Below are 144,179 nucleotides of genomic sequence, written 5' to 3'. Positions count from 1 at the left end.
CTATACTCTCAGCTCTGCACGAACTGCTTTGCCTGTGCTGGGACGAGGGAGCAGTACCCCAGGACATGCGCGATGCCAATATCATCTCCCTCTATAAAAACAAAGGTGACCGCGGTGACTGCAACAACTACCGTGGAATCTCCCTGCTCAGCATAGTGGGGAAAATCTTCGCTCGAGTCGTTTTAAACAGGCTCCAGAAGCTGGCTGAGCGTGTCTACCCTGAGGCACAGTGTGGCTTTCGAGCAGAGAGATCGACCATTGACATGCTGTTCTCCCTTCGCTAGCTACAGGAGAAATGTCGCGAACAACAGATGCCCCTTTACGTTGCTTTCATTGATCTCACCAAAGCCTTTGACCTCGTCAGCAGACATGGTCTCTTCAGACTACTAGAAAAGATCGGATGTCCACCAAAGCTACTAAGTATCATCACCTCATTCCATGACAATATGAAAGGCACAATTCAGCATAGCGGCGCCTTATCAGAGCCCTTTCCTATCCTGAGTGGCGTGAAACAGGGCTGTGTTCTCGCACCTACACTGTTTGGGATTTTCTTCTCCCTGCTGCTCTCACATGCGTTCAAGTCTTCAGAAGAAGGAATTTTCCTCCACGCAAGATCAGGTGGCAGGTTGTTCAAGCTTGCCCGTCTAAGAGCAAAGACCAAAGTACGGAAAGTCCTCATCAGGTGACTTCTCTTTGCTGACGATGCTGCATTAACATCTCACACTGAAGAGTGTCTGCAGAATCTCATCGACAGGTTTGCGGCTGCTTGCCACGATTTTGGCCTAACCATCAACCTCAAGAAAATGAACATCATGGGACAGGACATCAGAAATGCTCCATCCATCAATATTGGCGACCACGCTCTGGAAGTGTTTCAAGACTTCACCTACCTACGCTCAACTATCACCAGTAACCTGTCTCTCGATGCAGAAATCAACAAGCCCATGGGAAAGGCTTCCACTGCTATGTCCAGACTGGCCTAGAGAGTGTGGGAAAATGGCGCACTAAAACGGAACACAAATGTCCGTGTGTATCAAGCCTGTGTCCTCAGTACCTTGCTCTATGGCAGCGAGGCCTGGACAGCATATGTCAGCCAAGAGCGACGTCTCAATTCATTCCATCTTCGCTGCCTCCGGAGAATCCTTGGCATCAGGTGGCAGGACCGTATCTCCAACACAGAAGTCCTCGAGGCAGCCAACATCCCCAGCTTATACACACTACTGAGTCAGCGGTGTTTGAGATGGCTTGGCCATGTGAGCCACATGGAAGATGGCAGGATCCCCAAGGACACATTGTACAGCGAGCTCGTCACTGGTATCAGACCCACCGGCCGTCCATGTCTCCGCTTTAAAGACGTCTGCAAACGCGACATGAAGTCCTGTGACATTGATCACAAGTTGTGGGAGTCAGTTGCCAGTGATCGCCAGAGCTGGCGGGCAGCCATAAAGGCGGGGCTAAAGTGTGGCGAGTTGAAGAGACTTAGCAGTTGGCAGGTAAAAAGACAGAGGCGCAAGGGGAGAGGCAACTGTGAAACAGCCCTGCCAACCAACTTTATCTGCAGCACCTGTGGAAGAGTCTGTCACTCTAGTATTGGCCTTTATAGCCACTCCAGGCGTTGCTCCACAAACTACTGACCACCTGCAGGCGCTTACCCATTGTCTCTCGAGACAAGGAGGCCAAAGAAGAAGAAGAAAGACATATCAACATTCAGCTAATCTGGTTAATGCATATTTACATTTATAGTCTATTGCTTTTGTGGGTAAGGATGTTAATATATTTCCAGTGATGGTTGTTAACACATTTATACTTATTACAATACTTACATGGCTGAAGAATTCCCTATTCCCTATTAATGCCCATTTATATCTATACAATACTTACAGAATTACACCAGTTAATACATTCATTAAAATTCACAAGCATTATCAAGCTGACAGTTCCAGTAGCATTCTTGAACCAATTAAGAACATATAAAATGAATGTTGAGGGGAATATGATTGTTCCTGACTTGATGCAGCTGTGGAGATGTTACGCTAAGAAAAATGCCCAGGTTATTGTTATGGTCAAGTGAGGAGGGGTCGAAGGGCTTCCCTCTTTTCCCTCTCCTTGTATGACCGCAACAGGTTTAATTCTTTCTTTAAATGGATGTACTGGCCAATTCAGTAGTTGTTTGATTAATTACTTGCTATGATCATAACAAGAACCAATTGGACAGGTTTTTTTGCGTTAACAAAGAAAGAGGTTAACTTTATTGTACCTAAACTGAACTAATAAAATAATAAACAACACATCAACTTTCATCCTCAAACACACACTAGAGGTTTACACACACACACAAACAGAGTGGGAAAGGTGGATTGGTTGAGTTAGAGTCCATAAAACAAAAATGTATACAGTCTGTGGAGATTGGTGATTTGGCTGGCTTCTCACTGAATTCAGTGATCCTGAGGCTTTTAGTTTGAAGAGGTAGATGCCTGGTTCGGTGAGTTTCTTGGAGATAGCGATAAGGATGATTTCCTCCAACAGTGTTTCTGATTGCAGCCGGAGTCTGCAAAGGTTTTCAGACAACAGGCAGGATTTGAAAGCTTTGAAGCTGGAATGGAGAGAGAGTGAGAGGGTCTGCTCATGTCAGAATCCAGTTGCTTCTCCTCTGCTGCAGAGAAAAACATCAAGTTAAAACCACAGATGGGGAGAGGCTTGTCACTTAACAGTCACTCAGTGATTCAAACATTGCAGTTAGCAGTGTTTCTTCTTCTTGCTGAGAGAACAGGTAGTTCCTTTAAACTTCTAGGGTCTTGGTTCTTGCTGGGGACTTAGAAGACAGTTTGTCTCCCACCTCAAAAGCATTGCAGTGTAGGGTACAGTGTTATAAATTAGGTGATCGTCTTAAGCTGAAAGGATGACTTTGCTGGCAGCTTGTTTTTTTAAAATGTCTTCTTAAGAAAATATAAATTCAGATCTCCAGTCAGTGGATTAGAGAAAATTATCATTCAACAAAACACATTGGTGTAACATTATATAAACAATAACAACTTGTACCTTTAATGTGGAAAATTTCACAAGAAATGTTACAGAGACATAAACAGATACAAATAGACGCTAAGTAAAGAAGCAGCTATTGGGAGAGATGACCAACAGCTTGATGAAAAAGATGAGTTTAAGGAGGGCCTGAAAGTGGGAGACAGAGGTGGAGAGGCAGAGAGGTTTAGGCAGAGCATAGGGGGCCTAGATGGCTGATGGAAGGTGTGCCTGCCAATGGAGGGGCAAAGGGAGCAGGGATGCACAAATGGCCAGTGTCAACAACATACATTTATATAACATATATAAGATAGTAAATAGGATAAATAAATAGACAGAATGATGGAGCTGAACCATGGTAGGAGGGGTGAAAGGGAAACCTGAGACCCCCTTCCTCACCTGGTCGTAACAAGATGGACATAACAATTGTGGAAAATATTAAGTATTTGCTATTAAGAACCTTGGAAATTGGAATCTGAGTGGATGAATGCTGGGATTTTTTTTAATACTCAGTTTGCTTATTTGCATATGGCATGATTTGGAAAATCACAGGTCAGGAGTTTGCATTCAACCTTACCATGAATTAGAAGCCGCCTCTTTTTCACAGTAAAGCCGCAACAATCCCTTTATTTTTGGATTGTTTGTCCCACCCAGCAAAAAAAAAGACTTACTTTTAGTAACTAAGATAGAAATAATTAGATTGGCCATTTCAGACCAATTGGCTGAAATTTTACGCTCCCCCCTCACCCTCGCCACCCAAGAGCGGGGGGTGGGGGCATAAAAACAGGTGGGAGGCAGGGTGTGCCATGCCCTTCTCCTACCTGTCCCTACTATTTTACCAGTGGTGGGGGAGGTGACAGGCGGCTCACCCGCCCTTAGGACAATTGAAGCCCTCAAGTAGCCAATTAATGGCCACTTAAGGGCCTCTTCATGCCACCATTGGTATTTTACCAGTGGCAAATGGGTACTTCAGCTCCTGAGGAGGTCACCTAGTAATACCTGGTGGCCTCCATGTGGGTTGTGGGGGGGAGGCCCTCCTGATCTGGCACCCTGTGCCCCACAGAGGGCACCCCCAGCAGCAGGGGCTGCCCCCACTGAAACAACCTACCCTGCCCTACAGTCCAAAACCTCGCCCCATCTCACTGGAGCCTAGCCAATTGTCCCCGGTGAGCCCCGACCCCCACTTACCTTTTCGGAGGTCAACGTCCATGTTCCTCTTCTCACTGGATGCAGTGCCAGCGGAAGGCACCCTCCAATTGGCCGGCAGCTCTTGGAGCTATGACTTCCTGCCTCAGAAGGCAAGGCCCCAACTGCAGCCGATTAAGGGCCTGAACCACGCAAAATAGCAACATGGCGTCCAGGCCTGGCCGGGGTGGGCTCGCTTTCAGCTTTCAAGCCGGTGGGTGGGGTCACCGCCTCCACATAACATTCCAGCTGCAAGTATGTGGCACACATGGGACTGAAATTTATACTCCCGCTGACAAAATCGGCAGCGGCCGGGAACAATGGTGGCCCATTTGGATGGGCCACACGTCGCAGAGCTGTCACGATCCTAAGCCTGTGCGCAGGCACTGATGCCACTTCTAAAGGGCTTTGAGCCCTACTGTTGATTTCAAAAATTTAAAGAGACATTGAATTAAAAAATTTAAAAACATTCATTTATCCCCCTCTCCCACCCCCTCAATAATTATCGAATTAATTACTTTCCCTCTCCCCCCCCAAAACACTTACCTTGTCCACCTTAACTTCCCCCTCCACAAAGTGCATAAACTTTAAACTATAACTCTTCCCACCATCCCCTACACCAATGATATGACATTGACCCTGCTGCCCACCCCGCACTGAGAAACTTACCTGCTCCCCACCAGTGTTCCGCCTCAGTACCCTGGACGGGGATCCGAAGGCACAGGAGTGCCAGCCAGTGGCAGGAAGATCGTACCAGGACAGACAGCGGGAACGTATATCTTATTAATTCATTAATTTAAATTTATTTCAATATGTTAATGGCTGTCCCACCGCCGAGAGGCGGGGGGTCACCACGAGGCCTCACTGCCACCAGCAATATCTGGCTGGGCCCTCCTGGTGTCGGGGTGCGTAGTGGCCCTCTCCCGGAGGCATTTTCCGGACCCCCCCACCACGAACCCTGACATTGGGGAGTCTGTAAAATTCAGCCCATGTTATTGGCCTTACTGGATCCACAAGATACACCAGGAAAAGTACACATGCATCAAGTGTTGGAAGATTATGTTACAGGAGCAGAACTGACCACAATGCACATCACACAGAAGGAAAGGTTCCTGGAAGTGGTCACTCCACAGGCAGAGGGGAGTCAGGAGAAATGGGTGACCACTCATGAGGCAGGAAGAAAAAGCAGAGAGGATCCCTGTGCATCTGAAACTGCCCATTCCTTATTCTCTGCTCAGTGCCTGTGTTTAGGACGAAGATTGGAGATTACTGGGGATGATCACTATAAACAATGCCAGTATGAGGAGATAGCATCAGGGATGATGAATTAGCTCAAATGATTGCAAGTCCTCTTGTGGATATTCCCCAGAGTTTACTGGCCTCAGCCCAGAGCATTGAAAATAGCAAATGTGACTCCTGTCTTCATGAAAGAAGTGATGGATGAACCATTAAATTATAACCTATAAGCCTTTCTTCTACTGTTGGGAAAGTGTTTGAAATTATTACGACAGTTAATACAAATGAGCATCTTCAGTCTGCAGGTTATATATCTTATTCCCTTGAGTTAGAGGATGGAATTATGTGCAAAGTGTCCAAATTTGCAGACAATACCAAATTCAGAGCAGTGGCAAATAATGAATATCAATCCGCACAAATTCAAAAGGGTTTTGACAAGCTCGATCAGTGAGCAGACCAACGGCAGGTGCAGTTTAATACAACAAAAGGTAAGGTTATGAGATTAGGCAGAAAGTAAGTTGATATGAATTGTGCTAATTGGAAATGTGCTTAATGTTAATGTTTCGGAGCAGGAGAGTGGTCTTCGGAATTTAGTAGATACGTTCCCAAGCTGTTAAAAAAACAAAGAAAATATTGGGATGCATAGGAAGGGGTACATACAAACATACGAATTAGGAGCAGGAGTAGGCCATTCAGCTCCTCAAGCTTGCTCCGCCATTTGATAAGATCATGGCTGATCTGATTGTGGCCTCACCTCTACTTTCCTGTTTGCCTGCTGTAACCTTTGACTGCCCTGTCAGTCAAGAATCTATCTAACTCAACCTTAACAATATTCAATGACCCTACTTCCACAGCTCTCTGGGGAAGAAAATTCCACAGACTAACAACCCTCTGATAGAAGAAATTTGTCCTCATCTCCGTTTTAATTGGGAGACCCCTTATTTTTAAATTGTATCCTCCTGGTTCTAGTCTCTGTCATAAGGGGAAACATTCTCTCAGCATCCACCCTATCAAGTCCCTTCAGGATCATATATGTTTCAATAAGATCACCTCTCATTCTTCTAAACTTCAGTGGATACAGGCCCAACCTGTCCAACCTTTCCTCATAAGATAATCCCTTCATCCTAGGAATCAGTCGAGTGAACCTTCTCTGAACTGCTTCTAATGCAATTAAGTAAGGAGACCAAAATTATGCGCAGTACTTTAGATGTGGTCTCACTAACACCCTGTATAACTGTAGCAAAACTTTCTTACTTCTATATTCCATTCCTCTTGCAATAAATGACAACATTTCATTTGCCTTCCTAATCACTTGCCGTACCTGCATACTAACTTTTTGTGATTCATGTACCAGGACACCCAGATCCCTCTGTACTGTAGAGTTCTGCAATCTCTCTCCATTTAAATAATATACTGCTTTTCTATTCTTTCTGCCAAAGTGGACAAGTTCACATTTTGCCACATTATTCTCCATCTACCAATTTTTTGCCCACTCGCTTTACCTATCTAAATCCCTTTGTAGACTATTTGTGTCCTCTTCACAACTTACTCTCTTGCCTATCTTTGTGTCATCAGCAAATTTAGTTACCATACATTCGGTCCCTTCATTCAAGTCATTGATATAAATTGTAAAGTCGAGACCCCAGCACTGATCCCGGTGGCAGTCCACTAGTCACAGCTTGCCAACCCGAAAATGACCCATTTATTCCTACTCTCTGCTTCCTGTTAGCTAACCAATCTTCTATCCATGCTAATAAGTTACCCCCTATATCATGAGCTCTTATTTTGTGTAGTAACCTTTGATGCGGCACCTTATCAAATGCCTTTTGGAAATCCAAGTACACCTGGATTTCTTGAATGGACGAGTTACATTCGCTATTTTCCAATCTGATGAAACCCTTCCAGAAACTAGGGAATTTTGGAAAGTTGCAACCAATGCATCTACTGTCTCAGCAGCTGCTTCTTTTAAGACCCTAGGATGCAGACCATCAGGTCCTGGGGACTTGTCAGCCTTTAGTTCTAATAGTTTTCTCAGTATCCTTTCCTTGGTGATTGTAATTGTTTTATGTTCCTTACTCCCTTTCACCTCTTGATTTACAAGTATTTCTGGGATGTTCTTTGTGTCTTCTACCATGAAGACAGACACAAAATATCTGTTCAAAGCTTCCACCATTTCTTTATTTCCCATTATTAATTCCCCAGACTCACTCTCTAGAGAACCAGTGCTCACTTTAGTTACTCTTTTCATTTTTAAATAGCTGTGGAAACTCTTACAATCCATTTTTACATTTCTAGTTAGTTTCCTCTCATACTCTAATTTCTCCCACCTAATTTTTTTTGTCATTCTTTGCTGATTTTTAAATTCTGACCTACCATTAATTTTTGCAGTATTGTACGCTTTTTCTTTCAATTTGATACTATCCTTAACTTCCTTTTTTTAGCCACAGATGCTGCATCTTTCTCACTGGAATGTATCTTTGCTGAGTGTTATGAAATACTCTCTTAAATGTCTCTACTGTCTTATCCTTTAACCTATTTTTCCAGATCACTTTAGCCAGCTCAGTCTTCATACCCTTCTAATTGCCTTTATTTAGGTTTAAAACGTTAGTCCTGCAGCCACACTTCTCACCCTCAAACTGAATGTGAAATTCATTCATGTTATGATCTCTGCTACCTGGAGGCTCCTTTACTATGAGGTTATTAATTAATCCTGGCTCATTGCACATTACCAGGTCTAGAATAACCTGCTCTCTGGTTGGCTCTAGATTGTGCTGCTCTCAGAAATTGTCCCGAATACAATTTACAAACTCATCTTCCAGGCTACCTTTGCCAATCTGATTTGTCCAATCTATATGAAGATTAAAATCACCCAGGATTATTGCTTCATCTTTCTTACAAGCGCCAATTATTTCTTCCTATATACTCTGTCCTATAGTGTAGTTACTGTTAGGGGGCTATAAACTACTCCCACAAGTGATTTCTTACCTTTGCTATTTCTTATCTGTACCCAAACTGATTCTACAGCTTGATCTTTAGAATTAAGATCATCTCTCACTAATGTACTAATGTCTTCCTTGATTAATTATATAACATATAAATCCAGTGAGGCCATTTTAAAACTGTGTATTTGGCCTTGGAGAGACTGCATTTGGAGTACTGCATGCAGTTTTGGTCTGCTTATTTCGAAAAGGATATTTAGTTTTTGGAGGGGATATAGAGAGGGGCTACCCGGGTTAATCCCAGAATTTTTGGGAATGAGGTGTGAGGAAAGATTGGCTATCATGGGTTTTTTCTCTCTTGAAAAGAGAAGCCTGAGGGGATATGAGAGAAATGTTTACAATTATGTAAGGTTTGGACAATTTGGATCCAAGTAAGCTTTTCTGCCATGTACAGAATTTGAACAAGGGTCCTAGTTACAAATTAAGATCAACAAAACAAAGTAAGAACAGCACAAACAATTTTTTACTAAACTGGTGATAAGTATGTGGCACAGATTACTGGAATGGATGCTCACAATGCAGTCTCCTCTACATTGCGGACCCCAAACACAGATTGGGTGACTGCTTTGCAGAACACTTCCACTCAGTCCGAAAGCATGACCCCGAGCTTCTGGTTGCTTGCCGTTTCAATTCAGCACCCTACTCTCATACTCACATTTCTGTCCTTGATCTGCTGTAGTGTTCCAGTGAACATCTGTGTACACTCGAGGAACAGCATTTTCCAATTAGGCACTCTACAGTCTTCAGGATTCAACACTGAGTTCAATAATTTCTGGGCATGACTGGCCTTTTCTATTATTATTTTATTTTATTTTTTAACCATGTGCCTGTCTTAAACATGGTTTTCCATGTTGTGCTTTTCGACAGAGCTGCTCATTATTCTGTCATTAACACTCTCTCTGGACATATGCTTTGTCTTTCACCACACCATTAGCACTCCCTTTGCCTTTGTCCCATGACATCTTTGACATTTAATCTCTCTTGCCCTCTACCCTATCACACATTTTCCTTTTTGTTCTCTTCCCCACTCCCACCCCAGCTTCACTTGCTTAAAACCTATCACATTTCTAACCTTTGCCAGTTCTGATGAAAGGTCACAGATCTGAAAATTTAACTCTGCTTCTCTCTCCACAGATGCTGCCAGACCTGCTGAGTATTTCCAGCATTTTCTGTTTTTATTAGAAATGTAACAGGGGAATACTCTGGGTAGGTGGGCTAGATGGAGTGAAGGTCTTCTCTTGCAGGAAACTGTTACCATGTTACTATTTTAATCCAGGCAGGGCTTCAGTGCAGAATTGTCAAGGTGATTTTGGATGGGACTTTAAAGCAAGTTTCCATCTGCCTGTCCAAGTGGACACAATAAAAATCCCATGGCACATTTTGGAGACAATTTGCTCTGATGTCCTGGCCAACATTTCTCAGCCAATACTGGCAAAAATACAAATTATCTGGTCTTTCATCTAATTTATTCTTTTTGAGAACTCATTGGGCTGGATTTTATGCTCTTCCCCACAGTGGGTTTGAAGTCCGGGAGAGCATTTAAACAGACCCGCCACCATCCCGCCTCCACCCCAATTAAGTGTGTGGCAGGAAGGCCCATGGAAGGCCTTCCTACCCTGCTGCCAATTGAGGCCCTTAAGTGGCCAATTAATACCCAATTAAGGGCCTCAACCCACCGCTGCCGGTATTATCCCTGCGGCAGGCAGGCTTATTGCCACACGGGGAGCACGACAAGAAAACAGTGCGGGTTGCTTGCCAGCTCCGTGGGGGTGAGGGGGTGGGTGGGGGGGAGGGCTTAGTCAAAGACACTTAGTGCCTGATCGAGGGACCTGGCATCAGGAAGGGGGGCCTGCTGAGAGCCACACCCCTGCTTTTGCTGCTGACCTGCCTACACCCCCTCCCTTGTGATCCCCACCCCATGAAACCCCTCCCACAATGACTCACCTGTGGCCTGGATCCCTCAATGATCCTAGGCCTTGGGTGGGTGCAATACTAGCAGCAACCACTGCCTCTGTGGTGGTGCTGTTCAGTTAAAGAGCTGCCGGCCTCTGGTTGGCCAGCAGCTCTCAGCAGGAGGGATGCTGGGGACGGCCTGCTGCTGCCCAGTTAAATGCCTGATTGGCACATGATGCGACTGGCCTTCCCGAAAAGAGGAAACGCGGGGCTCTCGCTGGCTCTTTAGCCGGTGGCCAAGACCACTGTCGTCTACAGAAAATACCACCCATTGTGTGCAATTGATTGTTAAATTTGCCTATATATCAGTAACTACACAAGTAATTAATTGATGTTGAAACACTTTAAATATTCTGAGAATGTAAGAAAGAACTTGCATTTATATAGTGCCTTTCATGACCTCAGGAGAGCCCAAAGCACTTTACAACCAATTTAGCACTTCTGAAGTTTAGTCACTGTTGTAATATACAAAATGCAGCAGCAAATTTGCGCACAGCAAGATTCCACAACCATCAATGTGATAAATGAGCACATTATCAGTTTTAGTGATCTTGGTTAAGGGATAAATATTGGCCCAGGACACAGGCAAGAACTCCTTTGCTCTTCTTCAAAGCAGTGTCATGGGATCTTTTTATAGCCACCTGAGAGGGCAGATGATGCCTCAGTTTAACGTCTCATCTGAAAGATGACCCAACTTGTTGCTCAATTTGAAAGTTATGTGATGGCATCTCCAGTCTTCATCCCTCAAATTAAATTTTAAATTGTAGCTATGTTTTGAGATTTTTTTTTTACCTATTTGGCCCAGAGGAGATTTTGATTTGTTTAGATTATAGAGATGGAGGAGGGTTTCACACCTCAAAAAGGTACCAAATAAAAGCAACTTTTTTTGTTTTAAGGGAGTTTTAAATCTGCACAGAGGATGTAAGGTTTGTAAATTTCATCTGGATACAGAGAAACGATTTCCTCTGGTGGGGGAATCAAGAACAAGGAGGCAGAATCTTAAAATTACAGCTAGCCCACACAGGAGTGTAAAAGGCTGAGGATGTTGGGTCATTTGAAATGATCACCACTGAGATCTGTAGATTTTTGTCAGGTGAGGGCATTAAAGGATATGGAACAAAGGTGGGTAAAAGGAGTTGAGGTACAGACCAGCCAGGATCTGACTGAATGACGAAACAGACACAAGATGTGGCCTACTCTGTTCTGAATCTCCAGCACCTCCAGAGGCCGATTGCCCATTTGAAGAGGATGAATTTCAAACCACTTTTCACACTGACGGCAGCCTTTAGATATGTCCCGTGGAGAGTCTGACAGTCGTTGTGAAATGTTCCTATCTCTTCTGGCTCCATATCAAACTTTCTTTAAATTACTCTGCTGAAGATTCCTGAGTGAGGCAGGTCCAGTGCCAGACAGTTTAGCAGAGGAGTCCGAAAATACGCAGTATTTACATAAGTAAGGGGCCAAATACCTGTTTTAGATGGCTGCCAGAGAAGCCTGAAAAATCAATATGGGGTTAAATGTCTTTCATAGAACATAGAACAGTACAGCACAGTACAGGCCCTTCGGCCCACGATGTTGTGCCGAACCTTTAACCTACTCTAAGATCAAACTAACTACCTACCCTTCATTCTACTATCATCCAAGAGTCGCTTAAATGCCCCTAATGTATCTGCTTCTACTACCACCGCTGGCAGCGCATTCCACGCACCCACCACTCTCTGTGTAAAGAACCTACCTCTGACATCTCCCCGAAGCCATCCTCCAATCACCTTAAAATTATGCCCCCTGGTGATAGCCCTTTCCACCCTGGGAAAAAGTCTCTGGCTATCCACTCTATCTATGCCTCTCATTATCTTGTACCCCTCTATCAAGTCACCTCTCATCCTTCTTCGCTCCAGTGAGAAAAGCCCTAGCTCCCTCAATCTTTCTTCGTAGGACATGCCCTCCAGTCCAGGCAGCATCCTGGTAAATCTCCTCTGCACCCTCTCTAAAGCTTCCACATCCTTCCTATAATGAGGCGACCAGAACTGAACACAATATTCCAAGTGTGGTCGAACCAGGGCCTTATAGAGCTGCAGCATAACCTCGCGGCTCTTAAACTCAATCCCCCTGTTAATGAAAGCCAACACACCATACGCCTTCTTAACAACCCTATTAACTTGGGTGGCAACTTTGAACGATCTATGGACATGGACCCCAAGATCCCTCTGTTCCTCCACACCACCAAGAATCCTGTCTTTAAGCCTGTATTCCGCATTCAAATTCGACCTTCCAAAATGAATCACTTCACACTTTTCCAGGTTAAACTCCATCTGCCACTTCTCAGCCCAGCTCTGCATCCTGTCAATGTCCCGTTGCAACCTACAACAGCCTTCCACACTATCCACAACTCCAGCAACCTTCGTGTCATCGGCAAACTTGCTAACCCAGCCTTCCACTTCCTCATCCAAGTCATTTATAAAAATCACAAAGAGCAGAGGTCCCAGAACAGATCCTTGTGGAACACCACTGGTCACCGAGCTCCATGCTGAATACTTTCCATCTACTACCACCCTCTGACTTCTATGGGCCAGCCAATTTTGTATCCAGACAGCCAACTTTCCCTGTATCCCATGCCTCCTTACTTTCTGGATGAGCCTACCATGGGGAACCTTATCAAACGCCTTGCTAAAATCCATATACACCACATCCACTGCTCTTCCTTCATCAATGTGTTTTGTCACATCTTCAAAGAATTCAATAAGGCTTGTGAGGCATGACCTGCCCCTCACAAAGCCATGCTGACTGTCTCTAATCAAACCATGCTTTTCCAAATAATCATAAATCCTGTCTCTCAGAATCCTCTCCAATAATTTGCCCACTACCGACGTAAGACTGACTGGTCTATAATTCCCAGGGTTATCCCTATTCCCTTTCTTTAACAAGGGAACAACATTTGCCACCCTCCAATCATCCGGCACTACTCCAGTGGACAGTGAAGACGCAAAGATCATCGCCAAAGGCGCAGCAATCTCTTCCCTCGCTTCCCGTAATATCCTTAGGTATATCCCGTCTGGCCCCGGGGACTTATCTGTCCTCATATCATTCAAAATTTCCAGCACATCCTCCCTCTTAACCTCAACCTGTTCCAGCATATCAGCCTGTTCCACGCTGTCCTCACAAACGACCAGGTCCCTCTCACCAGTGAATACTGAAGCAAAGTATTCATTTAGGACCTCCCCTACCTCCTCCGACTCCAGGCACAAGTTCCCTCCACTATCCCTGATCGGCCCTACCCTCACTCTGGCCATCCTCTTGTTCCTCACATAAGTGTAGAACGCCTTGGGATTTTCCTTAATCATACCCGCCAAGACTTTTTCATGTCCCCTTCTAGCTCTCCTAAGTCCATTCTTCAGTTCCTTCCTGGCTACCTTGTAACCCTGTAGAGCCCTGTCTGATCCTTGCTTCCTCAACCTTAAGTAAGCTTCCTTTTTCCTCTTGACTAGCTGTTCCACATCTCTTGTCATCCAAGGTTCCTTCACCCTACCATCCCTTCCTTGCCTCATCGGGACAAACCTATCCAGCAGTCGCAGCAAGTGCTCCCTAAACAACCTCCACATTTCTGTCGTGCATTTCCCTGAGAACATCTGTTCCCAATTTATGCTCCCCAGTTCCTGCCTAATAGCATTGTAATTCCCCCTCCCCCAATTAAATATTTTCCCATCCCGTCTGCTCCTGTCCCTCTCCATGAATATAGATTAGATTAGATTAGATTAGATTAGATTAGAGATACAGCACTGAAACAGGCCCTTCGGCCCACCGAGTCTGTGCCGACCATCAACCACCCATTTATACTAATCCTACACTAATCCCATATTCCTACCAAACATCCCCACCTGTCCCTATATTTCCCTACCACCTACTTATACTAGTGACAATTTATAATGGCCAATTTACCTACCAACCTGCAAGTCTTTTGGCTTGTGGGAGGAAACCGGAGCACCCGGAGAAAACCCACGCAGACACAGGGAGAACTTGCAAACTCCACACAGGCAGTACCCAGAATCGAACCCGGGTCCCTGGAGCTGTGAGGCTGCAGTGCTAACCACTGCACCACTGTGCCACCCTAGTAAAGGTCAGGGAGTTGTGATCACTATCACCGAAATGCTCTCCCACCGATAGATCTGCCACCTGGCCTGGTTTGTTGCCAAGCACCAAGTCCAACATAGTTTCCCCTCTGGTCGGCCTATCTACATATTGAGTCAGGAAACCTTCCTGGACACACCTGACAAAAACTGCTCCATCCAAACTATTTGCACAAAGGAGGTTCCAATCAATATTAGGGAAGTTGAAGTCACCCATGACAACAACCCTGTTACTTCTGCACCTTTCCAAAATCTGCCTCCCAATCTGTTCCTCCATGTCTCTGTTGCTATTGGGGGATCTATAGAAAACTCCCAACAAAGTGACTGCTCCTTTCCTGTTTCTGTTTCACCCATAATGACTCAGTAGACAAACCCTCCTCGACGACCTCCCTTTCTGCAGCTGTGATACTATCCCTGATTAGCAATGTCACTCCCCCACCTCTTTTACCTCCCTCCCTATTCCTTTTGAAACATCTAAACCCCGGAACATCCAACATCCATTCCTGCCCCTGTGATATCCACGTCTCTGTGATGGCCATAACATCGTAGCTCCAAGTACTGATCCATGCTCTAAGTTCATCACCCTTATTGCTGACACTTTCAGGTGCCCTGTTCTCTGCATCACCACCCCACCCCCACCACCACCTCTGGCAAACTGCTATTTCTTGTGCCCATTTTCTGCCTGGAAAACAGCCACAACAAGGAGCAATTTTCCCCCCACATTTCCTTCCATGCCTTCTTATTCAATTGTTGCCTCTTTAAGCAAACCTCTCCTTGAGTATTGCTGAAAACAGACATTTGTCAAAGCTTTTCATCTTGCACTCATCAGGACAATTCACAAGAATACCAATGTAAGGGAAGCAACAAATTTAAACTATATGAGAAAAGAGTGCTGATTGGTTGGCAAGTGGACTCTGATTGGTAGAGGAGTTGCCATGCAGAATGCACCAGTTCATGGCGACTGACAGTTAACTGCCAAGCTTTGTTTGAAATTTTAACCAGGCAGCTTGACTCTGATTGGTCAAGGCATTGCCCTGAGGACTGAACCAGCTGTCACTTCTTTTGTTCAACTGAAACAGGCGCAATGTGTGTACATGCTGTCATGAAGACCCCCAAATGCCAAGAATGAGGCATATTAATTTTGTCATATTAACATTAAATTTTTAACTGTTGCTGGAGTGAAGAAATGACTTGTTTTCCAAGAGAGCACCAGACACTTGGCTGGAAGGACATTTGAATACTAAGAGACAGTGCTTGGAGAGACAAAGAACTACTCCCTGGTCTAATTAACCTAAATGGATTTTGATCATCAGACATTGAAGGTGTAAGGAAGCTTGCATTCCAGGGTCTGCTGAGATGATAGAATCCATAAACACAGATGTGGTTAAACCAGATGGTCGCATGACTAACCGGCTGATCCTGGATTTTTGAATTAGACACAGGACAGTTTGAAGACACAGACTGCAGAGTGTAACTGAACCTGGAACAAGAAAACCTCTCTCCTGGCTAGCTCTCTCTTGCTTTCTCACAAGCCTCCGGACCCACTGAAGACACTTAAACCTCAGGAGAGAAAAGACTCCTACATCAAAACAAGTTAAATCGTGCAATGGGCCCTAACGAACAGCAAGACTTACCAGCGACCAAAGACTCAACATCAAATTCAAAGGACTGTAACTACAATCCATCTATTGCCTCAAGCTTTTTTCTTTTATTCTTTTCTACTTTTTCTGTCTCTATCTGCACACAAGGCTACAGGCCAAGTGCTGGAAAATGGGATTAGAATAGTTAGGTGCTTGATGGCCGGCACGGGCACGATGGGCTGAAGGGCCTGTTTCTGTGCTGTATAACTCTATGACTCTACACTATGTGTGTTTATCACGTATGCATGCTAGCGTGGTCGCGCGCATTTTCATAGTCGTTAACTGAATAAGAGTTTAAGATTAATAAACTTCCATCTTTCTTGTTTAAATATAAGAAACCCTGTCTGATTTCTTTGCCTAACAATTGGAAAGCGGTGAACAAGGATTCATTGAGGGGGAGCTAAAAACACGGTGATTCTAAAATTAAACCCCGTTATGGTTAAACCAGGCAAAGGCTGAGATGAAAGCCCTAGACCCCTTCTCACCTGGTCAGAACAATGTTCCTTCTGTCTTCAAAGAACAGGGCCCTAGGTATTAATGCATGTAGCTTCCAGTACGCGCAAATGTGCCACACTATGAGCCCGACTGACAATCTTAAATCAGTTGTCAGCGTAATTCTTAGCTTATTCTGGCACATCTTAGAGCACCTTTAATGTAATAAAACATCCCAAGACACTTCACAGGAGCGTTTTAAAGCAAAAAAGGACACCGAGCCACAAAAAGCAATATTAGGTCAGGTGCCCAAAAGGTTGGTCAAAGAGATAGGTTTTAAGGAGTGTCTTAAAGGAGAAAAGTGAGGATGAAAGGCAGAGATGTGTAGATTGGGAATTCCAGTGCTTTGGGCATAGGTAGCTGAAGGCACGGCTACTAATGTTGAAGTGATTAAAATCAGGGATACTCAAGAGGCCAAAATAAGATTATCAAAATGAGGGGCCGAATGTCTATGATAAATTGGCTCCACTCAGGAATCTTCAGCAGAGTAATCTTTTAAATATAGTTTGATGTGGAGCCAGGAGGGACAGGAATGTTCTACGGCTGTCTGGAGGGTTGTGGCTTTGAAGGAGATTACAGAGATAGGGAGGGGGGAGGCCATGGAGGAATGAGAATTTTAAAATTGAGGCATTACTTGACTGGGAATCAATGTGGTCAGCGAGCACAGGGGTAATAGATGAACAGGACTTGGTGCGAATAAGGACACAGGCAGCAGAGTTTTGGATTAGCTTAAGTTTATGGAGGGTTGAATGTGAGAGACCAGCCAGGAGTGCATTGGAATAGTCAAGTCTCGAGGTAACGAAGGCATGATGAGGGTTTCAGCAGCAGATGAACTGCGGCAGGGGTGAAGTTGGGCAAAGTTATGGAGGTGGCAATAAGCGGTCTTAGTGATGGCGTGAATACGTGGTCAAAAATTCATCTCGTAGTTAAATATGACACCAAGATTGCAAACAATCTGGTTCAGTCTCAGACAGTTGCCAGGGAGAGGGATAGAGTTGGTAGCTAGGGAATGGAGTTTATTGTGGGGACCTAAAGACAATGGCTTCAGTCCTAATATTTAATTGAAAGAAATTTCTGCTCATCCAGTACCGAATGCTGAATAAGCAGTCTGATAGTTTAGCAACAGTGGAGGAGTTGAGAGAGGTGGTGGTGAGGTAAAGTTGTGTGTTGTTAGCATCCATGTGCAAACTAACACTGTGCTTTTGAATGATCTCAGTGTTGTTTGTAGATGCTGGTGGAAGGTCCCTCCTAGTTAGCATTCTGACCGGCTGAATTTACACCCCCATACAGGGGGCGAGTGCAGAGGCGGGCAGGCATGAAAGTTGCACCACAGGCCGGCGTGCTGGTTTGCCGCCACAGTCCCACCCTCAGTCATTTTCCCGGAGGCGGAATGGGGTTTGGAAGGACTGGAGCGGTCAGTCGTTACGTATTTATTGGGGGCTCGTCCAGGATTTGAATCATATTAATTGGGGGCTCGCTCTCAGTTGAATCATATTTAATGTGGCGAATCGCATCTGGGATCAGAATCAGACTAATCTGGAGGGCTCACATTTGGAGTCATAGTAATTATTCATCTCTGGGATAACATATTTAAATTGGGGTCTTGCGTTTGGCATCAGATTAATTGCTCTCAAGAACCAGGTCTCTTGTATAATAAGCTACAATCTGTACCATTGTTATGGCATTAGTGGTTGTAGCAGAGTTTTTGGGAAAGCAGAATGTTTCCCTGAGTGACTTGATAACTTTAACTAAGAATAAATTAAAAGAATTGCCAATGAAATTGGGGTTGGAATTGAAATCAGGTGCCAAAAAAGCAGAGATAATTGAAATAATAGCCGAACATCTGGAATTAGTAGAAGATGATGATGGTAATAGATACAAGGAATAAGAAAGGGAATATGAGAGACATGAAGATAATAGGTCTGAGAATGATGCGGTGGAATTGGCTAGGATTCAGTTAGAAATGAAAAAACTGGAGCTTCAGCAGGAAAAAGACACAAAAAAACTTGAGGCAGAAAAAGAAATAAGAAAACTTGATCTTCAGAGAGAGAGTAAAAGAGAAGAGAGGGAATTTAGGCTAAAAGAGATGGAACTAAGACAAAGAGGTAGTCTTAAATCTGGGGAAATTTCGGGTCAGGAAGAATCTGAATTTATATCAGGACCCAGCGAGAAGTTGTTTAAATTTATACAGGCTCTTCCTAAGTTCGAGGAAAAGGACATAGAGGCATTTTTCATATCTTTTGAAAAAATATCCAAACAAATGAAATGGCCGAAAGAAAGCTGGACATTGCTCATGCAGGGCAGGCTGGTAGGCAGAGCTCTTGAAGTTTATGCCATGCTTTCTTAAGAGGCTTCTGCAGATTATGAGATGGCAAAAAAGGCTATTCTCTCTGCGTATGAGTTAGTCCCTGAAGCTTACCGTTAGAAGTTTAGGAATTTACGGAGATTGACTGGGCAGACATATTTAGAATTTGAGAGGGTGAAGCAAATTAATTTTGACCATTGGATATGGGCATTAAAGATAGAAACCACATATGAGAACCTTCAAGAATTGATTCTCTTGGAATAGTTTAAAAACTCCATTCCATCATTAGTGAGAACTCATATAGATAACCTGAAAGTTTTGAAAGCGAGGCAAGCAGCAGAGATTGCTGATGATTTTGAGCTTGTGAATAAGCCAATCTATTTTGTCCATCACCCCCATAACCCCGAGAAGGATAGAAAGTGGGAGAGTGAAAGGAAGGCAAGTAGTCAGGGACAAGAAGGAACAGCTGGGAATGCCCCAGGATTACCTCCTCAGGTCAGAAAGGAAGGTGCTGAGGGTAGAAGTGAGATTCGCAAGCAAAAGTGTTATCATTGCAACAAAACAGGTCATCTTCGTTCAGAGTGCTGGAAATTGCGAGGTAAACCCTTAGGACTTGTTGGGGTACGCAAAGTTAGTGCAGAGGAAAAGACTGACTGAGAATATAGCAGACCAGGCTATAGTTTTAATCACAGCTGTGAATGTGAAACCAGATACTAAAACTAAGAGGAGTGTAGAGGTTAAGAATAAAATACCTGAGAGTTATAATGATTTTTTGTTAAAGGGGAGAGTAACTCCTGTAAGTGAGGCAGGAAAACCTATCATTATATTCAGGGATACAGGGGCAACCCAAACATTCTTGCTGGGGAAAGATATAAGGTTTCCACCCGAGAGTGCCTTGAACCATAAAGTTTTAGTAAATGGAATTGGCAGGGTGTGTATACCCTTTGTATAAAGTATGCCTAGAGAGTGACTTAATAACTGGGGTAGTAACTGTAGATGTTGTCCACAGTTTACCAGTAAAGGAAATTGATCTACTCCTAGGAAATGATTTGGCAGGATCAAAAATATCAGTTTCTCCTATGGTTACAGAGGAACCATGTGAAATTAAGGAAATGGAGCAATTACAGGAACAAGTTCCGGAAATATTTCCTGCGTGTGTAGTTACCCGAGCAATGGCTAAACAGGATCCATTGTCGGAGGTAAAAGGGGCACCACAAATAGATAATCAGGCATCTGAAACCTTTTTTAGGGATTTAGGTAATCCAAATGAGATGCTTAACAGATCGTCTATCATTGCAGAACAGCAAGCTGATCCAGAGATATACCAAATAGCACAGACCGCTCTGTCAGAAGCTGAGATGAAAGTAGTTCTGGAAGGCTATTATATGGCAAACGGGGTTTTGAGGAGGAAATGGAGACCGCCTCATAGACCTGCCGACAAAGACTGGACAGTCATTGAACAGATAATGGTACCACCTAAATATCGACAAGGATTATTAAGGTTAGCACATGACATTCCTTTTTCAGGACATAGAGGAATTTGGAAGACCAAATTACACATAAGCAAACATTATTACTGGCCAGGTCTTACAAAGGATGTGAGACAATTTTGTAGGGCATGCCACACCTGTCAAATGGTGGGAAAACCACAACCTACCATAAAACCAGGGGAGGAAGTGTTGGTGTTGTTGCCGCCACAGGAAGGACCAGTGAAAGCACGGTTCAGTGGCCCATATAGAGTGATCAAAAGAGTGGGTAAGGTAGATTACTTGATTGATACTTCTGATAGCTGGAAGAAGAACCAGTTGTGTCACATTAATTTGCTCAAACAATATTACCGCAGGGAAGAGGATAAGCCAGTGCAGGTATATCAGGTAATCGGGACTGTGGAGAAGGGAAAGGTTAGCGAGGATGAGGCAGAATTAGGCTTAGGAAATTCTCAGATTGAACCTCCAACTATTCAATTAGCAAATACAGAATGGCTAGGAAAATTGAACAATAGGCTTTTACACTTAGAGGCAAAACAGCATGAAGTCCTAACCAGGGTTTTCACAACGTTTCAAAAAGTTTGTAGGGATAAGCCAGGATGTACAACCTTAGCCACACATGATGTGCGTATAAGGGGAACCATTTCTTTAAAACGACATCCTTGTCACTTAGATCCAGACAGACAGGCCCAAGTGGAAGCAGAGGTACAATGCATGCTGAAGGGCAGCCTAGATGAACCTAGTCAGGACAGCTGGAATTTACAGATGGTCCTGATGACTAAACCTGGTGGGACCGCTCAAACGTGCATAGACTCTAGAAAAGTCACTGTGGTAAAAAGGCAGACTCCTACCTAAATTCTCATTTAAAGGATTGTATGGACAAAGTGGGCAACACAATGTGTCTTGAAGAAACAGTTGTGTTGGAAGGATACTATCAAATTCCTTTGACACCCCAGGGTAAGAAAAAATCAGCTTCTGTTACACCAGACAGGGTTTTCCAGTGTCAAGTGAGGTCACATAGGTTAAGGGGTACTTGAGAAACTTCTCAGAGAATAGTGAACCCAGTAGTGGTCAGTGCTCCTAGCTGTGCAGCTCACCTGCTCACCTGCAAAACACAAAACAATTGGAAGCCTATGCTTGGAAATTTGAAATGGGTTAATTGGAACAACCTTTTGAAAATTTGAAGCCGAAATGTTCTGGTGGAACTTGTTGCTGTAGTCTAAACATTTTTTAAAGAAATGTGTATATCTGTAAATGTGTAAAAAAAATTAGCATTTCAGGAAATGCGTTTCATTCCGCCAGGGGCGGAGATGTCATGGTCCTGTAGTTTTTTTTTGGAATATGCGGTTTGCCTTTAAGGCTTGCAAAGGATCAGTATTGCTTTAAGAACCAGCAAGCCTCAGGAGTTATAGGAAGGTGCATTTTTGTTGCCTTAGAAACAGCCATTTGGAGACTGCGATTCAAAAGGTGCAGTATTGCGGTTTGCCTTTAAGGCTTGCAAAGGATCAGTATTGCTTTAAGAACCAGCAAGCCTCAGGAGTTATAGTAAGGTGCATTTTCGTTGCCTTAGAAACAGCCAGTTGGAGACTGCGATTCAAAAGATGCATTCTCGTTACCGTAGATACTGCCATGGGAGTGATCTCATGCGATACATTTGTTACAATTCAGTTTTGAACTGGCTTTTAGTTTAAGACAGTTTGTTCTAACACAGACACAGAGACAGACACAGCTGTGGTGTTTAGCACACCTGAAAAAGAGCTCTCAACCATTTAAACTGAAGGAATAGGATTTTAGTCTGTTTAATTATTATCTCTCAAAATTCTAAAAAAAAAGTCACGCCAAAACTGAGATCTCTGGTAATTTAAACTGAAAGGAGGGAAGTTAGACTGTGACAATCTTTTATCCCTCAAAAACTCTAAAGTTAGATGGATTCTGTTGTAAGTGTTTGCAAGTCGTTAATTGCTGAAATTCGCTGGAGAAGGAAAGCAACATTCTATGAGGACTTCAAGCAACATTCTTTGAGGACTTCAAGCAACATTGGACTGTAAATTTGCAAGGACTCTAATTTTTTCTATTTTAAATGGTGTTTATATCTTCATAGTGTTTAAGAATTTAGTTCTTCTAATTAAAGAATTAATTTGTTGATTTAAATACACCTGATTTGGTTAGCCTCATTCGGGCATTAATAGATGGTACAATTTGGCTGGGTCTCTCTTTAATTTGGAAAATTTTAAATGGTATGTTAGGCGATCTGTGGAGCAACGGGATTGTATTATTAGTGTGTCTCTCCCAACTCAATCAGAATCATATATTTTGATTGGGGACTTTGAATGGAGCAGTCGGTCATTACAGATAGTTTAGCAACAGTGGAGAAGTTGAGGGGGTGGTGGTGAGGTAAAGCTGTGTGTTGTCAGCATCCATGTGGAAACTAACACTGTCCTTTTGAATGATCTCAGTATTGTTTGTAGATGTGTGCGGCTTGGAGGGAAACTTGCAGGTGGTGGTGTTCCCATGCATCTGCTGCCCTAGTCCTTCTAGATGGTAGAGGTCACAGGCTTGGAAGGTGCTGTCTAAGGAGCCTTAGTGTGTTGCTGCAGTGCATCGTGTATATGGTACACACTGCTGCCACTGTGCGTCGGTGGTGGAGGGAGTGAATATTGAAGGTGGTGGATGGGGTGCCAATCAAGTGGGCTACTTTGTCCTGGATGGTGTTGAACTGCTTGAGTGTTGTTGGAGCTGCACCCATCCAGGCAAGTGAGAGTATTCCATCACACTCCTGACTTGTACCTAGTAGATGGTGGACAGGCACTGGGGAGACAGGAAGTGAGTTACTCACTGCAGGATTCCCAGCTTCTGACCTGCTCTTGTAGCCACAGTATTTATGTTGCTGGTCCAGTTCAGTTTCTGGTCAATGATAAGCCCCAGGATATTGATAGTGGGGGATTCAGCAATGGTAATTCCATTGAACATTAAGGGGAGATGGTTAGATTCTCTAATATAAAAACAGAAAATGCTAGAAACACTCAGCAGGTCAGGCAGCATCTGTGGAGTGAGAAGCAGAGTTAACGTTTCAGGTTTGCGACCCTTCATCAGAACTGGCAAAGGTTAGAAAAGAATTAGGTTTTAAGCAAGTGAAGGGGGTGGGGGTGATGGTGGGAAGGGGAACAGAAGGGGAGGTGTGTGATAGGACAGAGTGCAGGAGAGGTTAAATAACAAAGATGTCATGGGACAAAGGCAAAGAGTGTTTTAATGCTTATGGTGAAAGACAAAGCATTAGTTCAGAGATAGTGTTAGTAGCGGAATAATGAGCAGCTCTGTCTACATGGTGAAAACATAAAAGTAAAATAAAATAAAATAAAAAATATAAAATATTTTTTTAAATGTAAAAAAAAAGGCCAGTCAATGTTCAGTCTGCAAGGCTATAGAGTGTCTAATCGAAAGATCAGGTGCTGTTCCTCGTGCTTGCGTTGATGTTCACTGGAACACTGGGACAGGCCAAAGACAGAAATGTTGGCATGCGAGCAGTGAGGTGGGGGGTGGGTGTTGAAATGGCAAGCGACCAGAAGCGCAGGGTCATGCTTTTGGACTGAGCGGAGGTGTTCAGCAAAGCGGTCACCCAATCTGCATTTGATCTCCCAATATAGAAGAGATTCTCTCTTGCTTGAGATGGTCATTGCCCGGCACTTGTGTGACACGAATGTTACTTGCCACTTATCAGCCCAAGCCTGGATATTGTCTGGCTAGTTTACTCTCATATTCTAGTTTTTCCCTTTTTATAAACTTTTTGGCCACCTTTTGCTGGTTTCTAAAACTCTCCCATTCCTCAGGCTTTATCATATTCTTTGCAACATTGTAAGTCTCTTCTTTTAATCTAATACTCTCCTTAACTTCCTGAGTAAGTCACAGATGGATCTTTCTTGCTGAGTTTTTGTTTTTTAATGGAATGTATTTTTGTTGAACATTTGAATTGCTTCTTTAAATGTTTAATACTGGTTATTTACCGCCATACCTTTTAGTCTATTTACAAAATCAACCTTAGCTAACTCTCCCCTCGTACTTATGTAATTGGTTTGTTTAAGTTTAAGATTCCTGTTTGGGACTGGAGTATGTTGCTTTCAATGTTAATATGGAATTCAGTTGTGTTACATGGGCATAGTTTTGAGAGGTGATAACACATTCAACAAATTTGGAGAATAAAAAAATAGACGTTGGAGATAGGTGATCAAGGATGTGTTTTTTGAGGGTGGGGTGATGACAGTAGTTTTGAAAGTGAGAAGGGAGCCATTTACAATGCATGAGGCTCAGGAAAAGAAATTGGAAGGTTAGTAGCTGGAAATGGATTCAAGAGATCATGAGGGGGGTCTCATGGAGTAGATGTAATCGGAGCAGAAATGAAGAGGGATAGAAGAGAAATTGAAGGATGATGTTTGTTCAGGGGTAGGGTGGTAGGCAGGGTGGGAGCCTGGGGGGAGATTTGGGTTGGTGAGTAAAGGGAAGAAGCAGAGGCAGCTGAATGGATTGTCTCAAACCTGGTGATAACGAATTTGTTGTTTGAGGTGAAGGTGGAAGCGGTATGTGAGAAAGGTTTAAAGAGTCAGTTGGTAATGGATAAAAAAAGCCAGGGGTTATCTTTGCTCTCCAGAATAATCTCAGAGTAGTAGGCAATTTTGCCAGAACATAGTGCACTCTGAGAATGCTTGATGTGGTCCAGGTAGATCTGGTGTTGAATGGCTAAACTGTTGCATCCCAGATACACTCAACTTTGTGCCCCAAAGTTTATGGATGCTCAAAGCCTATAAATTCAACCATATCCTAATTTGACAAGTAATTCAAGTAACTTACCCCTCTTTTCTATAAGCTGAAGTCAGGTGCAACTCTGGTATAAATGGTGGAATTTCCTGGACAGCAGGTTAAACCCTTGTTAACCTTTTATTTGCATAAGTTCATCACTTTGGGAGTGAGCACATTTTCAGCCAGCAATCCGCTAGACTTTAGTGTGCATTTTAGAAGGGGACTAACTCATATTTCTGAATATTGTCTGTATTTCAGCTCCGCTACATCAGACCTACACCACTTTTACACCAAAAATAAACTGAATTTCTGACCCAGAACGTTTACAACAACTTGCATTTATACAGCACCTTTAACATAGTAAAACAGCCCAAGGCTCTCACAGGATCATTATCAAACAAATGTTGACACTGATCACCGTAAGGAGATATGAGGACATCTATATATTACCACGCTTCTGCCCTCAGGACTCAAAGTTGGCAGCTATGTAAATTCCAATGTATTTAACTTATTTTTTGATTCTGTATTTGTGATGACACATTTCATTCGCTTATGAAACCAAAATGCTGATATAGGTTAAGCTGCATGGGGAGGGTGGCCACCAAGGGGAAGGGAAATCAGATTTACCTCCATGTAGTCACCACATACCCCCAAACAGCCAACTTATGCAGATTAACAATTAGTTAGCTGCTGTCTTCTTGGCTATTGATGTTACAATGGCTGGAATTTTAGGCCTCCCACCATGGGGAGTGGACTGGAGGGGGGGTGCGTAAAATCGAGTGAGAGGCCGGGAGGTGGGGGTGGGGGGGGGGTGGTGTAATTCCCGTAACTTACCTGCCCCCGCTGCCATTTTACCAGCAGTGGAGGAGGTGGCAAATAGCCTGCCTGCCTGCTCGCCCAAGATCAATTGAGGCCCTTAAGTGGCCAATTAATTGCCACTTAAGGGCTTCCTCCTGCTGCCACTGGTATATTACCTGCAGCAGCCGGGCACTTTTGTCAGTTGAGGAGGCCACCCTATAATACCTGGCCACATCCTTGTGGGCCGGGGTAGAGGTCCTCCTGACCAGGCACCCTGTGCCCTACAGAGGCCCTCTCCAGCAGCGGAAATTGCTGATGATTTTGAGCTTGTGAATAAGCCAACCTATTTTGTCCATCATCCCCATTATCCCAAGAAGAATAGAAAGTGGGAGAGTGAAAGGAAGGCAAGTAGCCGGAAACAAGAAGGAACAGCTGGAAATGCCCCAGGATCACCTCCTAAGGTCAGAAAGGAAAGTGCTGAGGGTAGAATTGAGGTTCGGAAGCCAAAGTGTTATCATTGCCACAAAACAGGTCACCTTCGTTCAGAGTGCTGGAAATTGTGAGGTAAACCCATAGGACTTATGGGGTACGTTAAGCTAGTGCAGAGGAAAAGACTGACTGAGAGTATTGCAGAACAGGCTATATTTTTAACGACAGCTATGAAACCAGATACGAAAACTAAAAGGAGTGTCGAGGTTAAGAATAAACTACCCGAGAGTTATAATGAATTTTTGTCAAAGGGGAGAATAACTTCATATCATGTAAGTGAGGCAGGAAAACCTATCATTATACTCAGGGAAACAGCCGCAACCCAAACACTCTTGCTGGGGAAAGATATAAAGTTTCCACCAGAAAGCGCCTGGGACACTAAAGTTTTAGTTAATGGAATTGGCGGGGAATATATACCCGTACCTTTGTATAAAGTACACCGACAGAGTGACTTAATATCTGGGATAGTAACTGTAGGAGTTGTCTACAGTTTGCCAGTAGAGGGCATTGATCTACACCTGGAAATGATTTGGCTGGATCAAAAGTATCAGTTTCTCCTATAGAGGAACCAAGTGAAATTAAGGAAACGGAGCAATTACAGGAATAAGTTCCAGGAATACTTCCTGCATGTGCAGTTACCCAAGCAATGGCTAAACAGGATCCATTGTCGGAGGTAAAAGGGGCACCACAAATAGAAAGCCAAGTATTTTTTTAAAATTAATTCATGGGATGTGGGCATCACTGGCCAGGCCAGCATCTATTGCCCATCCCTAATTACCCTTGAGAAGGTTGGTGGTGAGCTGCTTTCCTGAACCGCTGCAGTCCATGTGAGGTAGGTACACCCACAGTGCTGTTAGCAAGCGAGTTCCATGATTTTGACCCAGTGACAATGAAAGAATGGTGATATAGTTCCAAGTCAGGATGGTTTGTGACTTGGAGGGGAACTTGCAGGTGGTGGTGTTCCCATGCATTGGCTACCCTTGTCCTTCTAGTTGGTCGCGGGTTTGGAAGGTTCTGTCGAAGGAGCCTTGGTGCGTTGCTGCAGTGCATCTTGTAGATGGTACACACTGCTGTCACTGTGTGTCGGTGATGGAGGGAGTGAATGTTTGTGGATCAAGCAGGCTGCTTTGTCCTGGATGGTGTCAAGCTTCTTGAGTGTTGTTGGAGCTGCGTTCTGGAAGGCTATCATATGGCAAATGGGGCTTTGAGGAGGAAATGGAGACCGCATCATAGACCTGCAGATGAAGACTGGACAGCTGTTGAAAAGATAAGGTACCACCTAAATATCGCCGAGGATTATTAAGGTTAGCACACAACATTCCTTTTGCAGGACATAGGGGAATTCGGAAGACCAAATGTAAGCCAACATTATTACTGGCCAGGTCTTACAAAGGATGTGTGACAAATTTTGTAGGACATGCCATACCTGTCAAATGGTGGGAAAACCACAACCTACCATAAAACCGGCACCACTAGTTCCCATACCAGTGATTGAGGAACCATTTAGCAGGGTATTAGTACACTGTGTAGGACCCTTGCCAAAAACAAAAGCAGGGCATCAATACATACTTACTATCATGGATATGGCTACTTGATTTCCAGAGGCCATTCCTTTGAGGACAATTACTGCTAGAATAGTAGTAGAAAAGTTAACCCAATTCTTTATGAGATATGGGTTACCACTTGAAGTTCATTCAGATCAAGGTTCTAATTTCATGTCTAGGATATTTCAAGAAGTCATAGGCAATTTGAGAATTAGACAGTTGAAATCTTCAGCATATCACCCACAGTCACAGGGAGCTTTAGAGAGATTTCACCAGACTCTCAAAATGATGATTAGAACGTACTGCCACAAATATCCACATGACTGGGATAAAGGACTAGACTTTCTTTTATTTGCCATCAGAGATACCCCGCATGCGTCTACAGACTTCAGTCCTATTGAATTGGTTTACGGACATGAAGTAAGAGATCTTCTAAAACTTGTAAAAGACAGATTCTCGGAACAAAAGAGTGAATCCTTGATACAAGGCTATGGATCTGTGTCCCGGGAAAGGCGTCACGAAAGCTTGCGGTGTGGCTCAGGAACACCTTAAGGCATCGTGAGCCAATATGAAAAAATGTGCAGACAAGAATTCAAAAGCCTATGCTTTTCAACCAAGGGATGAAGTATTAGTGTTGTTACCATTACAGGGAGAACCATTAAAAGTACGGTTCAGTGGCGCATATAGAGTAATTGTTAAAACCAGGTGAGAAAGGTGTCTAGGGATCCCTCTTAACCTTCACCTGGTCTTATTGTAACAGGGTTTTGTTTTTAAACACACTGTATTTTGAGCTCCCCCTTGGTGAATCCTTGTTCACTGCTTTCTAATTGCATAAACAGGCTTTCTTAGGTTTAAAGAAGAAAAGTGAAATTTATTAAACTTAAACTTAAACTCTAATTCGGTTAATGCCTATGGACATATGATGCGCCCCACGCTGGCATGCATACGTGATACGCACATGCAAATAAAGACAGAAAAGAGCAGAAGAAAATTAGTGGAGAGATTTGAGGCAATCTTTGAAGAAGGTTTTTGTTACTGTGCTTCGAGCTCGCTGTAGAGTCCTTGATTGTAGGTAGTCTTGCTTTTCGTTGGGGCCCTGTATTCGTCTTAAACCTTGTCTACTGTAGGAGACTTTTCTCTCTTGGGGTTCGTATGTCTAAAATGGTTTCTGAAGCTGGTGAGAGTGCGATGAGAGCAGACAGAAGAGAGGTAATTTCAGTCCAGGAGCTAACAGCCTTCTGAGTTCAAATTCTCTGTGGCAAGTTCAAATTCAAAAAACTCCAACAGCCAGTTAGTCATGTGACTAAACTAGTCTGACCACATCTGTTTGTGTATTGGGGGAGCAGGGACTGGTTCCTTTCTTCCAACACTGTCTGCTAGTATGCAAAAAAAATCTTTCCGGCAAGGGGCCTGGCAATTCCTTGTTCTCGGCCCTCTTTGCTTCCCAGCAACAATTTTAAATTTAATGTCCATGTGGTGAAATTAAAGTGCCTCATTCTTGGCAGGTGGGGGCTTGCAGGACAGTGATCAAAAGAGTGGGTAAGGTAGATTACTTGATTGACACCCCTGATCGCCGGAAGAAGAACATCCATATGCCGAAGCAATATTACTGCAGGGAGGAGGATAAGCCAGTACAAGTATGTCAAGTAATCGGTACTGTTGAGAAGGAAAAGTATTGTGAGGATGAGGCAGAAGCGCAAATTCTCAGATTAAACCTCCTTCTATCAGATTAGCAAATACAGAATGGCTAGGAAAATTAGACAATATGCTTTTACACTTAGAGGTAAAACAATGTGAAGACCTAACCAGGCTTTTCACAATGTTTCAAAGAGTTTGTAGGGATAAGCCAGGATGTAAAACCTTAGCCACACATGATGTGGGTATAGGGGGAACCATTCCTTTAAAACAACATCCTTGCTTCTTAGGTCCAGACAGACAGGCCCAAGTGGAAGCAGACGTCCAATGCATGCTGAAGGGCAGCTTAGTTGAACCTCGTCAGGGCAGCTGGAATTCACAGGTGGTCTTGATACCTAAACCTGGTGGGACAGCTTAAACTTGCATAGACTATAGAAAAGTAACTGCGGTAAAGCAGGCAGACTCCTACCCAAATTCTCATTTAGAAGACTGTATGGACAGAGTGGGCAACACCATGTGTCTTAAAGAGACAGATGCATTGGAGGGATACTGTCAAATTCCTTTGACACCCCAAGATAAGAAAAAGTTAGCTTCTGTTACACCGGACAGGGTTTTCCAGTATCAAGTGATGCCACACAGGTTAAGGGGTACTCGAGAAACATCTCAGAGAATAGTGAACCCAGTGGTCAGTGCTCCTAGGTATGCAGTTCACCTGGCTGAGGTGACGGACAATAGGGACACTTGGAAGGAAAACACGAAACAACTGAAAGACTATGCTTGGAAATTTGAAATGGATTAATTAGGACAACCTTTTGAAAATTTAAAGCCGAAGATGTTCTGGTGGAACTTGGTGCTGTAGTCCTAACATTTGAGAAAAAGTGTATATCTGTAAATGCAGGGAAAAATGTGTTAGCATTTTTTTCAATTTGTAATTTTTACATTGTAATGAAATGCATTTTGGGAATGGCGTTTCATTCTGCCTGGGGTGGAGGTGTTATGATCCTGGTTTTTTTGGGAAATATGCTGTGTGTCTTTAAGACAGCAAAGGATCAGTACTGCTTTAAGACAGCAAGATCAGAAGTTACCAAGGAAAGTGCATCTTGGTTGTCCTGGATACAACCATTCAGAGAGGGAGAACAAGCCAGCTTCAGAAGGTGCATCTTGGTTGCCTGGAGACAGCCATTCAGAGACCAAGGACAGGATATACAATGTTGCAATTGACTTTTAAAGTGGCTTTTTGTTGTGACAGACTGTTCTAACAGACACAGACACAGCTGGGCCAGCATGGACTGAAAAGAGATCTCTTGTCAATTTAAACTGAAGGAGGTTAATTTTAGATTGACTGCTTTTTTACCCCTCAAAATTCTAAAAGAAAAGCCAGATTGAATCTTTTGAAAGTGGTCACAAGTTATTCATCTGCTGTGGTCATTGCTGGAAAGAAGAGGAGTTTGAAGCTTTGGATGTTGGACTGGATTTCCTTATCTCATCGGACCCTGGAAGATTGCGAGTGGACTTTGAATCAGAGGACTGACCGTCAGAAAGCATAAATCTGAACGGACTTGTTATTGATATTGTTAATGCTATTTTTAAATGTTGTTTTATCTTAGTAGTATTCAAAATTTCTTTTAGTTTTTTAATAAACAGTTAGTTTGTTGATATTACAACCTTGATTCAAACATGAACAGCACAGTGATGCAGTGGTTAGCACCGCAGCCTCACAGCTCCAGCGACCCAGGTTAAGTTCTGGGTACTGCCTGTGTGGAGTTTGCAAGTTCTCCCTGTGTCTGTGTGGGTTTCTGCCGAATGCTCTGGTTTCCTCCCACAGTCAAAGACTTGCAGGTTAATAAGTAAATTGGCCATTATAAATTGCCCCTAGTGCAGGTAGGTGATAGGAGAATGGTGAGGATGTGGTAGAGAAGATGGGGTTAATGTAGGATTAGTATAAATGGGTGGTTGTTGGTCGGCACAGACTCAGTGGGCTTAAGGGCCTGTTTCAGGGCTGTATCTCTAAATATAAAATAAAATGGACAAAAGAGCTGAACTCAAGAGGTGAGGTGAGAGTGACTGCCCTTGACATCAAGGCAGTATTTAACCGAGTATGGCATCAAGGGGCCCTAGCAAAACTGAAGTCAATGGGAATTGGTGGAAAACTCTCCGCTGGTTGGAGTCATATCTAGCGCAAAGGAAGATGGTTGTGGTTGTTGGAGGTCAATCATCTCAGCTCCAGGACATCACTGCAGGAGTTCCAAGGCCCAATCATCTTCATCAATGACCTTCCTTCAGTCAGAAGTGGGAATGTTTGCTGATGATTGCACAATGTTCTGCACCATTCATGACTCCTCAGATACTGAAGCAGTCTGTGTAGAAATGCAGCAAGACATGGATAATATCCAGGCTTGGGCTGATAAGTGGCAAGTAACATTTGTGCCAGGCAATGACCATCTCCAACAACAGAGAATCTAACCAACGCTGAATCCCCCACTATCAACATCCTAGGCGTTATCATTGACCAGAAACTGAACTGGAGTAGCCATATAAATACTGTGGCTACAAGAGCAGGTCAGAGGCTAGGAATCCTTCGGTGAGTAACTCACCTCCTGACGCCCCAAAGCCTGTCCACCATCTACAAGTCAGGAGTGTGATGGAATACTCTCCACTTGCCTGGATGGGTGCAGCTCCAACAACACTCAAGAAGCTCGACACCATCCAGGACAATGCAGCCCACTTGATTGGCACCCCATTCACTCCCTCCACCACTGTCACACAGTGGCAGCAGTGTGTACCATCTATAAGATGCAATGCTCCTTAGACAGCACCTTCCAAACCCGCGACCTCTACCAACTAGAAGGACAAGGGCAGCAGAATGCATGGGAACACCATCACCTGCAAGTTCCCCTCCAAGTCACATACCATCCTGACTTGGAACTATATCGCCGTTCCTTCACTGTCGCTGGGTCAAAATCCTGGAACTCCCTTCCTAACAGCACTGTGGGTGTACCTACCCCACATGGACAGCAGCGGTTCAAGAAGGCAACTCACCACAACGCACTGTCAATTCAGTCCAGCCACTCCACAGATCGCAGAACATATCACTTTAAACTTTCCAAATTAAAGAAAGCCACAGCCAAATTGAACCATCTATTAACCCCTGAATGAGGCGAACCAAACCAGGTATCTTTAGATTTTTTTTTATTCATTCATGGGATGTGGGCGTCGCTGGCCAGGCCAGCATTTATTGCCCATCCCTAATTGCCCTTGAGAAGGTGGTGGTGAGCTGCCTTCTTGAACCGCTGCAGTCCATTTGGGGTAGGTACACCCACAGTGCTGTTAGGAAGGAAGTTTCAGGATTTTGACCCGGCGACAGTGAAGGAACGGCGATATAGTTCCAAGTCAGGATGGTGTGTGACTTGGAGGGGAACTTGCAGGTGGTGGTGTTCCCATGTGTTTGCTGCCCTTGTCCTTCTAGTTGGTAGAGGTCGCGGGTTTGGAAGGTGCTGTCTAAGGAGCCTTGGTGCATTGCTGCAGTGCATCTTATAGATGCTACACACTGTGCATCGGTGGTGGAGGGAGTGAATGCTTGTAGATGGGGTGCCAATCAAGCGGGCTGCTTTGTCCTGGATGGTGTCGAGCTTCTTGAGTGTTGTTGGAGCTGCACCCATCCAGGCAAGTGGAGAGTATTCCATCACACTCCTGACTTCTGTCTTGTAGATGGTGGACAGGCTTTGGGGAGTCAGGAGGTGAGTTACTCACCGCAGGATTCTTAGCCTCTGACCTGCTCTTCTAGCCACGGTATTTATATGGCTACTCCAGTTCAGTTTCTGGTCAATGGTAGCCCCTAGGATGTTGATAGTGAGGGAATCAGCGATTGTAATGCCGTTGAATGTCAAAGGGAGATGGTTAGGTTCTCTCTTGTTGGAGATGGTCATTGCCTGGCACTTGTGTCGCGCGAATGTTACTTGCCACTTATCAGCCAAAGCCTGGATATTGTCCAGGTCTTACTGCATTTCTACACGGACTGTTTCAGTATCTGAGGAGTCACGAATGGTGCTGAACATTGTGCAATCATTAACGAACATCCCCACTTCTGACCTCATGATTGAAGGAAGGTCATTGATGAAGCAGCTGAAGATAGTTGGGCCCAGGACAATACCCTAAGGAACTCCTGCAGTGATGTCCTGGAGCTGAGACGATTGACCTCCAACAACCACAACCATCTTCCTTTGCGCTAGGTATGACTCCAACCAGTGGAGGGATTTCCCCAGATTCCCATTGACCTCAGTTTTGGTAGGGCTCCTTGTTGCCATACTCGGTCAAATGCTGCCTTGATGTCAAGGGCAGTCACTCTCACCTCACCTCTTGAGTTCAGCTCTTTTGTCCATGTTTGAACCGAGGCTGTAATGAGGTCAGGAGCTGAGTGGCTTTGGCAGAATCCAAACTGAGTGTCACTGAGCAGGTTATTGTTAAGCAAGTGCCGCTTGATGGCACTGTTGATGACACCTTCCATCACTTTACTGATGATTGAGAGTAGGCTGATGGGGCGGTAATTGGCTGGGTTGGACTTGTCCTGCTTTTTATGTACAGGATATACCTGGGCAATTTTCCACATTGCAGGGTAGATGCCAGTGTTGTAGCTGTACTGGAACGACTTGGCTAGGGGCGTGGCAAGTTCTGGAGCACAGGTCTTCAGTACTATTGCCGGAATATTGTCTGGGCCCATAGCTTTTGCAGTATCCAGTGCCTTCAGTCATTTCTTGATATCACGTGGAGTGAATTGAATCGGCTGAAGTTTGGCATCTGTGATGCTGGGGACTTCAGGAGGAGGCCGAGATGGATCATCAACTCGGCACTTCTGGCTGAAGATTGTTGCAAATGCTTGAGCCTTATCTTTCGCACTGATGTGCTGGGCTCCCCCATCATTGAGGCAGGGGATATTTGTGGAGCCACCTCCTCCAGTTAGTTGTTTAATTGTCCACCACCATTCACGGCTGGATGTGGCAGGATTGCAGAGCTTAGATCTGATCCATTGGTTATGGGATCGCTTAGCTCTGTCTATCACATGCTGCTTACGCAGTTTGGCACGCATATGGTCCTGTGTTTGAGCTTCACCAGGTTGACACCTCATTTTTAGGTATGCCTGGTGCTGCCCCTGGAGTACCCTCCTGCACTCTTCATTGAACCAGGGTTGGTCTCCTGGCTTGATGGTAATGGTAGAGTGGGGGATATGCCGGGCCATGAGGTTACAGATTGTGGTTGAGTACAATTCTGCTGATGCTGATGGCCCACAGCGCCTCATGGATGCCCAGTTTTGCATTGCTAGATCTGTTCGAAATCTATCCCATTTAGCACAGTGGTAGTGCCACACAACACGATGGAGGGTATCCTCAATGTGAAAGCGGGATTGCGTCTCCACCATGACTGTGCGGTGGTCACTCCTACCAATACTATCATGGACAGATGCATCTGCGGCAGGCAGAATGGTGAGGACAAGGTCAAGTATGTTTTCCCCTCTTGTTGGTTCCCTCACCACCTGCCGCAGACCCAATCTAGCAGCAATGTCCTTTAGGACTCGGCCAGCTCGGTCAATAGTGGTGCTACCGAGCCACTCTTCGTGATGGACATTGAAGTCCCCCACCCAGATACATTTTGTGCCCTCGCCACCCTCTGTGCTTCCTCCAAGTGCTGTTCAACATGGAGGAGTACTGACTCATCAGCTGAGGGCGGGCGATAGGTGGTAATCAGCAGGAGGTTTCCTTGTCCATGTTTGATCTGATGCCATGAGACTTCATGGGGTCCAGAGTTGATGTTGAGGACTCCCAGGGCAACTCCCTCCCTCATGTATACCACTGTGCCACCACCTCTGGTGGGTCTGTCCTGCCGGTGGGACAGGACAAAACCGGGGATGGTGATGGCAGTGTCTGGCATGTGGATAGAGACAGAAAAGCACAGACATGCAATGGGATACACAGAGATCAAAAACCACAGATCCAAACAGACAGAGTGACAAAGACAATACAATGTCCTGCAGACCCCCACCTGCCAAGAATAAGGCATATTAATTTTGTCATATAAACTTGATTTTAAACTGTTGCTGGAGCGAGGAAATGACTTGTTAAACAGATCAGCTGTGGCTGACAAAAGTATTTACATACTAACAGACAGTGCTTGTGGAGACAAAGGGCCATCCCTGACACATTCAACCCACAATGGACTTTGATCACCAGACATTGAAGGTGAGGAAGCTCACATTCCAGGATGACGGCTAAGATGGCTGAATCCACAAACCAATGTGGTCAAACTGCTAGTCACATGACTAACCTGTTGGGCAACCTGAGCTTTTTTGAATTGTGCACAGGCAGTTTTTGAACTCAGAGAGACTGTTTGCTCCTGGACTGTAAAGACCTCACCTGGCTGGATAACCACAACCTCTCCTGTCTGCTGCCATCTCTTTCTCACACATCCAAACCCACTGAAGACACATGAACCTCAAGAGAGAAAAGTCTCCTATATTGAACAAGGTTTAAGAAGAATACTGGGCCCCGATGAAAAGCAAGACCTACCTACAATCAAGAACTCTACAGCAAGCTCAAAGCACAGTAACCAAAACCATCTGCAGATATTGTCTCAAACTTTTCCACTTTATTTCTTCTGCTCTTTTCTGTCTCTATTTGCATGTGTGTATTGCGTATGTAAGCTAGTGTATACGTGTCATGTATCCATAGGCATTAACTGAATTAGAGTTTGTTTAATAAAGTTCAACCTTTCTTCTTTAAACCTAAAAAAATCTGTTTGGCTGGTTTCTTTGCCTTATAATTGGAAAGCAGTGAACAAGGATTCACAAAGGGGGAGCTAAAAACACGGTGTGTTTAAAATTAAACCTTGTTCCAGTAAGACCAGCTGAAGGCTGAGAGGGAACCCAAGACCCTTTTCTCACCTAATTGTAACAACAAGGAAAGAAGGTAGGACTGGCTTTGTTGATAAACTGTCAAGGATGGAATGGCCAAATGCCTAAAGCTTCTGCATTTTGCTGTAATAAAACTAGGTGTGCTCAGTTATTGCATCCAACTATAAGCAAATTGAACCTGGAAATTTCTCGTCAATCCAGTTTAAAGCTGCACTTTGCAGCAAGCTCACGCAGTTTGCTTGAGGGTTTCTGTGACCATTGTTTGTCTTATAAGTGATGAGGACTGAGTTACTATACAAGATGTACTATCTGCATGCATTTTTAGTAGGGTTGCCAATTCTGGTTGAAGGCATTCCTAGAGGTTGAATCACATGATTTTCTAACCACATGATGTCTGACCATGTGGCATCATATCACATAACATCAGATCATGTGAAATCTGCATCTTTTTCCCTCTGTCCTTGGACTCTGGCTGGGCTTGGTTTCTGTGTCAAGGTGACAGGCTCCCAGTTCAGAGTTGATCTGTACTTGGACTTCACACATCAAAACCGCCGGCACAGACAGACCTGGACCAAACCAAGCAACAACACAAAGGACAATGGGCTTAGGTACAAAAACAAAATACTGCAGATGCTGGAAATCGGAAATTAAAACAGAAAATGCTGGGAACACTCAGCAGCAACTGTGGAGAGAGAAACAGAGTTAATGTTTCAGGTCGATGACCTTTCATCAGAACTGGGGAAAGTTAGTAATGAAATAGGTTTTGAGCAAGTAAAAGGGGGAGGGTAGGAGTGGTAAATAGACCAATGGTCTACCACCTTAAGCAGTGAACTGTAAGATAGAGAAACAGTTATGATGGAGAACGAAATAAAGTGAATTAGAGTCAAATCAGGTACAGAAAGAGAAATAAAAAGAAAGAAGGAAAGATTGGATTAAGAGAGAGAGGAAAATGACAGAAAGAAAAGTGAGAAAAAAGTTTAAAATACTTCAAAAGAACAATTGACTACTGCAGGAATAAGGCAACAATTTCAATTGCTCCCTTTCTGGGCCGGAAAGGTTGAGTGGCATTACAGGAACATAAATCTTATCATTAAATGGGTTCTCAATTGTTAAATATCAAAGGGGATAATGTTAATGCCTCAAAAAGGGTGGGTCTGGGTCTGGTGGGCTGTTACAATGGAAAAAATCTCAAACCTGAACCCAATCCATCTCAACCCCACCCACTTCCAGTTTTAATAGAAGCTGAATAGGAAAGGAAGGAGGGTTGTGAGTGACCGATCCATTCGCAGGAGGAGGATCGCTTATTTAAATATTTTAATAAGGCTGCATGTCTCAGATTTATCTGTGTTTCAGGGTTAACGCTGGCCAACTGGGTTTCCCAAAAGCTGAAGGGAGTTGAGGACTGCTGTGTAGAAGAGGCAAGTGCTTTTCCAGCACTGCATGTGGGACAGGAGGAACAGAAATGCTTCCCCCACCCTCCAATCAAACCTACCTCTCTCCCTGTGATCAAACCTTCCACAATCTAACGACCCCACAATTGGAAGCCCCACGATCACCAACCCTCCCATAGAAATGTAGCGAATGTAACTCTTTTATTCAAAAACGCAGAGAGACAGAAAGCAGGAAACTGCAGGCCAATTAGCTTAACATCTGTCTTAGAGAAAATGTTAGAAGCTATTAGTAATGATATTACAGCAGGGCACTTCGAAAAATTTAAGGTAATCATGCAGAGTCAACATGGTTTTGTGAAAGGGAAATCATGTTTAACCAATTTATTGGAGTTCTTTGAGGGAGTTACATGTGTTGTGGAAGAAGGGGAACTGGTGGATGTATTGTACTTAGATTTTGAGAAGGCATTTGATAAGGTGCCACATCAAAGGTTATTGCAAAAAACAAAAGCTCATGGTGTAGGGAGTAACATATTGGCATGGATAGAAGATTGGCTAGCTAACAGGAAACAGAGAGTAGGCATAAATGGGCCATTTTCTGGTTAGCAAGATGTAACGAGTGGTATGCCACAGGGATCTGTGCTGGGGCCTCAACTTTTTACAATTTATATAAATGACTTAGATGAAGGGACTGAAGGTATGGTTGCTAATTTTGCTGATGACACAAAGATAGGTAGGAAAGTAACTTGTGAAGAGGACATAAGGAGGCTACAAAGGGATATAGATAGGTGAAGTGAGTGGCCAAAAATCTGGCAGATGGGGTATAATGTGGAAAAATGCAAAGTTGTCCATTTTGGCAGGAAGAATAACAAAGAAGCATATTATCTAAATGGTGAGAGATCGTGGAGATCTGAGATGCAGAGGGATCTGGGTGTCCTAGTGCATGAATCGCAAAAAGTTAGTATGCAGGTACAGCACGTAATTAGGAAAGCTAATAGAATGTTATCATTTATTGTGAGGGAAATTGAATACAAACGTAGGGAGGTTATGCTTCAGTTATACAGGGCATTGGTGAGACCATATCTGGAGTACTGTGTACAGTATTGGTCTCCTTATTTAAGGAAGGATGTAAATGCATTGGAAGTGGTTCAAAGAAGGTTTACTTGACTAATACCTGGAATGGGCGGGCTGTCTTATGAGGAAAGATTGGACAGGCTAGGCTTGTATCTGCTGGAATTTAGAAGAGTAAGAGGCAACTTGACTGAAACATATAAGATCCTGAGGAGTCTTGATGTGGAAAGGATGTTTCCCCTTCTGGGAGAATCTAGAACCAGAGGTCACTGTTTAAAAATAAGGGACGCCCATTTAAGACAGAGATGAGGAGAAATGTTTTCTCTCGGAGGGTCGTGAGTCTTTGGAACTCTCTTTCTCAAAAGACGGTGGAAGCAGAGTCTTTGAATAAGTTTGAGGCAGAGGTAGATAGATTCTTGATAAGCAAGGGGGTGAAAGGTTATCGGAGGAATGTGGAAATGTGGAGAAATCAGTTCAGCCATGACATTATTGAATGGCAGAGCGGGCTCGAGGGGCCGAGTGGCCTACTCCTGCTCCTAATTCGTACGTTCGTATGTAAACATAGAAACATTTATGGCACGCAAGGAGGCTATTCATGATCACCAGCCTCACCACCCATCCCCCCCACCCCCCACCCCCACCCCCGGCAATCATGCAACCCTCCCATGATCACTGACCCCTCCCCTAACTCCCCATTCCTACCCGATCTCTCTCAGAACTCCCCCTCCCCCATTGTGGGAGACTGACGGCAAGTTCCAGTTGTTGTGAGGCTAATGGCGGAGCCACAGACATAGTCCAGAAAATTGTGGTGATTCGCAACTCATGGTGCATCTCTTTCTCGCACAAATTTACTGTTTTTTTTTATACATTAGTAATGGCCAGTGCAATTAACTCACTCTTATTTTCCTAATAAATTCTGGGACATAAGTGCATTGTGAAAATCTGCGAGTTACACTGAACCTCGAAGAACAGCAGTCTGTCCATGAACCATCTTGAGTCACTCAATGCAGGGAGATCCGCCGGCCTGTGTGCCCGGTTAAGTGAATCACAGATACAGCTGCACCCCAGGGAACAAACCCTGAACAGAGCTGCACTCCGGGGAGCAAACCCTGGACAGAGTTGCACCCTAAACAAAGCTGCACCATGGGAACGAACCCTGGACAGAGCTGTACCCCAAACAGAGCTGCACCCCAGGGGAGGTTTGCTAGTACTACTCGGGAGGGTTTAAACTAGTCTTGCAGGGGGGTGGGACCCAAAGTAGTAGTCTCTTCGATGAGATAGTTGAGGCAAATGTAGAGGTTAAAGCAAGCAAGTCCGGTAGGCAGGCCGGGCAGGGGCAGGACAGGGAGCGTGGAAGCTCTGGTAGGCTAAACTGTATTTACTTTAATGCAAGAAGCCTTACAGGTAAGGCAGATGAACTCAGAGCATGGATCGGTACATGGGATTGTGATATTATAGCTATTACGGAACGTGGTTGAGGGATGGGCAGGACTGGCAGCTCAATGTTCCGGGGTACCGATCCTTCCGGCATGACAGAGTTGGAGGTAAGAGAGGAGGGGGAGTTGCACTACTGATTAGGGAGGACATCACAGCAGTACTTAGACAGGATATCCCGGGGGGAATGTCCAGCGAGGCCATATGGTAGAACCTAGAAATAAGAAAGGGGTGATCACTTTGATGGGATTATACTATAGGCCCCCCTGTAGTCAGAGGGAAGTGGAGGAGCATATATGTAGGGAAATCACAGATAGGTGTAGGAATTATAAGGCTGTAATAGTAGGTGATTTTAACTTCCCTAATATTGACTGGGACTGCCTCAGTGCTAAGGGATCAGATGGGGAAGAATTTGTTAAGTGTGTCCAGGATAGTTTTCTGAAGCAGTATGTGGATGGCCCTACTAGAGAAGGGGCTACACACGACCTCCTCTTAGGAAATGAGGATGGACAGGTGGTTGATGTGTCAGTGGGGGAGCACTTTGGGACCAGTGACCATAATTCTATTAGCTTCAAGATAGTTATGGAAAAGGATAGGACTGGTCCTCAAGTTGAAGTCCTAAATTGGGGGAGGCTAATTTCGATGGCATCAGCCAGGAACTCTCAAAAGTTGAATGGGAGAGGCTGTTTACAGGTAAAGGGATGTCTGGCAAGTGGGAGGCTTTTAAAAGTGAGATAGGAAGAGTTCAGGGCCGGCATGTTCCTGTTAGATGGAAGGGCAAGGCTGCCAAGTTAGGGAACCTTGGTTGACGAGGGATATTGAGGTTCTGGTCAGGAGGTATATGTCAGGTATAGGCAGCTGGGATCAAGCGAGTCCCTCGAGGAATATAGGGGATGTAGGACTACACTTAAGAAAGAAATTGGGAGGGCGAAAAGGGGCCATGAGATTTCGCTGGCAGATAAGATAAAGGAGAATCCTAAAAGATTCTATAAGTATATTAAGAGTAAAAGGGTAGCTAGGGAGAGAGTAGGTCCCCTTAAGGATCTGTGTGGCATTCTATGTGTGGAGCCACGGGAAATGGGCAAGGTCTTAAATGAATATTTCTCGTCCGTATGTACCGTGGAGAAGGTCATGGAAGCTAGTGAGTTCAAGGGAGGGAACAGCGATATCCTGGAGCATATCAACATTACAAAGGAGGAGGTGTTGGAGGTCTTGAAGCGCATTAAGGTGGATAAATCCCCAGGGCCTGATCAGGTGTATCCTAGGATGCTCTGGGAAGCAAGGGAGGAGATCGCTGGGGCCCTGGCAGAGATTTTTGTATCATCGTTAGCCACGGGTGAGGTACCGGAAGACTGGAGGATAGCTAATGTTGTGCCTTTATTTAAGAAGGGCAGCAGGGATAAGCCAGGGAATTATAGATCGGTGAGCCTTACATCAGTGGTGGGAAAGTTATTGGAAGGGATTCTGAGAGACAGGATGTTTTGCATCTGGAAAGGCAAGGTCTGATTAGGGATAGTCAGCATGGCTTTGTGCATGGGAAATCATGTCTCACGAATTTGATTGAGCTTTTCGAGGAGGTGACCAAGAGGATTGACGAGGGCAGGGCGATGGATGTTGTCTACATGGACTTTAGCAAGGCCTTTGACAAGGTCCTGCATAGTAGGCTGGTCCAGAAGGTTCGAACACATGGGATCCAGGGTGAGCTACAAAATTGGCTTGGTCATAGGAGGCAGAGGGTGGTAGTGGAAGGTTGTTTTTCAGATTGGAGGCCGGTGACCAGTGGTGTGCTGCAGGGATTAGTGCTGGGCCCTCTGTTGTTTGTCATATATATTAATGACTTGGATGTGAATGTAGGGGGCATGATTAGTAAGTTTGCAGATGACACCAAAATTGGTGGTATAGTGGACAGTGAAGAAGGTTGTCTAAGGTTACAAAAGGATATAGATCAACTGGGAAAGTGGGCAAGGGAGTGGCAAATGGAATTTAACGCAGACAAGTGTGAAGTGATGCATTTTGGGAAGTTAAACCAGGGCAGGGCATATACAGTGAATGGCAGGGCCCTGGGGAGTGTTGTTGAGTAGAGAGACCTTGGGGTGCAAGTACATAGTTCCCTGAAAGTGGCAACACACGTAGACAGGGTGGTGAAGAAGGCGTATGGTATGCTTGCCTTCATTGGCCAAGGCATTGAGTACAAGAGTTGGGACGTCACGTTACAGTTGTACATAACGTTAGTTAGGCCGCATTTGGAGTACTGTGTGCAGTTCTGGTCGCTGCACTACAGGAAAGATGTGATTAAGCTAGAGAGGGTGCAGAAAAGATTCACAAAGATGTTGCCTGGTTTGGAGGGCTTGAGTTATAAAGAGATATTGGATAGGCTGGGTCTGTTTTCCCTGGACCGAAGGAGGCTGAGAGGGGACATGATAGAGGTATATAAAATTATGAGAGGCATAGATAGGGTAGATAGCCAGAGTCTGTTTCCCATGGTAGGGGTGATTAAAACTAGAGGGCATAGATTTAAGGTGAGAGGGAGGAGGCGTAAAGGGGATCAAACGGGTAAATTTTTCACACAAAGAATAGTGGCTATCTGGAATTTGCTGCCAGAGGAGGTGGTGGCAGCAGGAACAATAGCGACATTTAAGAGGCATCTGGACAGGTACTTGAATGAGCAAGGCAGAAAGGGATATGGAATTAATGCAGGCAGGTGGAATTAGTATAGATAGGCATTATGGTCGGTATGGACGCGATGGGCCGAAGGGCCTGTTACTATGCTGTACGTCTCTGACTCTATGAATGAACCCTATACAGAGCTGCACCCCAGGAAATGAACCCGAAATAGAACGAACTCTGGACAGAGCTGCACCCCAAAACAGGGCTGCACCTCGGGGAGCAAACCCTGGATAAAACTGTACCCCGAACTGAGCTGCACCCCGCCAACGGGAAACAGCTGACTCTCACTCTCCAGTCTTTATTCCGGAAGAGATTTCCTCTTCCTTATAAGGCGGTGCTGGGATGAGTGAGGTAATGGTGTGTGAGCTCAGTCTGTTTCCACCTCAGCCGGTTCAGTAACTGTTCATCATTCTCTGCTTCACGTTAAAGATCTGCAGCGAACTGCGAATATGGGGAAATCAGGTCAGTCTTTTCACATTTATTTGTATCACTGCCCTTTGGTGTTTTTTATGCACTTGTGATTTTTAAATTTATTATTTCAGCTTCTAAGGAATTTTCCCGTGAAGTTCTCAAAACTCACAACGATTACAGGAAGAAACATGGTGCGTCTGGATTGAAACTTTGCAGCAAACTTTGCAAAGAAGCTCAACAGTAAGCTCCACAGTAAAGTATTATCTGCACTCTTTGCTATTGAATGCTCTGCTGCTGTTAACAATGGCTCTCTCTCTCTCTGCTGCAGATATGCGGAGGCTCTCGCCAGTACCCGGGTCCTCAAACACAGCCCGGAATCCAGCCGAGGACAGTGTGGAGAGAACCTCGCCTGGGCATCGTATGATCAACCCGGTTAGTGCCTGTTACTTCTCTTCAACAAACAAGAGATGTCAGCGCATTTCGGGGGTGGTTTCACACCAAGTAAAACCTGCACACTGCGGGTGATCCTGGGGTCTAAACTGACAGGCGCCCCCTACCCCACCCCCTGCTCCATGTGTCTGCCAAGCAGCCCACTTACCTCATGCTGTTGTTCCCTGCCAGTCATATTTATAAGTGAAATGGCCCTCATTATTATAGCACTTACATTAGATGAGGAATGGGCCTGTGACTGGACGCGGGTAGGGGGGTGTTTGGGGGTCAGTATTTTATGCCAACTGTCATAGAATCATCGAACATTTAAGGCACAGAAAGAGGCCACTTGGCCCATCATGTCTGTGCCGAACGAAAAATGATGCACCCATTCTAATCCCACCTTCCAGCATTTGGTCCATAGCCCTGCAGATTACGGCAGTTGAGATGCGTATCCAGACTCCTTCTGAATGAGTTGGGGGTTTCTGCCTCAACTACCCTTATCAGGCGGTGAGTACCAGACACCTCACCTGGGTGAAAAAAAAATTTACTCAACGCCCCTCTAATTTTTCTACCAATCGCTTTAAATCAATACCCCCTAGTCACTGACCCCTCTGCTAAGGTGAATAGACCCTTCACCTCCACTCTATCCAGTTCCCTCAAAATGTTGTACATTTCAATCAGATCTCCCCTCAGCCTTCTCTGTTCCAAGGAGAACAACCCCAGCCTATCCAATCTTTCCTCATAGCTACATTTTTCCAGTCCTGGCAACATCCTCGTAAACCTCCTCTGTACCCTCTCCAGTGCAATTACATCCTTTCTGTAATGAGGTGGCCAGAACTGCACACAGTACTCAAGTTGTGGCCTAACCAATGATTTATACAGTTCCAGCATAACCTCCCTGCTCTTATATTCTATACCTCAGCTAATAAAGGAAAGGATTCCATATGCCTTCTTAACCCACCTTATCAACCTGTCCTGCTACCTTCAGGGATCTGTGGACATTCACTCCAAGGTCCCTCACTTCCTCTACACTTCTCAGTATTTTCCCATTAATCGTGTATTGTCTTGCTTGACCTCTCCAAATACATCACCTACCTGCAGTGTGGACCCAGCACATCTTATTGAATGGGATGTTCCAAAGTCAAACAGTGAGCTTGGATTGTACTGCAGCATCTCACCATAAATATTGTGGAATTTAGGCTGTTTCCAGTGTAATCATCCTAAATTATCATCTCAGGCCCAGTGTCTCATCAGCCAGAGTTAATTTGGGGGCAGGCAGGGGTATGCTGGTACAGATTGGCAGGTAAACCTTGCTGCCAAATCTTCATAGCTTTTACAATTATATTTGGAGAGAGGTTTCCAATTTTAGTTTCTATTGAGCTGTATTTTTGATGAGATGACTGACTTTAAGTGGGATACAGAAGGAATGAAGTGCTGATAAATTCCGCACAGAAACATGTTTGTTTACATCTTGAACATGATGTCTCCTCCCAAGATGTTCCCATCTTTCCTGCAACTCCATGTTTGAATCCCTCCAATCAGGTTTCTACCCTGTCTCAGCATTGAAACAGCCCTAACCAAAGTCACAAATGAGACCCTTTTTGATTGTGACTGATAAGCTATCCCTCTTCATCCCTTTGGACCTGTCTGCAGCCTTTGACATGCATCCTCCTGTAACGCCTCTCCATCATCCAGCAGGGTGGACAGGCACTTGCCTTGTTCCATTCTTATCTATCTAGTCATAGCCGGAGAATCACCTGCAATGGCTTCTCTTCCCACTCTGGTGTCCCCCAAGGATCTGTCCTTGACTCCCTCCTATTTCTCATGTACATGCTGCCCCTGGGTGACATCATCCGAAAACACAATGTCAGGTTCCACGTGTATGCTGATGACAGCCAGCTCTACCTCACCACCACCTCTCGACCCCTCTACTGTCTCTGATTTGTTTCACTGTTTGACCAACATCCAGTACTGAATGAGCAGAAATTTCCTCCAATTAAATATGGGGAGGATCAGAGGTAATGGGTGGAATTTTATGCTGGTGGCAGGGGTCTTGGCATTGGGAGAAACTGATGGTGAGACCCCCGCATTGCCTCTTGTACAGAAGCCATGCCAAATTTAGTGCCAATCAGGCAATCTACTTGACAGCGGTGGGCCTTCCATAGGATTTAGGACCTCGTTGCTGGAAGGCAGAGGCCGACAGCTGCAGCACCACTGCAGAGGTGGTGGCTGCTACTGTAGCTGCAGTGATCAGACACCGAAGAGCAGTGCTGGAACCAGGCTTAAGGTAGGTCAGGGTAGGAGGGGGGAGTTTGTCGGCAGCAAGGGCAGGGGAGTGGCCCTCAACAAGCCCCTTCCCTTCCCTTCCCTTCCCAATGATGGGTCCCTCATTCAGGCAGTATGTGCCTTTGAATGAGGGCACCCCCCCCCCCCCCCCCCCTGCCCCCACAACCAGGAAACCTGCACGGTGTTTTGTGCCGTGCTTCCTGTGCAGCGACAGAGCCTTCTGGCCCTGGACTAAATTTTGGTGGACATGGGATGGTGGTGGGGTCCCGCCCGCCACCATCCTACCCAATTTTATGCTCTCCCCGCCTCCAAAGCCGCTGCGAGGGAGAGCATAAAATTCCACCCAATGTCTTCGGTCCCCGCCACAAACTCCATTCCTTAGTCACTGACTCCATCCCCCTCACTGGCAACTGTCTGAGGCTGAACCAGAGCATTCACAACCATGGTATTGCATTTGACCTTGACATGAACTGCCAACCACATATCTGCACCAGCACCAAAACTGCCTACTTCCACCTTCATTACATTGCCCGATTCCTGTCTCAGCTCATCTGCTGCTGAAACCCTCATCCATGCCTTTGTTACTTGTAGATTTGACTATTCCAACGCACTCCTGGCTAGCCTGCCATCTTCCACCTTACATAAACTTAAGCTCATGTAAAACTCTGCTATTTGTATCCTAATTCACACTAACCTGTGTTCACCCATCACCCCTGTACACCCTGACCTGCATTGGCTCCCAGTCTGGCTGCACCTCAATTTTAAAATTCTCATCTGTGTTTTCAAATCCTTCTGTGGCCTCGCCCCCTCCCTATCTCTGTGACTTCCTCCAGCCCTACAATCCTCTGAGATCGCTGCACTTCTCCGATTCTGGCCTCTTGTGCATCCCCAATTTTAATTGCTGCGCCATTGGTGGCAGTACCTTCAACTGCCCAGGATCTAAGCTGTGGAATTCCCTCCCTAAGCTTCTTCACTTCTCTGCCTCTCTCCTTTAAGATGCTCCTAAAAACCTGCCTCTTTGACCAAGCTTTTGATCATCTGTCCTAATATCTCCTTAGGTGGCTTGGTGTCAGATTTTTGTTTGATAATATTCCTGTAAAACACCATAGGCCATTTTACTATGTTAATGGTGCTATAAAATGCAAGTTGTTGTTACGGCTGTTCTTGAATGGCATGGTGTGAATTTGCGCTTGAAATCTTCCATACGTTGAGTTCCTGATCTGTTGACTTAATGCCATATCTCTCTGCTCCTTTTAAAATCTTCAAAAACACATCCACTTGTTTCTTGAACCCATTCTTGTTAGCACACACAAATATCTATATTAATATTGCTACTATTTGGTGAGCGATTTCTCAAGGTTGGAAAGGCTGATGTCGTCAAACTTCAGCATGTTGCTGTGTTGCCGAGATATGCTCAGTTCACACGCTGCAGGAGTTATCACTGTCTGGTTTTATTTGTTTGGTTAGTTCCTGACATCCCTGTGGCTTGTTAATTCACCTGCCCATCCTTTCTCACTGACCTTTCTGACTTTGATCTTTTGCATCGCTTCAGTCAAGCTCAGTGAAAACTTCAGGGATAGTATCTTCTTCTCATTTGTGATCTGAGCGCTCTACAGCCCCTTGAGCTAAAAACTGCCTTCAGCAGCTTCCGATGTTAACTGTCTCATATTTTCCTAGCAGTTTATTCCATTCCATTTTGGAGTTGTTTTACTCATTTCTTCCTGATACCTTTTCACAACCTGACTGAGGTGACCTTTTCTATAGTGGGCAGTGTTATTTATTTCTTCCCCAGCATTTTGAAACAAACCCAGTTGCTCTCTTTTTGTAATAGTAGTTACAATGTCTGCATTTTTCATCCTGGCCTGTTAGTATTCCCTGCCCTCTTTGTTTTTTTAGGTCCTGTAAAGGAATTCACTGGCCTCCCTTTTCAGCTTTGATGAAGGATTGCCACCAAAAATATTTACTTTTTGTTTTATGCTGTCCAAGTTACTAAATAGTTCCAATTTTTTTCTGTTTTTATTTCAGAATTCTAGCAATTGTAGTTTTTTTTTTCTTCTTTTTCGTTCTAACTTTAGTAGGCCTTAGTTTTCTGACCAAACTCATTCTGGAATGGTCATTCCCAGCAATAGAATTTTAGAATCAAATTGTGTAAAAAGGAACTTTTTTTAAAAAGTCAAAAAGATCATTATTACTTGGCATGCAGAATTTATGGATCCAGGTCTAGCAAAATCCAAGCTTTTAAAATACTGAGTCATGGTTGGGATTTGGAGTTTATATTTCAGCAAGTTTGTCATCTTGATCCCATCATAATGTCTGAACATCAATTTCTCACAGTGGAATTTGTATCGATCATGTCGGTGCAGCTTGTAACTATACATTTGTGAGTTGATACTCTTGGGAAGGATAAGGATTAAAGTGGTATGTTACTGAATAGCCTGTATGGACTGGGCAATTTGAGCACATTTACTGAAAAGAAAATCTGTGAATTAACATAGGCGCTCAGTAGGATGAAAGTGATACAAATGTGCAAATAACTGTTCAGTGGGTGTGTTATTTTATTCCTGTTGACGCTGGTGTTAATCCAAATTCACTTGAACAAAATGGACTGCATCACAGTTGAGCAGATGATATTTGTGTTGTGCATTGTGAATCTTGCCTGAGTGTCACCTACATGGCCATGGTGGAATCTCTGTATACAGATGGAAGGCACCATCGCTAGTCCAAGTGTTGACACTTGCAATGCTAGTTCATAATTTCCTCAGTCTTAGACCAGGGACTGGCTTTGTAAGTTTGGAATCACAAATGCTAAACACCAATTGTTGCAATGTTTAATCCTGTTAATAGCAACACTTACTTGCTATTGGAACTGAGTAAACCCCTGACTGTTTCTTGCAGTCAGTGCTGGTAATACCAATCCTGCATATCCAAATCTGAGTTGATGTGACTACTTTTCTGTTTCTTTGTGTAAGTTTAACTGTGAACCTTGGGGGAAAAAAAACTGTAAAACCTGGTGCATTTGTTGCACTTTTGTCCATTTTATAGAAATTGGAAGTGGAACTTGTACACCAATGTAAACAACCTTTTATATGGATATTCCTGTGGTAATGTACATGGATTTGTAGAATAGTTGTATGTGCCAGTGTTTTTTAATTCCATTTTTGTTCTCCAAAAGGCCTTTCTCAGTAAGACATGATTGAGAAGCCTTAAAATGTTTCGCCTTATTCCTTCTTGCAGGTAAGGAGGTGTCTGAAAGATGGTACAGCGAGATAAAGAGTTACAATTTTAACTGTCCTGGATTTTCCTCTAGTACAGGTGAGTGGAAGGATCTTTGTTTCGTTGTTTGCTTCACGTGGTGACAAACCTGCTGTGTCTAAAGCAGAAGGTGCACTCCACATCCAAATAACTTTGTAGTCAGTGGAAGGTTTTATTAGATGTTATTTTAAAGCTGGGTAACCTCCATTTTGTGACGTGCAGCCGGGCAGTTGTTTAACAGTTCCTGTCCAGGACAGTAATTAGTGAACAACTGTGTCCATATTCTGGGTCTAAGCATACTCGGTACAGTCTTTGCAGAAACCAAACACACTGAGCTCATGGTGTCCGATACTTGCAAAACCTACCTTTCCTTTAGCCTTCACATGACCGTTCCTGTTGCTGTGGGAGTGTTGATTTCTCAGTAGAGAAATCAACTTGCAGCATTGGCTTTGGAAATCTGTAATTTAAAAAATTCAGTAGACTGAACAATGTAGTGGGTTACTGCTCACCTCTGGGACATCCAACTACATTGGTGTGATTAAAGTTTGTTTGGTTGGCTGGAAGGATTCTAATTTTCCAAAGTGAACTGCCAATCTCATCCGTGTCATTGTGGAAGATGGAGAGTGGGCTTGATACTTTCCATTAGGAAAGAATGTCGGAGAGAAGACAATGTGCTTGGCTGATTTCCTACTAGTTGGACTGGGAGTGATATTGGTGAATTGTCTGTGGCACAGGGAAACCATGAAAAAGAGGAAAGAGGGAAAATTTGCTATGGAAAGACAGTTTTCCTTTAAAAAAAAAATCAAATATATTTTCCTTTCTGAAAAATGAATGTATAATGCAAGGCCTTGCTCATTTTAACGTGCCTCTGGCCGTTTGGCGCCAAGTCTCTTCTGTAATTCTGTCCGTTCTTTCTACTTTTATTGCCCTGTCAAGGTTGACAACTATGACTTGCTATATCCTGGCCAAATGTGAAAAGTCTGAGTTGACTATTCTTGCTGTTGGATTGAAGACTTACATCCTGATACTTATTTAAAATCTAATTAACGACTTCTTTTCCTTTTGCTGACTGTTTCTCCTGACTGTAACAGTGATGGTGAGGTTGTGCTGTTTGTCTCCAGGATTTAGTCAGACTGCGTGAGCCCTCCTGTATAGCCTTGTGTAATCTAGTGAGACTCCAGCTACCCTCCAGAACCTTTCAAAGAGGTCACCACTTCAAACTTGGGGGAAACTATTGTTTGGTTTAACTGCCATATAGCAGCGTAGGCCAGATTTAGTCAACTGGCCCTTCTTTGTGCACAGTGATTACTGTAACTAAGTACAGGTTTCTTGCCAAGAATGTGTATGCTAATGAATTGTAGATATAATAGAAGTCTCAAAATATTAAAAATGACTGATAACTACTGCCTTCTGTTCCCTTCTCATTGTTTACGCTGCCGGTTAGTATTATCAGTATGGCATGGAACTTCAACTCCAGGTCACATTATTGTTCATTGATTCCTGACAACTACAATGTAATCTACTACCCGTCACAGTGCTGCAGTTAGAATGAGCATTCTTAATCCCCAGAACTGATGCTTGGCTCTCTTCCAAATGTTAAAATACAAATAGAAAAAGTGTTTTTAGAGCAGTTAGAATGTGCTACTCAAGATGGCTTTAGATATGTCACTGCAAGAAGTAGGATACAGAAAAGCCAATTGCGTCATTGCATTTTTGCCCTGGAAAGATTGAGTCTCTGTTCAGAATAACTTGCTCACTTCCCCAAATTGTTGCTCTTAAAGGGGCGTTGATTCATTTTCAGGCAGACTTGCTTCCTTCATGAATCTGTTCCAGACACTCTCCTGCACCCTGTCCTGTACGAGTTGTGCCCAGCATGAGACACTTTTCTTTATCTTTATTAAAATGAAGGTTAAAAATAAAGTGATTAGCAGAAGATGCAGTTGGCAGTGCAGTCTTGGGTATTAATTACATCAGCTGTTTAAAACCAGTATTAGACTTTTCTGAAACTCATTAGAACAAAATGCATCATTTTATCCCTAACCAAGCAAACAGTCTTGCACAATTATGATAACTTTGTAATTTGGCTATTGAACATAGTTTAATTTTGTGGTCAAATTACTGCTTTGGTAAAATTAATTTGCATACATAGCAGCACAGGAATTTCTGGAGAAAAAAAAAGGCCAAGGTTCATTCAACTCACCGACCGTTCCACTAGTCACATGATACAATAATGGAGTTATTGACTAATCATAGAAATCAATCTTTATTATTTAGCCTGCACTCAGACACAAAAGTCAGGAAAACTCCCAGTGGTAGGAAGCTTTGGAAGCCGTAGGTTCAAAGTCACTTGCTCCTCCTAAGTAAGCATGCTACACTTAACCGTATGTCATTTCTCATTACTCATATACTTCATCCCAAAATACTATTTTCTGACAGAAATCTACTATCAACATAGAACCATAGAAAATAGGAGCAGGAGTCGGCCATTCGGCCCTTCGGGCCTGATCCGCCATTCAGAAAAGATCATGGCTGATTGTCTAATTCAGTACCCTGTTCCCACTTTCTCCCCATATCCCTTGATCCCTTTGGCATTAAGAAATATATCTGTCTCCTTCTTGAATATATTTAATGATTTGGCCTCCACTGCCTTCTGCGGTAGAGAATTCCACAGGTTCACCACCCTCTGAGTGAAGACATTTCTCCTCATCTTGGTTCTAAATGGCATACCCCGTATCCTGAGACTGTGACCCCTGGTTCTGGACTCCCCAGCCATCGGGAACATCCTCCCTGCATCTAGCCTGTCTAGTCCTGTTAGGATTTTATAGGTTTCTATGAGATCCCCTCTCATTCTTCTAAACTCTAGTGAATATAGGCCTAGTCGACCCAGTCTCTCCTCATATGTCAATCCTGCCATCTCAGGAATCAGCTTAGTAAATCTTCTCTGCACTCCTTCCACGGCAAGAACATCCTTCCTCAGCTACGGAGACCAGAACTGCATACAATACTCCAAATGTGGTCTCACCAACGCCCTGGATAACTGCAGTAAGACATCCTCGCTCCTGTACTCAAATCCTCTTGCAATGAAGGCCAACATACCATTGGCCTGGCTAACTGCTTGTTGCAACTGGGTGCTTGCTTTCAGCAACTGGTGTACAAGGACACTCAGGTCTCATTGCACCTCCCCCTTTCCCAATCTATCACCATTCAGATAATCTGCCTTTCTGTTTTTATAACCAAAATGGATAACCTCACATTTATCCACATTATACTGCATCTGCCATGCATTTGCCCACTCACCCAACTTGTCCAAATCACATTGGAGCCTCTTTGCATCCTCCTCACAGCTCACATTCCCTCTAGCTTTGTCTCATCTGCAAACTTGGAAATGTTACATTTAGTTCCCTCACCCAAGTCATTAATATATATTGTGAATAGCTGGGGCCCAAGCACTGATTCCTGCAGTATCCCACTAGTCACTGCCTGCCACCCGGAAAAAGACCTGTTTATTCCTACTCTCTGTTTCCTGTCTGTCAATCAATTTTCATTCCATGCCAGTATATTACCCCCAATCCCATGTGCTTTAATTTTGCACACTAACCTCTTGTGTGGGACCTTATCAAAAACCTTCTGAAAATCCAAATACAGCACATCCGCTGGTTCTCCCTCAAATTAGAATTTGAATGTATCAGCACTATCTGCTTCACCATCTCCCTAAGGAGCCTGTTCCATGGATTGACCACTTGCTCACTGAAATATTTCTCTAGAATGGTTTTTAATTTACACCCACTGGGCCGCGACCTCTGGTTCTACAATACTGGAAAAGGTGAAACAGTTTGTCATAGTCTACATTATCCAGTCTCTTTTAGAAGCCTAAAAACAGCAATGTTATCACCTCTCACTCTTTTCCAGTGAAAACATCCCAATTTACATAAAGGCTCCTCATACCCCAATCCCCCATCCCCTCAGTCTTTCTGCTTGTTCCCTTCTGTATGCTTTCAATAGCTGCAATATCCTTTTTGTCACTTTGGCCACCAGAACTGTACACAGCATTCTAGGTGTGGTCGCACTAATGATAGATGCTGAATAATGTTAGATGGAGAGAGGTATTGACTATGTAACAGAAATTGTCTTGTTGGTACTGAACAGTGTTGGGAGGAGGTCTGAGCGGAAGTGGCTTGGGTAATGCAGTTAATGGTAGTTTTCTTTTTGAGGGGAGTGCAAAGCCTCAGATTGAAAGATTGTTGGAAAGTGGACAGTAAAGTTGAGCAGTTTTTGGACTTAAATATAAGAACAAGATTGCCTTATAGCATATAAAAAACAGAAAATGCTGGAAATACTCAGCAGTTCAGGCAGCATCTATGGAGAGGGAGAGACAGTTAACATTTCAGGTCGATGACCTTTCATCAGAACTCTGCTGAGTATTTAAAGCATTTTCTGTTTTTCTTTCAGATTTCCAGCTTCTGCAGTATTTTGCTTTTGTCCAAGAACATATTTGTCGTTTTCTCTCCCAACTATGTATATTTTCAGTTAACTGTGGTATATATAGTCTGATGCTATATTGCCATATTTGTCAAAACTGACTTGGATCAGAGCTGTCAGGTTCTCGGGAAGCTAACCCAAGCCTCAACGTTCTGCTGCTCACAATAAGTGCTCAGATAGTTCGGTGGTAAAATCACTGTTTACCTGCTTTTTTTAATAGAGTCTGTCAATTTTTTTGTGAGGATGTGGGGAGGCGGGACGGGGGAGAGAGAGAGAGAGATATTAGTTAACTCCGTGTAGGTAAAAGATCAAACCTAGAACCTTCAGGGTCTGTGCAGCTCAAAACCACGCCACATGGATCATTTCTTCACTGAGCAATCAGCAATCTTATTTGTTTCATGGAAAATTAAGAACATTAAAAAATCTGCTTTAATTTAATTATTTTGCCCACTTGTCCAGTCCCATGAATAATTATACAAATTACAATTTAGGGTTTACTGCCGGCTTTATATATAGAGGATGGAAAATTGATGTAATTTCAACATTTGGTCAGCTCAATCTTCGGTAAATGGCACACCATTTGAGAAGAGTGTAATGCTGCTTAGAGACCCATTCCATCATTTCCTCTTGCTAAAAGTCTAGTGGAAGGCACATAATGAGAAGGTATGAAATACCTAGTTATAGTTGATTGTTTAAGGATGAGCTTGTGACTGAGTGACAAGCATTGGAAGAGATTTGTGAAATGAAAACAAGAAATGCTGGAAATACTCAGCAGGTCTGACAGCATCTGTGGAGAGAGAAGCAGAGTTAATGTTTCAGGTCAGTGACCCTTCTTCAGAAGAGATTTGTGAAGGCCATCTACATCAATGGAATTAGATATTTTATACATACCAATTATCCCAGCAAATGTAGGGTTTTTTCAGGTAAATATTTGTATATCTCAGCATCATTTTGAGGAGTGCAGCTAAATTATAACAGCCTGATCAACCTTCAAAAAAACAGACATTATAAGAAGCTAGATCTTAATATGTGTTCAGTACAACCACTTTCACTTATATATCATTGTTAATTAACACAAAATAACACAAATCATATGTGAATTGAAATTCTAAAAGTCCAGAATTTATTTTAAAATCTGAGTGATGTCCTGCAATTTTGTTCTCTCGTGACCTCAGCTACTGTCTTGAGCTGCACTTTCTGAGTCCCCTGCCCTACCATCTTTCTCACTGGTTTGTTGGTAGAGAGTTTGCACTGTGGGCAGTTCTGACAGATTTCTTCTTCTTCTTTGGCCTCCTTGTCTCGAAAGACAATTGGCGAGCGCCTGGACGTGGTCAGTGGTTTGTGAAGCAGCGCCTAGAGTGGCTATAAAGGCCAATTCTAGAGTGACAGGCTCTTCCACAGGTGCTGCAGATAAAATTGGATGTCGGGGCTGTTACACAGTTGGCTCTCCCCTCGCGCTCCTGTCTTTTTTTCCTGCCAACTGCTAAGTCTCTTCGACTCACCACACTTTAGCCCCACCTTTATGGCTGCCCACCAGCTCTGGTGATCACTGGCAACTGACTCCCACGACTTGTGATCAATGTCACAGGACTTCATGTCACGTTTGCAGATGTCTTTAAAGCGGAGACATGGACGGCCAGTGGGTCTGATACCAGTGACGAGCTCGCTGTGCAATGTGTCCTTGGGGATCCTGCCATCTTCCATGCAGCTCACATGGCCAAGCCATCTCAAGCGCCGCTGACTCAGTAGGGTGTATATGCTGGAGATGTTGGCCGCCTCGAGGACTTCTGTGTTAGTGATACGGTCCTGCCACCTGATGCCAAGGATTCTCCGGAGGCAGTGAAGATGGAATGAATTGAGACATCGCTCTTGGCTAACGTACGTTGTCCAGGCCTTGCTGCCATAGAGCAAGGTACTGAGGACACAAGCTTGATACACTTGGACTTTTGTGTTCTGTGTCAATGCGCCATTTTCCCACACTCTCTTGGCCAGTCTGGACATAGCAGAGGAAGCCTTTCCCATGCGCTTGTTTAATTCTGCATCGAGAGACAGGTTACTGGTGATAGTTGAGCCTAGGTAGGTGAATTCTTGAACCACTTCCAGAGTGTGGTTGCCGATATTGATGGATAGGGCATTTGTGACACAGGCAAATGGACCGCTGGGTGGAACACTACCTAGAACTGTACTCCAGGAAAAATGTTGTCACTGAGACCTCCCTCAATGCAGCCCTGTCTCTGCCAGTCATGGATGAGCTGGACGTACAGCCAACAAAATCAGAACTCAGTGATGCCATTGATTCTCTAGCCAGCGGAAAAGCCCCTGGGAAGGACAGCATTACCCCTGAAATAATCAAGAGTGCCAAGCCTGCTATACTTTCAGCTCTGCACGAACTGCTTTGCCTGTGCTGGGACGAGGGAGCAGTACCACAGGACATGTGCGATGCCAATATCATCACCCTCTATAAGAACAAGGGTGACCGCGGTGACAGCAACAACTACCGTGGAATCTCCCTGCTCAGCATAGTGGGGAAAGTCTTCGCTCGTGTCGCTTTAAACAGGCTGCAGAAGCTGGCCGAGCATGTCTCCCCTGAGGCACAGTGCGGCTTTCGAGCAAAGAGATCCACCATTGACATGCTGTTCTCCCTTCACCAGCTACAGGAGAAATGCCGTGAACAACAGATGCCCCTCTACGTTGCTTTCATTGATCTCACCAAAGCCTTTGACCTCGTCAGCAGAAGTGGTCTCTTCAGACTACTAGAAAAGATCGGATGTCCACCAAAGCTACTAAGTATCATCACCTCATTCCATGACAATATGAAAGGCACAATTCAGCATAGCGGCGCCTCATCAGACCCCTTTCCTATCCTGAGTGGCGTGAAACAGGGCTGTGTTCTCGCACCTACACGGTTTGGGATTTTCTTCTCCCTGCTGCTCTCACATGCGCTCAAGTCTTCAGAAGAAGGAATTTTCCTCCACACAAGATCAGGGGGCAGGTTGTTCAAGCTTGCCCGTCTAAGAGCGAAGACCAAAGTACGGAAAGTCCTCATCAGGGAACTCCTCTTTGCTGACGATGCTGCATTAACATCTCACACTGAAGAGTGTCTGCAGAGACTCATTCACAGGTTTGCGGCTGCCTGCAATGAATTTGGCCTAACCATCAGCTTCAAGAAAATGAACATCATGGGACAGGACGTCAGAAATGCCCCATCTATCAATATCTGACAGATTTATCCTTTGGAATACAAGCTCTGTCTTGCTTCGCTACCAGGTATGCCTCCAATCAACTGCCAGGAGCTGACTCCTGGGGCTGGATTTTTAAAGGTTGCGGGGGCAGAAGCGGGTGCGTGCATGATTTGAAGATTGTGTTCTGAGGTCAGCACTGGGTCCCGCTGCCTCCGGAATGTGAAGCCATTTTTAAAGGGACGCTGAGAGGGAGGGAATGACAACCCCGCACGCCTCCAGTTATGTACCTGTTGAACTCATTGAGGTTTGTCAGCAGCAGTTTTCAATTTTTAAAGGAAGGAGACGGGGAAAAAGCCATGTCTGGAACACTGCAGGACTTAGAAGACATGAACTATGTGGGGGGGCCATGAGGGCTAATTAACATAATGCAGAGGCCCAAAATGAAACTCAGCTGCTTGGAAAGTGCCACAGAGTAGCCATTAGAGTGATACAGCACTGAAACAGGCCCTTCAGCCCACTGAGTCTGTGCTAACCAACAACCACCCATTTATACTAATCCTACATTAATCCCATATTCCCTACCACATCTCCACCATTCTCCTACCACCTACCTACACTACGGGCAATTTACAATGGCCAATTCACCTATCAACCTGCAAGTCTTTGGCTGTGGGAGGAAACCGGAGCACCCGGCGGAAACCCACGCAGTCACAGGGAGAACTTGCAAACTCCGCACAGGCAGTACCCAGAAACAAACCCGGGTCACGGGAGCTGTGAGGCTGCGGTGCTAACCACTGCGCCACTTTGCCGCCCCGAATCTGGCATCTGGAGAGGGTTGTGAGCCCACTGGCATCACTTGTGCAGCTGGGGTTGGCAGGGGAAGCCCTAGTGAATGAACAAAGGCCAGCTGAGGGAGTTCAGATGGGAACAGGCCACTCTGACATTGGACAGAGCAACGAGGTTGAGCTTCAGCAGATGCAACCTCCTGGACACCAGGAGGCCAGTGGAGCACAGCGGGGGCTGTAAGGGGAAGAAGACACAGGCTGGGCTTTGTTCATTCACTGGGGCTTCCCCTGCCAACCCCAGCTGCCCAAGTGATGCCAGTGGGCTCACAATCCTCCAGATTCCTACCACTCACCGCTGAGAAAAGCAAGTCTTTTAGTTCCAGCAATGGCTACTCTGTGGCACTTTCCGAGCAGCTGAACTTCAATTTGGGCCACTGAGTTATGTTAATTAGCCCTCATGGCCCCCCCGCATAGTTCATGTCTTCTAAGTTCTGCTGTGTTCCAGACATGTTCCAAGAGTCAGAGCGCTAGTGCTGTAGGAGACTTTGCCTATCCAGCCAGATGGTCTTAGATATTTGTACTCTGATCCACAATGACCTGAGGCCTCGTAGCTCCCATGACAGTCCCTTACCTGCAGCTGTCAAGGTCTCCATGATCCTGAATTTCTATGCAACCGGGTCATTCCAGGGATCAGCTGTGGACCTACGTGGCATCTCAGCAGCACATCACACCATCAGGCAGGTCACGGATGCCTTATTCTGGAGGGTGTGGGGCTACACCCACTTTGACACAGATGGGCAAGAGCAGGCACAGAGGGCTTTGGGCTTTCCCACCTTCGATGGAGTCCCTCAGGTCCAGGTGTCATCGATTGCACCAACAGACCAGCCAATCAGATTCCTAAACAGAAAGGGTTACCACTCATTAAATGTTCAGCTGGTGTGCGACTACAGGACATGAATCATGCAGGTCTGTGCCTGATTCCCACAGAGCTGTCATGACTCCTAATCCTGCGGGATTCCCAAGTGCTGCAACTCTTCAGGCCCACATCTGGACTCCGTGTGTGGCTGCTGAGGGATAAGGGTTATCCCCTAAAGAGGTGGCTCCTGATGCCCATCTGAAACCCAGACATAGATGGGGAGAGGTGCTAAAACCGGAGTCATCTGCTAACAAGCACCTGCATTAAACAGATCATTAGCCTCTTGAGGATATACTTCCATTGCCTTGATGGGTTAGGTTGTGCCCTCCAGTATGAACTAGCCAGAGTGTCCCCTATCGTGGTCATCTGCTGTACCCTGTATAATGTGACACTGCAAAGAAGCCTGGAGATGGATGAAGAGGAGGAGCTGACACACCATTCCACCTCGGAGGAGGACTGGGAGGAGGAAGGGATTGCTGAAGAAGCGGCTGGTGCCCAGGCAGTGGACATCATCTGTCAATGCTGTCCCAGATATCAGGATGAACTGCAGGCTGGCATGGCAGCAAGGGCAATGCTGATTCAGCAGCGCTTCAGCTGATTGCCTCCGAGGCCTTGTGGTTGATGAACCCTAAACTCTCCATCCAGCATACAGAGCTGTTTTACTGCTATGACCAACAGCGAGGTCCCATTGCCAGCCATAAGCATGCAGACTGAGGGTCCCCCTGCCAACATTGTACAACATCACAAGGCATAGGCACATAACATTCCTAGGGTCCCATGTCCCACCACCTGGCCCATAATGCTACGTCCGCTTCTTAGAGATCAACAGCACACCTGTCAGACTGATGACATAAAGATGTTGTATTGTGATGCAAACAAAATAACAGACAGATGTAGATAATAGGCTCCAAGTGATCCATTAAGTGAATTCAACGGCGTTGCACATTTCTCTCTAGAACACTTCTACGGGCTGCTCCCCCTGTGCCAGAGGATGAGGTGGAGGCAGCCTGTTCCTTACTCTCTGTCTCTGGCTGAGATGTCCGTAGCTTAAGTCCTCGTCTAGGAGGCGCCCATGGGGGCTCCTCCACAGGCTGCTAATCCTACATCATTGTAGGGGCTGCCTCTGTCACAGGGCCTTGGCACACAGATTGCTCTCGAATCAGAGGGGGCGAGGGGCCAAAGGGTGATGATGGTGCCCCGAGGGGTGGCTCCTTTGTCTGCACGACAACTATCTCGGCCCTTTCCTTGCACCCTTGTTTGCTGGATGTGGTCACTGACTGGGGCACAGCTGGCATTCACTCTGAACATCTTGGTGCCACCAGCAACACTGAGTAGTCGATGCTACAGAAAGTTTCACTATTTCGGTGCCTATCAGCGCACTGCACCTGCACCCAATCAAAGCTGTCCAAGAGGTTGCCCAATCTCTCAATGGAGGAGTTCACGTGATTGAATCCCTGAGTCATGACAGAGCACGTGCACTGCACGGCCTCCTCCATTGCCTGCCCATGGCTCCGCAAGGCCTCGGGGAACTCCGACAAACAGGAACTTATCTGAGTCTGGTTCTTGATGAATGCCCTCCTCGTCTGTGACACCCGAGGCCCAGCACCTTTGCCCAGCAAAGCATCGCTGTGCCTGTCCTCTGTCCTCCGATGGATACTGCCCACAGCTGAGTCGACCTCACGCTCCTCCTCCTGCTCATGTGCGCTCTGAGGTTCACCCAGTGCTCCCCTTTCTACCTTAATCTGTGGCCCAACTGAGGTGAGCATGTGTGCGCTAGTGGAAAGTGCAGAGGCACTTTGCTCCTGCTCCACAATTGGCCTTGTGGGAAACATAAGAAAATGGAAATAAGAACTGGTCCTACTCAACAAGCGCCCCAGCACAAACATGCCCTTCAACGCAAGAAAGAACTATCCAATGCCCCTGTTGCTCATGATCACCCATCTCGCTATCCCCCACCGAATGCTTCAACAGCACCCTGGCGATCTCCAGCGCAGCTGTCAGAGTCTCGAGCTGGACCAGTCCAGCTCCCATTCTGGCCATTTCCCAAGTGTTAAGGGCTTCCTTCTCCTACAAGGTGAGAGAACAATGATTCATTAGTAGGCTGCCCTCCCTCATCTCTTCCAGCATGATATATACATGGGCTGATCTTACCCTTAGTGATGTCCCCATCTGAATGTCACCCCATTGTGAGGGTGGCTGTGTCTTGATATTGCAACTGTACATCTGATCTGACAATGTGAGGGGGAACTATGGACATTCTGTGAGGTCAGCTTGCTTGCATTCTGGTGCTTAGAGAGTTGGTGCCCAATCAACAGGGTGCCGCTGGCCACTCAGCTTACCATACCGCAAGGTCATTGAACCTTTTTCTACATTGGACCCAGGTCCTTTCTCGTGGGTCTCCAGCTGCGTGGCCACCTCCTCCCAACCCTCTTGGTCTTGCTGGGCAGATTTCTCTTTCCTGAAGCTGGGCAGAACAGCTCTCTCCTCTCTGACACTGCATCAATGAGTGCTTCCAGGGAGGTATCAAACAAATAAGGGGCTGCCTGGGGACATAGGCCCACGCCAACACAGGCCCTCTGATCTCCCTGGTGCTGCATTGCTAAAGGCAACGGAAAGCCCTGTCATGGCTGCTGCTTGCCTTTTGAAATTGCTATCAATGACTTGTTCCTACCTCCAGGATGCTTGAGGCACTGGACTCGCTGGCTAGTTAATGAGTTTCAATTTAACAATAGTCTTGTGTCACTGGTGTGGGGCCGGGACCCGGAAATGTTCCGGGTAATGAACATTTTGGCCCTGATGTCAGCTGTGAGTATTGGGCTGAAGGCTCACCTGTTTCCTCTGCTCCCTCACCACCATGTGCCTGGGCTGTTGTACAACAACAATCTTCATTCTCTATCATCCACCCAAGCACCATTCCAATTTCTCACCAAGATATCTTCACTGATTTCCTCCCTCAGTCTCTGCACCGAATGACTTCTCATCCTCGGTGATTTCAACCTCCTCAATTCATCATGTTCTCTCTCAACTGTGTTCACTCTCCTCTTATCCTCCCTAAATCTCTCCCTCCATGTAAACTCCCCAACCCATATCCATCCGCTTGACCTTACCATCTCATGTGGCCTCGTTACTCCTATTATGCCAATCACAGATAAGGCCATCTCTGTTCACTTCCTTGTATCACTCTCCACCAACATCCCTCTTCCCCCTCCCAACCCTACCTCCTTCTGTGTCAGACCCTGGAGAAAACTCTCTCCCAATTCACTTATAATTACATTTTCAAAACATAAACTGTCTAGCCTTTGATCCTCCAGTCACCACAACAATTGCACAGCTACCAATCTGCTTAACCACACCCTCATCTCAACCTTTGGAAGCCCTTGTTCCCAATGGAATCATTACTCTCTCACCCTGGCCATTCCCGCTGGTACGGCCCTCATCTCCGCTCCCTTAACTCCAAGGGATGCAGACTGGAATGGATATGACGGTCAACTGGTTTAGTCATTCACCAGCAAATCTGGCTGCACCATGAAAAGCACTATCAGGTGTTACTCTTCTCTGCCAAAACTACTCATTGTTCCAGGATCATCCTGAATGCAAAGATAACCCCCGACTTCTTTTCTCTACTACAAACTGTCTTCTTAAACCGATCTCCCTTGTCTCCTCCACCCTCACCTCCAACGACAGGTGTGAGGAACTCATGGATTTCTTTGTCACTAAGATCGAGGCCATCTGATCAGCTGGCTCTGCCACTTCCTTCCCCTAGTCCACTGGACTAAACTTCCTCTAACGCTGCCCTTTGGCAAATCCCCTGAACTCGCCTCTTTCTCTAGTTTCTCTCTTATTTCCTCTCATGCCCTTTCTGAGCTCGTCTTGTCCATGAGACCTGCCTCCTGCTCTCTCTATCCTATTCCCACTAAACTACTGACCATCCAACTTGCCTTCCTGGCTCCCATGTTCGTTCATATTGTTAATATTTCTCTCTTCTCAGGTACTGCCCCCTCCCCTTCAAATTTGCCATTATCACCCCTCTCCTTGAAAAAGCAATCCTTGACTAAAGTTCCCTCTAATTTTTCATTGTACTGGGCGAACTACAAACTCCCCTGAGCACTACTTTCTTGTCTGTGATAAACTTGTGTTTTAAATGTCACGGGGCTGAATTTTATGGGCCCCCTGAGACGGGTTCGGAGACGGTGGGGGGAGGTGTCCCATAGAATTGCGACAGGAGGCAGGGCGGAGGGCCCGTCACAATGCAATTTTGTTAGGGGCGGGATAGGCTGAAGACTGTCTTCCTGCCCAGAGGCCACTTGAGGCCCTTAAGAGGTCTATTAACAGCCACTTAAGGGCTTGGCATTAAGCCAGCAGCAGGGGTGGGCCTCCGCCATGTGAGGAGGTTGCCTAGTAAAACGAGACAACCTTCCTGCTGGCTTGGGGAGAGGGGGGGTCCTCTTCGTAGGCAATCAAAGAAACCACCTCGTTGGACCGCCAAAAGCCCACCTCTCACTGGGGCCTGCTGGACTGGCCATGGCGACCCTGCCTCACCTACCTGAGGTCTGTGTCTCCAGCACTGGGCCTCGGTCCAAGGCCTCTGCACTACCAGCAGTGGCCACCGTTCCTGGTGGCGCTGCCGATACTGCTGAGTTGCCAGTCCTATGATTGGCCCTGTAAGGGGACAGGGATCCCAGCGCCGTACCGGGGGGGTGGCAAATGGATGAGGTGGGGTTCTCCCTGACTCTTCAGCCCGGCTCTAGGAGCCCTGCCATTGGCACAAAATTCAGCCCATGGAATTTTCCTGAAGGTGTGAGCAGCCTGTTCATGTCAATGTGTGGCATGTTCCAGTTGCTGTTCAGCCGCGCACACTTGCACTTTAGAGGAAACATTACTGTCCTCCAACTGGCCTCATTCTTCCTCTCCTCAGACACCCACGTCTCATTCTCCCTGTCCTCTCACACATACCATTCTTGCTTTTCTCAAAGGTCCCATACCCACCCACCCCCCCCCCCCCCCCCCCCACCGCCACAAATGTCCAAATCTCCGTCTGCTCACACCTCCCAATCTACCTCTCCTCACACACCTCCCATTCTTCTCTCATGCCCCATTGTTCTTCTCTTCTCCCATGTGCCAGTCTCGCTGTCCCTCTCACATGTCCCAATTGCTCGAGCTCACTTTTTTTGTGAGCAGCCTGTTTATTTCAGTGAACAGTACATTTCAGATTGCCACACACTTTACAGGAAATATTGTCCTTGACCTCTCCATCCTTGCAAACTACTGCCTGTGTTTTCACCTCCCAAATCTGTCCCCATCTCTCCTAGAACTCCATGTTTAAATCCTTCCAATCCAGTTTCAGCCCCTGCCACAGTACCGAACGGCTCTTATCAAAGTCACAAATGGCATCCTATGTGACAGTGACAAAGGTAAACTATCCCTCCTCATCCTTCTCGGCCTACCTGCAACGTTTGCCACTGTTGACTACAGCAGTGCCTCTCCACCGTCATCCAGCTGGGTGGGACTGCACTTACTGGTGCCATTCTTATCTATCCAGTAGTAGCCAGAGAATTACCTGCAATGGTTTCTCTTCTCGTTCCCGCACCATTACCTCTGGTGTCTCTTAAGTATCTATCTGCGCCATCACTAAGACTGCCTATTTCCATCTCCGTTACATTGCCTGACTCAGTTATGCCTTCACTACCCCCAGACTTGACTATTTAAACATAATCGTAGCCGTAATTTTGAGGTCATCCAAAGCTGTGCAGCCTGTGTCCTAACTAGCACCAGGTCTTGTTCGCCCATCGCCCTGGGCTTGATAACCTACATTGGCTCCCGGTTCAGCAATGCCTCAATTTTAAAATTCTCATCCTTGTTTTCAAATCTCTCCATAACATCTCCCCTTCCCATCTCTGTGATTTCCCTGTAACCCTCTGAGATATCTGCACGCCTCCAGTTCTGGCCTCTTCAGCATCCCCGATTTTAAACACTCCACCATTCGTGGCTCTGCCTTCGGCTCCTGGGCCCCTAAGCTCTGGAATTCCCTCCCTAAATCTCTGTACCATCCTTTCCTCCTTTTAGATGCTCCTTAAAACTTAAGTCTTTGACCAATCTGTCCTAAGTGCCTTGGGATGTTTTACCACTTTAAAGCCGCTATATAAATGCAAGTTGTGAGATAGTGCTTTTAACATAGTAAACGTCCCACGGTGCTAGATAGGAGTGCTATCAAACAAAATTTGATACTAAACTGCATAAAGCGAGATTAGGACAGATGACCAGAAGCTTGGTCAAAGAGGTAGGTTTTAGGGAGCATCTTAAAGGAGCAGAGAGAGATTGAGAGGTTTAGGAATTCCAGAGTTAGGAGCCTGGGAAGCTGCAGGCACAGCTGCCAATGGTGGAGCGATTAAAATCAGGGATGCACAAGAGGCTGGAATTGGAGGAATGCAGATATGCTGGACAGTTGTGGGGCTGGTGGAGGGTAGAGAGATGGGGTGAGGAGAGGCCATGGAGGGATTTGAGAACAAGGATTTGAATTTTAAAATTGAGATGTTGTCCAGGGGAGCAAGTGTATGTCAGCGAGCACAGGACTGCTGGGTGAACAGGACCTGGTGTGAGTTAGGATACAGGCAGACAAGTTTTGGATGAGCTCATGTTTGCAGAGGCCAATGGTTCATCGGACCAGCCATTCACATAACTTTCACAGCATATCATGCACAGAAGTTATCTGATTATTTGAAAGAATTTGTGTAAAACTATGGGAATAAATTTTTTAAAGCAAATATTCTTTGTTTCCTGCAGTGAGAATTTATACTTGACAGATGTCTTGTAATTTTTAAACAAAATGGGGGTTAGATGTCCTTCTTGTCAAGATTTTTCTCTCAAGTGATCTGGATCGGCGCAGGCTTGGAGGGCCGAAGGGCCTGTTCCTGTGCTGTAATTATCTTTGTTCTTTGTTCTATGAAGATCCATTTTGGTATTCTTTTTTTCAATTTCATCGCTTCTCCCAACACCTACAATTAGCCCTGTTTTATAGGTCGTAAGTAAAGAGAATCATATATTTTATAATTTCACAATCCACACTGTCCATTGGACCTACTGTGAAAATGCAGTTAAACACTTAACGACTAAGTAATGGCAACAGCCTTTATGCTCAAACTTGTTTTACCCATTTACAATGATTTGCTAACAATTCAAAAGCTGTTACAAATCCATTTATGTCAACCCTTTCTTTGAAAATTGGAATATTAAATTTAGCAAAATTTATTCTGCAGGTTAAGGTCATTTCTTGGGTTGACACTGAACTTTTCACCCTAGCATTGGTCTTTTGCACGCATTCTTTATACTTTTCCTCTGTAAACTAACAAGTTAATTCTAGCGAGCAGTCATCTCTTTCAGAGCCATGCTACTCTTTGTTTTATATTGCAATTTGTTCCTGATAATTTTTAAATTTGAATAGCCTTTTTGCATCTGCAGATGACATTTATCCCATCTGCTAATAATTTGGGCTAATTCCCAAAGTTCTCTTTTGGCGTTTCCTAGAGAAGTCAGCATCCATTGGCAAATTTGTGTTTCCCATGAGCTGAAATGTGACCTTATTTATGAAATATTTGTAGTAAGTGAGCAATGAACCCTTTTGTCATTGGCAAATGCAATGGAAATAGTAGCAAATTCAGGCTTAGTCTAAACCATTAATGCTTATATTAAGAAGTAATAATTCGTAAATTCAGAAGTAAGATTATACAGACCAAAAATAGATCGCAGAGTAGATAGCAATGCATTGCTTAACTTTCAAAAGTACACTAATCTCTCCTCGTAGCCCAATATAATGAATAGATTGATGATTCCTGGAGTTCTTACATCAGAATTCTTCATCTGAAATTATAAGGAATATAAATAATTTGGACTCACAAATTGGTGTTAAAATTTGCAGATGATGCCAAATTGGGGCAGGATAGCTAATAGTGTGGAAGACTGCACCAACCTATCAGAAAACATAAACGGGGTGGACAGAAGAATGGCAAATGGAATTTAGTGTAGCTAAGTCTGAATTGGTTCATTTTTATCGGAAGAATAAGTTGGCCACTTATTCTTTCGAGGATAAGAAACTAATAGTGTAGAGGAGCAAAAGGATCTGGGAATGCAGATACATAAGTCGTTAAAAGTGGTAATGCAAGGTGATAAGGCTATAAAGGTTACAACAACAACATGCATTTATATAGCACCTTTAATGTACTAAAACATCCCAAAGTGGTTTGCAAAGTACAGAAGTTCTTTTCCAGCAATGGAATACAAAACAGGTAATGTTAAGTAGAACCTTGGGTGGACCACACCTGGAATACTGGGTTGAATTTTGTCATCGCAGTGGGGTCCCACGTTGAGCCAGAAAGCCAGGGGCATCCCCGCCTTGGCCATTTCGGAACCCCCAGCCCCGGCCGCATTTTCGGGCACTCAGGCAATTAGCAGCCTGCTGTCGGAGCACTGCCTCCAAGAGCTTCTGGCCAATCGGAAGACTGGCAGCTCTTCAGTCTCAGCAGCACCACTGGGAGCAGTGCCCACTGCTGGGACTGCAGCTATCAAGGTAAGTGGGGTTGCTGGAGCCAATCGGGCAGGTCCCGGTGAGGGGTGGGGAATGGGGCTGGTGAGGGTGTGGGGGGTGTTTCTGTGGGGGTGGCCCTTGACACTGGGGTCCCCTCCATGAGTTACAGTGCCCGATCAGGAGGGTACCACCCCCAAGCCCACAGGGAGGCCACCTGGCAGCTGGTTTTACTGGACAGTTTCCCCACATGGTGGGGGAGCCTACCAGCTGCTGGTGAAAATGCCACTTACAGGCCTCAATTGGCCTCTGGGCAGGAAGGCTCTGCTCCATCTTCCTCACCATTTTATGCTCCCTTCCCACATCCCAGCCCATTCCTAGAGGGCTAGTAACATTCAGCCCACTGTGTGTAGTTCTGGTTTCCAGTCTAAAAAAAGAAGTATGAAGCACTGAAGAATGCAAACAAAAGATTTACAAGGAGGTTTCTAGAAATAAACAGAAGGAACTATCTGGAAAGATTGAGCAGGCTGGAGCTCTTTACTGTGGAAAAAAATAAAGTCAGGAAGAACTAACAGAGATCTTTAAAATTATGAAGGGGTTTGATAGGGTAGATATGGAGGAACTGTTTTCCCTTGTGGGTGAGTCCAGAACAAGGTGGGGGCAGGTGGGGATAAATATACGATATCCACTAACAGAATTTAGGAGGACTTTCTTTACACAGGGTGGTGAGAATGTGGAACTCACAGTCATATGGAGTAGGTGAAGCAGATAGCATTGATGCTTTTAAGGGGAGGCTTGAGGCATACATGATGGAGAAGGGAACAGAGGACTATGAGGGCAGGGTAGGAAGGGATAGTTAGAGTGGGAACAGGCTTGTGGCGTATAAACATCAGTCGTTATATTGACCAGCTGGTGCAAATGGCTTGTTTCTGCCTTATAAATCTTATGTAATTTTATGAGTATATGTCTCTAAGCAGCATGCAGTTGCATAGGGTAAATAACATAAGATATTTGAATGTGTGGCTCAAAGATTGGTGTGGGAGAAATGGGTTTTGATTCACGGGGCACTGGTACCAGTACTGGGGAAAGAAGAATGGGCTTCATCCGAATCGTGCTGGGATCAGTGGTATACTCAGGCTGTAGAGAGGTCTTTAAACTAAATAGTGGTGGGCAGGGTTCACGCGAGGGAAGATTTAGAAAGTTAACGAGAAAGGACAAGGCAGTAGTGCAGGATAGCAATACCGGTAATGATAACCAGAGTGTGACAGGAAAGGACAGAACATATAAACATAAGAGTGCACCAGCAAATATGGTCAGACTAGGGAAAAATGGTAAAAAGACAGATTTAAAGTCTCTTTATCTGAATGCATGCAGCATTCATAACAAGATGGATGAATTGATAACACAGATAGAAATAAATGGGTATGATCTGAAAGCCATTACGGAGACATGATCGCAGAGTGACCAAGGCTGGGAACTGAATATTCAAGGGTATTTGACATTTTGGAAGGATAGGAAGAAAGGAAAAGGTGGTGGGGTAGCCCTGTTAATAAAGGATGAGATTAGTACTGTTGTGAGAAATGATCTTGGCTTGGAAGATCAAGATGTAGAATCAGTTTGAGTGGTGATAAGAAATAGCAAGAGAAAGAAGTCACTAGTGGGAGTAGTTTGTAGGCCACCTAACACTTTAGGACAGAGTATAGACCAATAAATAATGGGGGTTTGTAAGAAAGGTAATTGTGGAGGATTTTAATCTTCATATCAATTGGACAAATCAAATTGGCAAAGGTAGACTTGAGGATGAGTTCATAGAGTATATTCAGGACAGAACCAACGAAGGAACAAACTATTTTAGACCTGGTAATGTATAATGAGACTATTAATTAATGATCTCATAGTAAAGGATCCTCTAGGCAGGAGTGATCATAACATGATAGAATTTTATATTCAGTTTAAGGGTGAGAAACTTGAGTCTGAAACTAATGTCTTAAACTTAAATAAAGGCAGTTACAAAAGTATGAAGACAAAGTTGGCTACAGTGGACTGGGAAAATAGGTTAAAAGGTAACATGGTAGATAAGTAGTGGCAGACATCTAAGGAGGTATTTCATAACTCTCAACAAAGATATATACCATTGAGAAAGAAAGACTGAATGAGAAGGCTGCATCATTCGTGGCTAACTAAGAAAGTTAAGGATAGTATGAGATTGAAAGAACAGACATACAATTATGCAAAGATTAGTGGTAGGTCAGAAGATTGGGAAAGGTTTAGAAACCAGCAAAGGATGACTTAAAAAAGGGATAAATTAGAATAGGAGAGTAAACTAGCAAGAAATATAAAAACAGGCAGTAAGAGTATATGTAAGTATATATAAAGGAAGAGAGTAGCTAAAGTAAACATTAGTCTGTTTGACGATGAGACTCGGGAATTAATAATGGGAAACAAGGAAATGGCAGAGACTTTGAAAAAGTACTTTGTATCTGTCTTCATGGAGGAAGACACAAAAAGTATCCGAAGAATAGTAGAAAATTAAGGGGCAAAAGGGAAGGAGGAACTTAAAGCAATTACTATCACTGGAGAAAAAGTACTAATGGGACTAAAGGCTGACAAGTCCCCTGGACCTGATGGTCTGCACCCTTGGGTCTTAAAAAGAAGTGGCTGCAGAAATAGTGGATGCATTGGTTGTAATCTTCCAAAATTCCCTAGATTCTGGAAAGGTCCCAGCAGATTGGAAAACCGCAAATGTAACACTTCTTTTCAAGACAGGAGGGAGTCAGAAGAAGGAAACTATAGGCCAGTTAGCCTAACCTTTGTCATTGGGAAAATGCTGGAATCCATTATTAAGGAAATAGTAGCAGGACATTTAGAAAATCATAATACAATCAAGTAGAGTCAACATGGTTTTGCGAAAGAAAAGTCATGTTTGACAAATTTATAAGAGTTCTTTGAGGATGTAACAAGCAGGGTGGATAAAGGGGAACTAGTAGATGTAGTGTATTTGGATTTCAAAAAGGCATTCAATAAGGTGCCACATTAAAGGGTTACTGCACAAGATAAGAGCTCATCGTGATGGGGGTAATTTATTGGCATGGTGGCATGGATCAAATGCTGGCTCTGCTCTGCAGATGAAACCCGACCGGGACCCAACAGAACCACATCCGAGCCCAACCCGGCCCGGGTCCTTTCATTTTTTCCCGCGCCCGACCCGACCTGACCATCAGTTAACCTAGCTTCCGTTTTTCACTTTGTTGCTTATCTGCACCAGCTTAAAAAAACTGTAACTAAACAGCCTTTCGAGTCCAAAAAATACATTAATATTGGAGCAACTTACCGGAGGTGGTGATAGAGCGTGTCTGACCCCGGCCCAACCCGACTCAAGCCCAAATGCCGGACCCGGAAGTGCGACCTGAACCCGACACATGTCGTCAGGTCCCGTAGGGTTCAGGTCGGGTAGCCATGCTCTAGCATGGATAGAGGATTGGCTAACTAACAGGAAATAGAGAATCGAGATAAATGGGCCATTTTCACACTGGCGAACAGTAACATGTGGAGTGCCACAGGGATCAGTGCTGGGGCCTGAACTATTTACAATCTATATTAATGAATTGGATAAAGGGACTGAGTGTGTTGTAGCCAAATTTGCTGATGATACAAAGATAGTTTGGAAAGCAAGTTGTGAGGAGGACACAAAGACTCTGCAAAGGGATATAGATAGGTTAAGTGAGTGGGCAAAGATTTGGCAGATAGAGTGTAAGAAAATGTGAGATTGTCCACTTTGGCAGGAAGAATAGAAAAGCAGAATATTATTTAACTGGAGAGAGACTGCAGAATGCTGCAGTACAAAGGGATCTGGGTGTCCTCGTACATGAATAACACTGCAGGTACAGCAAGTAATTAGGGAGGCAAATAGAATGTTGGCTTTTATTGCAAGGGGGTGGAGTATAAAGTAGGGAAGTCTTGCTAAAATTGTACAGGTCATTGGTGAGATCAAGAATACAGTTTTGATCTCCTTATTTAAGGAGGGACATACTTGCATTGGAAGCAGTTCAGAAAAGGTTCACTCGGCTGATTCCTGAGATGAAGGTGTTGTCTTATGAGGAAAAGTTGAGCAGGTTGGGCCATTGGAGTTTAGAAGAGTGAGAGGTGATCTTATTGAAACATGTAAGATTCTGAGGGGGCTTAACAGGGTAGATAATGAGAGGGTGTTTCCCCTCATGGGGGAATCTAGAACTAGGGGGCATAGTTTCAGAATAAGGGATATCCCATTTAAGGCAGAGATGAAAAGGAATTTCTTCAGTTGCAGCAGCTTGATTTCTGGGTTGCAGAACTTGAGCAGCAGCTGGGACGGTGCATTTGTGAGGATGAGAGCTTCGTGGATAGCATGTTTTATAGATGAGGTCACTCCACAGCTTAAGAGTATGCAGGGAGAGAGGGAATGGTTGACCGCCGGACAGTCAAGAAGAAACAGGCATGTAGTGCAGGAGACCCCTGAGTGTGTGTTACTCTCTACAACTGGAATTCAGTTCTGAATACTGAGGAATGTGATGGTTCATCCGGGGAGAGCAACCAGAGCCAAGGCCATGGCACCATGAGTGGCTCAGCTGCACGGGGGCACAAGGAAGACTGAAAGAGTGATAGTGATAGGAGATTCGATAGTCAGGGGAACAGACAGGTGTTTCTGTGACCGCAGATTTGAATCCAGGATGGTGTGTTGCTTCCCTGGTGCCAGGGTCAAGGATGTCACTGAACGTCTGCAGAGCATTCTGAAGGGGGAGGGTGAACAGCCAGCAGTCATGGTCCACATTAGTACCAACGGCTTAGGTAGGAAGAGGAATGTGGGCCTGCAGTCAGGATTTAGGGAGCTAGGCAGTAAATTAGCAAGCAAGACCTCCATGCGCAAGTGAGTATGGAAATAGGAGAATAAAGCAAATGCATGTGTGGCTGGAAATATGGTGCAGGAGGGAAGTCTTTATATTCCTGAGACATTGGGACCAGCTCTGGGGGAGATGTGGCCTGTCCAGGCCAGATGGGTTGCACCTAAATAGAGCATGGATTGAGTTTCTTGAGTTTATTGGGGAGGGTTTAAACTAACTTGTCAGGGGTCTGGGAACCAGGAGGAAATACCAGAGAGGAATACCAAGGTGCACAGAATCCTGAGAGAGATAGATAGCACCAGAGTAGGGAATAGTCAGTTATTAGGTGGAGTCCGAGTAAGGGATGAGGAACTGCAGTTATGAAGATAGATTGGAGAAGTTAGGACTGTTTCCCGTATCCTGGAAAACATTTGTTCAGGAAGTGTTGTCAATTGCAGCAGCTTTTGTGAGGATGAGAGCTACATGGATGGCACATTTATATATGTGGTCACCCCATAGCTTAAGGGTATGCAGGGAGAGAGGGAATGGGTGACCACCAGGCAGTCAAAAAGAGTCAGGCAGGTAGTGCAGGAGACCCCTGAGTGCATCTCACTCTCCAACAGGTATTTAGTTCTGAATACTGAGGAAAGTGATGTGATGCTTCACCTTGTGAGTGCAGCCAGAGTCAAATCCATGGCATCACGGGTGGCTCAGCTGCAGAGGGGGGTACAGGGAAGACTGGAAGAGCCATTGTGATAGGTGATTCAATAGTCAGTCGAACAGACAGGCGTTTCTGTGGCCGCAGACGTGAATCCAGGATGGTGTGCTGCCTCCCTGGTGCCAGGGTCAAGAATGTCACTGAGCGGCTGCAGAGCATCCTGAAGGGAGAGGGTGAACAGTCAGCAGTCGTGGTCCACATCAGAACCAACGACATGGGTAGAAAGAGGGATGTGGTCCTGCAGTCAGAATTTAGGGAGCTAGGTAAGAAATTAGCAAGCAGGACCTCAAAAGACGTCATCTCTGGACTACTCCCAGTGCCACGTGCAAGTGAGTATAGAAATAGAAGGATAAGACAGATAAATGCGTGGCTGGAAAGATGGAAAGAAAGGACGGAGGGCTTTAGATTCCTGGGATATTGGGACCGGCTCTGGGGGAGATGGGACCTTTACAAGCTGGACGGTTGTACCTGAACAGAGCCAGGACTGTGTTCCTTGTAGGACGTTTTGCGAGTGCTGTTGGGGAGGGTTTAGTTTTAGTTTAGAGATACAGCACTGAAACAGGCCCTTCGGCCCACCGAGTCTGTGCCGACCATCAACCACCCATTTATACTAATCCTACACTAATCACATATTCCTACCACATCCCCACCTGTCCCTATATTTCCCGACCACCTACCTATACTAGGGGCAATTGCTAATGGCCAATTTACCTATCAACCTGCAAGTCTTAACATGGCTTAAGGGACTGGAATGGCAGCTCAACGTTCCTGGTTACAGGGTTTTCAGACATGATAGGGAGGGGGATAAGAAAGGAGGGGGAGTGGCAATTTTGGTCAAGGAAACCATTACAGCTGTGAGGAGGGATGATATATTGGAAGGTTCATCAAATGAGGCCATATGGATTGAGCTGAGGAACAAAAAAGGGGCAATCACACTGTTTGGCGTGTACTATAGACACCCAAACAGTCAGAGGGAGACAGAAGAGCAGATATGTAGGCAAACCTCTGAGAAGTGCAAGAACAATAGGGCATTAATAGTAGGGGATTTTAACTATCCCTATATTAACTGCGATAGCTTCAGCGTGAAAGGAATTGAGGGAGCAGAATTCTAGAGGTTCATTCAGGAGAACCTTTTTGGCCAGTATGTAGCAAGTCCAACAAGAGAGGGTGCAGTTTTAGACTTAGTTTTAGGAAATGAAGATGGGCAGGTGGAAGGAATGGCAGTGGGAGAGTATTTTGGTGGTAGTGATCATAATTCAGTCAGTTTTAACATAATCATGGAAAAGGACAGAGATAGAACAGGAGTTAGATATCTCAATTGGGGCAAGGCCAATTTTACTAAACTAAGGAGTGATTTAGCGAAAGTGGACTGGAAACAGCTACTTGAAAGTAAATCAATGTCAGAGCAGTGGGAGGTATTCAAAGGGGAAATTCAAGGGGTTCAGAGTAAACATGTTACCACAAAGAAAAAGGGTGAGACAGCCAAATCTAGAGCCCCATGGATGTCAAGGAGCTGACAGGGTAAGATAAGGCAGAAAAGGAAAGCTTATGTCCGACAACAAGAACTCAATACTACAGAAAGCTGAGAGGAGTATAGAGAGTGGAGGGGTGAAATCAAAAAGGAAATTAGGAAAGCTAAGAGAGGGCTTGAAAGAATATTGGCAAGCAAAATCAAGGTGAACCCAAAGATGTTTTATCAATGCATTAAGACTAAGAGGATAACTGAGGATAAAGTAGGGCCCATAAAAGACTAAAAAGGTAACCTGTGTGTGGGGGTAGAAGATATTGGTATGGTTTTAATGAATACTTTATGTCTGTCTTCACAAAAGAGGGGGACAAAGCAGATATTGTAGTTAAGGAGGAGGAGTGTGAAGTATTGGATGTGATAAACATTGGGAGAGAGGAAGTATTAAAGGGATTAGCATCCTTGAAAGGTGATAAAACACCAGACCCTCGGCTGTTAAAAGAAACAAGAGAGGAAATAGCAGAGGGTCTGACCATCATCTTTCAGTCCTCACTGGATACAGATGTGGTGCCAGAGGATTGAAGAACTGCTAATGTTGTACCTCTGTTTAAAAAGGGAGTGAGCGATAGACCGAATAATTACAGGCCAGTCAGTCTAACCTCAGTAGTGGGCAAATTATTGGAATCTATTCTGAGAGACAGGATAAACTGTCACTTTGAAAGGCACAGGTTAATCAAGGATAGTCAGCATGGATTTGTGAAGGGAAGATCTTGCTTGACCAACTTGATCAAATTTTTTGAAGAAGTAACAAGGAAGATAGATGAGCGTGGTGCAGTTGATGTGGTCTACATGGATTTTAGCAAGGTTTTTGACAAGGTCCCACATGGCAGACTGGTTAAAAATAAAATCCCATTGGATCCAGGGAAATACAGCAAGGTGGATGCAAAATTGGCTCAGTTGCAGGAAACAAAGGGTAATTGTTGACGGGTGTTTTTGCGACTGGAGGGCTGTTTCCTGTGGCGTATTGCAGGGCTCAGTACCAGGTCTCCTGCTTTTTGTGGTATATATTAACAATTTGGCATTTTTGTAGGGGGCGTGATCAAGAGATTTGCAGACAACACAAAGATTGGCTGTGTGGTAGAAAGCAAAGAGGATAGCTGTAGGCTGCAGGAAGATATTGATGGTCTGGTCAGATGGGCAGAAAAGTAGCAAATGGAATTCAACCCGGAGAAGTGTGAGGTGATGCATTTGGGGAGGTCAAACAAGGCAAAGGAATACACGATTAATGGGAAAATACTGAGAAGTGTAGAGGAAATGAGGGACCTTAGAGTGAATGTCCTCAGATCCCTGAAGGTAGCAGGACAGGTCAATAAGGTGGCTAAGAAGGCATATGGAATCCTTTCCTTTATTAGCTGTAGTATAGAATATAAGAGCAGGGAGGTTATGCTGGAACTGTATAACTCATTGGTTAGGCCACAATTTGAGTACTGTATGCAGTTCTGGTCACTTCATTACAGAAAGGATGTAATTGCACTAGAGAGGGTACAGAGGAGATTTACGAGGATGTTGCAGCTATGAGGAAAGATTGGATAGGCTGGTGTTCTCCTTGGAACAGAAAAGGCTGAGGGGAGATCTGATTGAAATGTACAACATTTTGAGGGACCTGGATATAGTGGAGGTGAAAGGCCTATTCACATTACCAGAGAGGTCAGTGACGAGGGGGCATAGATTTAAAGTGATTGGTAGAAAAATTAGAGGGGAGATGAGGAAAAGCATTTTCACCCAGAGGGTGCTGGGCGTCTGGAACTCACTGCTTGAAAGGGTGGTTGAGGCAGAAACCCTCAACTCATTCAAAAGGAGTCTGATTATGCACCTCAAGTGCCGTAATCTGCAAGGCTATGGACCAAATGCTGGAAGGTGGGATTAGAATAGGTGGATTGTTTTTTGGCTGGCACAAGACATGATGGGCCAAGTGGCCTCTTTCTGTGCCTTAAACTTTCTATGATTCTATGTTTTCCTTGGAGAAGAGAAGGCTGAGAGGTGATTTGATAGAGGTATTCAAAATCACGAGGGGTCTGGACAGAGCAGATAGGGAGAAACTGTTCCCACTCACAAAACGATTGAGGACAAGAGGACACAGATTTAAAGTAATTGATAAGAGAAGCAAAAGTGACATGAATAACTTTTTCATGCAGCGAGTGGTTAAGGTCTGGAATGTGCTGCCTGAGAATGTGGTGGAGGCAGGTTTAATTGAATCATTCAAAGGGGAATTAGATTGTCACATGAAAAGGAAGAATGTGCAGGGTTACGGGGAGAAGGTGGAGGAATGGAACTAAGAGAATTGCTCTTTCGGAGATTCGGTGCAGACACGATGGGCTGAATGGCCTCCTTCTGTGCTGTAACAATTCTGTGATTCTCTGTGGAGCGTTAATCTTTGGAATTTTTTCCTATATAGAGCAGTGGAGGCTGTGTCATTGAATATATTCAAGGCTGAGCTGGACATATTTTTGATCTACAAGGGAGTAAAGGTTATGGGGGTCAGGCAGGAAAGTGGAGTTAAGGCTACAATCAGATCAGCCATGATCTTATTGAATGGCGGAGCAGCCTCGAGGGGCCGAATGGCCTACTCCTGCTCCTATTTCTTATGTTCTGATGACTTCGTTGGGACAATTTTTTTATCCATTTAATGAAAAGCTAGGGATGGTAATATGTCTGGCAATTAATTACATATTTGTTTTAAAACATTCATCTTAAGACTACCTACAGAATTGTACACACAGTCCTACATCTAGAAAGTTGCATGTAAAGAGTTTCCTGGGAATTGTGAGCAGTGCCTATCCAGACCTGTTCATGGTACCTCACCTTGATGCTGACTGAGTAAAGGTATGTATCCCTCTTCAGACCCTGTTAAAACAATCATAGATTGTTCAATTGTTTCTGAATTTTAACTTTAATGGGTGTTTTGTGACCTATGGAAATGGAGATATATCCTGGTCAAAAGCCTGTTACATTGTCATCTCAGCAATCTTTGCTTTCTATGTTATGTGTCATTGTGATCAAATTATAAGATCTGCCAGTATGCAGACCAAACCAAATTTGATTTATCGTGGTTTAACCAAAATTTCTACATTAGCTGGTGTCTTCATTCTGCATTAAAATAATGTAAAAAAAACATTTTTCCACACAGCTGAAGCACATGAGCTAATGCAATCACCAGCTCCTGTCATATTTATCCCAGGGTTTAGGCAGCTTCTAACTACAGAACTGTCAATTAACAAAGACACAATGCTAACATACAATGCTAATGAACAGTGATACCTAATGCCTGTGACGGCCAGCCAAAGCTAATGCTGACACAATGTGGTGGGGTAACAATAAGGAGCATATTTATCATTGCCTGATACCAGCAAACTTCCTTATTTGCAGCCAGATGCCAGGGACCTGGGCAGCTGGATGAACTCAATTGGTGACACCCTTTGATGTGACTTGGACCTATACTTTTACTGGAGAAGGGCTGAATTTTATTCGCACGCGATGAAGTCGGCGGCCTTCCAACGTGGAAATGCCACCGAAGAGCCCTCGCGATATTACACGCGGGGGCTCATTTAAATAGAGGGGGCAGAGCGGCCGCCCCCAGTGACATAGAGGGGGCAGCCACCGCGTCCCCGGCAAAGGGCACAGGCGGCGGCGCCATTTTTAAAGGGCTTTAATCCCTTAACACAGGTATAATTTTATAAAGGTACAGTAGTGCCGATTTGTGTTAAATAAATAATTTATGTTATGGAGGCCCATCCCCAACCCACCCCCCATGGTCTTTTAATTGGCCCTCATTGTCAAAAATTACTTTACCTGAACTTTCCCCGCTAACCTTCTATAATATGCCCTTCATCCCCTTCCCGCCATTCACAAAACCAATAAAAATTGTTTTCCCCGCTCCCCCACCCCTCCTGCCCTGAAAATTTTATTCCCCCCACCCACCCCCCCCCCACAGTGTGTTCTCGCCTCAGAGCTGCGTAGTTCCGAAGGCACGTGGAGGACGAACGGCGGCCGTAAAATCGGCGTGGGACAGCCACCGCCTACAGGAAAATTTATTTATATATTATTATTGTTAATTTACATATTTAGATGAAGGGCCCGCTGCCATGCGGCAGGGGGTGGGGGGCCCCACCGAGGTCCTACTGACACCAGTAATATGTGGTGGGCCCTTCTCGAAGTGGGGGGGTCGAGGCAGGCCTGTCCCCGCAGAATTTTACTGACTTCCCCGCCGCAACCCCCAGCATCGAGGGGCTGGTAAAATTCAGCCCCCACTTTCCTTTGGTGCATCTCCTGTTGTAGGACCGGCAAATCTTCAAGATCAACAGAAGCAATCTTTCTCACAAGTCGCAACTGTGCCATCATGAACAATTATTGCTGTTTCTGCCCCTACCACAACTTAGATTTTAATAGCTAGTTCCAGCTGTTTAAAAGCTGAATTTTCCAATTCCCCAGCCAAATGTTTTGCAAGCCAAGCTGTCTAGCAAGTTTTATGTGTAACCGTGACTTATTCAAATTAAGGAAAGGAAATAATTACAGAAAATTGCGTCAGGCACCCTCTGTACTGCAGGGACAGATGAGCCTGGGAATTAGGTGACCACAACTCCATTTTTGCTGGACTTAGAAAATCCAAGCTGCTTCTTGTATTTTAAATTGCTTCTTCACATTGAAAGTGATTTATTTACTGTAATTCCCGTGTCCTTTTCAAACTCTCCCTGTGCTAATTCTGTTCTCTTCACATATACCTGTGATGTTCATTCTTTATGCCAATGAGTTGTCAGCATTAAGTTCCAATTGCCTTTCATCTCCCCATTTGGAATCGTTTTGCAAAACATAAATGTATCCATTATTCTTATTACATGTTCTACCTTACAGTTGTCTGGGAATTTAATGACCATTTCTGAATTCAAGCCATTCTTGCAGCTATGAAATGACAAGATTCCAAGCACTGATCACTGCCATACTTCATGAAGCACCTCCCCCCAGTCTGACATTATGCATCTCGCGTGTCTTCTCCGTTTCCTATTTTTAATCCATCCTTTTAAGTAGTTTTACATTCTACTGTGAATTCTTATTTAGTTTGTGTTTCATTGCTAGTCTTTCATGTGGGTCTTTGTTGAAGATCTTCTGGAAGTCCAAATAGATTTTACATTAGGGACTTCCACCATCAATGTTATTTAGAACATCCTTTAAAGAAATTGAACATAGGAACAGGAGTAGGCCATTCAGCCCTTGAGCCTGTGCCGTCATTCAGTGAGATCATGGCTGATCTATGATTTAACTCCGTATACCTACCTTTGCCTCAGTTCCCTTAATACCTTTGGATAAAAAAAATCTATCAATCTCAGATTTAAAACTAAAAATTGATCGCGTTTGCAGAAAAGAATTCCAAACATTTACCAGCCTGTGTGTCTAGAAGTGTTTCTTAAGTTCACTCCTGAAAGGTCTAGTTCTAATTTTTAGACTATGCCCTCAGTCCTAGACTGCCCAACCATGGGAAATAGTTTTTTTCTATCTACCCTATCTGTTACCCCTTAATTATTGCTAGACTTAGAAAATTCAAGCTTCTATTTCCATTTTAAATTGCTTCTCCACAAATCATCCCTTAACCATCTAAATTCCATGGAATACAACCCTAATGTGTGTAATCTCTTGTAATTTAACTCTTGGAATCCAGGTATCATTCTAGTAAATCAACGCTGCACACCCTGCAAGGTCAATATATCCTTCCTGAGGTGTGGAGCCCAGTACTGCTCACAGTACTCCAGGTGTCTTCTAAACAGGGCTTTGCATAGCTGAAGCATGACTTACGCCCTCGTATTCTAGTCCTCTTAGATATAAAGGCCAGCATTTCATTAGCCTCTTTGATTATTTTCTATAGCTGTTCATAGCACTATAATGATCAATATACCTGGACCCTCGAGTCTCTTTGATCTCCACTGTTTCTAGCTTATCACCATTTTATTCACCTTTTTATGTTTGGTGAATGACCTCACATTTGCCTGCATTGAAATCCATTTGCTACAGTTTTGCCCATTCACTTAATTTATCAATATTGCTTTGTATTTTAATGCCTCTATCTACACTGCTTACAATGCTGCTTATCTATGTGTCATCAGCAAACTTTGATTAGCGGCTTTCTATCCCATCATCTCAGTACATACATACATTCTTCAGTGTCATTATTTTCTTCATTACTGTTATTTTTCTTATGTTAATTTTGCTGGGTCCCTGTCCTTGATTCAATATTAGTTTTCTTGGGATTTCTAGCATGCTGACCACTTCCTCTACTGTAAATACTGAGTCAAAGTAATTATTCATTATGTCCACCATTTATTTTTATTGATAATATCATCATTATCTGTTGTCAAGGAGCCCACACTGCTCCTGACCATCCTCTTTTTTCTAATGTAATTGTAAAGCTTTGATTTTGATATCCTCTGCAAGTTTTTTTCATACTCCTTTTTGTAGCTCTTACTATCTGTTTTGTCACCCTTTGCTGTTCTTTGTATCTCTCCCAGTTGCCAGGATTTGTGCTTTCTTTGGCATTTTTGTATGCCTTTTCTTTTAGTTTTACATTGGATCTTACCTCTTTAGTCATCCCTGATGTTTTTTGGCAAATAGCACACTTGCCCCTTGGAGGTATAAACTGATTCTGTATCAAATTAAATTCCTTTTTGAACACTTCCCACTGATCTTCTGTCGTTTTACCCATTAACTGACTTGCTCAGTTTGCTGTGAACAGTCTCCGTCTCATTGCATTGATGACAGCCTTACCTAATTCTAGAACTGTAGGAGCTGTTTCCCTTTTTTTCCTTTAAAACACGACGTTGAATTTGATCATATTAGAAAAGAAAGAAAAGAAAGACTTGCATTATGGGCGGCACAGTGGTTAGCACCGCAGCCTCACAGCTCTAGGGACCCGGGTTCGATTCTGGGTACTGCCTGTGCGGAGTTTGTAAGTTCTCCCTTTGTCTGCGTGGGTTTTCGCCGGGTGCTCCGGTTTCCTCCCACATCCAAAAGACTTGCAGGTGATAGGTAAATTGGCCGTTGTAAATTGCCCCTAGGTGATAGGGAATATGGGATTACTGTAGAATATGGGATTACTGTAGGGTTAGTATAAAGGGGTGGTTGTTGGTCGGCACAGACTCGGTGGGCCGAAGGGCCTGTTTCAGCACTGTATCTCTAAATAAAAATAAATAAATTATATGGTGCTCTACATGACCACCGAATATCTCAAAGTGCTTTACAGCAAATGAAGTATTTTAAGAAGTGTATTCACTGTTGTAAAGTAGGAAATGCAGCAGCCAGTATGCACACAGAAAACTCCCACAAACAGCAATGTGATAATGACCAGATAATCTGTTTTTGTGATGTTGATTGAGGGATAAATATTGGCCAGGACACCGGGGATCACTCACCTGCTCCTCTTCGAAATAGCGTCATGGATCTTTTACATCCACATGAGAGGGTAGACAGGGCCTTGGTTTAATCTCATCCGAAAGACAGCAACTCTGACAGTGCAGCATTCCCGCAGTACTGCATTGGAGTGTCAGCCTTGATTTTTGTGCTTGTACTAATAAGGACATGTAAGGGTTAATGTTGGAGACTGAGAGCAACCCCTCCCACTGTAGAGATGATAATGTAATAGTCACATGGTAATGGGCTTTTGTAGAGAAGAGAGTAGCAGCACGAAGGATGCTAGCCAAGGAGTCTTGAGGAGAGTGTAAATAGTAATGTATATATCATAAAGAGTTATTAGTTGACCTAATCTAGACTCCTTGACTTAATCTACAATGTCCTAGTTAGACTACAACTACAACAACAACACGCAATAATGCTTAAGTCCTTGAGTGGGACTTGGACCCAGAACTTTGTCACTTGGAGGCGAGGCTGCTACCAACTAAGCCATGGCTGACAGAGAAAAAAAAGAACAAAACAATTTAAACAAAAAAAAAATGATTGCTGTTAAATAAATTGTCAAGCACTGTTAAGCTGTCAACTAAAACTGACTCATTGCTCATTACAAAAGCTAATGTGGCATGCAGACTTGTTATTTTAGGAGGTTTGTCAAGTAGGATCTTCCCCTCTTGAATCGACTGCTGACTGTGACTGTCACTATTGGATGCTCCATTTTCATTATGGGTTTCATGTTACCTGGACCTGATTTGGTCTCCCTCCCTATGGAATCTCTCCAGTATCTAATTAATCTTTCATACTGTAGCCAGTGGCCTGCCATATGGTTTAATATATTTATTTATAGACTTAAATTTAATGATGAATCCTATCCTTCCTATCCTCTGCCTCTGTTGGATAAGTTATCAAAATTTAGCTGTTGCTTCTTTATTACATGTGATTTGTGATCAAGTGGAGGGACAAAACCAATGTCTATATAAAACAGAACAAGTAGATGGAAAAGGAATTTAAAAACTTTTAACAATAATAAGGAACAAAAATATGAATATAATTCTGAGAATGCAGTTGTTTTAAGGCTTGAGGCAGTGTGGTCAAATGGTATACCAGTGTCTTTATAAAATTAGTTTAGCAGCGGGTCAGCACATTAGCTTCTGTAACCAGTCCACCAACAATTAACTGAACTAGCCTAAGAAAAGAGGACCAACATCTGAAAACTAATTTCACCAATAAGAGAGAGCTCAAAAATAAAGTTTGCAGACTTCTCCTCTCTTTCACTTAAATCTGCATATTTTTCAGGATTCTATTTGCCAGTTGTGGGTTTGAAGAATTTTCAGGATATACAACTTGTTTGCTTTGTTATTAGATAAAATAATATCACTTAAGAAAGAAACGTGGCTGGTTTAGCAAATAGTTAAAATGATTTAGAATAATTCCTGGCTTTTATTTTGCATCCTGTGAGAGCACAGCTGAGAGAGATTGCACCTCAATGAATCATAGATGCCCCATGTCCTATAGGCGGGTGATCCAAATAGATTAGGATTTGGGTGTGTTTTGTATTCTTTGTCCTATTTGCACAAGCTATATTTCCTGCAGATGTTGAGCTGTGGAAAATTCACAATGCGTTCAGTATTTGTGTGTTTCTAATTTAAAAGTAAAAGATAGGCCTGTCTAATCCTCTCCATCAATTACGTTCGTGAAAAGCTGACCAACGAGGGTTCAGTGGGTAAATGAATCACCTGATGTGGAACAATACCTGATCTCTGGTGACATTATTGATGTCAGCCAGTGTGGTGATGTCAAGGTATTACAGTTGACATCAGTATTGACAAATGAAGGAGGGGGAAAGAAATCATCTAGGGCCTGATTCCTGGTCACTATCCATTGACTCTAGGAGTACAAGTGAATGGTTGTCTTTGCAAACAGGAATGAGTTTGATTGTGCTGCCTGTTGCAGTTGAATAGATTGGCTTTATTCATTATCTAGGTTCGCATAAGAAAAAAATGATTGCTTCGTTGAGGTGGTAGAGGGTTTCTGGGCCCCATGGAATTATTCGCCAGCATGAGTGAGAGCCTTTAGAAGAAGGGGTGGGAGGGTTAGGGGTGGAAGCTGACTGCTTCTTCCCGGAATACAATATGACTGGGATGAGTGCAATATTGCTGTACTGCAGACGTTTGCCAGTTAGTGTTGACACAGGGCCTATTCAGAGATTACACTTCAATGTGTTAGTACGGTGATAATTTAAAAATAAGTCTCCAGAATGACTGTAATGGAGTTGCTGGTTCATCTATCTGGGCCTGCTGCCAAACTGTACTGTCACTTGACGAGACTCCCTATTTCACAACATCTCCTAAAAGTGACTCATGGGGAGGCAAATTGTGATGGAGTCAGATACAGTTGAAAAATGGGTTGTTCTCAAAGCCAAAAGCTTCAGCTACTTCAGTGTAACATTGATCTTTAGAGGAAACTATTTAATCCGGACTTGTAGCTGTGTGTATAAATTTATGAATGTTTCCTTTTTTTGCTGCATTTCCAGTATCAATTTGTCCATGTTTCCTTTTGCTGTAAAATGTGCAGATTCATGCATTCTACAGCCCGTACCCTCCTCACTATCGATCATAGCACAGTTAAATGTATGTAAATTTGAGGTAGATGAGCTGAATGGGTCATTTTGTGATTGTTTAATGTTCTCCAGCTGCTGGTAAGCAGCAGAATTCAGTCTGGAAAGTGGAATTAAAATGTAATGTTTACTATTTTAGAGACTAAATATTCCAAATGAAATCCTGAAAGTAAAATATCCAAAATGGTGCAGCAAGAAATGTTTGTAGGAATTGTCCAGAAGTCTGCCCTTGCTGATGTGTCATATTGTATCACTCCAGCAAGCTGTAGCTATGGCTTGGATGCTCTGAAACTGATAGAGGCAATTTTATTTTAACGGGATCATGATAGAACCATAGAAAAAGTACAGCAGAGAAGGAGGCCATTCAGCCCATCGTGTCCGCACCGGCCGAATAAACTAGCCACCCAAACTAATCCTACCTTCCAGCACCTGGTCCATAGTCCTGCAGGGTACAGCATTTCAGGTACATGTCCAGGTACCTTTTAAAAGAATTGAGGGTCTCTGCCTCCACCATCATTCCTGGCAGTGAATTCCAGACACTGTCCACCTTCGATGTGAAAAGGTTTCCCCTCATGTCCCGTCTAATCCTTCTACCAATCACCTGTGTCCCCTTGTAACTGACCTCCCCGCCAGGGGAAACAGGTCCTTCCTGTCCATTCTATCAAGGCCCCTCATAATTTTATACACCTCAATCATGTCACCCCTCAGCTCCTCTGTTCTAAGGAAAACAACACTAGCCTATCCAATCTTTCTTCATAGCTGCAATTTTCAAGCCTTGGCAACATTCTTGTAAATCACGTCTGTACTCTCTGCAGAGCAATTATGTCCTTTCTGTAATGTGGTGACCAGAACTGCACACAATACTCCAGTTGTGGCCTAACCAGCATTCTATACAGTTCCAGCATCACATCCCTACTTTGGATGATCAATTCTTGACTCCACTCCCTTCCCTCCAACTGCAAAATAGAAACCCCTAGTGGAAATGTGGACTCTTTTGAATTTGATACAAGCTCCATTCTATGCATTTGTATTAGTGCCACAATCAAGGAGAGTTTGGTTCAGTAAATAGTTCTGGTTCAGTTCATTTGCTTTCAGAACACTAGTGACCAAAAAAGTTAGTTAATTGGCAGGAAAGCACTTTGAAACATCCTGAGGGTGCAAAAGGCACTTTTTCTCTTTAAAGTTCTTTCTTTAAAACCTGGACTCATGGGAACTGGATGGTAAGAAATGTGGAATTGGTTTTAAACTCACTCTCATTACGTTCTGATCCTACATCCTGAAGCCAATAAGTTAATTGTCTGTATGGTAGTTTCAAGATGCTTATGAACTCAATTTATGCACAAACAGGAATGGGGCTGAAATGTCCTGTTGCAGACACTGTAGCTGAATAAACTTTTATGGACAACTTTCGACTGTGTGGCCAAAACTGTCCCATGAGTGTTGATAGTCTTTGTGTTAAATATGGATTACAGTGCCAGTGAAGCAGTTGTGTTCAGCACAGTTTGTTCTTTTCAGGCTGTGGGAAGGTACCGTTGCATTTTTTTTTTATTCATTCATGGGATGTGGGTGTCGCTGGCCAGGCCAGCATTTATTGCACATCCCTAATTGCCCTTGAGAAGGTGATGGTGAGCTGCCTTCTTGAACTGCTGCAGTCCATGTGGGGTAGGTATACCCACAGTGCTGTTAGGAAGGGAGTTCCAGGATTTTGACCCAGCGACAGTGAAGGAACGGCCATATAGTTCCAAGTCAGGATGGTGTGTGACTTGGAGGGGAACTTGCAGGTGATGGTGTTCCCATGCATTTGCTGCCCTTGTCCTTCTAGTTGGTAGAGGTCGCGGGTTTGGAAGGTGCTGTCTAAGGAGCCTTGGTGCATTGCTGCAGTGCATCTTGTAGATGGTACACACTGCTGCCACTGTGCGTCGGTGGTGGAGGGAGTGAATGTTTGTAGATGGGGTGCCAATCAAGAGGGCTGCTTTGTCCTGGATGGTGTCGAGCTTCTTGAGTGTTGTTGGAGCTGCACCCATCCAGGCAAGTGGAGGGTATTCCATCACACTCCTGACTTGTGCCTTGTAGATGTTGGACAGGCTTTGGGGAGTCAGGAGGTGAGTTACTCGCCTCAGGATTCCTAGCTTTTGACCTGCTCTTGTAGCCACGGTATTTATATGGCTACTCCAGTTCAGTTTCTGGTCAATGGTAGCCCCTAGGATGTTGATAGTGGGGGATTCAGCGAAGGTAATGCCGTTGAACGTCAAGGAGAAATGATTAGATTCTCTCTTGTTGGAGATGGTCATTGCCTGGCACTTGTGTGGCGTGAATGTTACTTGCCACTTATCAGCCCAAGCCTGGATATTGTCCAGGTCTTGCTGCATTTCTACACGGACTGCTTCAGTATCTGAGGAGTCACGAATGGTGCTGAGCATTGTGCAATCATCAGCGAACATCCCCACTTCTGACCTTATGATTGAAGGAAGGTCATTGATGAAGCAGCTGAAAATGGTTGGGCCTAGGACACTACCCTGAGGAACTCCTGCATTGATGTCCTGGAGCTCAGATAATTGACCTCCAACAACCACAACCATCTTCCTTTGTGCTAGGTATGACTCCAGCCAGCGGAGGGTTTTCCCCCTGATTCCCATTGTCCCCAGTTTTGCTAGGGCTCCTTGATGTCATACTTGGTCAAATGCTGCCTTAATGTCAAGGGCAGTCATTCTCACCTCACCTCTTGAGTTCAGCTCTTTTGTCCATGTTTGAACCAAGGCTGTAATGAGGTCAGGAGCTGAGTGACCCTGGCGGAATCCAAACTGAGCGTCACTGAGCAGGTTATTGTTAAGCAAGTGCTGCTTGATGGCACTGTTGATGACACCTTCCATCACTTTACTGATGATTGAAAGTAGGTTGATGGGGCGGTAATTGGCCAGGTTGGACTTGTCCTGCTTTTTGTGTACAGGACATACCTGGGCAATTTTTCACATTGCAGGGTAGATGCCAGTGTTGTAGCTGTACTGGAACAGCTTGGCTAGGGGCGTGGCAAGTTCTGGAGCACAGGACTTCAGTACTATTGCCGGAATGTTGTCAGGGCCCTAAGATTTTGCAGTATCCAGTGCCTTCAGTCATTTCTTGATATCACGCGGAGTGAATCGAATTGGCTGAAGTCTGGCATCTGTGATGCTGGGGACTTCAGGAGGAGGCCGAGATGGATCATCAACTCAGCACTTCTGGCTGAAGATTGTTGCAAATGCTTCAGCCTTATCTTTCGCACTGATGTGCTGGGCTCTCCCATCATTGAGGATGGGGATATTTGTGGAGCCACCTCCTCCAGTTAGTTGTTTAATTGTCCACCATCCACTGGATGTGACAGGACTGCAGAGCTTAGATCTGATCCGTTGGTTATGGGATCGCTTAGCTCTGATCACATGCTGCTTATGCAGTTTGGCATGCAAGTAGTCCTGGGTTGTAGCTTCACCAGGTTGACACCTCATTTTGAAGTATGCCTGGTGCTGCTCCTGGCATGCCCTCCTGCACTCTTCATTGAACCATGGTTGGTCTCCTGGCTTGATGGTAATGGTAGAGTGGGGGATATGCCGGGCCATGAGGTTACAGATTGTGGTTGAGTACAATTCTGCTGCTGCTGATGGCCCACAGCGCCTCATGGATGCCCAGTTTCGCATTGCTAGATCTGTTTGAAGTCTATCCCATTTAGCACAGTGATAGTGCCACACAACACGATGAAGGGTATCCTCAGTGTGAAGGCGGGACTTCGTCTCCTCAAGGACTGTGCGGTGGTCACTCCTACCAATACAGTCATGGACAGATGCATCTGCGGCAGGCAGATTGGTGAGGAAAAGTTCAAGTATGTTCTTCCCTCGTATTGGTTCCGCCACCACCTGCCCAGACTCAGTCTAGCAGCTATGTCCTTTAGGACTCAGCCAGCTCGGACGGTAGTGGTGCTACCGAGCCACTCTTGGTGATGGACATTGAAGTCCCCCACCCAGAGTACATTTTGTGCTCTTGCCACCCTCAGTACCTCCTCCAAGTGGTGTTCAACATGGAGGAGTACCGAATCATCAGCTGAGGGAGGGCGGTAGGTGGTAATCAGCAGGAGGTTACCTTGCCCATGTTTGACCTGATGCCATGAGATTTCATGGGGTCCAGAGGCGATATTGAGGACTCCCAGGCCAACTCCCTCCCTACTGTATACCATTGTGCCACCACTTCTGGTGGGTCTGTCCTGCCGGTAGGACAGGACATACCCGGGGATGGTGATTGCAGTGTCTGGGACATTGTCTGTCAGGTATGATTCCATGAGTATGACTATGTCAGGCTGTTGCTTGACTAGTCTGTGGGACAGCTCTCCCAACTTTGGCACAAGCCCCCAGATGTTAGTAAGGAGGACTTTGCAGGGTCGACAGGGCTGGGTTTGCCGTTGTTGTTTCCGGTGCCTAGGTCGATGCTGGGTGGTCCGTCCGGTTTCATTCCTTTTTATTGACTTTGTCACGGTTAGATACAACTGAGTGGCTTGCTAGGCCATTTCAGAGGGCATGTAAGAGTCTGGAGTCACATGTCGGCCAGACCAGGTAAGGACAGCAGATTTCCTTCCCTAAAGGACATTAGTGAACCAGATGGGTTTTTACAACAATCGACAATGGTTCATGGCTATCATTAGACTAGCTTTTAATTCCAGATTTATTAATTAAATTAAAATTCCACCTTCTGCTGTGGTGGGTTTCGAACCCATGTCCCCAGAGAAATACCCTGGGTCTCTGGGCTACTAGTCCAGTGATAATACCACTACGCCACCGCCTACCCCCATTAGGGGTGTCGGCTTACACTGTACATAAATAATGCCATAGCGCAAAGGCTGTTACTATATTTTTTAAATTAGAATCCAAGCCCTAAAGGGATCTGAATAAGTCCATTACTGGCAGTTTGTAGCTATTCCTCTTTATAAACGCTGCTTTCCATAATGTTTTTACAAATGTGTACTGTACATAAAATCTGTTACCACAGTATATTTAGTAAAGAATGTTAAATCTGGAGCATGATTTTGATTTTTTTAAAACTGTGGGAGTATTAACAGACATACTGCTAAAAATTTGTGTGCCTCACTTTTTGGGTGTGGGGGATGCGATCCACACCTGCCTGTGCCAGTTCTGTTGGAGTTGGGCAGCCTGAAAACTTAGTGTTCCCACCTCATTGCCAAGATTGTAGCATGGGGCCGAGCGGCTTCCTCGCTGCTGGCTGCCTCCTCACCACTGCTGGCTGCCTCTGCGCTCAGTAGGGGGTTGAGCAGCATTGTGCTGAGAGCATGTGCTGCAGCCAGTCTGCTCTTGTTAAAGGAAAGCTGTCACTCTTAAAGAGAAGTTGCACTGAATAATGTTGCTGAAATTTATAACATGCAAATTGAAGACCATGGCAGATAGGTAACAGGTGCTGCACTGGGAGCATTAGAAACAGAGATGCGCAGGAGAGACGCTAAGTTCCATGGGGTGCCAGGAGGCCCTCAAGGACCAGCCTCAGAAGGCAGTCAGAGTGGTCAGGAAGGGAGGTTAACTTCCAGAGTCTGGACCCAAGGTCCTGGCAGCAGTCGCGCTCCCTGGCGGGCCACTGCCAGAACAATTTTCAGGGCCCCACCCCGCCACAGAGCCCGACATCGGGAACCCTGTAAAATCCAGCCCCTATCACCAATTATGAATTCTAAGAGTTTGCGCACAATAGATGTTAGACTAGTCTATAGTTAACCAATTTATTCTTCTCCTCCTTGAACAGAAGTGTTATAGCAGCTACTTTCCAGTCTCTTGATACAGTTTACATATTTATGAGAACTGTAAGGTTGTTGCCATTGTTACAACTAAGGCAGAAGGAGTGCACTGTTAATTCAGTCCCACTTCTCCACACCTCACAGCATATCAATAAATTTTCCCACTTACCGAATCAGCCAATTAGATACTCTATTTGTCCCCAGAATAAAGCACACCAACCAGGTTTCTTTAATCAACAACAAAAAAATAACTATTTATTACAAAACCAAGTCCTAACCAATAATTAAGTAAATCTACATACAAATTGAGATGTTAAAGCTCCTTATTTTCCCTATCCTTCATGCGCATACCAAAAACCAGTTAACCGAGGAAAAAAAAGGATTTTGATTTACAATGGTTTCATAGGACTGAAAGGAATATAAAAAACTTAGACTGTCATGATCTGGAAGGAAGTTCTTCGGGTTGGTGAGGTGTCCCAAAGTCGAATAGTTGGATGCCACTCGAATTCTTTCCAGGCGAGGTTGATGAACCGTCCGTGATGGGTAGGCGTTCAAAGAACTTCAACAGTACAAGGCTTTACGTAAGATCTTCTATCAGGTGTGCAGCAACAAGGATCTTCTTGGGTCTTACAGCAACAGTATAGCCGTAAAAGGTTTCTTCCAATATTCAGGATTTCTTAAATACTGGAGGCAACAGGAACCACACTTGAGGCAGGGATTTTTTACAGAGAGGTAATACTTTTTCTGGGTCTTCTTCTGATCTCCAGGCAGGTCAAAATCAAATTTCAAATTGTCTGCTTTTTGTCCAAACCCACTGGCTTTTTTAAAGTTCAAAACTGGAACCAATACCTTCCATAAACAAGCCATACATTCTCTCTTGTCATAAGAGGGTAGCTCTGAGATCAGTCCCCTGCTGGTTTCCTTGAAATTACCTGCATTCCAGACCTTGTTTACCAGTTCAGCTTATGTTGAACTTCCTTTCAAAACATCCATAAAGTTCAACAATTTCTAGATGTCTCAATGTCCACTGAAATTCTTTTCAATTTCTAAAAAACACAGAATCCAAAGTTTTAATACAAAAAAATCCTCGTAACACCATAGCCTCTGACTTCTATCAATAGCCTAGGGTCATGTTGTTAGGTTCTGATTACTTATCACCACTGGTTTACTGTTCCAGTTGGTGGACTGCAAGCTCTCATTGTAAATCAACTTTATTTCATTAGACATTCTGGTAGAGCTGGATTCTTTAAGAATGACTTCAAGATTTTAACCTGAGGTTGTTACTTGGGGCAAGAAAGCTTTTTTTGTCCACCATACAAGTCAGAGCTGGAATGCTGTTTCCATTGTGTAGATGCTCTTAGCTCCAAATTATTATTGTTTCTCACACAGACCAGTGTAAACAGTCTTGACAATTATCTGATTCCTCTAGAAAGAAGAACTTAATTTATAAAACTTGTTTCATGTCCTTGGGACGTTCCAAAGCACTTTACAACCAAGTAGTTAATTGGCTTTGTAGTGCTTCAAGGCATCCTGAGGATGTGAAAAGTACTCTATATGGTGCAGACTGGGCAAACTGGGGTGGATGGTCAAGCAACTGTTGCACAGTAGCCATTGAAGAAGGACAGGGCAGAGTAAGGATCGTTCTACCTGGTCCTGAGCTACTTAAATATAGAAAAATTAAGGCCTGGAAAAGACCAGCTGATGCATCAAGCCTGTCCCACACTACAGCCATCATGGCTAATCACTTATTCCCAGCCCCACCTCCTGCCCACCCTGACAGCCTTCTAACCTCCTGGTAGATTCATAAAAGAGAAAAAACCCAGGGCTAATAAGAAAATAAATACTGGAACATTCCTCAGTGACCCCTCGGGCAATCAAAACCAGTTCAGGAGATCGCATGGACTAAGTACTATCAAAGAATTATAAAACCATAGACTCATACAGCACAGAAGGAGGACATTCAGCACATTGTGTCTGCTCTTTGTACTGCTATCAAATTAATCCCATTTCATGCTCTTCCTCCATAGCCTTGTAATTTTTTTCCCTTCAAGTATTTATCCACTTCCCTTTTGAATGTTGTTATTGAATCTGCTTCCACCACCCTTTCACCACCACCCCTCAATCTAAGGAATATTGTGGTCAGAGCTTGCATAATTTGCACCAATTTACAGCTGAAGACAAGACTTTGGTTTTCCCAATTTTTAACAGAAGAAAATTTCAGCTCAATTAGGAGGTAATCTGGGTATCCTCGGTGTACATGGGAAAGATGACTTCATGATTCTGGATGATGTTTCCAAGGGACAACATGTAGATGTAGAAGAGGATGAATCCTCGGCAGTGTCCCAAGATAATGGTGCAGGGTTGGGAAGAGAAGCCATTGCTAGAGATACAGTGACTATGATGGGAAAGGTAAGAGCGGAACCATTGAACTGGAGATTGGAGGAGAGAAAGCCTGTTTGGAGACATTCACAGAAGGAGTTGTAGGAGGGAAGGATATGGATCTGGAAGACAAGAAGTCATTCGAGGACTTGGGAGAGGAAAGGGAAGTTACAGGTTTGCAAGGACAAAGGTTAGGTTTTATTTGGGGGGGGGGATGATGCTTGGAGGCTAATAACCTTAGTTTTGAAAGGGACAGGACATTGCCTGAAAAGAAGGAACTATTTACAATCTCAGTTGGCATGGGTCTCTATTTTGGTAGCAAGCAAATCCATGAGCTCCTTATACTTGTAATGAGAAGTGATGGTAGAGGGGTTTTCGGACACTGTGGTAGTGGAGAAAAGGAGCCGGGGTAACTTTTACTTTCCAGGATGAAAGTGGAGTAGTGGGCAATTTTGATAGAGGTGAGTGAGGTCTGATGGTGCTTGATGTGGTTGAGCTAATGAATGCCTAAACGATGTACAAAAGATTGCGGATGCTGGAAATCTGAAATAAAAACAGAAAATACTGGAAATGCTCAGCTGTCCATGGAAGCATCAGCTATGGGGAGAGAAATAGAGTTAATAGGCTGAATTTTCCAGCTGCCATTGAGATCCCGACGTTGGGCCCATATGGGAGTCCCAAACCAGCCCATGTTGTCAGCGCACCCATCGACGGAACCTTGCGAGAGGCGATCTCCTATTTGGCTGCCTCCAATTGATGGCAGGCAGGCTTCCGAGACTGCAGGCCCAATCAGAGGGCCCATAATGATATCGGGCTGACAGCCCTACTGGGAGAGGCGGGGGTAGGGGGGTGGTGGTGTCAGTGGTGGTTGTGGGTGCAGGTCAGCTTGAGGGCACCTAAATATGGAGCCATCCTTGGTTTCCTGCAGAGAAGTGATAAAATGAAGAGGCCCAAAGCTGGTAAGGCTATCGGGCTGGAGGGGAAACCCCTCCACATGACTATTGATAACAGCAGTTATGATCTTGCATCCCCATGGCCTCGCCATTGTGGCATGGAGCTTCAGGCTTCGATGGCCTCCTGGCCTGCCGCTGGGAGGCCACCTCAATAGAGCTGGGGGCAATGGGGGCGGGGGGGTTTGGTCCGACAGGTGGGAAAATGCCGGCGCCATCGCAAAATGGCCCTTATGTGGGGCCTTAATTGGACTGATTGGCTGTCTACCTCCGTAGAGCAGGCAGTCGACTCAGTTCCCAGTCCGCCCCTCCGAAAGGCCCCTGGAGGCGGGAATGCATCGGGGATATATCCTGACGCAGCTCCGTTTTATTTTCCTGGCTCCCCACCCCCCATCTCCAATCTTGTTTTCACGGTCCTGGGAAAATCCAGTCCAACGTATCAGGTCTTTGACTTTTCATCAGAACTGACAAAAGTTAGAAATGTAACAGGCTCCAAGCAAGTACAGAGCCAGGGAAAGGGGGGGGGGGGGGGGAAGAGAAGTAAAGAACAAAAAGGAAGGTTTGTGCCAGACAGGAAATGGATTGTTCACTGGCAATGAGCCAGAATAATGAGGCATACTCTGCTGAAGCTGTTGCCATTGATGGTTTCTGGTGGGTAAAGTCATACATTTTACAACCAAACATATAATCTTCAGTGTCCTGTACAATTTTTATTATAAAGCTAGCTCCTGAGGGAACCCTGGCTTCTGAGAAAATAGTATCAAAAAAATGTACACCTTAACAGGCAGAACACTTCCCTCAAAATACCAGCAGTTCACAGTGTTGCCAGCTGGAAAATATCTGGAGCCATCAGTGGCTGAGACTTTCCCAATTTGGAAATGGTAATGCCGCCTGTGGCATTGAAACACCACATGCCACAATTTCTTCTGAACATAGGCCAACTAAGTGTTTTTTTGACAGTGTATTGCTCGTCTCAGAGACAGTCTGCAGCTGCAAACAAAAACCACAAACACAGCTATTGAGCAACTAAATCCTCCTTAGACATTCCCTAATATAAACATTCCCTAATTTGCCTTTTTAACCACTCCAGCTGAGTTAACAGTGACTGGAAGTTGGTGAGAGACCACCAAAGATGTTATTATACATTATAGGGAATGAGAGTGAAAGAGAACCTTTGATGTGTACTTCTTAACTGTAACTGCAGCACTTTTAGAGCTTCTTACCCCCACCCCGCCCCCTCACCCTCTGAACTCAAGTGGTCTTTTGAAAGATTAACATAATTTTCTTCTGCAACGTACATTCTAAGGGCTGAACTTACAGCTCCTGCTGGGGCTGGAATCAGAGGTGGGCAGATCCAAAAATTAGCCTCACCGGCTAATGTGGATGGTGTGCCAATTCCCCAGTTCCATCTCACTTCCAGGCCAATTTTGTGGAGGCGGGATCGTGGCCGGCAGGGCTACCTGCCCATATGCCGGGGGCCAGTTTAGGTGCCTGGAGGTGGGCACCCAGCGGCAGGCCATGGGGCCAGCACTCCAGGCAGGCCTAAAGGCCCTCCCTGCCTGGGTGTGATAGCAGCCACAAGCTGCTGTGTAGAGGAGATACCCCCCCCTCATCCCCCACAGTCGTTGCCTTGCTGCTGAATCTATTATTTAATTAAAGGTTCGAAAAAGTTGGAAAGAGGACGCCTCCATGTAGAAGCGCCCTCTCTCTTACTTACCTTCCATTACAGCCTGCTGCTCCTCTCAAGCTGGAAGATCTCTGATTGGTCCTCCGGCTTTGTGAGCCCGCCTGCCGTCCTTAAATGGACAGAGAACCTGTCTCCAGGCCAATTAAGGGGGCGCCCCTGTGAAAATCCCAGTTAATGACAGTTTCCTGTCAGGAGGCAAAATCCTGACCTAAAAATCAAAATTGTTAGTGCTTTTGGGGGTACTCTGAATGGAAACCTTGTTTTTTCAATTTAGTGTTTAATCTTTCTGTGCTCTTGCCTCATTGCAGTTCAGATAGTTTTTGAAAGATTATTCTTCCTTTAGGGTGGGGGCTGTGATTTTCTGAGCAAGGCTCACTTGTAGTTTGATATAGTGCACTGAATTGGAATGTGATTAGACACATGAAGCATTGTGCATACATAACGTAGATTAGTTATGAAGCATCCAGCTGATGAGTAATTGGGATGTGAAGGAAAAGCAGTGTATACTCCACATATTGATGCTGATGTTCCCAGAGGTTCTCCTGTCCATTAACTTGTGTTCTTATTCCTTCTCTAGGTCACTTTACAGCAATGATATGGAAAAACAGCAAGAAGTTGGGGATTGGGAAGGCCTCAGCGACAGATGGCTCCACATTTGTAGTAGCCAGATATTTTCCAGCTGGCAACATCATGAACCGGGGATATTTTGAGGAAAATGTTCTACCTCCAAAGAAGTAAATTTCTAAAATTTGAAATAGACTGTGAATGCCATCAGTGATGAAGAATGAAGGGAATGAACATTCACCTATATGATTTGTCATCCACTGATCGGCCCTGAAATGAATTAGTGTTACACTTCCTCATATAATGCTCAGAAGGACCTGTTGTTGATGCCTCTGTTGTGCATTGTTTAGAAAGTACAAGACCAACCAACCACATGAATATGGACACAAAAACACCAGTCTGCTGTTTGACACTCCTGCTGCTGCATAAGAACTCGGTCCACAAAACCAACCACTCTGCTACAGGTGCTCTGTGTAATAATAACTTACTGCAGTGGATGGTATTTTAGGGCATGGCACGGAATTCAATGTTTCACTGAGCACAGTAATATCCTTCTTCAATCTGTCCAAGATCCCACGCTGTCATAACTTGCAGGTTACTTCTTTCAATTGTTACTACCAGGTGAGAAAGAGGTCTAGGGTTCCCCTTCTGCCTTCATCTGGTCTTACTGTAACAGGGTTTTATTTTTTAAACATGCAGTGTTTTTAGCTCCCCCTTGGTGAATCCTTGTTCACCACTTTTCAATTAAAAGGCAAAGAAACCAGCACAAACAGGTTTTCTTAGGTTTAAAGAAAAAAAAGTTGAACTTTATTAAACTTAAACTCTAATTCGGCTAACGCCTATGGATACGCGACGCACTCACTCTAGGATGCATACACAATACACACATGCAAATTGAGACAGAAAAGAGCAAAAGAAAAATAAAGTGGAAAAGTTTGAGGAAATATCTGAAGAGCTTTTGTTACGGTTCTTCGAGCTCACTGTAGAGTCTTTGATTGTAGGTAGATCTTGCTTTTTGTTGGGGCCCAGTATTCTTTTTAAACTTTGTTCGCTGTAGGAGACTTTTCCCCAATGGGGGTTTATATGTCTTCAGTGGATTCAGAAGCTTGTGAGAAAGAGATGGGAGCAGACACGAGAGATCTCAGTCCAGGAGCAAACAGACACTCTGAGTTCAAACTCTCTGAGCATAGTTCAAAAGACCCTGGAATGACCAGTTAGTCATGTGACCAGCTGGTCTAACCAGTCCTGATTGTATCACCTTAGCAGTCTCTGGGGTGCTCCTCTTACGCACAATACTTGGTAATCAAGGTCCATTGTGGGTTGAATATGTCAGGGAATGGTCCTTTGTCCTTCCAAGCACTGTCTGTTAATATGCAAATGTATTTTCCAGCCATGGCTGATCTGTTTAACAAGTCATTTTCTCACTCCAGCAACAGTTTGAAATCAATGTTCATGACAAAATTAATGTGCCTCGTTCTTGGCAGGTGGGGGCCTAGCATAACACAATAATTAATTTTGTTCCTTTCAGCAAGTCACTTATTCTTCCTTCCTTAGTCATTGTATGATTGCACAGGCATCAGTGCCCCCTGGGCATTTTGCTCAAGGAGCCATTACTCACGTATTCATCATAAGCCTAAGTTGATAATTGCTGAATATAGAGACATGTTGTTGAAGCTTTTCATCTTGCACTCATCAGCAAGAATAACCAACGTAAGGGAAAACAGCATCTTATACTGCATGAGAAGAGAGTGCTGATTGGTTGGCAAGTGAACTCTGGTAGAGGCATTGCCATGGAGAATGCTCCAGTTTACAGTGACTGACAGTTAACTGCCAAGCTTTGTGCAGTTCACCTCCAAGCAGGAGCATAGAATAGTGATGAGGAATGGCTGATTCTTGAAGTTCCGAATTCAGAAGGGCTGAGGCTAAATGTAGCATCTTTACTGCCAATCCTCTCCTGTCCCCTCTGAGATCAGATAGGGTTACAAACCTGGGATTTCATGGACTATAGGTTGCAGCTATGTGCTGCCAAAGAGAAGCAAGTTAATTTTTAAATAAGGTCTTTAAACAAATCTTAGAATTTAGATATGGCCTTGTTGATTCTGTCATGTAAATTGTCGGAATAGGAACAGTATTGACAGTTTCTCCCATTGCAAAGAATGAGACGTCAAAAAGAGTTTATTGTTTTCATTGAGAGAATCCAGATTGTTGTGTTGTAGACACGTATAGGCTGATGAAGTGGGAATGGAGGCAGGACCAGCAGGGTTTTAGAACCCTGTTGTAATGTTTTAAGATAATTTGAAACGTGTTCTCGGCCTTCAGCTAGGTAAGGTGACAGAATGAAAATTTCCACCACATCCTTATTTTGGTATGAGTAAAGACACATGCATATGTTTTTATGTTCATATTTTTGATACCTGTTGTGTTTTCTGGCTGACCAGTGGTGCTCTCCTGTGAAGAAAGCTGGACTGTCCCGGACATAAGCTAGTTAGTGACCAGCAACAATATGCTTCAAGATTGGTCAATGTGCAGTGGAATTAATGTGAACTGTGGTCATCTTAAACATGCATTATTTGGTTTCCTCCTTCTACTGCATTGATCCAGTTAAGAAACAACAAAAATCACACAACCGGGATAAGGAAGTTTGATTTATAGGGATGGGACTTGAAACTCTCTATATTGTGGTTAGGAGTACAGTGTTCAACTGCTTGAGGCATCGGGGGCATGATTTCTGAAGACCAAAGCATGCATATTCTGTGGTGGTTTCCTCACTAGCAGGAAAGAAAGAGGTCGGGAGAGAAGCCAATTTACAAAGCTACTCTGACTCATTCAAGATTAGAGCTAAACATCACTGATCTTACTGCAATCAATCAAGGAATGAAAATTAATTGAATGTATCTGTGACAAAACATTAAGCTCATTTTTTACATTTTACATGCATTTAAAATGTTGTATCGATTATGCTGAAAATTTTCACAATGGCGAAAGGTTTGGTTTTGATTAGTTGTCAAGGCTTCTTTTCCCTCTGGTTGGTTGATTGCAGTTGTATCACTTTTTGTATTTCTTTAAGTGTTATATTTCCAGTATATGTTTTTATGCCTCTTTAGGCTTTATTTGTACAATAGGGTTGTGGAAGAAAGAAATGGTATTGGTCACAGAGTCATTTATGGCACAGAAGGAGACCTTTTGGCACATTGAGTCCATGCCGGCTCTCAGCAGAGCTGTGCTGTCAGTCCCACTCCCCGGCTCGATCCCTGTAGCCCTGCAAGTCTATTTCTCTCAGGTGGCCATCCAACTTCCTCTTGAAGTCATAGATGGTCTCCGCTTCCACCACCTTTGTGGGCAGCGAGTTCTAGGTCATTACCACCCGCTGCATAAACAAAGTGCTTCCTCATAGTCCCCCTGCATCTCTTGCCCAAAACTTTCAGTCTGTGTTCCCTAGTCCTTGTACCATTTGTGAATCGGAGCAGTTTTTCCTTCTCTAACTTATATAAGCCTGTCTTAATCTTGCACACTTCTATTAAATCTCCCCTCAATCTCCCTTGTTCTAAAGAGAACAAACCCAGATTTTCCAAACTAACATTATAACTAAAATCCTCCATCCCTGGAACCATTCTGGTGAATCTCCTCTGTACCCTCTGAAGGACCCTCACATTCTTCCTAAAGTGTGGTGACCAGAACTGGACACAATATTCCAGTTGGGGCCGAACCAGAGCTTTATAGAGGTTCAGCATAACTTTGCCGTTTTTGTACGCAATGCCCAAGATCCCATATGCTTTACTAGCCACTTTCTCAATATGTCCTACCACCTTCAGAGATCTATGCGCATGCACCCCCAGATTCCCTGGTATAAATGGTTCCACATTTTCTTTAACACCACAACCATAACTTCTGTTTTTATGAAACTTGAATTCTATATGCATACTTCCTCTGTAAAGAAACAAGTTAACATTATGCAGACTAGTTTGTAAATGTGGATCAGATTTTGATCAAAGATTTTTGGGCACTAAGAGAATCAGGAGACAAGAATATAAGAAAATAGGATTGGGAGTAGACCATACGGCCCGTCAAACCTGCACTGCCATTCAATATGATCATGGCTGATCTTTGGCTTCAATTCCACTTTCATGCCCGCTCCCCATGTCTCTTGATTCTCTCAGAGACCAAAAATCTGTCTATCTCCGTCTTAAATATCTTCAACAACCCTCTGGGTAGAGAATTCCAAAGATTCACAACCATTTCAGTGAAGAAATTTCTCCTAATTTCAGACCTAAAATGATCAGCTCCTTATCCTGAGATTGTCCCCCTGTGTTTTAGATTCTTCAACCAGGGAAGTCAACCTCTCCCTATCTACCCTGTCAAGCCCCTTCAGAATCTTATTGGGATAGGGTGGGAAAGTGGATTTGATGTAGATGTAGAAAATGTTGGTGTTGGTGGAGAAAATCAGCCATTCCAGGGGGCATCGAGGGGCCATCTGGCCGACTGCTGCTCCCATTTGTTATGCTCTTATGACTTGCTCATTATCTAAATACTCATTATTACTCATTGTTATATTGTGCACAGTGTTACATTTCCATGTGAAGAAATCAACGTCTTTCCATATTAAAACTCTTAGTTCTGCACATAATTCCTGGGTAAATAATGGCAGCTTGTCCTATTATAAATTCCTCTGTCCGCATCTATAATGAAAATTGCCAATATAAATTTGTCACTTTGTAGTTACACCTTCCGATCAGTGGTGGTGTTATTGAGTGTTACATTTTCCAGCTCCTCGAGCTGAATTGCAGGGAAACTCCTGTCATGTAGAGAAACTCCTATGCTCTAAGAACTCTACCTATCTGCTTCCCAAACTAAAGTTTTGCTATTTAACTAACTTAATGGGTGGTACTGATAAAAATGAAATCAAAATATTTTAATGTAAAAATAAGGACAGAATGCATAGCATTAAAATGGAAGCAGATTTATGCCTGCATTCCCTGTTTCATTCGTGCACGACCATCTAACCCTACTTTACCTGGAGACTGCACAAAGCCTTTACTCCCCATGTGCACCTCGAGACAACTAGTTAATACGATAAAAATGCGACAAGTGTGCACATTTGCTGGCCATAATGTCTTGTGTCATAATCATAGTTAAAGTCTTTGCAACTGAGGTTCACAATTTTTTTTTAAAGCAAAAGAAGCAAGACAGTTATTTGGAATGTATACAGAAACTCCTTCATTAATAAAAGACACCTTATTACACAGGAGTCAGAATGTCTGTAACTTTGCATGTTAAAAAAAAACAATTTAAGATATTTCATCCTGAGTTCTGGCTTGCAGCCTGAAGAACAAGAAACTTTGATTAACCTGAGGTTATGTTTGCCCAACAATAAAACTTTGGAATAAAAACATAAAATGCTGGAAATACACGCAGGTCTGGCAGCATCCGTGGAGAGAGAAATAGTCGGAATTTTAAAGACCCCCCGAGGTGGGATCAGAGGCGGTGGGGGACAAAGAGTATCAGGGTTGGGGGTGGGGGGGGGGGGGCGACGAAGGGCTTGTCACCTCTCCATTGCCCAGCAATCTTCCTGGGGGTGGGATAGGCTGAAGACAGCTTTCCCGCCCAGAGGCAAATGGAAGCCCTTAAGTGGCCAATTAAGGGCCTCTTCCTGCCGCCGCTGGGATCTTACCAGCAGCGGCGTTCACTTCTGCTGCGCAGAGAGAATGCCTTGTAAAACGAGTGGCCCTCCCTGCGGCCTTGGGTGGGGGGAGTTCCTCTTCCATGGGCAATTTGTGGCCCATGGAGGACTCCCACTGGGAACAACCTTACCTCCCAGGGCCCCCCTCCCCCTGGACTGAAGGTCCACCACCCCACCCCCTTCGCCAGGGCCTTCCGGACTGGCCCCTCCAAGCCACACACCATCCTGACTTGGAACTACATCGTCATTCCTTCACCGTCACTGGGTCAAAATCCTGGAACTCCCTCACGAACAACACTGTTGATGTACCTAAACCACTTGAACTGCAGCGGTTCAAGAAGGCAGCTCATCACCACCTTCTCAAGGGCAATTAGGGATGGGCAATAAATGCTGGCCTGGCCAGCGGTGCCCATATCCCCCAAACAAATAAAAACAGCTTTCTTTCTGGAGCCTGTGTGTGTGTGTGTGTGTGTGTGTGTGTGTGTGTGTGTGTGTGTGTGTGTGTGTGTGTGTGTGACATAGCATTAGATTTTGGGGTGAACGTGTGAATAAAAACGATCCTCTCTGTTTAAACCCATGAAAAGCTTCCTGCTGGTTATTCAATTTGGCCATACACTCGGGGGTTAAGAAACACGAACATCTTCCTTATCAAAAAACACGCTGATTACGGACAGTAAAGGGCAAAGAACTGGTGTTTCAGTTCTCTCTCAATTCTGTCCGGAATAACTTTCTGTTTTTATTTCAGATTTCCAGCATCCACTGTATTTTGCTTTTAATTAAACTTTGGCCTTGGCATTAGAATAATATATGTGCAAAACGTCCCTGTGCATATACAAAAACAAAGGGTAAGACTTTTCATGCTGATTTTCTTTTTCATGCAGCGATGTTCCTTCACTAAAGAGTGACTAACAGGGACTTACTGAGTAGTGGCCTTTGACCTTTCAACTGCTGAACATTGCTGTGCTCTAAGCTCCAGACTGTCAGCAGTGGCACAGGATACTAAGTAGCTTTGCAAAAATGCAATACTTTTTCTAAACAGTAAATACCTGCGTAGCTGAAGAAGCTCGCTGAAGTAAAATATGTTGATTTTTCTTCTCTATAAAACTGAAGTGTCATTTCTGCTTATCAGTAGATGTAATTTGTTTGTTTTAACTGAACATATCTAAAAACATTCATAGGACTTTGTATTGATTCTGTGCATTACTTTCATGATTTAGGCAGTGGGTGTGGGCTCAGGAGGAGTGTATTGAGTCCAACATTTACTGCAGGCTCACAGTTGTATTGCAAGATCTCCTATTTTGGATTTTTTCAATTGACTACTTGATCTCTCATTACCACCCATTTTAAAATTAGCGGAGATGTTGGGATTTTAATGCTCTAATGTGCCTGGTTTTTGCCTTCCCTTTCAACGTTTGAAAGTACAGTCCATGTTCAGCATTAAGGAGGCTTATTTCTAAAGTTTAGTGGTCTGCCATATGGAGATGAAAGTGGAGGGGGAGGGCTTGCTTTTTGCATGGCTGTAAACATATCTAGATTTGTGATGCAGTCACTGAACACAGAACGAATTCTAGGCACAATGTCACAAGTGTAGTCAGCATATCCAGTTATCAACCTGCAGCTGAGACACAGTGAGCGGGAGATGAACACACAGTGACTCTCAGCCACCATATCACAAGTATATTGTATAAAATCCTAACTTGGAAGATTGACACACAAGTTGGTTTGAATATCATCAAAACTCCTAAAATTAACCAATGTCTGTCGATCTACATACTATTGAAGTTGCTTCCAGGTGTCTTTTAGTTTAAACATTTATGAGTATAGATCACTCAAAATCCATTTAAATTCATTACACTGCATTTTTATGTAGCATCTGGTGAGCGAAGTATTGGTCTTGAGCACCCATAATGCAAGTGGTGAACCTCGGTTTATATGTTGGCCATGACGACATTAGTTTTGTTATATGTGGGTTGTGTTATTAGGTATTTAATCATCTTTTAATGTGGATTTTAGCTCCATTACTCATTTTTCATTGCTCATGCAGATCCAATTAAGATAAAATTAATTATTAATCTGATCTTGTTTCTTAGGAAATGGTAACTTATTTGCATTGTACATGTGGTCTCCCTGGTTACAGTCTGCCAAGCTTGTCCCCGGCTCACACTCCTTTCAGGCTTCAGCTTCCATCCTGAACTGGGCAGTCCCAAGCTCAGTGTCTTTTTTTGTTGCTGGTGCCCCCTTTAAAATTTTAATTGTAAAACTCCCCAAAAAGCTTGAAATTAAGGAGTGAAACCCTACAGCCATAAAAGCCAGCATTTTAATCCCCTTTTTGACACTCGGGAATTGTTTATTTTGAAAGTTTTCTTTTGTTACTTGGGGAAAAAGAAAAAAAGCTTTGAAAGATTTGCATTTATATATTTTCTCCACAAAGTGATTCTTGACAACGCAGCTGGCCACTGATGTCATCAGGCTGCGTCAAGGTGCGCACATGCGCAGACGGTCTCCTGCCCTCTGCGCGTGCACTGCGTTCCAGCTTGCCAAGGCTGGTTAGCGCATGCGCCGATGACGTCATCGCATGACATGTACATCTTCTGGCAATGCGCCTGGTCAGCATCTGTGCATGCGCTTTACGCGTACAGCAATGCAATGCTAACGGGTATTCACCCATGCGTCAAGCTCCGCTCCCCCCACCCCCCTCGCTGCTCTCTCCGGCCGCTCCCCCCTGTCCCCGTCCCACTCCACTCCCCCTCCGCTCCGCTCCCCCACCCCCGGTCCCCGGCCCACTTGCTTACGGGTCCTGGCAGCTGCCTGAAGTCGCAGACTGTGACGTTTAATAGGCACATGCTGCATTTGCGCATGTGCCACTGCAGCGCCACCTAGTGGTGGCATTGTCAGCAAACGCAGCCTTTTCTCGACCACCAGACACCAAGCCAATAAAGTATTTTTAAAGTGTAGTCACTGTTTTCATGTAGGGAACACGGCAGCCAATTTGCACACAGTCAACTCTCACTAATAACAATGGGATAATGACCAGATAATCTGTTTTTGTGATGTCGTTTGAAGGATAAAAATTAGCCAGGACACGGGGGATAACTCCCCTGCTCTTCTTTGAAATAGTGCCATGGGATCTTTTACATCCACGTGAGAGGGCAGACAGGGTCTCGATTTAACGTTTTGTTTTAAAAACGGCACCTCTGGCAATGCAGCACTCTGTCAATGAAGTGCTCAAGTCTCTGGATTGGGACTTCAAACCACAATCTTTTAACTCAAAGACAGGTGTGCTATCACTGAACCACATATGACACCTTGGGAAATCAAAGCTGGTCCCAATGTCCCAGGGATCTAAAGCCCTCCCTCCTTTGATGGCAAGGAATGTCATAGGAGAAGATGCTTTCTTTGCAGCAGTGAGAAAGGAGTGAGGGTGCAGGGGAGGAAGTTAGATGCAAGGGAGACGTTTGGCTTTCTTGGAGTTGTTCCTTAGCTGTTCCTGGTATAAAAGGAGGATCTGACTAGAGGGAGCACTGGTATTGGCGAGCGTTGCCAAGCTTGAAGTAAAGGTGGAAACCCAAAGCAAAACAGTCCACCTCGTGTTATAAATGATAACATTTTAAAAACATTACAAATTAAACATGAGGAGAGACCCAGCAGCTGGAGTGAAACAGGGCACACTCGAGTTTGAAAAAGCGAGAGAGAAAAAACTGTGACTTCACAGGAAGGCAATGTGTTGATTGGCTGGTGAGTATTGTAGCTTTGTTTCCCTTTCTCCAAAGTTAGGGAGTTAGTCTGAGGAGCTGGGAAATTAAAAACTTCAAATTAAAAAAAAAATAAGGGTTAAGTAAATCATTCAGTTAAGTGATGTCAACAGAAGGGAAGTGAGTAGCTGGTGAGTTTTTTTAAGTAGGTTTATTAATAGTAGTAAGGTTTATTATCTAATAGATAGAGGAATGGCAGGGCAGCTCTGACCTCTAGAGTGCACATCCTGTGCTATGTGGGAACTCCAGGTCATTTCTCATGTCCTGGATAACCATATGTTGCAGCAACACGAGCTCCGGGTTTCAGAACTTGAGCAGCAGCTGACGTCACTGCAGAGCATCCATGAGGTTGAGAGCTTCATGGATATCACGTTTATGCATGTGGTCACTCTGCAGCTTAAAGGTATTCAGGGAGAGAGGAAATGGGTTACTGCCAGACAGTCAAGAAGAAACAGTCAGGTAGTGCAGGACTCCCCTAAGTGCATCTCACTGTCCAGCCAATAATGAGTTTTGAATACTGAGGAAAGTGATGGTTCATCTGGGGAGTGCAGCCAGAGCCAAGGCTCCCTATGGGTGGTTCAGCTACACAGGGAGCATGAAGAAGACTGGAAGAGCAATAGTGATAGGAGATTCAATAGGGGAACAGACAGGCATGTGTGTAGTTGCTGACGTGAATACAAGATGGTATGTTGCCTCTCTGGTGCCAGGGTCAAGAATGTCACTGAAGGCTGCAGAGCACCTTGAGTGGAGGAGGGTGATCAGCCAACAGTCACAGTCCATATTGCTACCAACAACATAGGTAGAAAGAGCGATGAGGTCCTGCAGGAAGAATTTAGGGAGCTAGGTAGGAAATTAGCAAGCAGGACCTCAAAAGTAGTAATCTCTGGATTACTCACAGTACCATGTGCAAGTGAGTATAGAAATAGGACAAAGCAGATGAATGCATAGCTAGAAGGATGGTGCAGGAGGGAGGGCTTTAGATCCCTGGGACATTGGGACCAGCTTTGGTGGTGATGGGACCTGTACGGGCTGGACAGGTTGCACATAAAGCCAGGACTGATGTCCTTGTAGGGCGATTTGCTAGTGCTATTGGGGAGGGTTTAAACTAACCTGGCAGGGGTGTGGGAACCAGGAGGTAATACTAGAGAGGAATACCAAGGTGTACAGAATACGAGGGAAGACAGATAGCACTAGAGTAGGAAACAGTAAAATATTAGATGGGTTCAGAGTAAAGATTAAGGTAATAAAGTCCAAATTACGTGCATGAATATGAATGTGTGGAGTGTGGTAAATAAAACTGGTGATTTGCAGGTGCATATAGCGATGTGGAAATTTGATGTTGTGACTATAACAGACCTGGCTCGAAGAAGGGCAGGACTGGGTATTGAATATTCCTGGATACAAGGTGTTCAGGAAAGACATGAAAGGAAGGAAAGGGGGAGGGGTGGCAGTATTGATTAAGGAGAGTGCTGGAGAGAGAGGATGTCCCAAAGGGGTTAAGGACAGAATCTATTAGGCTAGAGCTAAGGAACAAAAAAGGTGCATTGCTCAGTGTAGCCTACAGGCCACCAACTAGTGGGAAAGATGTAGAGGAATAAATTTGCAAGGAAATTAGAGAGTGATGGAAGAATTATAGAGCAGTTATATTAGGGAACTTTAATTATCCAAGCATAGACTGGGATGGTAGTAGTGTAAAGGGCAGGGATGGGCAAGAGGTCCTAGAGTGTGTTCAGGAGAATTTTCTACAGCAGTATGTTACCAGTCCATCAAAAAATGTAGAAATGCATATCCAGGCTTGGGCTGATAAGTAGCAAGTAACATTCGCGCCAAACAAGTGCCAGGCAATGACCATCTCCAATAAAAGAGAATCTAACCACTTCCCCTTGACATTCAATGACATTATGATCACTGAATCCCCCACTATCAACATGCTAGGGGTTACCATTGACCAGAAGCTGAACTGGAGTAGCCATATAAATACCATGGCTACAAGAGCAGGTCAAAAGCTAGGAATCCTCCGGTGAATAACTCACCACCTGACTTCCCAAAACCTGTCCACCGTCTACTAGGCACAAGTCAGGACTGTGATGGAATACTGTCCATTTGCCTGGATGGGTGTAGCTCCAACAAACTCAACACCATCCAGGACAAAGCAGCCCGCTTGATTGGCACCCCATCCACAAACATTCACTCCCTCCACCACTGACGCACAGTGGCAGCAGTGTGTACCATCTACAAGATGCACTGCAGCAACGCACCAAGGCTCCTTAGACAGCACCTTCCAAACCCACGATCTCTGTCACCTAGAAGGACAAGGGCAGAAAATGCATGGGAGCACCACCACCTGCAAGTTCCCCTCCAAGTCACACACCATCCTGACTTGGAACTATGTCGCCTTTCTGCAAGCTGTTACACCTCATCTCACTGGATCGATTACACTTCAGTGTTATGGGCTGAGGAAGCAGGAACAAGTGCCCATGATCCACCTCCTCTCCATGTGGCCTTGCAAGGTACAGAAGTGGTTCTCTCTCTTCTGTGGCCAAGTCGGAATTCCAAACTAAGGTTAGGCCCCAGCACATCTGTGTCTTAGGGGTTTTTTTTTTGAGTTATTCTGATGGACTCCAGCCAGAGTTACAGCAGGAGGCTGGTGGAACAGCAATGGGAATTTGGCTCCAGTATTTGAGTGTTGAATGTCAACTATTTTCCCAGTACCCTTGCATGGATGGGTACAGCTACAACAACACTCACAAACCATCTAAGACAGAGCAGCCTGCGCACTGGATTCAATACCTACTCCACCCCTGCCCACCCAACCACTGGCACATTAGCTATAGTATTTATGATCTACAAGATGCATCACAGCAACTCACCAGAGTTACTTCTACAGTACCTCCCTATTCCATGGCATTTACCATCTGAGGGACAAGCAACATTGCCTTGAGAACACCGGAACACCATCAATTCCAAGTTTCCCTCAAATTCCATGCTGAGTTGGATATATATTCCCATTCCATTATTGTCACCTGGATAAAACCATGGAATTCCTTACCTAACAGCAAAGCAGGAGCATTTTGACCACATGGATTAAAACAACCCACCACCATCACCATCAAAGGGTAACTAGGGATGGGCAATAAATTCAGCCTTGCCAGTGACGCCTGAGCACAAATATATTAAAAGATCAAATGCTACATTATCAAATCACAATTACGTTTGTGCTACATTTTTGCTTGTATCTGCTTGAGCAAATCTGTGCCTAGCGATTGTTCAAAAATGATTCCAGGGAGCTGTGCAGAAGACCAGAAACTTGAGTAGTTACTTCTCATGGTGAATAAGAAGACTTTTAAAATTCATTTTCCTGCAGTTTTTCATACAGGTTAAGTGTTAAAAATGTATGCTTTCGTTAGTTCAGACACACAAATATTCTAAGCAGAAATCAAAACAATTGCACACATTTGGTTGATCATCCCAGCACAGGATTTTCCTGTCTGCTGTTATAACTTTCAAAAACAGTGAACTGGAGAAAATATTTTCCTTTGCAAAATCCCAGAGTGTGAATGTTCAGTTTCAGACACACAGCACACCTGTCAACTAAACACTAAGAGAGTCCATATGGAAAATGAACTTTAGCCTGTTCCTACAAATCTGTCCAAAACATCTGGCTGATTCATAAGTGTGGAAAATAATGTGAATTCTTAAAATTCCTTTAATTTTGGTTGAGTTACTTTTTAGGAAACATGGGCAAACACACATACTCAGCCCCAGGATTCAACTGTTTGCATTTGACGCTGTTGTTTACTCTTCAGCAAGAGATTCCTTCTGATTACAATCAATGACTTTGCCTGGGTTCAGTCAGGATTCCCTTAAACTGATTATTTTTGTTACACTGACAAAACCTGGCAAATCAAAAATTGGCCCCACTGAAAAAAAAGTAGCCTGCCCACCTGTGTTTCTCCACAGCACTATTGGTGCTGAGTGTGTTCCAGTGAGATTTGTTCAATGACAGTGATACCTCTCTCCATTTGATTCTATCCCTTGAATCAACTAATGAGGGCACCTGAGGTTTTCAGCAGCAAATCTGGAATGTTCTCCCTTAAAAGACTGGGGATGCTGGAAAATTAAAATTTCAAGACTGAGATTGATAGATTTTTGTCAGGTAAGGGTATCAAGCGATGTGCTGCAAAGGCAGGAAAATGAAGTTAAGGTACAATCAACTGTGATCTAACCGAATGGTGGAACAGGCTTGAGGGACTGAATGGCCTATTTCTGTTTGTATGTTTCTACTATTTTACAATACCAAATGGTGGTGTAAAAGTGTCACCAGAAATCATGCAAACAGAGGGTCTGGTGAGTAATTTTTAATAATATTTGAATACTTGGCCGGATAGTTTCTCAAATGAAAATTCAGCAGAATGTTGTGTCTGGCTAATTTTTTTCCAATATATCCACCTCTGCTGTAGAGATTAACACCAATCACCCTCCAATATCTGTTTCTTTATGTATGAGTTTTGGCCAGCTATTTAACCATAGTGAGCATTACAGTGTGCCTGAATTTGTCCACACCTAACATTCATATATGTGCAGGTCCAGCAATGGTTGCTAGATAGCAATCAGGAGTGGGAACCCTGGTCAAATAGTCACTCCCTCCGGTCTTCAACCTCTCCTTTCCCAAATCCACCTAGTTATAGCTCCCTACTGCTGCTTAGGCTGACATCAAACTCTATTCCCTGGCTACTGACTCCATCCCTCTTCCTAGAAGCAGTCTGAGATTAAGCCAGTCTGTCTGCAACTTTGGTGTCACATTTGACTCAGAAATGAACTTCTGACCTTACATCCGTGCCGTCACTAAGACCGCCTATTTCCACCTCCGTAACATCACATGACTTCTCCCCTGTCTCAGCTCATCGGCTGCTGAAACCCTCATTCATGCCTTCATTACCTCTAGACTTGACTATTCCAAAGCACTCATGGCTGGTCTCCCACATTCTACCCTCCGTAAACTTGATGTCATCCAAAATTCTGCTGCCCCATTCTCCTATCACCCCTGTGCTCACTGACCTACAATGGCTCCCAGTCAAGCAATGTCTTCATTTTAAAATTCTGATCCTTGTTTTCAAATCGCTCGCACCTCCCTATCTGTGTAATCTCCTCCAGCCCCACAACCCTCCGAGATCTGCGTTCCTCTAATTCTGGCCTCTTGAGCATCCTCAATTGGTGGCCGTGCCTTCAGTTGCCTTGGACCCAAGCTCTGGAATAGCCTCCCTAAACCTTTACGTCCCTCCACCTCACTTTCCTTCTTTGAGGCTGGGGATGCTGGAAAATTAAAATTTCAAGACTGAGATTGATAGATTAAAATCTACCTCTTTGACCAAGCTTTTGGTCATCTGACCTAATATCGCCTTATGAGTCTCGGTGTCATATTTTGTTTTATAATTGTCATGCTAGGCCCCCATCTGCAAGAATAAGGCACATAAATTTTGTCATGAACATTGATTTTTAACTGTTGTTAGAGCAAGGAAATGACTTGTTAAACAGGTCAGCCGTGGCTGGAAAAAACATTTACATACTAACAGACATCGAGGGTGAGGAAGCCTGCTAAGGAGGATACAATCCACAAGGGCCAGGACTGAAAGCGCAAATAGAAAAATATAAGTATGATCTGATAGCCATTACAGAGACATGGCTGTAGGATGACATGGATTGGGATATGAATATTGAAGGGTGCATGGCATTTGGGAAGGACAGGAAGCTAGGAAAAGATGGAGGGGTGGCTCTGTTAATTAAAGATGGTATTAGTGCAATGGAGAGGGATGACCTAAATTCAGGAAACCAGAATGTAGAAGCAGTTTGGGTAGAGATGAGAAATCATAACGGCAAGAAGTCACTTGTGGGAGTGGTGTACAGGCCACCTAACGTTAACCACACTATCGGACGGGGTACAAAGGAAGAAATAATGGCAGCCTGTCAGAAAGGTATGGCGATGGTCATGGGGGATTTTAACCTACACATAGACTGGAAAGATCAGATGGGCAGAGGCAGCTTAGATGAGGAGTACATAGAATGTTTTCAGGATAATTTCTTGGAACAGTACGTTCTGGGGCCAGCGAGAGAGCAGGCTATATAAGACCTGGTATTGTACAATGAGATAGGATTAATTAATGACCTCATAGTTAAGGCACCCCTAGGTAGCAGCGATAATAATATGATTGAAATTTACATTCAGTTTGAGGGACAGAAGAGTGCGTCCAAGACCAGTTTTTTAAACTTAAATAAGGGTAATTATGAAGGCATGAAAGCAGAGCTAGCTAAAGTAAACTGGCAAATTAGGTTAAGGATAAGTCAATAAAGAAACAGTTTTTAAAAAATTCATTCATGGGTTGTGGGCGTCATTGGCTAGGCCAGTATTTATTGCCCATCCCTAATTGCCCTTGAGAAGGTGGTGGTGAGCTGCCTTCTTGAACTGCTGCAGTCCATGTGAGGTAGGTACACCCATAGTGCTGTTAGGAAGGGAGTTCCAGGATTTTGACCCAGCGACAGTGAAGGAACAGCTATATAGTTCCAAGTCAGGATGGTGTGTGGCTTGGAGGGGAACTTGCAGGTGGTGGTGTTCCCATGTATTTGCTGCCCTTGTCTTTCTAGTTGGTAGAGGTCGCGGGTTTGGAAGGTGCTGTCTAAGGAGCCTTGGTGTGTTGCTGCAGTGCATCTTGTAGATGGTACACACTGCTGCCACTGTACGTCGGTGGTGGAGGGAGTGAATGTTTGTAGATGGGGTGCCAATCAAGCGGGCTGCTTTGTCCTGGATGGTGTCGAGCTTCTTGAGTGCTATTGGAGCTGCACCCATCCAGGCTAGTGGAGAGTATTCCATCACACTCCTGACTTGTGCCATGTAGAGGGTGGACAGGCTCTGGGGAGTCAGGAGATGAATTACTCGCTGCAGGATTCCTAGCCTTTGACCTGCTCCTGTAGCCATGGTATTTATATGGCTACTCCAGTTCAGTTTCTGGTCAATGATAGTCCATAGGATTTTGATAGTGGGGGATTCAGCGATGGTAATGCCATTGAATGTCAAGGGGAGATGGTTAGATTCTCTCTTGTTGGAGATGGTCATTGCCTGGCACTTGGGTAGCATGAACGTTACTTGCCACTTATCAGCCCAAGCCTGGATATTGTCCAGATCTTGCTGCATTTCTACACGGACTGCTTCAGTACATGAGGAGTCGCGGGTGCCGAACATTGTGCAATCATCAGCAAACATCCCCCCTTCTGACCTTATGATTTAAGGAAGGTCATTGATGAAGCAACTGAAGATGGTTGGGCTGAGGACACTACCCTGAGGAACTCCTGCAGTGATGTCCTGGAGCTCAGATGATTGACCTCCAACAACCACACCACCTTCCTTTGTGTTAGGTATGACTGGAACCAGCAGAGAGTTTCCCCCCTGATTCCCATTGACTCCAGTTTTGCTAGGGCTCCTTGATGCCATACTCAGTCAAATGCTGCCTTGATGTCAAGGGCAGTCACTCTCACCTCACCTCTTGAGTTCATCTCTTTTGTCCATGTTTGAACCAAGGCTGTGATGAGGTCAGGAGCTGAGTGGCCTTGGCGGAACCCAAACTGAGTGTCACTGAGCAGGTTATTGCTAAGCAAGTGCTGCTTGATGGCACTGTTGATGACAACTTCCATCACTTTACAGATGATTGAGTAGTGGCAGACATTTAAGGGGATATTTCAGAATACACAGAACATATACAGTACAATGAGAAAGAAAAATTCCAAGGGGTGGGGGGGGACCCGCCATTCATGGTTAAATAAAACAGTTAAAGATAGTATCAAACTTAAAGAAAAAGCATATAATTGCGCAAAGATGGGAGGCAGGTCAGAAGATTGGACAGAATATAAAAAACAGCAAAGAATGACTAAAAGATTGGTAAGGAAGGTAAAATTAGAGTACGAAAGAAAGCTAGCTAGAAATATAAAGTAAGAGTTTCTATAGATGGGTGGCACAGTGGTGCAGTGGTCAGCATCATAGCTGCAGCAACCCAGGTTCAGTTCTCGGTACTGCCTGTGCAGATTTTGCAAGTTCTCCTTGTGACTGCGTGGGTTTCCGCTGGGTGCTCTGGTTTCCTCCCACAGCCAAAGACTTGCAGGTTGATAGGTAAATTACCCCTAGTGGTGGTAAGGGAATGGTGAGGATGTGGTAGGGAATATGGGGTTAAGGTAGGATTAGTATAAATGGGTGGTTGTTAGTCGACTCAGTGGGCTGAAGGGCCTGTTTCAGTACTGTATCTCTAAATAAATATTTAAAAAAGAAAAGAGTTAACAAAGTGAATGTTGGTCCTATAGAAAGTGAATCTGGGGAATTAATAATGGATAATAAGGAGATGGCAGATGAATTAAACAAATATTTTGCATCAGTCTTCACTATAGAGGATACAAGTAATATACCAGTATTAGCTGTAAATCAGGAAATGGAAGATTGCAAATGCAACCGGTTGTTCTTGCTGCATCAGCGTTGCTCCAAGTCCTGTCTCGCTGACGTCACACTGCAGGGTGACTTCATTATTTATGTCATTGTATTTCAGCATTGGTGTTGCCAGATGATTATATCAGCTTTCTTTCTTTCTTTCTTTGGCCTCCTTGTTTCGAGAGACAATGGGTTAGCGCCTAGAGGTGGGCAGGTAGTGTGTGGAGCAGTGCCTGGAGTGGCTATGAAGCCCAATTCTAGAGTGACAGACTCTTCCACAGGTGCTGCAAATAAAATTGGTTGTCGGGGCTGTTACACAGTTGGCTCTTTCCTTGCACTTCTGTCTTTTTTCCTTCCAACTGCTAAGTCTCTTCGACTCGCCAATCTTCAGCCCCGCCTTTATGGCTGCCCGCCAGCTCTGGCGAACACTGGCAACTGACTCCCACGAGTTGTGGTCAATGTCACAGGACTTCATGTCATGTTTGCAGACGTCTTTAAAGCGGAGACATGGACGGCCGGTGGGTCTGGTACCAGTGATGGGCTCGCTGTACAATGCGTCCTTGGGGATCCTGCCATCTTCCATGCGGCTCACGTGGCCAAGCCATCTCAAGCGCCACTAGCTCAGTAGGGTGTATCAGCTTTAAGTTGCGCAAATTCACAGGATTTTGCGAGCTGTGTTAATGCAGTACATATTGATCAATAGACTCGTTTTCACCTCAGGCCCTAATATTAAACACATACCAATCATAAGTTACATTCACTTGAGGTTCAATGCGTGCCTTCAAGGCTTTCAAAATTTCTGCTGTCGTTTTCTTTGTTCTTCGGAGAGATTTAGGCTGGAATACATTTTGTAACAGTCTCTTCCCAGTAGTGATAAAAGTGTAGCTACTCTGGTTTATTAATTAAACCTGTCGTAATTTTGCATTGTGAGTGGAAAAGCTGCTAGTTCTGCTTCATATCATCTTTCATTTTGACCGGCACCAGGAGAGGAAGGTTTGCAGCCATTGTGTCTTACCCAGTGCTTTCAGTGCTTTTTTGTTCATGGGCGGCACAGTGGCGCAGTGGTTAGCACCCCAGCCTCACAGCTCCAGTGACCCGGGTTCAATTCTGGGTACTGCCTGTGTGGAGTTTGCGAGTTCTCCCTGTGTTTGCGTGGGTTTCCTCCGGGTGTTCCGGTTTCCTCCCACATGCCAAAGACTTGCAGGTTGATAGGTAAATTGGCCATTAGCAATTGCCCCTAGTATAGGTACGTGGTAGGGAAATATAGGGACAGGTGGGGATGTGGTAGGAATATAGAATTAGTGTAGGATTAGTATAAATGGGCGGTTGATGGTCGGCACAGACTCAGTGGTGTATCACTAAACTAAACTAATCTAAACTAAACATCTGTGGCTTCCTGTGAGTGCCTCATGGTAGAGGTCACATGACAATGGCAAGTCAGGAGGCACATTAGTGCAGTTTGCAATTTCTATCCCAAACACACACAGCCATGGAAATGGGGCATTTGAGTCACAAATAGGGTATGAGGCATGGCCACACCTCCGTTAGAGGTGCCCACCTGTTAATGCATTCCCTCTAAAGTTTCCGCATGCAGGAGGCATATGTGTGCCCCATCATGGCTCGACAGACTATCATTATCTGAAGCCTGTGAGTTTTCACCGATGGCAGACTAATCTTGTCTCTCATTACGTCTGCAGGAGAAGACTGCCCGCAATAGGAAGGAGCCTGCCAAGACTGGCGGCAGGGTCCCTTATTTGCATATGTTGACACTGATGGAGGAAGAGACCATGGAACTGGCAGGGCAACATGGCAGCCGTGCCATAGCTTATGGAAAAACAGGGGCATCCACCCAAAAGAGTGATTGAGGATCTCCCAGGGCACCAAGGTGTCTCTATTGGCAAAATACCATGTAACGCATATGTTCCCCATGGCATCAATGAAATGGGGCATTTGGGGTGGTATTAATTAAATGATGGGCAGACACTATTCGTTCTAATTCTATGATTTCTCAGGCAGGTCAAGGTGACCGAGAAGACAGCGGAGCTCAAGAGACTGGGGTATAGTCGTCCACCTCTGAGGAGGAGGAGGCAGCCTCAGAGGGTACACTGTCATATCATTCCCCCCACCACCCCCCCCCCCCCCCGGCCCCACCCTCCATCAGCAGTGGGTAGTTGCACATGTTTAGAGATGGGCACACAACCTGGTGAGCACAGAACAGATGTTCTAGGATCACTAATAGAGTCTGTGATAGCCCAGGCCACTGTCTGTCGGAGAACAGTGGGAGGTCAGGTCAATGCTGAGCCCCAGGCTGATGACATGTCTCTGGTGTCAGCGTCAACACAGGAAATGCTGCAGCTGCAGTGACAGTTAAGGCAACATCTCACAGAGATGCCAGAGGCTTTGCATAACCAAGTGCGGATGATGGAGGAATCCATCCAGGCCTTGGGTGCTGCACTGTCTCTGCCAATTGCACGCCTGGCTTCCTCCATTGAGAGTTTGGTGACTCTCATGGAGAGCCAGATCCAGCAGACCAATCAGTAGACATGCACTCCATCACTTTGTACATGAGCTCTATGCAGTGGTGGCAAGGCGAGAGGGGGACGAGGCACCTGGAGCCTTCACCAGGTCCATGTCCCTCTCAGGTCAGCAGGGAGGTACAAGTGTGGTTTATAAGGGGGGAGGAGCAGCTGGCTGCCATATCCGAGGGCTCGTCTCAGGATGCTCCTGATGTGGGCAGTAGTTTCAAGCCCCTCTGCCAGTGACACCAGCGCCTCCATCATCCCTGTAGTATCAGGACCTGAAAGGGTTAATGTTGGAGACAGTGAGAGCAACCCATCCCACGGTAATGATGATGATGTAACAGTAACATGGTAATGGGCTTTGGAAGAAGAGAGTAGCAGCATGAACGATGCTAGCTAGAGAGGCTTGAGGAGGGTGTAAATAGAGATATGTAAATAATAAAAAGAGTTATTAGTTGACCTTATCCAGACTTTATCAATAATGCCCTAGCTACGCTACTACTATTAAAACAACACACAACAATCCCCATCAACTGAGGTTGTCCCTGCACTTTTGCAGGAGTCCCTCAGTGTTCCGGGATCCACTAGGCCTCAGGCAGCCAGAGAATGGCTGTCAAGTTCATTCCAAGCCGGGGGCAGCAAGGCCAGCAGCCTGTCTCCACCTCAGCTGACAGCACAGGGGGAGCACCATGTAGGAGCACCCAGAAAACAGATAAGAAAAGCACATAGATGTACATATAGGATCACGGGTAGATAATGCTGCAGAAAAGGGAGTTGATGTAATGATTGTAATGTGTCAATAAACTATGTTGTTCCCTCACCACGTCTCCTTTCTGTTGTTCATTCCTTTTATGACTTCATTGCAAACCTTCCTGATAAGAGGCTAGTAGTAAAAGGAGCAAGCCCCAAGCACTCAAAGCTTCAGCTTTTCCACTTTGTGACCTGCAACTGGGTGCAGCAGTACAGAAGTAAGGATGCAACAACAGGGCTAATTAATGGTAAGACTTTTTTGTTGCCGTTCCACAAGGTGATAAGGCTCAAAGGAAATGTACATGTATGAAAGTGTCTCGTGCCTCCCTTGCATGTATCTCATGACACCTTTCATGCTGTACCTGGGGCCCTTCATCTGGCATTGCCTGGGCAGCATCTGTCACATTTCAGGTTGAAGAATCACACTTGAAGTCACAGATTTAACTTTGACAAAGACTTCTGTAGAGTTCTGTTCACTGTGCTGCAGAGCCTATCTGACCCTACAACAACCCCCAGATCAGGTGTTTTCCCCAAAGCACAAAGCTACTTTCAGTTTCCCTTCCAAATACCATATAGTCTCTAATACTCAAGCCCACATATAACAATCATGACAGCATCGTCCTCCGCATCATCATCAGAGGAGGCATAGTGCTCACTGGTCAATGCCTCCCCCCTCTGTAGTGACAGATTGTTGAGTGCAGAGCAAAACACTACAATGTGTGAGACCCTCGCCGGGGCATACAGCTTCACCAGATCAATCTAGGCATCTAAATGTCATCTTCAGGAGACCAATTGCCTGCCCTGATGGTTGTTCTGGTTGACCCGTGGCAGGTGTTGTACCTCTCCTCTGCATCCATGCTATATTCCTCATGGGCATCAGTAGCCATATCCTCAGTGGGTAGCCCTTGTCTCTACGCATCCATCCCTGAAGGTGCTTGGGGCCTAGAAAATGTTGGGCATGTGGGACTGCCTTAGTATGTAGGCATCGTGGCTGCTTCCTGGGAATTGTGCACACACCTGCAGGATCCGTTTGCGTTGGTCTTAGACCAGCTGCACATTGAGGCAGTGGAATCCCGTCCTGTTGATGAAGGCTGCTGACTGCTCAGTGGGAGCCTTGATGGCCGACTGTTTGGATCAGTGCGGAACTGTACATAGTCGCCGGCCCTCCTGCACAGGCCATTGGTGACCTCCTTGATGCAATGATGCGCCGCAGACTGGGAGATTCCACACATATCTCCAGTGGATACCTGGAATGATCCGGTGGCATAGAAGTTCAGAGTCACAGTGACTTTCAGTGCTACGGGCATTGGATGTCTGCCAAGTCCCAGGGACCTCAACTCATCCTGCATCATGGCACATATATCATGGCTGGCCTTCCTGCATGCTGGGGGTTGTTGCCGTGCCCCCTATAGTCTTCTCCAGCCTCCTGTGCCTGGAGCTGGCCCTCCTGTGGGCCCCCAATATACTGCTGCTCCCCTGCCCATCCCTGAAGCTTCCTCCCTCTCGGCTTCTCCTCCTCCACAGCAGCTTCGAAGCCAGGGTGAATGAGGCCATGAGAGGTTGCCTCTCCCTGAGTGCAAGACGTCCAGTCCAAATAGACCTTCACACCGTCCCCCCCCGCAACCCCAACTTGTGCCCTTCAAGGAGATGGCACTGTCCCAATGCCACCCTGTTTTGGGTGCCTTCCAGTACTGACACCTTGATCCCCGCTCCTGACTGTGTTTCCTGATATCCCTTCTTGCACCCTTCCTGCCGAACGATGCTTTCCTACCCAATGTCTTCCCAGTGAAGCAAACACTGAGCTCCCGCCTCCTTGTTGCCTCCTTGCACCAGGCGAGGCCCTGAAGCCCCATGGTTCCTAGAGAAAATTCAAAACTGAGAATAAAATTGCTGTTAATTGGCTTGTTAATTACCTTAATTGGCTTCCTGCCTCGTGAATGTGCAAGGCCTGCCTTCCATGTCAGCCATCGATGGAAAAATCTGGAAGGGATGTCACGACGCCTGACTTCCTGTTCGACATCTTCCGTCCCAATTTTGTGCCCCCCTGCCTCTGCTGCTGTCTCAAACAGGCCCATAAAATTTAGCCCAATGTCTGTATTTATACAAGTGACGTAAAGGGATATGAGGATAGCGTGGTTAAAAGGCATTGAAGTGGATGATCAGCCACGATCGTATTAAATGGTGGAGCAGGTTCAATGGCTGAATGGCCTACTCCTGCTTCTATGTTCCTATATTCCTATAAAACACAGACAGCAGTCAATGCTCTATAAAGTATAACTTTCAAAAACATTCCCTTTTGTAGGCTCAAGAAACCAGTTACAGAACGTTGGAATTGCTTGTTTCGTTTCTTTAGGGAAAATGGTGAGGGTGGCAGTGCCACTGAGCTTTTCTCTGACATTTTCCCCTTGTCTCTCCTCAGGGTGCTGGATAACAATTAGGAGTGGAAACTCTGGCTGATTTACCCTCCAAAGCGCTGCTCCTGTAATCGCTTTTGAAAGATATATTTCTTATTTATCGACACTGCTTCAGTAGCCTGACGTTAGTGAAATGGGTAGCAACATTTAAAACATCTTCAACTTAGTAGTTTAAAAAGAATGACCTTTTCAGTGCAGTATTTGTTTAACAGTCAGTCTGATTCTGACTAGATGTTTCCTTCTTGTGAAACTTGACGTTAGTCTCTGACTCAGCTCAAACTAAAACCCTCACTGTGGTTACGCCCTGCAGCAGCCCCCCCACATGACCTCCACCCACTCAGGATACTGAGCTGGTGAAGTTCTATGTAATGGTGACTTGGACATAGATTGCACAGTGCTTAGTAACAAGGGGGGAGCATACAGTCAGCATTAAGAAGATGTTTTAAGATAATTGGGAGATGAGGAGAATTTCTTTTTTATGCAGTGTGTTGTGATGATCTGGAATGCACTGTCTGATCTAATAACAACTTTCAAAAGAGAATTCGATTTTTGCTTAAAAAGGAAACATTTTCTGGGATATGGGAAAAGAGCAAAGCAGTGTTACCGACGGGATAGCTCTTGCAAAGACTCAGCACTGGCAAGATAGACTGAATGGCCTCCTTCTGTGCTGTATAATTCGAGAAGAATTTAAATTTATATTGAACTTCATCACATCTTCAGGATGCCCCAGAGTGAAGTGTAGTTACTATTGTGTGGGCAAACACAGCAGCAATTTGCACACAGGAAGATCCCATAAACAGCAAATGAGATGAATGATTGGTTAAGCTGTTTTAGTGCTGTTGGTTGAGGGAGGAAGTTGGGACATGGGAAGAACTCACTGCTTTTTTTCAAATAGTGGCATGAGCTTTTTTTTTTAACTTCTACTATAATGAGACTTGGCATAAGAAGGCACTTCGAGCAGTGCAGCATTCCCTCAGCATTGCATGGAATGTCAGCCTAGATATGTGTTCAATTCCTGGACTGGGTCTGAACCCACGACCTCTGACTCAGAGGTGAAAGTCTTACCAACCCAGCTAAATTGTTTATACTAAAAGCAGAAATGGGGAGGCTGGAAAATATTTTTCACACACTGGATTATAAAACATATAACACATCATGCTAACTGTATATTGAAATCGAGTGGCTCACAATATTTAAGGGGAAACTTGATAACCACTTTAATAATAAGTGACAGTGTTTGGGGACTGAGCATGGGAGTGGGATTAGAGTAAATAATGTTGATGTGAAGCTAGCATTGAAACACTTGGGCTGAATGTCATCCTTCTATACAAACATGCTCATTGTATTACCAACACCGACTTGAACTGTATAATACCTTTAAAGTACCAAAACGTACCATGGCACTTGACAAAAGGATGTAAAATAATGGATGCTGGGCAAGGAAGAGAGAGATCAGGAGGGCTGCAGTGATGGTTTTTAAGAAGCTTTTAAAAGTGAAAAGTATTTCAAAGAATAAAATTGAGGCAGCTCACAGCTCTGCTATCAATAGCGAGGAAGGGGAAATGAACAGAGATACGGAATCAGAGGAGCAGAACATTTCAGCAGCATTCTGGGGCTGGAGGAGCTTCTGAAGATCGAGTGAGGTGAGGCCATGGAGATGAGGATGAGGGGAATGATTTTAAATTTAGATCTTTGGGGGCGGTGAAGGTCAGCAAGGACAGGATTGATGGGCAAACAGAACATGATCGGCAGAGTTCTAGACAAATTGTAGTTTATAGAGGGAGCTGGATGGTGTCTAGCATGACATGTGTTAGAACAGTTGAGTTTGAAAATAACAAAGGCATATGTAAGGGTTAATACAGAGATGCACGGGTAAGGGTGGAGGAGGGAGATGTTGTGAAGATGTAAATAGCCAGTTCAGTTGATGAGTAAAAAAATGAAGAATTGACATTGAGGAACTGATGTGGAAGATGTGAAAGCCCTTGACTGCCTTTGACATCAAGGCAGCATTTGACCGAATATGGCATCAAGCAGCCCTAGCAAAACCGAAGTCAAAGGGAATCAGGGGGAAAACTCTCTGCTGGTTGGAGTCATACCTAGCGCAAAGGAAGATGGTAGTGGTTGTTGGAGGTCAAACATCTGAGCTCCAGGACATCACTGCAGGAGTTCCTCAGGGTAGTGTCCTAGGCCCAACCATCTTCAGCTGCTTCATCAATGACCTTCCTTCAATCATAAGGTCAGAAGTCGGGATGTTCGCTGATGATTGCACAATGTTCAGCAACATTCGTGACTCCTCAAATACTGAAGCAGTCCATGTAGAAATGCAGCAAGACCTGGACAATATCCAGGCTTGGGCTGATAAGTGGCAAGTAACATTCACGCCACACAAGTGCCAGGCAATGACCATCTCCAACAAGAGAGAATCTAACCATCTCTGGAGCACTGCAGCAACGCACCAAGGCTCCTTAGTCAGCACCTTCCAAACCCGCGACCTCTACCACCTCGAAGGACAAGAGCAGCAGATTCATGGGAACACCACCACCTGCAAGTTCCCGTCCAAGTCACACACCACCCTGACTTGGAACTATATCGCCGTTCCTTCGCTGTCGCTGGGTCAAAATCCTGGAACTCCCTTCCTAACAGCACTGTGGGTGTACCTACCTCAAATGGACTGCAGCGGTTCAAGAAGGCAGCTCACCACCACCTTCTCAAGATCAATTAGGGATGGGCAATAAATGCTGGCCTAGCCAGTGTCGCCCACTTCCCATGAATGAATTTTAAAAAAATTATTACTGGCAGGTTCCTCAGTTCTATGTGACAATCAAAAAACTACTTTTGTTCAGTTTCTTGACAATAATTTTGAGTGTGAAGTCCTTTGGCACTACGACTACAGTGTGATGGCTGGAAGATGAATGATTTACTGCTGAAATATGTTCAAACATTGTTGAGCTGTTGGAAATTTGTGGCTTGTAAGCCAGAAATGTTAGTCTGCAGAAAGAGGCCATTCGTGAAGAATAGCTGAAAGAGTGGGGTACTAGAAAAATGTGACTCTATTGTTATTTCCACCATGAAGATGCTTAGGATTATGGCACAGAAGTTTCAACTGTTTGAGCTAGTCTTGAAGACCCCAACTTTGCCTCAACTTCCAGCTTATTTCCTTTAGGTTGTCCCAGACTTGCACATTATTTTCTCCAGTGAATAAGGGACCAACTATGGAGCCCTACCTTCCCAAGATCAGTCTGTTACCAGGTGATAGGAGGGTACAGGTTGATGTATTCTTCTTTCCCGGGAGAAGGTGTCCTCTCTGCTTCTGTCTGACATGACGCCCACCAGTGAGATTGGGAACTGTGTGACAATCAGTGAACTGGGCTGTGAAGAGTTAGGAGAAAGTTGAGTTTTTCAGCTGTGAGAAAGGATGACTGGGGTGACCTTATAGAAGTACATAAAATGCTAAATAGTAAAGAAACGATAGACCTGGAATAGTATTTCACACTGAACTACAGCAATAAGAGAACAAAAGTTCAAACCAGTAAAAGGCATTTAAGATTGATGCCAGGAAATTATTCTTCATACAATGAAAGCTCAACATATAGAATGAATTTCTGGATTGGTTAAGACAGCCGATAGAACTATCATTGATATGTCCTTAGGGCACCCCATTGTGCTTTTCAGTAACTGATTTATTTTGACATGTACTCACTGTTTTGTAGGTAAATGCATGTAGTGGAGGTGAAAACCCTGGAATTGTTTCAGAAACAGTTGGATATTGTGATGAAGAATGGATGAACTAATGGGATGAATGGTCTTCCTCGTATCCATCTTTCTTGCAACCTTGTGTACCCCAATCCTGCAACACATTGAAAAGACCATTGCATCAATCTGCTTTCTATAGCATTATTGACATACCCTCCAGTTTCTTTTTTCTTTACATAAAGTTACTTCACTTTTTGTAATTTCTATACCTGCTGGACACTGGGCCTTGTAGCCATGACTTATTAACATTTTATCACCTCTGGATCTTACCTCTCTAATGTTTTCCTAGCTGGCTTCCACCCATCATCCCTATCTTTTTCAAGTTGCAATGCCTTCCTGTGCCCCAATTGACTTCAAGGTTTTTGTCCTCCCTTTAAAATCCCTATGACCTCACCCCACCAAACCTCACTGATCTCCTCCAGCCATACGTCCCCCACATGAACTCTCCAATCCTCTGACACTAGGTTATTCTTTGTCCCTCGTCTCTTCCATTCCACCATCGGCAGGTGTTCTTTCAGCCATCATGCCCTATGAAGCTCCCTTTGCCACCCCCTCTATCGTGCCTCCTCCCTCGCTGATATTAAAAGACTCCTAGGAACCTTCTCTTTCACTGTGCCTTTGGTTCCATCTGTAATTTTTCCATTTTCTCTTTTTCCTTCTGCTCAGAATTAACTGGTCTTTCCTCTGCCCTGTTGAGCACTTTGAGACATCTTTCTATATATAAGTTACGACCTCAGTGAGACCATTCACAAGAAAATATGAGATATAAACTCTCCAGACCAATTTAAAGAACTACATGGCAAGATTTCATATTTTAAAACTTTTATTATATCAACAACGTTGCTTTCATTGATCTCACCAAAGCCTTTGACCTCGTCAGCAGACGTGGTCTCTTCAGACTACTAGAAAAGATCGGATGTCCACCAAAGCTACTAAGTATCATCACCTCATTCCATGACAATATGAAAGGCACAATTCAGCATAGCGGTACCTCATCAGACCCCTTTCCTATCCTGAGTGGCGTGAAACAGGGCTGTGTTCTCGCACCTACACTGTTTGGGATCTTCTTCTCCCTGCTGCTCTCACATGCGTTCAAGTCTCCAGAAGAAGGAATTTTCCACCGCACAAGATCCGGTGGCAGGTTGTTCAACCTTGCCCGTCTAAGAGCGAAGAACAAAGTACGGAGAGTCCGCATCAGGGAACTCCTCTTTGCTGACGATGCTGCGTTAACATCTCACACTGAAGAGTGTCTGCAGAGACTCATTGACAGGATTGCGGCTGCCTGCAATGAATTTGGCCTAAACATCAGCCTCAAGAAAGCGAACATCATGGGACAGGACGTCAGAAATGCTCCATCCGTCAATATCGGCGACTGCGCTCTGGAAGTGGTTCAAGAGTTCACCTACCTAGGCTCAACTATCACCAGTAACCTGTCTCTAGATGCAGAAATCAACAAGCGCATGGGAAAGGCTTCCACTGCTATGTCCAGACTGGCCAAGAGAGTGTGGGAAAATGGCGCACTGACACGGAACACAAACGTCCGAGTGTATCAAGCCTGTGTCCTCAGTACCTTGCTCTACGGCAGCGAGGCCTGGACAATGTATGTCAGCCAAGAGCGACGTCTCAATTCATTCCATCTTTGCTGCCTCCGGAGAACCCTTGGCATCAGGTGGCAGGACCGTATCTCCACACAGAAGTCCTCGAGGCAGCCAACATCCCCAGCATATACACCCTACTGAGCCAGCGGCGCTTGAGATGGCTTGGCCATGTGAGCCGCATGGAAGATGGCAGGATCCTCAAGGACACATTGTACAGCGAGCTCATCACTGGTATCAGACCCACTGGCCGTCCATGTCTCCGCTTTAAAGACATCTGCAAACGCGACATGAAGTCCTGTGACATTGATCACAAGTCGTGGGAGTCAGTTGCCAGTGATCGCCAGAGCTGGCGGGCAGCCATAAAGGCGGGGCTAAAGTGTGGCGAGTCGAAGAGACTTAGCAGTTGGCAGGAAAAAAGACAGAGGCGCAAGGGGAGAGCCAACTGTGTAACAGCCCTGACAACCAATTTTATCTGTAGCACCTGTGGAAGAGTCTGTCATTCTAGAATTGGCCTTTATAGCCACTCCAGGCGCTGCTTCACAAACCATTGACCACCTCCAGGCGCTTACCCATTGTCTCTCGAGACAAGGAGGCCAAAGATAAGAAGAAAGATATATCAACTAAACAAAAAAAAATCCCCATTAACTAATAATACTTTGTGTTTTGTGATTGCCTTTAAGAGTGATGTTCCTTGAAGATCTTAGTATGTTAATAAGCCAAGTACCAAGATGCAGTCATGTGACTACCTGCCAGATTCACTCTGTAAATGTAACACCCAGAGGCAGGTTCTATAAGTAGTTAGCTCTGTGCTGTATATATTAGTTCACTGTAATAAACCTGTTTGAGATCTTAAATCAACTGAACTACACGTGTTTCATTTATTTTGCATCAGACAACATTAAAAGCTTCTCATTACACTTTGTAAGCAGCTGACACCCTAAATTACAAAGAAAGGTCTTTTTTTTACTTATTAAAACACTTGAAAAGCTCACATCACACTTCTGCGCTACACAGTACTCCTTGATGGAGAAATCTCTGTGGTTAAAAGTCCCAAAATCCTCCCAGAACTTTCTCAAAGTCAATGTTCTCTTCACTCACTTCTCCATGAATAAGGCAATCCCTGGTGATCCTGTTGGTATTTTACTTCTCCACAAACCTCAACTTTCAAAACAGGTTCAAGTCTTTGCAGCCTTTCCCTACATCAGTCTTCTGAGAGCAGGTGTTCCCTCTATCTCTCCCTTCAGGCTGCCGCCACTAGGACATCTTCATTACAGCCTGTCTGCCTTTAGAAAATCTGTTGAATTTATCTGGAATCAAAAGTCAATAGCCATTTGTCCTTTTCCAATCTGCAAAGTCCACAAGCCTGGCTCCAGCAGAGCCACCCGAGCTCTCCATTGTTTCAGGTGTTAGCGCTGCCATTTATTTACATTCTCAAAGTCACTGATTCCTTGTTTACAATCTGAGAGTCTGGGAGGGTGGAACCCACTGTTCTTCACATGCAGTCTCTGTTTTTCAAAAAAGTCCTTGATCTGGGATTTTTGGAATCTTCGTAACCCAGATTCCTGTCTTGTCCTTAAGCAGAGTTAATGTGAGGTCACCTGACTTCTCTGACCCCATCCTAAATTACATTAAAAAATCACAGTTTTTAAAAAACATAATCATGTTACAAAGTCTAGGGTTCATAACATATATATGAGGAATCTTAGCTCCCCCAAGTGGCTTATTCCATGAACTTCAATATCCTTGCATTAAGATTGCCTTATTCTGTAGTTTAAGACATAAAGATTTGTACTCAGATCGTAACATCTCTCAGAAATATCTCAAAGTGTTTCACTTTGGCGGGCCAAATGGATAAATATCAGTAAAAGAACATTTAGGGGACAGTGTTCATTGTATCTTACCATTTAGATTGGCGATAGAAAAGGACAAAGGACAATCTAGCATAAGAATAATTACCTGGGGGAAAGCCAACTCCAATGGGCTAAGAATAGATCTGGGCCAAATAAATCAGAATCAAAAAACTTAAGAACATAAGAACTAGGAGCAAGAGTAGGCAATTCATCCCCTCGAGCCTGCTCCGCCATTCAATACGATCATGGCTGATCTCATCTTGGCCTCAACTCCACTTTCCTGCCCGTTCTCCATAACCCTTCAACCCATTTCTAATTAAAAATCTGTCTATCTCCTCCTTAAATTTACCCAATGTCCTGGCATCCTCCGCACTCTGGGGTAGTGAATTCCACAGATTCACAACCCTTTGAGAGAAGTAATTTCCCCGCTTCTCTGTTTTAAATCTGCTACGCCTTATCCTAAAACTATGATCTCTCGTTCTAGATTGCCCCACAAGAGGAAACATTCTCTCTATGTCTACTTTGTCAATCCCCTTAATCATCTTCTATACCTCAATTAGATCTCCTCTCATTCTTCTAAACTCCAGAGAGTAAAGGCCTAAACTCAATCTCTCTTCATTAGACAAGCCTCCCATCTCTGGAATCAATCTAGTAAGGATTGCAGGATCAACAGTAGGTGGACAATGGGCTGCCTTCAAAGAAGAGAGAGTTCAGGCACAGACAAGGTGTATTCCCTCGAAGGGAAAGGGTAAGGCAAACAAATCCAGAGCTTCCTGGGTGACAAAACAGATAGAGATTAAGATGAAGAAGAAAAGGTCTGCTTATGTCAGATGTCAGGTGGATAATACAATGGAGATCCAGGCCGAATATAGAAGTTTCTGAGGGGAAGTGAAAAAGCAAATAAGTGAAGCAAAGAGAGAGTATGAAAAGAGATTGGCAGCTAACATAAAAGGGAATCCTAAAGTCTTCTATAGGCATGTAAATAGTAAAAGAGTGGTAAAAGGAGTGGAGTAGGTTCGATTAGGGACCAAAAGGGGGATTTACGCATGGAAGCAGGGGGAATATCTGAGGTATTAAATGAATATTGCATCTGACTTTACCAAAGAAGAAGATGCTACCCAGCCCACGGTGAAAGAGGAGGTAATTAATACACTAGAATGATTTAAAATTAATAAGGAGGAAGTATTCGATAGGCTGTCAAAACTTACAGTTGATAAAAAACCAGGACGAGATGAGATGCATCCAAGGATACTGAGGGAAGTGAGAGTGGAAGTTGTGGAGACACTGGCCATAATTTTTCTGTCTTCCTTAGACTCAGTGGTGGTGCCAGAACACTGGAGAATTGCAAATGTTACACCCTTGTTCAAAAAAAGGATGTAAAAATAAGCCCAGCAACTACAGGCCAGTCAGTTTAACTTCGGTGGTGGGGAAACTTCTAGAAACAATAATTTGGTACCAAATTAACAGTCACATGGACAAATACAGATTAATTAAGGAAAGCCAGCATGGATTTGTTAAGGGAAAATCGTGTTTAAGTAACATTCTAGAGTGTTTTGAAGAGGTAACAGAGAGGGTTGATGGGGGCAATGCTGTTGATGTTTTCCAAGCAGGACAAGTCCAACCCGGCCAATTACCCACCCCCCCCCCCCACCATCAGTCTACTCTCAATCATCAGTAAAGTGATGGAAGGTGTCATCAACTTTGCCATTAAGCAGCACTTGCTTAGCAATAACCTGCTCAGTGATGCTCAGTTTGGGTTCTGCCAGGTCCACTCAGCTCCTGACCTCATTACAGCCTTGGTTCAAACATGGACTAAAGAGCTGAACTCAAGATGTGAGATGAGAGTGACTGCGCTTGCCATCAAGGCAGCATTTGACTGAGTATGGCATCAAGGAGCCCTAACAAGATTGAAATCAATGGGAGTCAGGTAGAAAACTCTCCGCTGGTTGGAGTCATACTTAACGCAAAGGAAAATGGTTGTGGTTGTTGGATGTCAATTATATGAGCTCCAGGACATCAATGCAGGAGTTCCTCAGGGTAGTGTCCCAGGCCCAACCATCTTCAGCTGCTTCATCAATTACTTTCCTTCTATCATAAGATCAGAAGTGGGGATGTTCGCTGATGATTGCACAATATTCAGCACCATTCGCAACCCCTCAGATACTGAAGCAGTCCGTGTAGAAATACAGCAAGACCTGGACAATATGCAGGCTTGGGCTGATAACTGGCAAGTAACATTCACGCCACACAAGTGCCAGGCAATGACTATCTCCAACAAGAGAGAATCTAACCATCTCCCCTTGACATTCAATGGCATTACCATCGCTGAATCCCCCACTATAAACATCCTAGGGGTTACCTTTGATCAGAAACTGAACTGGGGTAGCCATATAAATACCGTGGCTACGAGAGCAGGTCAGAGACTAGGAATCCTGTGGCAAGTAACTCATCTCCTGACTCCCCAAAGCCTGTCCACCATGTACAAGGCACAAGTCAGGAGTGTGATGGAATACTCTCCACTTGCCTGGATGGGTGCAGCTCCAACAACACTCAAGAAGCTCAACACCATCCACAAATATTCACTCCCTCTATCACCGATGCACAACGGCAGCAGTGTGTACCGTCTACAAGATGCACTGCAGCAACGCACCAAGGCTCCTTAGACAGCGCCTTCCGAACCCACGACCTCTACCGACTAGAAGGACAAGGACAGCAAATGCATGGGAACACCACCACTTGCAAGTTCCCCTCCAAGTCACACACCATCCTGACTTGGAACTATATTGCCGTTCCTTCAGTGTCGCTGGGTCAAAATCCTGGAACTCCCTTCCTAACAGTACTGTGGGTGTACCTACCCCACATGGACTGCAGCCGTTCAAGGAGGCAGCTCACCACCACCTTCTCAAGGGCAATTAGGGATGGGCAATAAATGCTGGCCTGGCCAGCGACGCCCACATCCCATGAAGGAATTTTTTAAAATTGTTAAGGGAAAATCATGTTTAACTAACCTGCTGGAGTGTTTTGAAGAGGTGACAGAGAGGGTTCATGGGGGCAATGCTGTTGATGTGGTGTACATGGACTTTCAAAAGGCATTTGATACAGTACCACACAACAGACTTGTGAGCAAAGTTATAGCTCATGGAATAAAAGAGACAGTAGCAACATGGATACGAAATTGGCTGGGTGATAGAAACAGAGCAGTGATAATGGATGTTTTCCAGGCTGGAGGAAGGTTTATAGTGGAGTTTCCCAGGGGTCAGTGTTGGGACACTTGCTCTACCTGATATATAGTAATGACGTAGACCTTGGTGTACAGGGCACAATTTCATAATTTGCGGGTGATACGAAACTTGGAAGCGTTGTGAACCGTGCGGAGGAAAGTGTCGAACTTCAAAAGGACGTAGACAAGTTGGTGAAATGGGCGGACAAGTGGCAGATGAAGATCAATGTGGAGAAGTGTGAAGTGGTTCATTTTGGTAGGAAAAACATGGAGAGATAATATAAAATGAAGGGTACAATTCTAAAGGGGTGCAGGAGCAGAGGAGCCTAGGTGTATATGTGCATAAGTCACTCAAGGTAACAGGACAGGTTGAGAGAGCGTTTAATATAGCGTACAGTATCCTAGGCTTTATTAATGAGGAATAGAGTGCAAGAGCAAGGAGGTTATGTTGAATAAAAGGTGCTGGAACACCTCCACTCAGTCTGAAAGCAAGACCCTGAGCTTCTGGTTGCTTGCCATTTCAACACTTCCCTCTGCTCTCATGCCAACATTTCTGTCCTTGGCCTGCTCCAGTGTTCCAGTGAACATCAACGTAAGTTCGAGGAGCAGCAGCTGATCTTTTGATTAGGCACTCTACAGCCTTGCAGACTGAACATTGAGTTCAAATAACTTCAGAGCATGACTGGCCTTTTTTTTTTAACCATGTGCCTGCTTTTTATCTAGTCAGAGCTGCTCATTACTCTGCTATTAACACTCTCTCTGGACTAATGCTTTGTCTTTCACCACAAGCATTAATACACGCTTTGCCTTTGTTCCCAGGACAACTTTGTTATTTAATCTCTCCTGTCCTATCAAAAACCTTCCCCTTTTGTTCTCTCCCCCACCACCCTCCCCTTCACTTGCTTAAAACCTAATTCTTTTCTAACCTTTGCCAGTTCTGATGAAAGGTCACAGACCTGAAATGTTAACTTTGCTTCTCTCTCCACAGATGCTGCCTGACCTGCTGAGTATTTCCAGCATCTTTTGTTTTTGTTTCAGATTTCCAGCATCTGCTTTTATTTTAAAGGTTATGTTGAACTTGTATAAGACACTAATTTGGCCTCAGCTGGAGTATTACGTCCAGTTCTAGATGCCGCACTTTAGGAAAGATGTGAAGACTTTGGAGAGAGTGCAGAAAGATTCATGAGAATGATTCCAGGGATGAGGAACTTCAGTTATGAAGATAGGTTGGAGAAGTTGGGACTGTTTTCCTTGGGAGAAGAGAAGGCTGAGAGGTGATTTGATCAAGGTATTCAAAATCATGAGGGGTCTGGACAGAGAGGATAGAGAGAAACTGTTCCCACTCATGAAAGGATCGAGTATGAGAGGGCACAGATTTACAGTAATTGGCAAAAGAAGCAAAGCGACATGAGGGAAAACTTATTCATTCAGCGAAGGTTAAGGTTTGGAATGCATTGCCTGAGAGTGTGGTGGAGGCAGATTCAATCGAGGCATTAGAAATGTTATCTGGAAATGAAGAATGTGCAGGATTACGGGGAGAAGGCCGGGGAATAGCATTGGGGAAAAACCTATTTGACCTAGCCCTCACCAATCTGCCTGTTGCAGATGCATCTGACCACGACAGTATTGGTAGGAGTGACCATCCATGAGGCACTGTGGGCCATCAGCAGCAGCAGAATTGTAATCAACCACAATCTGTAACCTCATGGCCTGGCATATGCCCCACCCTACCATTACCTCCAAGGACTGCAAGGGTTCAAGAAGGCAGCTCACCACCACCTTCTCAAGGGCAATTAGGGATAGGCAATAAATGCAGGCCGAGCCAGCAACGCCCTCATCCCACAAATGAATAAAAGAAAATTGCTCATTCGGAGAGCCAGTGCAGACATGATGGGCCGAATGGCTGCATTCTGTGTTCTAGCAATTCTGGTGATTCTGTGACATACAATTAATTACTTTGAAGTGTATTGACTGTTGTTATATAGGTAATTGCAGCAGCCATTTTTCTGCACAGCAAGCTCCCAGTAAGAGGAAGAATTCCCTGCTCCTCTTCAACCAGTGCTAAGGGATCTTTAAAGTCTCAATGAACGAGCAGTTCAGAAGGTCAGTCCTCATATGTAGCTTGAGCCCAACACCTCTTAGTTCAGAGGTGGGGTGTCATCAACCAAGGCAAGCTGAAAAATAAGTTCTAACTGGTCTGCACATTGTCAATGTCGTAGGTTTACTTAAAATGAGATTTACAGGAAAAAATAGTTATTTTGAATATTTTTTCATGGGCATCATTACTAGAAACTTGCCTTTCATTACCACTATTAATATTACAGTGGAAAAGGGTGCTGCTGAGCAAGCAAAATAGAAATAAAATAACATTGGTGGGACCTTGCTGTGCACAAAATTGGCTGTTAGATTTTCTACAGCAGTGACCAGACTTCAAAAAAATTTAATTGGCTTTAAAGGATGTCCTGAAATCATGACAGGTGCTTATATAAATGCAAGTTATTTCTTTTAACTAGATTATACAGAGACTCTTCCAATAAGTTAAGCTGCTCCATCGCTGAATTAGACTCAGCTAAGTGGATAAGCTCATTGTTACCTGGTAATTTTAATTTCTTCCACTGGAAAACTACTTTATTTTTCACTGGAAGCACAAATAACAAGGAACAACTGATTTAAGAAAACATCAATAGCAATTTCAATTACCTTTTATGGTGGAAAACAGTAAGGTGGAAAAGGGAAATAAGTTTCAGTTATCTCCTGGTTTTCTTCCAGGTTTAATGCTATTGCTGCTACTAAACAGCTGAAATTATCCTCTATTATATCAGCGGTTTAACAGGTTGGAGTGTGCACAGGATTCAATAGTTCAACCCCCAAGCCCCCACCCAGCATTCGGTAGAAGGTTGATCACTGCTTCTTAAAGACTATTAGGTGGACAATCCCACCTAGGATAGACAGGCGGTGTGGGGAAGAGGGGAGCATGTCTGCTTTCTGGAGGACATGACACCTTCTCCTAGCTACCTTATCAATGTGGGTTCATACAGTCCAAAGGTAGAAGTCAACAATACAAAAATAAACAGGGAAAACCAGAGTAAAACTACAATGACCTCTACCTTTGGACTGTATGAACTCACATTGATAAGTTTAAACTTTCTTTGTAAAAAGGTTTAATCTCATAATAAGTAAAAGCTCATGCGAACATTCCGAAGAAGGGTCACTGACCCGAAACGTTAACTCTGCTTCTCTTTCCACAGATGCTGCCAGACCCGCTGAGTGGTTCCAGCATTTCTTGTTTTTATCTCATGCTAACATTGTTATCTCTCAAATCCCCCGAGGATCTATCCTTGGTCCCCTCCTATTTCTCATCTACATGCTGCCCCTCGGTGCCGTCATCTGAAAACACAACATCAGGTTCTACATGTGGGGCAGCACAGTGGAGTAGTGGTTAGCACCACAGCCTCACAGCTCCAGCAACCCGGGTTCGGTTCTGGGTACTGCCTGCGTGGAGTTTGCAAGTTCCCCATGTGACCGCGTGTGTTTCCGCCGGGTGAACAAAGAACAAAGAATAGTACAGCACAGGAACAGGCTATTTGGCCCTCCAAGCCTGCGCCGATCTTGATGCCTGCCTAAACTAAAACCTTCTGCACTTCCGGGGACCGTATCCCTCTATTCCCATCCGATTCATGTATTTGTCAAGATGCTTCTTAAACATCGCTATCGTACCTGCTTCCACCACCTCCCCCGGCAGCAAGTTCCAGGCACTCACCACCCTCTGTGTAAAGAACTTGCCTCGCACATCCCCTCTAAACTTTGCCCCTCTCACCTTAAACCTATGTCCCCTAGTAACTGACTCTTCCACCCTGGGCAAAAGCTTCTGACTATCCACTCTGTCCATGCCACTCCTAACTTTGTAAACCTCTATCATGTCACCCCTCCACCTCCGTCGTTCCAGTGAAAACAATCCGAGTTTATCCAACCTCTCCTCATAGCGAATGCCCTCCAGAGCAGGCAGCATCCTGGTAAACCTCTTCTGTACCCTCTCCAAAGCCTCCACGTCCTTCTGGTAGTGTGGCGACCAGAATTGCATGCAATATTCTAAGTGTGGCCTAACTAAAGTTCTGTACTTGCCAATTTTTATACTGTATGCCCCGACCGATGAAGGCAAGCATGCCGTATGCCTTCTTGACTACCTTATCCACCTGCGTTGCCACTTTCCGTGACCTGTGGACCTGTACGCCCAGATCTCTCTGCCTGTCAATACTCCTAAGGGTTCTGCCATTTACTGTATACGTCCCACCTGCATTAGACCTTCCAAAATGCATTACCTCACATTTGTCCGGATTAAACTCCATCTGCCATTTCTCCGCCCAAGTCTCCAACCGATCTATATCCTGCTGTATCCTCTGACAATCCTCATCATTGTCAGCAACTCCACCAACCTTTGTGTCGTCCGCAAACTTACTAATCAGACCAGCTACATTTTCCTCCAAATCATTTATATATACCACAAACAGCAAAGGTCCCAGCACTGATCCCTGCGGAACACCACTAGTCACATTTCTCCATTCAGAAATGCACCCTCCACTGCTACTCTCTGTCTTCTATGACACAGCCAGTTCTGTATCCATCTTGCCAGCTCACCTCTGATCCCGTGTGACTTCACCTTTTGTACCAGTCTGCCATGAGGGACCTTGTCAAAGGCTTTACTGAAGTCCATATAGATAACATCCACTGCCCTTCCTTCATCAATCATCTTTGTCACTTCCTCAAAAAACTCAATCAAATTAGTGAGACACGACCTCCCCTTCACAAAACCATGCTGCCTCTCGCTAATAAGTTCGTTTGTTTCCAAATGGGAGTAAATCCTGTCTCGAAGAATCCTCTCTAATAATTTCCCTACCACTGACGTAAGGCTCACCGGCCTATAATTTCCTGGATTATCCTTGCTACCCTTCTTAAACAAAGGAACAACATTGGCTATTCTCCAGTCCTCTGGGACCTCACCTGTAGCCAATGAGGATGCAAAGATTTCTGTCAAGGCCCCAACAATTTCTTCCCTTGCCTCCCTCAGTATTCTGGGGTAGATCCCATCAGGCCCTAGGGACTTATCTACCTCAATGCTTTGCAAGACACCCAACACCTCCTCCTTTTTGATAATGAGATGACTGAGACTATCTACACTCCCTTTCCTCGGCTCATCATCCACCAAGTCCTTCTCTTTGGTAAATACTGATGCAAAGTACTCATTTAGTACCTCGCCCATTTCCTCTGGCTCCACACATAGATTCCCTTCTCTGTCCTTGAGTGGGCCAACCCTTTCCCTAGTTACCCTCTTGCTCTTTATATATGTATAAAAAGCCTTGAGATTTTCCTTAATCCTGTTTGCCAATGACTTTTCATGACCCCTTTTAGCCCTCCTGACTCCTTGCTTAAGTTCCTTCCTACTGTCTTTATATTCCTCAAGGGATTCGTCTGTTCCTAGCCTTCCAGCCCTTACGAATGCTTCCTTTTTCTTTTTGACTATGTTCACAATATCCCGCGTTATCCAAGGTTCCCGAAACTTGCCAATCTGATCCTTCTTCCTCACAGGAACATGCTGGTCCTGGATTCTAATCAACTGACGTTTGAAAGACTCCCACATGTCAGATGTTGATTTACCCTCAAACAGCCGCCCCCTATCTAAATTCTTCAGTTCCTGCCTAATATTGTCATAATTTGCCTTCCCCCAATTTAGCTTCACCCGAGGACTACTCTTATCCTGTGGGTTTCCTCCCACAGCCAAAGACTTGCAGGTTGATAGGTAAATTGGCCATTGTAAATTGTCCCTAGTGTAGGTCGGTGGTAGGAGAATTGAGGGAAGGTGGGGATGTGGTAGGGAATATGGGATTAATGTAGGATTAGTATAAATGGGTGGTTGATGGTCAGCACAGACTTGGTGGGCTGAAGGGCCTGTTTCAGTGCTATATCTCTCTATGTACCCTGTACCTCACCTCCACTGTCTCTAAATTATTAGACTGCTGGTCAGATTCCAGTACTGGATGAGCAGATATTTCCTCCAGCTAAATATTGGGAAGACTGGACCATTGCCTTTGGACTCCGCTACAAACTTCAGTCCCTCACCTTTGACTCCATCCCTCTCCCTGGCAAATATCTGAGGCTGAGTCAGACTGTTTGCAAACTGGTGCCATATTTGATCCTAAGATGAACTTCTGACCACATGTCCTTGGCATCACTAAGACAGCCTGTTTCCACCTCTGTAACATTGCTCAACTCCACCCCTGCCTCAGCTCATCTCCACACTTGACTATTCCAATGCATTCCTTGCCAGCCTCCCATCTTCCACCCTCCATAAACTTAAGTTCATCCAAAACTTGATTTTAAAATTCTCATCCCCAATTTTAGTCACTCCACTGTTGGCGGCCGTGCCTTCGGCTGCTGAGAATCTAAGCTCTGGAATTCCCTACTTAAAACATCTCTGCCTCTCGTCCTCTCTTTCCTCCTTTATGACCCTCACTAAAATCTACCTCTTTGTCCAAACTTTTGGTCATCTGCTCTAATATCTCCTTTTATGACTCGGTATGAAATTTGTTTGATAATGCTCCAGTGAAGCGCCTTGGGATATTTTACTGCACTACAAAGACACTGCATAAATACAAGTTGTTGTTGTACTGATACATCCTCAACCTTGATAGAGCTGGAGACTCTCTGCTCTATGATCTCGAGTGGGCCTCTCACACTGCAGTTGTTTGATCTACACTTCACAATTTCACTATTCAGAAAGGAACAAGAGAGCTGGGTCCAACTGCTATGGTGGCTGGAGAACATGGATCAGTCTCTTGCATGCCAGCTATGAGTGAAATTCACAGAGAATATTACTAACAAATTCTCTTTGGATTAAAGCTCTCCACATTGAAAACTTCCATGAATACATCTCTCCAGACAAGTTTCTCTGTAACCAATCCTAGTGTTTCTTCTAGCAGCCACCTGATGGCCAGTGTTGTGAGAGGTATTTGTTTGTTGCTTTGGTACAAAGGGTTTTTGGGGTGGAGGTGGCCTTTGTTCCAGATACTAGGCCACATCTCTTGTGCAACTGCCTGGGCAGCCTAGCCCTGCCTCCTATATATCTTTTGAGTAAGCCTCTGAGAGGCTAGGCCTGTTAGGTATCACGTTTGGTCAACTCCAATCGTATCACTGGTACTGGTCTCAGGGTCAGTGTATTCAGTGAAACACAAGATGAAAGATCTAATGATTCCCACCTGATCCTGAAAAAATGTCTTTTGCAAGCCCGCCTGAAGGATCTGAAGGCTACGATTTAGAGCTTTCTCAACCCTTTACCCAAAGCCTCGAAGGCTGCAATCTGTGTTTCTGTTGAGGTATAAGCACCAATTTGTCCTGCTGTGCTGCTGTAGGGAAGGGGAGAAATGTTTACTGACTGCATTGAAGCTGTCACATAATCTGCTGGTGTCATCACTGAACATCCTTTTCTTCAGAGCAGCTCTCATGAGATCTGAGTCTGCTGTCGCCTTAGCAAAGGGTAACGATCTCACAGGCTCGGCCAGGGAATGGCCAAGTCTTCATTTCTATCTGTGCTCTGTGAATAACCTATACAAGATTCTCATCTCCACTATCTTGCTCCCCCAGGTGAAAGTCTGTTGATGCTGGTGAACATGATGGGGAAAGGTGGTGGGGGGAGGTGGTAAGAGGGGCGCAGATGCAGATGGGCAAAGTTTTCAGAATTAACATTATTCCAGTTGACTAATATGTATTTTTTTTTTTCCCTCTTCCTTATCATCATTTTTATCTTCTTCTGTTCATCTGCCCCTTCAGCTGTGCTGGATCTCCAGAAGAACAAATGAGGTATAAATGTGTATGCAGCAGCCAGAGAGGGTGATGAGATAGAGGAAGTTCTGTAGTTCAGTAGCAGCTTGGCTCTTTAAAGATCTCTAACAGGTGCAGATATTGCTTTGCACCCACTCACTTACAGCTGGCACTGGCTCATTGACTTTATTATTGCTAACTCTCAATGCAGAGACATGATGGTGTCTCCCAGAGCTCCAATGCCTGCTTCCAAATTGTCAGCTTTTGTATATTCAGTGTGCTCCCCACTGCTAACATGCCTCATTTGGATATTGTGTTCCAGGTTCTCCTGGCGCAATATTAACAGCATTAGATGACGATAAGCAGCTGAAGGATTTTTTTTATTCTTTCATGGGATGCGGGCATTGCTGGCAAGGCCAGCATTTGTTACCCATCCTTAATTGCCCTTGAACTGAATGGCTTGCTGGGCCATTTCAGAGGGCAGTTAAGAGTCAACCACATTGCTGTGGGTCTGGAGTCACATGTAGGCTAGACCAGGTAAGGATGGCAGATTTCCTTCCCTAAAGGACATTAGTGAACCAGATGGGTTTTAATCTTTTGCAGGTGACAGCAGATAGCTGATGTAAAGAGTGCTGGAGATTAGAGTTGTGAAGGGCTGCACGTGAGAAAGATTTGTGAGGGGCTTTCCAAACACAGGTTCAAGAAGAAATAAAAAGCCTTTCATCCTGAGTCTGCTGTGCATGCTGACTTGTCATTCCATTCAAGAAGTGAAGGTGATTAGTATGGGGGAACCTTAGAGCCAAAGTGAAAGGGCTGGTGAGAGTTCTCTTACCTTGCCTGCCCTTGTCTAGCTATTAAACTTTCTGCTGTCCTGGCAGTAGAAGAAGTGATACTCAGTGCCACAGACAACTCCTTTACAAGCTCTGGCAAATCTCTTCAGTGACTTCCTTCCCTGTTGCCCAGCAAGCAGTCTTTCCTCAGTCTCAATTCACCAGTGAGGACCTGAAGATCAGCATCACTGAAATTCTGAGCTTGCCTGAGCCAGCGTCTGAGAATGAAGCCAACTTTGTCGTCTTGAAAAAGCACAGAAACCCCCACTGTAATTAGGCATGATGACAAAAGCTGGATGAGAAACCCCGTTGTCCCCAGGGAAGCTGCTGCTACTTTAATTGCTGCAACCTTTAAAATCCTGCAGCCACAACTTTCTTGCCCCACACCCCCATTCTTCTCCCATTTTATGTAGCAATTGGCACTCCAGGCTCCCGATACAACATTTCTAAGAGCTGACACAAGTGAGGCTTTTGAATGTATTGTACAGCCCCTCCCTTGAAAAACAAGGTTATTTAGATGTAATCAGCATAACAGGATGTTCGACAGGTAATTCTGATGATTTCTGCCTGGTAAATGACATTGCAGGTGGAGTGTCACACAGATTCTGATCTCAGGTCACATAGTAATGGAAACATAAGCATGCCCCATGAATAATCTGTTTATCTTTGACCTGTTTTTACTCAATAGTAATGAAAATGTGCTAGTAGTGCAGATTAGGCTGGTGATTCCAGGTTTCAGGGTAACATCTCTGATGAATAAAGATAATTTTGCCCCATAATACTTTTTAAAAAGTTGAAACCCAGATTTGCCAATGAAGAACTTTGGGAGAGGCTGAAAGATGCTCTAATTTAGATTGTGATTTACTAATTCATGTTGCCTCCTTCAAAGTATGTAACCATGGACATCGTTAAACAGATTAAATGTCTCTTTCTTGAATAATTGGTTGAAATCTTTGTCAACTGAATTCTTTTTTTTATTCTTTCATGGGATGTGGGCATCGCTGGCAAGGCCAGCATTTGTTGCCCATCCCTAATTGTCCATGACAACTGAGTAGCTTGCCAGGCCATTTCAGAGGGCAGTTAAGAGTCAACCACATTGCTGTCGGTCTGGAGTTACATGTAGGCAATTCGTCAAGGTTTGGCTATTGTAAGCGTGAGCATTGTTAGGAATTTCAAACAAACACTGTAAAGGATGTTTGTGATTAGATTAATTATGCCTTTTGACTTTTTTTAATTCATTCGTGGGATGTGGACGTCATTGGCTAAGCCAGCATTTATTGCCCATCCCTAATTGCCCTTGAGAAGGTGGTGTTGAGCTGCCTTCTTGAACTGCTGCAGTCCATGTGAGGTAGGTACATCCACAGTGCTGTTAGGAAGGGAGTTCCAGGATTCTGACCCGGCGACAGTGAAGGAACGGCGATATAGTTCCAAGTCAGGATGGTGTGTGACTTGGAGGGGAACCTGCAGGTGGTGATGTTCCTGTACATTTGCTACCCTTGTCCTTCTAGTTGGTAGAGGTCGCGGGTTTGGAAGGTGCTGTCTAAGGAGCCTTGGTGCGTTGCTGCAGTGCATCTTGTAGATGGTACACACTGCTGCCGTTGTGCGTCGGTGGTGGAGGAAGTGAATGTTTGTAGATGGGGTGCCAATCAAGTGGGCTGCTTTGTCCTGGATGGTGTTGAGCTTTTTGAGTGTTGTTGGCGCTGCACCCATCCAGGCAAGTGGAGAGTATTCCATCACACTCCTGACTTGTACCTTGTAGATGGTGGACAGGCTTTGGGGAGTCTGGAGATGAGTTATTCGCCTCAGGATTCCTAGCCTCTGACCTGCTCATGTAGCCACGGTATTTATATTTATTGTCAGCATTATAGTAATTAAACTCTAGTTAAAAGGGAGAACTTTATATTGCAAACAGGCATTACATAAACCACCAGGGAAGACCTCAATAACTGAAACATATTGCTGATGTAGAGTTTATTAACTTGTTGCATCTCTAAAACTGTGGAAAACTTTAATACCGGAGTAGCTGAGAATGGTTTTGGTTCCATACGTCTTCATGAGTAATTAAGTAAGGAACACAAACATTCTGCTCACTGCACTAGCCTTACAGGGATAATACTCACTACTTAACAGATGTTTGTCCTGTACAAAATAAGATTCTCTATCTGGCCTGATGTAACTGTGCCAAATGTTTGACACATATCCTGCACTGACATAGAATTAAAATTACATTACTAGAATAGCAAAACAAAGTTTAGCTAAAGCGTTGCATCCGTTGTCAGTTGCTATTTACCGACTTGTGGTTCATTGGGGTACATTTTACCAAGTAAAACTGCTCCAGCAATTTAATTTCTTACCAGGCAGGGGCCTGCTTCAGGAGGGCACCTCATCTGCCTGAAAAACCCTGCAGTTTGAAATTGGGAAATGGTCAGGATCTAGGCAGGGTAAGTAACCTGCTTATTTTAACTGCCCACCTGCCTGTTTTCTGTGGATGGGCAGGTTTAAAAGGGACCCCTTTATGTCATTTGTACAGGTCAAATAGCTGTGCATAAATTTGTGAAATGTCACTATTTTGATTAATTGAATTGTTAAATCCATCATATAATGTGGAAGAGAATTGAAAGATCCTAGGCTCAATCACTGCTGAATTTGAGAATCTCAGCTGCAATAGTCTTGGAAGAGCGGCAGTTGTTTTCACTGTCCTGAGGTGGGGGTGGTGGAGGGCATGGGGTAGATGGGGGAAAGGCAACTGCAGTTTCTGCTCACAATTGATCTCTTTTAAAAACGTTTGTGAATAACAGGTGAGCAGAGCCTCAGAAAGCAAAATTCTGCAGATGCTGGAAATCAAAAATAAACAGAAAACACTGGCAACAGTTGATCAGGCAGCATCTCGTGGAGAGTCATAGAGAGAGAGAGAGAGAGAGAGATACAGCACCGGAAAAGGCCCTTTGGCCCAACGAGTCTGCACCAACCATCAACCACCCATTTATACTAATCCTACATTAATCCCATTTTCCCTCTCACATCCCCACAATTCTCCTACCACCTACCTACACTAGGGGTAATTTTTACAATGGCCAATTTACCTATCAACCCGCAAGTCTTTGGCATGTGGGAGGAAACCGGAGCACCTGGAGGAAACCCACACGGTCACAGGGAGAACTTGCAAACTCCGCACAGGCAGTACCCTGAACTGAACCCGGGTCACTGGAGCTGTGAGGCTGCAGTGCTAGCCACTGCACCACTGTGCCGCCCGGTCATAGAGTCATATGCTGTGATGCTTGCACAAGAAGAATGGTCACTGACTGGGGTAAGATACTGGAGGGTGATCAGTCCCCCAATACGAGTCAGTACCTTCAGGAAAGGGTGAGATAATGTGAAGAAATTTATGGGGTAAATTACTGAAAAGTATAATGGTGTATCATATTTTGTGCCTCTTTTTGTCATCAGTGGGGAGAAATGCTTTGTGTATTAATCTCAGGATGTGAGGTTACAATATAAACTTTCTATCTTAGAAATAATTGCTGCTGGTTGGGGATGGTTTAGGTGAGGGGGGGGGTTAAGCACAAATGGATAATTACTTTATTTTCGTCTTGAAGTGAGCTAATTCATAGACTAATGTGTAAAAATGCCACACATTAATTGATGTCAAAATAACTTATTGTGACATATTGCACTTTTATTTCCTTTTCTCAGCATCTTTCTGCATTCCTGCCTGCCTGTAGGTGGCTCCAATACACAAGGAATAGGCCCCATCTCTGGCACTGCTCAGTCGGACACATTACAATTGGAATTGATCACTGATAACACTGCTGCTTCCCAGAGGCACAATCCAGTATTAGACCTTCGAAAATGTTTGAAGTCCAGTAACAAGGTAAGCAGGCGGTGGGTGACCTTTCCTTCCTTCTTGATGTCCTCGCTTTCTCCACCGAGGCCATTAATCATCATAATCAGAAGCGGACTGGCTACAGTAACCAGCAATTAACTTCATATCTATGCTCTGTTTGATAGGCTATTTTTAATTGTCTTATCCAATTATCTGAACCGGACACACAGCTCTAAGTGAAGACTGTGCTAATTGGCAATTGTGTAATTAAGGTTCTTGCACATACTTTGGCAAACTTAATAACCTCAGAAGAAACAACTTAATTAAGAGGGAAAGGTCTCAAGGTAAAATCCTGTTCAGGGCATTAACTGGTAATTGGGCTGTGTTTGAGTTGCTGTTTTATTGGTGAAGGTAGATCAGTTTCAGAGTTGCTTCTGGCAACTTTTTGTGTCCCAGAATCTTCAAAAAAGCTTGGAGTAGACTTTTGAGTGAATATAGATATTCAATGTGCAGTTGTGACATGTTATTTATGTGTTTAAATGGAAATTGTTTTCAATGTCACTGGTATGTAATGTCTAGTTTATTGGGGTCCTCTTGTGGCCAGAATGATGATAATAAATGGGTTCTCATACCAGGCAGGATTAAAATCCTTATGTTGGTACATTAGGGAGTTTCAGGCAGGTAGAGTCTGAGCAACAGTCTGCTCTGAAAATGCTGCTGCCAACTTCACATTAGCTGTTGAGCTTGTGCTGCAACAGATGATCTATCAGGTGTAACTTTTATAATGTGGGTTTCACAAGATGAAAAATAATAAATCTCAAGCACTGCACGAGAGCAGTGGCAGAATTATGGAAACATTACAAAGCTCATGTCAGTGTTGGCCCTCTGCACATAAACTGTCTTCTTGAGAGGAAAAAAAAATCAAACTGAACTCCAGCAGAATTCGGAACCGGGGAGAGAGAACGTTATTGCAACAATTTGTATTTATATAGCACCTTTAACATAGTAAAATGTGCCAAGACACTTCACAAGAGCTTTATTGGACAAAATCTGACACTGAGACACATAAGAAAATGTTAGGGCAGCTGTCCAGAGACTTGGTCAAAAGTGGTAGGTTTTAAGGATTGTCTTAAAAGAGGAAAGTGAGGTGGAGTGGTTTAAGAAGGGAATTCTAGAGCTTAGGGCCTAGGCAGCTGAAGGCACAGCCACCAATGATGGAGTAATTACAATTGGCAATGCTCAAGAGGCCATTAAAACTTGAAGTCCCCCAAACTCTGCAATGATTCAATGGATAAAGACTCTGCCTGGTATGTTACTCAGCCACACAGGTCAGGAAGATCTCAGGGTATCACAAGAGGGATCCAATGATCTTTACGTTACAGACCAGTGACATTGAAAAACATTTACATGTTTGATTGCTGGTCCATGTTGGGATAACTGATCTGAGGTAGGGCAGCTGCATGGCTGTGTGGTGTAACTGGTGGACACAGAGAAAGAGGAAGAGGTAAATCAGCCAGAATACCTGTTCTTGGTCACTATTGAGTGATCCCTGCTGGAAAGTTGCACATATGCGAGAGACAGGTGAGGATGCAATCAAACTCCACTGCAGTGATTCCCATGCTCAAATAGCTTATTGATGCTCAGTCTAAATTTAATAAATGAAGAATTAGTTCTTGGAGTGGGCTGCCAATGACATTGGAACTGTCTCTCAACATAAGGTGCCAACTTCAAAAGAAGAGGGATAAAATTGGAAAAGTAAAAACAAAGGATTGAAATTCTGGATGAAAATCTAACATGGGCCAATCATGTGACAGGATCTTGTTAAAAATAATGAGTCAATAACTAGCTTTGTTTACTGTGGA

At 44.5% G+C, this 144,179-nt stretch overlaps 1 protein-coding gene across 2 annotated transcripts; it reads left to right on the top strand.

The window, feature by feature from the left end:
• Nucleotides 1–43,503: 43,503 nt before the first annotated feature.
• On the top strand, nucleotides 43,504–101,294 carry glipr2l (GLI pathogenesis-related 2, like). 2 transcript variants are annotated; one of them, XM_068010526.1, is made up of 5 exons: nucleotides 43,504–43,619; nucleotides 43,700–43,808; nucleotides 43,897–44,000; nucleotides 49,521–49,598; nucleotides 95,869–101,294. In XM_068010526.1, exons 1-5 carry the CDS (start codon nucleotides 43,607–43,609, stop codon nucleotides 96,027–96,029), a joined length of 465 nt encoding a protein of 154 aa, XP_067866627.1. In that variant the 5' UTR covers nucleotides 43,504–43,606; the 3' UTR covers nucleotides 96,030–101,294. The 2 variants fall into 2 exon arrangements, with proteins under 2 accessions (XP_067866627.1, XP_067866636.1); XM_068010535.1 differs by lacking the exon at nucleotides 95,869–101,294 and adding an exon at nucleotides 53,988–54,664.
• Nucleotides 101,295–144,179: the final 42,885 nt, after the last annotated feature.

Source organism: Heterodontus francisci, chromosome 2 (genome assembly GCF_036365525.1).
Source record: "Heterodontus francisci isolate sHetFra1 chromosome 2, sHetFra1.hap1, whole genome shotgun sequence".
Taxonomy (NCBI): Eukaryota; Metazoa; Chordata; class Chondrichthyes; order Heterodontiformes; family Heterodontidae; genus Heterodontus; species Heterodontus francisci.
This window is presented reverse-complemented; position numbering and strand designations above follow the sequence as displayed.

Bases quoted from the DNA above. Each gene is read 5' to 3' on its own strand.
- glipr2l (XM_068010526.1), top strand. The intron at 43,809-43,896 runs GTAAGCTCCACA...TCTCTGCTGCAG, and splicing joins CTTTGCAAAGAAGCTCAACA to ATATGCGGAGGCTCTCGCCA. The intron at 49,599-95,868 runs GTGAGTGGAAGG...TTCCTTCTCTAG, and splicing joins TGGATTTTCCTCTAGTACAG to GTCACTTTACAGCAATGATA.